Source organism: Sinohyriopsis cumingii, chromosome 15 (assembly GCF_028554795.1).
Source record: "Sinohyriopsis cumingii isolate HCF-2022 chromosome 15, ASM2855479v2, whole genome shotgun sequence".
NCBI classification, from domain to species: domain Eukaryota; kingdom Metazoa; phylum Mollusca; class Bivalvia; order Unionida; family Unionidae; genus Sinohyriopsis; species Sinohyriopsis cumingii.
The window spans coordinates 130,731,558-130,875,736 of NC_142975.1; the positions used below are offsets into that span (position 1 = coordinate 130,731,558).

A 144,179-nucleotide genomic window follows, 5' to 3' on the forward strand; every position below is an offset into this window, starting at 1 on the left:
AGTGCTATCCCTGGATTCTATAGAAGATTGCTTGATCATGATAGGCAAAATTAATATTTAATACAAATAATACTATCATACAGGTTAGAGAATTTTTAATTCATACTCTACAAAGATTCGAAACCAGGTCTGTGGGGAAACAGCGCCATCGCCTTGCCTGCACACACCGGTCCATACTCCATCACAACTAAGCACACATCACCAAAAAATGATGCAAATGAATCTTTGTTATATGCACTCATGCGTAGCAGACACACTCGCATGATGACCTAGTAATTCATTCTCATCTATCTACACAGTCATTCTGGACTCATTTCATAGGAATCCAGAATGACTGTGTAGATAGATGAGAATTAATTAAGAAATATATTTAATTTTAATTTTAAAGCTCAAAAAAGACAGTGAAGGTTATTTGTATATAGAAACTTTTGTTATTTTTTATTAATATTAGTTTTGAGACAAAAATAGTGAAGCATGCAAGCATAATACTAAGACTGGTGTAGAACCAACAACAAATTTGGAACCAAAAATGGCAAAGTCTGGTACATTCAAAAGTTAAGTAAATCATTATTTTCTGTTTTGCTATAACCCTTTTCAATTCCTCTGAAAGTTTTTATAATGAATGTCACAAATACTAGAAGAAAAGTCAGGCAAGAGCCACAATCATTTCGGGATCCCTGGTCACAACAGGATACCTACATGTATGTCTATCAAGTCTAATAGATAAATGGAAAACAAAGTTTAAATGCAAATTAAATCAGTACTGTGAAACTGTGAAGAGAAATGTCAACCTTTCATTATTTAGTTTTGATTACAAATGTTTGCTGGCAAATCTTCAATCTCTGATGGATGATCACAAACAAAATCATAGATGAAAATAAATAGAACAGTCAATCTCAATTAAGTTTAACATTTTATCAGTATAAAAATTACAATGTCATATATAGCTTACTTCAGTAAATGATTTTGTTGAAATCACTAAAAAAAATTAATCATAATTAACAAGTACATAAAAGTAACAGGCATCTCCTTTCTAAATAAATCAGCTTCAAAATTCATGATATGGGAAAATTTTTCATTGCAGATAGAATTCTCATGCCATGAACAAGATGAACAAAGTGGAATACTGAATATGAAAACATTAGCATATACTTTATTGTTATTGTTTTCAAACCTTATCAAGAACTCTACAGCTATCTACCAACTTACACGATTTTGACTTGAACAAAGTTTGCATTAATGCGATTTAATATTACTTTTTATTTAAATTTAATTATTGTTAGTGAAGACTAAAAAAATAATGAAAATTATTTACCTAAAACAAAAGAACTGGGATTCATAAAGGGATAAAACAAATGGTACTAAAGTTAACTGAATTACGTATTTTTCAAAGGAAATAAATGCAGTGAAACCAAAATTTTCGAGTTTCATTATTTCAGGTGAGGTGACCAGTCTTGGGAACACAACTACATGTATCCTGTAAATCTGGGTTAGCTGTATTTACAATTAATAAAAATGAAACACAAGGAGTACACAAAACAAAATAGTAATGACGATGTAATATTTTATTTAGATACTAAGGTGCTAAAACTTAATACAAGTAAGTCCATGTCTGGTGTCATCAAATTAGGGTTGAAGGTTTTGTTAACAAAATTACTGATGCACAAAAACAGACACATTTCTATAGAGAATGGAACAGATATGACTCAACTGTTTCAGGACAATTAACACACAACAATGTACTGCACCACTGGCAAAGTAACATATAAATTTTAGAGTAAGCTTGCTCATCTAAGGCATTAAGATCTACTGGTCATGCCACAGGATCAAATCTAATGTATTTTGCACAACACAATGGAATTTTGTATCTATATTTGATCAGCAGGGCAAGGCCATTTGTATCTAACCCTTCCTTTACCTAATACTTTCAGACAGAAATGCAACGACAATTTTATCATCATCATTGGCATTGTTCAGAACTTGCCCAATACAGTACTTGCCATCATACTCTGCAGCAACCCACTCATCAGCTTCACAATGTACTCTTTCTGTGTGTGTGTCCTGTCAACAGCTTCACATTGTACACCGCAATCTTTGTTTGTGTCCTGTCACCAGCTTCACATTGTACATTGCACTCTTTGCTTGTGTGTGTCATGTCACCAATTTCTAAAATATTCCTAAATATATACTTTATTGCCTCCCCCAGACTTGTCTATTGTCTGTTTCATGGATTTCCCATCTGATTTTTTTACCTGCATGAATTTCTTGTCCTTCACATGCATGGAACTGCACACCAGCAGCAAAATAGGCATGACAGAATAAGAATGATTTACAGATGGCTAAATCCATTTCATTGATTATGAAGAGAATGAAGACATGGAACCTTTCACTGGCTTTAATTTTTCAGATTTATGTACATGCTCAGATTCTGTATACTTAATCACTTCCAATAATGAAGTATTTTATACAAATCTGCCAGCATCCTGGATAATTTGCTCTCCCTATTTATCCCATCATCCACCATGTGTACTGTCATGGTCCAAATGTTATTGTGAATCCCTTTTCTGTGACACGCCTAAAAATATTGTCAATTGGCAGAAACACCAATGTAATTCATGAACTTTTTATACATATACCAGTATCTGTTGTGTTTTCCAACAAGATGTGACTGATACATGAATTTTATGTGTTCTCTACTCAAATTCAGGATATTTTTTATATATATGTACGATACTTAATGCATCATGGATTGTAATACACAAATGTAAATTGTCAATATACAAGTGTTTTTCAGACTAGTTTGTCTTCATTTAATCAAAAGCATATACTTTTGTGCCTGCTTTTATTACTCCCTCCCCCTAACATTATTTTTGTTACATGCATCATTTTCTTCTGCTAACTGACTTGACTGGTTATGACACCGTTCAGTCTATAACACTGTCAGGTTTTATGGACCCAAACCACCATGTTATAGTGGGGTCACAATGTAGTCATACTCTGCTACTTAGCATAACTGGATCAGATTCTCCCTATTATCAAAATGGAGCCGTGGAGTTTGTTCAACACTTTCTTGAACTTGGATCATCAGAGTTATGATGAAGACTTCAGTAAATCAGGTCCAGGCTCTGGTATCGGTGTAAATTGATCTGACAATTTATAAAAATTATTGATGATTTAGTGACACAGATGTAGACTGGTAAATATAGAGGTTGAGATAGGTGGGCAAAATTTGGTCATACAATTTCATTGACTTAACACTGAGTGAATACTCTCAGAGCATATTAAAAAAAGGTCTTTGAAGAACAATTATTAAAGAGCTATAAAAGTTACATTTGGCTCTTAAACCTATCTAAACATAACAAATATGTATAGAAAATGAGATTGGTTTAAATTTATGTTGAACTTAACATACTGCCATGAATTGAAGGTCTTAAACTATATAATAAGAAAGAGCAATAATCAGCAGTAATTGAAAATATAATTTATTTCCCTAAAATACAACATGAAAGAAGTAAAAATAACTTCAAGTATATTAAATAAATTTCTAAAATCCTTAACCTTCTAACAATTCCAATAATTCCAAGCAATCTAAAATTGTTCCAAAGGTATTCCGAATGATGTCTGTATTGTACTGATGCACCAACAATACACAAGAATCACTAAAAGAATCAAAATGTTATAATCCCAAAATGTTTTTAAATGAAATCAAAGCAATTCCAATACAGTAATAAATCCAATGTCCTTGAATGAATGATTGAGCACTGTCATTCCAACAAATTATTAAAATCAAATAAATAAATCATGTACTCAATAACTCTTACAAGACTAATAATACTATTAGGAATAAATGATTCTGTGTAGTAATTTTTTATATACAAAGCCAATATGTAAATGCAATTAGTAGGGTTCTAAATTAAGCATCTGGTTTTTTGAAATGCTCAATCAGTAAACAAGGGTCATGTGGTCTACTCTTGCTAATCAGGAAATAGGTCAATTGCCCTTTTAGGAAACCCATGACCTCCTTTCCAAGATTTCTTGTCCTTGTTGGATCATGTGATAATGATCTGAACTATAGTATATCCTTGAAACTTATTAATGAAATCAACACAAACTATGCACTGTATATGACTCATCTGTAAAGTGCAAACTATGATCATAGGACATTAGGATTAAAAATGTCATTAACAAAATGACCCTTACCAAAAACTGTTATTACGAAAATAATACACTTAATTATTATAGACATACATAATAATATACTATCCTGCTCTAAATTTTACAGGCAGGTCTATTCACATAGAATCATTTAGGTACTGTGTTCTATTTACCATGCAAGTACTGAAATGTGTGATGATGACAAAGTATTAGGAAATTGTAAAGGCAGAACTTTGTCAACACTGGAAGAGAAAGAGTTGGAAATATAGATGAAATATACTTTCCTAAGAAGTGAAAAACTCCAACCTGAAATTGTATATATTCCAAGCAGATTCTGGCTTTTGTGAGGTCTCTTATGAGAGTGTGCTTCTTAGCATAAGCGTAAGTAGTTACTGAGAGGTTCATGGAGCCTTATACCAAGGGGAAATCACTCTGCTCAACCACCACCTAGGTCAGTAGACAACTTTTAGCACCCTTTGGCTAAAAGTAGTACCTGGGAAAGCTGGATTTGTGAGGTAGTAGTAGTTCTTCTAAGGTCTTATGATTGGGCAACTTATTTAAAGAAGAAATAATATTCTGCTCTTCATCAGCGCAACTGAAGTTTTCTCAGGCAAATTATTTTTTTTTTGACATGCCAGATGGGCACCTCATTTTGAATACAGGAGGGGCCCAATCTGAAATTAGAGGGGCCCTGGCAGATTTTATTTAGCACTGATTAAAATCACTAGTAGTTATTGCAGTGGTTATGCTTCTAATGTTTACTTCATTATTTAAAGATTGCTAAATGAAATCCAAGATGTACTGTACAGCTGAATACTTGACAGAGGAGTCTAAGAGTAAATAAGTTGCTAGGAACATGATTATTTTTGTTTTTACCTATGTGACAAGGGTTCCATAAAATAAAGTGTCTCAACAGTGAACGGTTTTACTGTGATGTATATTTCTCTGCATGCAGACAGGCAGAAACTTGGAAAATATCAGGGTTCAAATAATAATAATAATAATAATAATAATAGTATTGTTATTATCATTATTAATAATATTCTTATCACTATTATCCCAAAGTTTCCAGGTGAATACAGTAAATGATGAAGAAAATACAGTGATCCTCATAATAATGAAAGATATGGGGTAAATAAAACTCTATTATAACAAAGCAATCAAGATAATAAAGCATTCACTTTATGCACAAGTGCTTGCTGGGATCCAATATGTGTGTTATCTCAAGGAAGTTACAGTAGTGGGGTTTATTAATTTTAATCCTGCAATTGTTGTAGAAGATGTATGACATTCAAAACTTTGAACACAAAGTTCTGACATTGTTGATAACAATGTCACAAAAGTTTCTGCTTATGTAGGTGTGACAGCCAGTACTTATAAAAAAAACATTACAAGTCCTAACTTACCCATGCATTACTTTGGAATCAGAGTAAGGGAGACAACTTGTAAAGGATGATTATTATATCTGAAAAGAGGCAAACTGATGATACCCAAGATTTCTATATTTATTTAAGAATCATCTTTTATAATTGCGCCTAATGAAATAGGTTGGGAGAAACAACATTCTTTTCACATAAAAAATGTCCATACCATCTATATTGACAATAAATATCTGTATAAAATTTTAGCATTATGCATGCAGTCAAATTAAGATACTGTAGCATTATGTGTGCAATCAGGTTAAGGTACAGTATTGAAAAGACTAGCATTATGTGCGCAGGGAGACTAAAATACAGTATTGATAAAAGGTAAGTGCTATGTGTGCAGTGAGATTAAGGTAATGTAGTGATAAAATTTGAGAATGGAAAAAAAGAAGTCAGTAATGGATGGAAAGGTAGACTGATGGAGGACAGAATGTGGCAAAAATTACAATGGCCCTCTTTTTAACAAAAACACAAAAATTATGAGCTCATAAATGATTTTCTACTAGCAAAAGTAACAGAGTAACAGAAAGAAAATATATGTATGATGCTCATAAACAGGCATAAAAGGATAAATATTTCATGGATAAACCTGAATAATACAATTAAGAAGTAAATTTGCTTTGCTATTAAGTATAGCTAAATTACTATTGATGTATATATTAGTACTACTGACAATGGAATTTCCTCGACAAAATTTGAACATTTGTGAGAATATAAGAAAGCCCAAACAGAAGCATGAGAAAAATAATCATTGACATGACAATAACATAATGACTGATGCTTGTTCCAATGTCCAGCCAGCTGCCATAATCCTGGACTAGAAAGAAGAAATGCTGTAATGAAGAAAAATACATAAAGTAGTGGGTATTACATGACAAAATGGACAGGTAATTTTAGTGGCATTGGCAATATCAGCATCATTTGTATAAATTTAAAAGGTTATAATGTTCTAGCTCAATTTGATCAAACTCTTTGAAGCGTATTTGGAACAAATGTTAAGCATTTCAGTTATGGTAGTCATATTGGGTGAAACATTGTCATTCATTTCTTCAGCTAGACCATTTTAAATGTGAAAATGCATCCTGTACAATTTCATCAAGTGCAGAGATGAATTCAATAAATTTAAATGTTGGACATACAGTTCACAATACTTGCTGGATGGAGCCGTATCATAAATTAAACTTGCATTACAGCCAGAAGTCTGAAGCATATATGCTGTTTTTTTAACATGTGCAAGTAAATGTTTATTTCAATTATTTTTTATGTATTTTTTTTTTACTAAAACAATAACAAATACAGGATGAAAAGTTCTTGTAATTATTTAAAATCTATCTTTACTGTATAAGGAACTTGAGAGAGAAAAATATGTCACAACTGTTTACATGTTTACTCCTCATAAATCAACTAGATTATAAGATGGCATCTATTGACTTTTGCAGATAAAGCTATGTTTATCCTACTTACATTGTTCATTCACCAAACAACTTAAAGTAACACTTAATTTACTTTACACAATATGACATGACCTTAATGTAATCAAATGGGTCAGAAAGAAAGTTTTCATAAAGTATATTAGGACATCGCTTACACTGCTAAATACACATATGGACTGCAGCATAATAACACTTATTCCATAAAATATACATGTAAGAAAATACCAGATACATGGAAGGATTAATTGAAGAAGAAGAAAATGTTACAAAGAGAGGAAATTGACCTGCCAGATATTAGACAAACAGCATTGCAAATGTAGAATAATTGAAAAAATAAAAGATACAGCTATTCTTTCAATAATATAGCAGCAGTAGTTTTGACAGATTAAAACATCTCTGGAATTATTAAAGAAAGCCACCAAATAAGTAATAACAGGCACATTATTGGTTTTTGCAATCAACTTAGTAAAAGGCAGGAATATGTGGTTTTGGCCACTCAGTAACAGGCATGCATGTATGCAGTTTCAGATGAGTAACAGGCAGACAGGTGTGGTTTTTACATTTTGACCACCAAATAACAGGCAGGCATCTGCTTTGGAGAACTAATGAATAACAGGCAGGTACATGGGTTGTTTTGGCCACAAATTTATTTTTGAATGTAAAATGGTTGCTTTTGCCTCTTCTTCAATCTGTAAGTTTATTTCAAATATGAATGAAAGAGTTAATGTCCAGAATAAATTTCTTTTAGTTCTAGTTTAAGAGATGAAAACACTAATCCAACCTTCATACATTTACTCATATGCGCCAAGTTTAGTAAAAAAAATGTGACCATTTTGCTCTCAACTTAGATGACAATTAAATTTACACAAGAAATAAAAAAGGACTTAAAATCTAAAATCTCAAACAGTAAATAGGTATTAATTACTAGTACTTGGCTACAGCTTACTTTTGTTATTAGTAAAGTGGAAACTTGCAACAAAGCTCATATTAATGGAGATATGGTCAAGGATCCCATTAAATAAGTCAAATTTGTTGTATCAATGATAATTATTTCACATAATTTAGTTATTGGATCATGAGTATCGGTATATAGTGATCATGGGTATCAATATATAGTGATATCTCCTTATTTAGTACTCTATTTTTGTGCTTTTATGCACTATCAGGACATAACCTTGTTAGAACATCCCTCAATTCCCCATCAGTATAAGGTTAAATTATTATAAGGCTCCCATTCAAAGCAGTATAAAGAGGTAGCACCCTAGTACTCATCAAACTGAATGTGTTCATCAATTTTCATGACTGCATACATTGATTCTGAGTGATATACCTATGCACACAGTATTAACATTGATTGTAGGGAAGACATTGCTATCTGCAAATGCTTGACTCGAAACATGGGCAAAAAAAACATCACTTTTACAATGAACAAAAGTAATTACCAGAGCCATAATGTCTGACATGATCAGGACTAGGAGAAAGAGTGCCCTTATTGGGACCCGAGTGATCACATGGATGGCACGGAAGGCACACGTCACAAATACAAAAGGAATCACATTCTGAAAAATAAAAATGTTAATATTCATCATTGTTTGATGTCTGATAGAATAGTCATGTTAGTCCAATATGATACTATTAGACAATATGTACGATATCTAGCTATACATTTAAGAGAAGTTAGTAGCTGTGATATTTAACATTTTGTGATATACTACACTGGTACATATTCTGTTAAAAAACTGAACATTTTCTGTGAATGGCACATTATATATCCATCAGATGTTTAATGATCGTCGATGAAGATAGCTAAAATGTTTGTTCAGATACCACAATGGACATTTGCTTTATTCCAATTATAAGACATCCACAAAGTTTGGTCCAGATTTGTGATGCAGAACTAACGTTATTGTGTGGAAACCATTATTCTTTCAGTCACAGTGATCTTAACCTTTCACTTAACAATCCCAAAATCAATGGACTTCTACCTTATCCAAAGTGCAAGGCATCCACAAGATTTGGTCCATGTGTGCACCAAGAGCTAATGTTATTGTGCAGAAACCATTTTTACTCTTTCGATTACTGACCTTGACATTTGATCCCAAAATTAATATGATACTTCCTTACACCCAGTGCAAGTTACACAAACTTTAGTAACCACAGATGATGAATAACTCAAATTGTTGTATGGAAACCATTCTTCTTTTTTCAGTGTTAATGACCATGACCTATGACCTTTTGACCCCAAAATCAATAGGTTTTTTTTAACCTTAAATGCAAGCCAATGAAAATGTTTGGTACCTGTAAATATTATGTTGGAGAACCTGATTTACTGTGCAAAAACCATATTTCTACTGTCAGTCATAGTGACTTTAACCTTTGACCTTTATTGACTCTAAAATTAATAGGGTTCTTCCTTACTCCATGTGCAAGATATCCACACTGTGAATCATGGACATTATTTTGCTGAAATGAAATAAGCTATAGAAAGATTGATGTACAAAAGGATAGACAGGCAAATCTGGTTCAGCAGTTTATGAGAAGTTGTTTAATGGATTATCTATTTTTAGCAATGGTGGCCATATTTGATAGCAGATCTACATTAGGAACTTTGACGCCACTGGCAAGTCATATTATGTTTCTATATTTGCTGGCAGTTCTAAATGTACAGCATTATAACCACTGAATCTGCAAGTAAAAGCAAATCTTAAAATTAACCTCAACAGACCCATCTCGTATGTCTAATGATTTCACTGCCCAGGCCTATATAATGCTCAAAATTTTAATATCAGTATAAAACACTGAAAAACAACCAAAAATTAAATGGAAAACTTTGAAGATTACAGACTATGGGAGACGCTGCACAACATTACACATCCACTAATGCATATGCATATGTACACACGAACGTACAAAATCACATAGTACCATCGTTTATAAAAATGTTAGGATGATAATAAGCATCATCATTATCATCATAAAAACAACAACAAATCAAACTGTAACAAGACAGCAAAGCTTTCCTATATAAAGACTATAAATACTTGTTTTTGCTCTTGCTAATGATGAGCAATAATGACTGATCATTTCATTGGTTAATACAGAATAAGTGATCACTGTCTGGTAATGTTGTATAGCAAACTTACCCCACAAAATGTATGTGCATATCAATTTTCATATCCCGAAAAGACATGCAAATTGAAGACAAATACTGAAATTTGAAAAATTCTATTAGTACATCCCAGTATAAACTGACTTTCATTTTGTAGAAGCTGACTTCAAATTAAAAGATGTATTTAAAAAGAAAACTTAAAACATGCCAAGGAAGCCAGTGTTGATGCCAATGACATCTAAAAAGCAGATTTTAATATACATGTGAGTTCTCAAACACTTTTATGTAGAGAGCTACTAATAAAAACTCACCTTCCACATCATTAAGGCCCCCATGACAAATGGATTAAATACTGTTAAAAAGCAATACACAGAGGCTGGATCAAAGCTGAAAGGAGACAATTATAAGTGAAAATTAAAAATGTTAGTTGGATATTAATTTCTTTATTCAATTAATGTACAAATGCATTTTTTAAACCTTATTCTATCATAACAAACTGGAAATAAAGACCCATTTAAGTTTATTCCCTAGGAAAGATGTTGTGATGCAGATCAGTCACTTGTTAGGACTGACTTTTTGGGGTAAAAATAATTACCAAGAAATCAAGATAAAAGCATTTCTTCCTTCTAGCTGCTCAGTGTTGAAACCATCTCTTCTTCAGCAATATAAAGTTTCAAATTGTCAGATTGACACCACTTTCATTTAGGACTAACTAGTCATCATTAGATGTCTTTGGTGAAAATCCATGTCACCATTTATTCAAGAGCAGTAGTGACAGCAAGATTTTTCAAGACAGCCATCATGGCGGCTATATTTGATAATGACTGGCTACATTTTCATTTAGGAACAACTACACATCATAAAATGTCTTTTAGTAAAACCCCATGCTGATATGATCAACCATTATGAATAAGTACCAATATAAACAAGATTAAAACATCAAATTTACTCTTTTTTTTCATGAAGGTTCAACCAGAACTCATAAGAAGTCTTCTTGTCAAAATCACCATGTCAATATAATTTTTGTACAGGAGAAGTATCAGAAACAATATTTTTAAGACTGCAGTCATACCTTTTTTCATTTAGGATCAAGTAAAAGTTGAAATAACAAAATTTTCAAGCTGTCCACTATGGTGGCCTCATTGGACACTTGAGCAGAACCATTTTTATTTAGGATAATTACACCACAAAATAATTGTGTAATTAAAGTTTATGACTATTTGCCAAGTAGTTTAAGAGAATTTTGATAACAAACTTGTGCTACAAGATGGATGGATGGATGACAGATAACCGATCATCATTTGAAAATAAAAACGATTTGGTCACCTGTTTTCAGCAAAAGCCATTAGATACAAAGAGAACACAAATATCAAACCAGACATATTTAAAAATAATACTATAATAAATATAGTGCAAACTTCAATATATTCATGTACAAGCCACCCAAGGCAAGTAACTAATCTGGCTGTGTAAGGGAGTTGGCTACTTGAGGTAAACAACAATTTATAAATATAATGAAAAACAGGCATGACTGATACCAGACTGGATATGGGTGGTAGAAATTTGAAGTATGTGACTTTATGGGAAGTTCCATTGTAGTTTTTTATAAAAGAGATTTTTATTTGTTTATTTTAAAGAGTGGACTTGTGAAATAAAGATGGCAAAAAAAATTTTGAAATTTTTATGCCATTTTATTCATTATTCTGAATAAAGTTCATATGTGTAATGTATACCTTAAAACAATACTGCATTGTAATCCAAGTTTCCAATTTTGCAAGAAACTGTCCCACAAGTAGTTTTATTGTCTGCTATGCAACATGTCAACTTGCTGCTAGATCAGGATTCTCAAGAAATTCCCTAACATATAGTCTGTTTCTAAATTCTTTAGTAATTTCTTTTTCCCATAAATGAGATGCTGTAAACACATTACATCCTATTCATTGTTGGTTCTCTTCACCATAATGACTTATTTTTTATAAAATGCTGAACATACAAAATTTTTGACATGATCAGATTAGTTTGCTTAATATCTCTTGCTATTTATTAGCACTGTTACGTTGAATTTTGTAAAACCAGCTATAAACCTGACCTAATTACTTGACCGAAATGCTGACAGAAACAGTCTAAAGTAATGTATTTCATTTCCATAGCCCTATTAATAAACATTACATCTTTTCAAAGCTTTGCACAGAAAAGGCAGACATATTGCAAGTCATGAAAACACGGGTGTGGTATCCCATGTGTCCAAAATTAATATTATTTTGAACAGAATATTCTGGTGACGATTGTCTCTTTTCAAATGGTAAGCGATGCAGTACTTTATTTTCATCAATCAATCGAATTTGGTATGCGTTTTGCTTCAGTATTGGTGATGGAAACCTTAGATGCCCGACAGCATTTTAACCTTCATTGAATTTAGTACATCCTTAGAAATCATATAATTTGTTGACATTTAAAATGCAAAACAAATTATCTCAAGTCTTGATTAGGACAATCTATATTTCATGCCAAAGTTTCAGGAATTATAACTTATACTTATGGTACTTCATGTTACTAATACAATTGGGGCCCTGAGTGGCCGAGTGGTCTAAAGCGCTCTCCGTTACGGATCACTGCCATCTCACCTCTTTCTGCATGGGTTCGAGTCTAGGATTCGGCCAATGTGGGAATGTGAGAAAGCTTGCCAGTAGCTTCTCGTGGGTCAGTGGTTCTTTCCGGGGTTTTACCGGGTTCTTTCTCCACCATTAATACTGGCTGCCATGTATAGCCTATCATGTGCTGAAAAATGGCGTTAAACCCTACAACAACAACAACAACTAATACAATTACTGTGACCTTGCAATTGGGTCAAAAATATTCATAAGGCCCTTCTGTGTTCAGTGATTCCTGATTAAAGAATGCTTCATGGCGGCCACACAAATATAAAATCCCATGGTATTAGTGAGTCACATTATAACAAGGTTTGTTATAAGTAAGATTGAATCATTATAGTAAGGTTTGTTTCAAGTAAGGTTGTCATTACGCTGTATAAAAACTACAAAGTATATTTTATTTACCGATGTGAAAAAAATAAAATTTTCACTGGTTCTCACCAGATAAATACAATAGTAGTGTGAAATAATTCAAATATTATCAACAGTATTGATAGGTCTAATTTCATCTAGTTAAAATGGATCTGTGACCATATCCACATTACACAAGGGACCACAGTATACTGAAGGACTTGAACAGAATCAACCACAGAACTTCTAAACATACATACATACTTAAACCTCTATGGCCATGCACTGATCTGGAAGAATTCTATGATTCTGATCAAATCTACTTTACCCTTCATAGCCAAGCATATATGCAAGTAAAACCATGACTGAAAAAAGAAAGAAAGCAATGACGGAAAGTGGAAAAGGTTATTTTGAACTCATGGTACATGAATTGAATATCTCATTGGAGACAAAACAATCTTTACTTGCCTGTTTATGCTAGCAATATTTCCAGTGCCAAAGAAACCAATTAGTATCAAAAATACTTGATAATTGTTAAGGATAGATACATGTAAATATGAAGTCTAAAAGAATAGTTGATACTAAAACTCATTACATGCTAATACCAAGCATTATTATGTACAATAATTCTGTTCCGCAGACTTAACACAATTGAGATAACTGAACAATATTTTCCTGTATATGTTGTCAAGCAGTATACACTGTCAACAGGACCTGCATCATGATATTACACCTGTACATGTTGTTGTTAGGTGGTGTACATTGTTGACAGGACCTGCATCACGATATTATACAGGTTTATGTTGTTGTCAAGTGGTGAATACTGTTGACAGGATTTGATCATGATATTATACAACTGTTTACAGTTACCTAACTTGCCCAATATATTCATGAATGAAATTCTGAATGTAGTTAAATAAAGAATACAAAGGACATACTTCTTTAAACATATGAAACATTTTCTTAATCGTAATTTTCAGAAATCTGTTACACAGATTATTCTGCGAGTATTAAATATATACTTGCTTATGAGTAGACATTTTATCCTGACAATTTTATTCATGACATGTAATGGTCATCTTATAATGATGACATACAAAAGATTTTGTAATTCTAGGGGACTACTGGAAACTCTAGCTTTTTGCAGTATCTACACATATTGTCAATTCAAATATGTTTGCATCTGATGCAGTAAAGATTTTGATTGGATTCGCATTTCTTTTTTGATATGCCAACTCTAATTCCCAAGTTATCTGCCAGTGCACTGGGGCCAATAAGCCCTTGGTTTGTAAAGGAAGCAGTGACTTTGTTTTCAGGAAGTCAATTCTTCTGATCAAGCTCTGAGTTTGATACCTGTTCAGTGCCAAAGAGAGTCCTACAACTGCATGTGACATTAATCCCTTAGCGGCCTCTATGCTTTCCCACGAGACAACTCTTTAAGCAAGTTTGTAGAGAATCATGGATTTTTCCATCGATTATATGATTCAAAGATGGACAATATGCAAATTGTCAATTTATTTGTGACATATTCCACTCAATAATATAATTGTATTTTACACTGGTTTCATCCTTATTTTTCCTATCAATCTATCTATATATCCATCCAGTCTGGCTTGTTTATTTTCACAAAGCACAACTCAGACTGACAAAGTCCAACCCTTCAGACAAATCTGACTTGAAAATAAACCTTGACTTATCAGAGGGTGAAAGAGAAATTAGTGGTGGGTATTGTGGCTCATTATAGCCCTGAAAAGGGGGAAGGTCAACTTATAAGCAAGTGTATACAGTTTCTAATACCTCTAGTGGCCTCATTGTTTTGGTGTACACAAATCACAAGCTGGTCAGTCCGACTCATTAACTTCTCCACAAACAAAAACCTATAAATACCAATAATTCTAACAGAACACCAAGAAAGGCATCATAATGATGCTATGCATACAATCATTATAGGACAGTAGACCATGACCAATCTACCCACCCCCTAAAAAAACAATTTATATTTTTCTGTAGATACAAATTTTCATGGTATTATGATAGATAACATTTCATATAGCACGTAACAGTATGGATTACTAAGGGTATCTTATTATTTCAATGCAAGCATCATTCTGCATTTTATCTTTAAATGAATGGTCTTACTGAATACAAAATCAAGGAAAATTGATACTGTCTATACTCCCTTACGAGTTAAGTCCAACTGTAAACAACACAGACCCTGGTCTAATTTAGCATAATGTATCTGCAAATCAAGATCTATTGTATTAGCTCTCCTGATTAAGCCTAACAAACTATATATAGCCAGTTGATTATTCCTAACAAACTATATATAGCCAGCTGATTATTCCTAACAAACTATATATAGTCAGCTGATTATTCCTAACAAACTACATATAGCCAGCTAATTGTTCCTAACAATCTATATATAGCCAGCTGGTTATTCCTAACAAACTATATATAGCCAGATCTTCTGTCACATTATCTGATGGCATATTTTCTGGGTCTGTGTGTAGTCTGCAGTTGGGAATTTACTTAAAAGCTAGTACATACAGTACCCTAGAAACATTAGTACATTAACAGTATTGTGGAATGGACTTAAACCAAAGATGTAAAAATTCCTCAACTAAAAAAATCCAATCATCCATACAAAAATGTATACTTTCCAATTCCATAACAATGTCATGAAAAAGGTACATGAAGACAAAGGCCTGCAAAATAAAGAACAACATACATTTAAATTTTGATGAAATTGTTGACGACACCCTGTTGGTGCCTCAGAAAATATATTCCTATGTCTAATCATGCAAGGTCAATGAAGATACTATTCACACTTTGGACTTGCAATTCTAGATTACAACTATCCAGCAAAGATTTCTGAAAAATCTATTTTTACTCAAGGATGCTAACAAAGTATACAAACAAAAAAGTATTTTCTGAATATTTGTGAGTTTCAAACAGAATGCCATGCATGAGAAAGTACTCTTTAAAAAGGATATGAAAAAGGAAGCTCTGCGAACATCATCAAACTCCAAGGATCTTCTGGGCTGGCTTATGATGGATGAATGCAGAAGATAAAAGTCTATGGTTTCTAGCTGGAAAAAAAAGGAAAGAATTGTCTGCAATTTCACACCATATTGATAACACCAATTTTTGGCTCAAGTCTTCTTCAAAAGCAACAGAAGGATCCATATAAGTACTTCTCTGTCAATGAATGATGCTGAGAATTTACAAGACTGATGTTTGCAATTAACAGCTAAACTGAACTTTACTTCATGTAAATTTTACAAGTTCTAACATCATGTATCAAGTATTCTCTCTAACCAAGCTGACTGTGACGATAGCCATTATGCTGGAAGGGCATGTTCAATGGAGAAAGCCATCAACACTGCAAACTTGTCCATTAAACATTGCGGATGTCAGTCACAGAAATCAAACTCTGATGAAGTACATTATAAATACAGTACCATCACTGCAGAATTTCAGGCACCACATAACTATGTATCATATGTGTACTGATGCTTTGAATTCATTTATCATCAAGGGTCAAATTTTTATAAATAATTTTTTTTTAAATATGACAAGCTGTATTTTGTTTTAACTTAAATTTATGAAATGGTCATGGAACTAAATTGTTTTTAACAGCAGTCTCATTGTTTGCTAGCCTTTAAATTTGTTGCAGCAACCATGAAATCAACAAAAAAGTATTACCCCATGTAAAACAGTGAATTCATAGTACATTTGTACCTCATGCAAAAATAGTGAATTCAATGTACCCCATGTAAAATTAGTGAATTCACAGTACATGAGTAACTTGTGCAAAAAAGTAATTCACAGAACACAAGTAACCCATGCAAAATAGTGAATTCACAGAACACAAGTAAACCATGCAAAATAGTGAATTCACAGAACACAAGTAACCCATGCAAAAATAGTGAATGCACAGAACACAAGTAACCCATGCAAAAATAGTGAATGCACAGAACACAAGTAACCCATGCAAAATAGTGAATTCAAAGAACACAAGCAACCCATGCACAAATAGTGAATTCAAAGTACACAAGTTAAACATCTGGTTCAAAATGTTTATTCAGCACTAGTCCCTGATCTATGAAGTCAATAAATATAGAATCTATTTTAAAAAATCTTATTCATCCTGAAAGTCTTCACAGTGCTAAGAATAATTAAGATAGACTTGATGCAATATTCTTTTAAGATGAAATTGGACCTAAAAATTGATTCTTCCATTCTCAAATGTGCATAAATAGCAGTACTCAAATTTTTAGTTAACACCTGTAAACAATTTTAATATTTTTGCCCTTGTGATACATTTTGCAGAAAACCATTGGCACAAATTATTAAAATAAGTCTCAATAGGTTTACTGAAAAATGTACAAGCCAGAGCAATAAATTGAAAAATTCTAGACTTTGGTGGTGGCTTCAAACACTAGAGAAACACTGCTATCCCTCAGTGTACATATACATGTACCTACAAGAATGCAAACTTCATTGTATTCTTCATCAAGGCTCAGTCTCCTATCTATCTTATACTGAAATCTAGAGCAAATTTTTGAAAATCAAGAGATATTGCCATTTCAGGTACACATCAGCATTTCTAAGTGATATTATATACACCACTGAAAAGTAGCTACACAGTTTCTGTATGTGTGTGTCACACATTAATTCCAAAATGGAAGAACATGGCAGCTCTATGTAGTAATGGGTAAAAAAGGAATCTGAATGAGGTCAATATTTCTAAGTAAAATATATACTCACATACAAGTTGAGTCCAATGGCAAACTTCACATACACAGATCTACCAAGGCACATTGTGCTGGCAGGTCTGGGTATGTGCAAGTTTTTAGGAGTAATCAGTAGAACAAACAACACAGACCCACACTTACCAGGACATTATTTGATGACAAATCAGAGTCTATGCTGTTTGTAGTTGGACTTGACTTATATGTGAATATACACATTAATGTTAAACAAAATATATGTTACTGCAAGAAACTTCAACAGGGCTGAGCATTTAAACCAGAGTTACATTATTATATGCAATGTGGTTTTAATACTAGATGTAACAAAATAAAAATACATACAGCCTAAATGAACAGAGGTACAGATGCATCCACATTCATAAGTACAAAGGAGTTTTATATGCTTCATTTCTCCTTAAAATTGAAGTACAAATAACGAAATCCTAAGTATGAGCTAATGGCAGCAGCAATCAACATGTACTGACAAGATTTGTGAAGATTTATCTTTTACATATACATTGCATATAGCTTTGCGTTAAATATTTCTTACCTTTTTAGAATCTATATGGCTGAGTGAAGCCTCTAGTTGGATCCATACATACAGGACACCACACAGTGACATCACAAACATAGCCTCATGTGTGATTCATGGTTAAGGTAATTGAATAGATATAGTAAAAATTACATTACATATGACTGAGATAACAGATGGATCGACTTAACTGTTTCAATAAAAATTCTTTATTATAAAATAAAAACAAAATGTTGCTGAATATACAAATTGTGAACTTTATAAAACTGTCAATTAATAATTGGGGTTTCTTTATATTATTATTGTTATTATTACAGCTTATATACAGATAAAGTGAAGAAATAGATACTTCACCATTTCAACTTCCACAGAACTGTGTTCAAAGATTTCATGATAATTTATTGCTCCAGATATGCTTCACAAAATGACCCATCTTGAGCTAAATGCATAGACTTAATTTTAAGGATGAATTACTTTTGACGTTAATTTCTTTAGTAAAAATACTGGAAGAAATTTAATAATATATACTACAAGATTCTGAAACAATCTGCAAATCCATACATGTTAACATATACCTGATTTTACAATTAGATTTTGACATACAACTCTGATTATCTGAGTTTCTTCTATCATGACTGAAGTTTCCTCTTCTACATATTAACTTAACTTCTGTTTATACAAGATGTGCATGCATTAAACATTTTAATATTTTCTATATGGCCCATATTTGAGAGCAAAATGTTTTCAGAAATGGATGACATATTTTTAAGTTGGATTGTCTTCTGAAGTCAGCTTAATTCAAAAAATTTTGGTTACATGAATAAACATAAAGGTTTATAAACCGTGTCCCTTATGAAATGGTGTACTTAATACAGAGGTGCTGGTTAAGTAAAATTTCACTGTATATATATATATTCCACAACTTCAATATATTGCATAGAGGATCATTTAAAATAAGTATTTAAAGCCTTGAAAGGGTATAAGTACAGACCATTTCCAAAAGTCTTTGTTAAGATGTACGATATTGCTTTTTTTTATAAAAGATATTATAACGTTTATGAAGCCATAATTGTCAGAAAACATTATCAATATCATGGATATATGAAACACATATGATTTTATCTTTTGGGAACAAGTCAGTTTATGGTTCAACAACATAAATTTCAATTCATGACTATTAAATTGTACTGATAAAGAAGCATGAATACACATACACATGAAGGAGTAAAATTAAATGAAGAAACTAACCATCAAGCGTAACTGATTAAGATTCATTGCTTGTCTGATGGAGTACTCAATTTGCAGATAAAAGAATCAGAGCTTAATCTCCAAAAATGTACCAGAATGATGAAAGTAAACAAATCCTGATTCCACACTGATATCTATTGTTGTTGATTACAGTCTTTAAAAGGATATGATACACTTAGAAGAATGTAAGTTGACATGAAAGACAACACAATGGACAGCAGCCTACTTGGCATCACAGATGTCACCAGGAGAGGTTCAATGAAGGATAATCCTGTAAAAAATAATTAAAAATTAAAATGTTTGGCAAAAAAAAAGAAAGAAATCCACATTATTTAATTAATTTTAAAGTCAAGTAAATTAGGGAATTAATATGTATTGTGTACAGCACATCAGCACAAAGAAGTTAATTAAAATCATTATCATTTAAGAAAATACATAATAAGAACTGAACATACAATATTCAACATAATAATCACAATGTGTGTCTAGAATTCATTGTCCGTTTAAATTTCATGAGACTTAATCTCAACATAATAAGGATGATATCAACACAATTTCCATCATTTATAAAACACTACAAAAACTAGCTCCCTTTGTTGATCTTGAGCATTCTCTCCATAGATGTGCATTGTCTCTTTCAATATAGTTACACTGGATGAAACATAATTAAGATTTATCTCATGACCGATACTGATTTAACACATTAAGATTATTGGCAGCCATCTGACAGGTCCAGTTGTAATATCCACAAAATATTCAGATTCTAAAAGGTTTTGGCAACTGCAGCTCTCCCATGTGGCAATCCTGGATTTACAAATCTGCTTTATAAGAGAAAGTTTGTGAGTTTTTTCCCCAAACTAGGATTTGTCTTTATTGAGGCATGTGCAAGAATAATTGGGAAGATTTTAAGTTTGATGTTTAATAGTCAATAAATATATCACAGTCCATGAAGTTTATTATGATAGAAGACTTTACATTTTGTTCCCTCTTTGTTTTTAACTGTCTTCCAAAAGAAACATTTAAATATACATATATACATACACACATATATATGTCAATTCAACTTTAATTTAAAACCTGCATCCATATATCCATCATGTCTTTGTTATTTATCATTTTCATGGGCATGAAATTCTACCCATCCTCATATCTTTATTTATTATCAATTTCATGTTCAAGGTAAACAACCCATACTTTTTTAATTATAATTACAAGAGTATACATATTTGACATCTTTCTTGCAAGTTGTGCCATCATATCTCTGAAATGGTGATAAAAAGTAACAGATCTTTATTGTTAAATGATGTGCACTATATGAATAAATTTAAAATGTGGGCACTCTGTGAATTCTCTGTTGGACTTATTTAACATTCTTGATAAAATGTTTACAGTCAATTTTTGCAATGTTGAAAAAAGTGCATTTCCGTTACACTATTTAAAAAAATGGTCAAACAAATGGTTGTACTCTATAAATTTCCATAAGGCTAACTTTTTGGCATTTCTGACTGAAACACAACATTTTTGAAACTATAAATACATGGGTTTTTCCCTACTACTGTATAAAAGAACTTGGTCCTAATTATTATGTTCCTTCTGGTATATAATTCCTGCAGTAAGTGGTTCAAGCAGATAACAGGAATAACTCTAGCATCATGTATGCATGCATGCATGAACATTCAAAAGAACTTAATGGATAAATAGAAAAAGCAATAATACCCTATCCTGCCATACTCATCCAAAACTTCATACATGTACCAGGCAGTATATTTCCAATATTTTCGCATTTGTAATACCCTATCCTGCCACACATAACCCCACTGTCTTATCATTGGGGTAAAAATTAAAAACTATGGAGGTACTGTATTTTATGTATCTTTTTATAGAAGAAAAAATAATGATTCATTTCAGAACCACATTAACATACGCAGGTAAATAACTAAAAAAACGACTTTCTAAAACCTGAAATTTTCCATAAGTTGCATTTGGCCTGAATATCTTTCACAACATTCCATTTAGCCACAAACATGTGATTAAATTTTTAAAACTCTTTTGTTATGGAAAATGAAAACATGCTGTTAATATCATTAAATTTATAAGATTACTGATGAATTTCCATACACTCCTTTCTGATGGAAACTAATAAAATACCAATACTTTGAAAAAATACCAGAAAAAATACCACAGTAAACCAGTAACACTGTGCACCTCTAATATGTACACATGCATGAAATAAGAACAAGTGCAGCAGGTGTAAACTGAAATTCCAAAAACTGTAAAATAACTTACGCAATACCACTTTTTACCTGTGACGAATTATCAGCTATATACCTAAAATGATCCAGCTCAGCACCTGGTTTATCCATGGAAGACCTTGCTTGTTAAATATACTCAGGGATGTTGCTTTCACTACAATAATTGTGATACCAATTTGGATAATCTATTAAACAGAAAAATATGAAAATGGACACATTAATAAGTATATTCTCAGTTATGATGGAGAATAAAAATTCACTTTAAATTTATTTTTGATTTTACAAATCTTTAAAGAAACTATAAAGTTATGTCTAATCATTTTATTTTATAAATTATTATCCCTTCTCACATGGATTGTAACATGAAACTCTGCACTAAAATGATTCTGATGTTAAGTGATGTGATGACTTTAAAATTAGAAAAAAGAAGTCTGTACAAATATCTTAAAATAAGAAATCAGGAATCAGGAATTTGTGAAAAAAATAAATCTGTTCTCTTGGTAATCAATAAAATTAACTCACCTGCACTGAAGTACATGAGAGCTCAGAGCACTGGCATAGTGTGATTTGACATGGCTCATGTAAATAGCATTGGAAACATGAAGCTTTTACTGAAAATCAGTCACATTCATGCTTATTATTGTCACAAATCATTTACAATAATCAGAACAGACTGATTGAAATAAGTTATTTCAAATGAAATATGATAATATTTTACCTGAAAAATAAGAATCATTAGAGTTTTCCTGTTGATCTGTGAATAACGATATGATCTGAAAAATACAATGAAATGGTCTGAAAAATACAAGGCAGCAAATATATATATAAATCAATTAAGTTTTTTCATAAGGATAACATATATTTACCAGTCAAATCCAACACAATACAGACATATAGTTTACAAATTTTGGCTCAGATTTTTATTTTCTTCCTTATTCCACTCTTCTTTTTAAGATTTCTGATCTCTGAAACATTTAAATAATTCATGTTTTCTCAAAGCATTTGTGTTACACATTTGTTTTATTTTTAAAAGTTATTTTCTCATCTTGCCAAACACTTGAATGGCTTGAAACATTGGGAAACTGTAACCTATTTCTAAAGACAAATTTTGTTGTGATTTAGGATGGGTGCTGACAATAAGATTTTTCAGGATGTTTACCATTGCAATCAAACAACATTCCAGATTAATACAATTTTAATAAATAGCCAGTGTCATGGGGAGCAAGATATGTTACATTTTTTTAAATCATGCTTACAAAATACCTAGAGGAAGAGTAGCAACAAAATGTTAAAGACTGCCACCACAGCTGATGTTGCAAAAAGTACAATAAGACTTCGCCAGTATGTTAATTTGAAGACAAATATGTGATTGGGAGTATGCCTGTATGTTAATTTGCAGACAAATACGTGATTGGGAGTATGCCAATATGTTAATTTGCAGACAAATATGTGATTGGGAGTATGCCAGTATGTTAATTTGCAGACAAATATGTGATTGGGAGTATGCCAGTATGTTAATTTGCAGACAAATATGTTACTGGGAGAGAATTCAGTTTACTTTATAACCTGATTTAGTTTTGTTTGATCATTATTTCAGTTTAAAACAAGCACATAAAATTCATGACAATTGATGGTGCTGAATAATAGTGAATTCAAATTGCCATACCTTTAGAGCAAATACATCTAATAATATCAGAGAGTTAGTATGCAGCTAATTTGAATACTGTATACAATCGCTTATATGTAGAGTCCAACTGCAAAATGCATAGACCAAGATCTACTATTGCAAAATCTGCCGGCAGAGACTCAACAGTTAAATATAAACAGATTCAAATTTACAAGTCTGGTCCTTCTTACACAGAGATAAACAAGCTATACAAAGAGGTATACATTTTTCAATTTATCATAATTCAGCTAGTTTTGATAATGGTATGGATATATATTCAAGTAATTGGTGTGACACCGCTCTGGTGGCCTAGTGGTTAGAGCATCCACCTCAGATGCTGGAGGTCACGGGTTCAAACCCTGGCCCAGCCATACCAAAGACTTATTTAAAAAATGGTAATAGCAGCTGCCTTGCAAGGCACTCAGCATTAAGAGGGTAGTGTTAGGACTGGTTGGCCTGGTGTCAGGATAATGTGACTGGGCAGGAGATCATGCTACATGTCTGTGTCATGATGCCCCAGTGCCAGACATCACTATAAACTGTCATAATACAGACATTGTAGTGATACGACTGAAAAATTGTTTAAGCTATGAAAAAAATCTAAATCACACACACACACACAATTGGTGTGACATTATAAAATGTTAGTATATTCTTCTGACAAGATCAGCTGGTGTACCTGTTGTGTAAGAAACAAAATACAACACTCTCTCATTGTAAAGTCCTTCATTATAACACAGTTCCTTTTAAAAGGTGAGTATGTTGATGGATCCCATTTCATAAATTGTCAGTAAAATATATTAAATACACCAATACAGGTAAACCACCAATTTTCTAGCACCCATGGTTCCAAAGCCTTGCCGGATTAACAGTTTTGCAAGACCAACCGAGGTCATGCATTGCCAATATAATGCAGTTTCATCTGCATTATACACCTGCTCAGGACTGAGGTGATCATCAACTACAAGCTCCTGAAATTTGTCCACATACCTGGCAGCACCTCCGTGGTCTGCAGACCGTTCTCCACACACTTTATGCGTGGAAATTCCATGACGCTTATTGAACCTTTGAAGCCATCCTTCACTCTAGTCACACTCATGTTCTAATTTAAGTTCTTTATGAAACAACTGAGCCTGATCCATTACCATCCTGCCCTACAAGTCCATTCAGTCACTCCGACGTTGTAGAAACCATTCCATCATCAATTGGTATTGTTCGGTACTCTTAACATCTTTCATAGTTTTTCTAACGTTAATTCGCTTCTTGGAATCACTTTCTGAATAGAATTTCAATATTTTGTCCCTCTGCTTCTTTATATCGTAAACAGTTGATAAACCAATACCATATGTGTCACACAGCTTTCACACAGAAACACCAAGGTCCAGATTTTTCAACAGTTCTACTTTATCTTGTAACGCTGTTGACTGGTGTTTATGCTTGACACCACCACTGACACTTACATCTTTCTTAGAAGCCATAGCTAGGGTTAAATGTAAGTAAAATAAGCTAAGAATTGCACAAAATACAAGTATCACCACCAACAATTGCAGTGTAAACAATCCAAGTGAGTGCACGCCCAGTTAACTAATTTGGCGGTGTCATGAATTTCAAGTGCCTCTCGTAATTTTGTCAGGATTAAAAGAGGTGCCAGACCATCCGGTGGTTTACCTGTATGATATAAGGTGAAACAATCTAAGGTTCTCATACACAATGTTATGATGTAATGTAAGGTAACAATATATATATAATGAGTCCCAGCCATTTTTTGTGCGTGCTCGACGTGGGACGCAGGGGTAGATTAATCACTGATTCTTACAGTATTGTATGAGTATCAGTGGTCCCTATGAAACATAACATACATTCTTGCAGTATAGTATATTTATCAGTGGTCCCTATGAAACATGACATGCATTCTTACAGTACTGTATGAGTATCAGTGGTCCCTATGAAACATGACATGCATTCTTACAGTATTGTTGTGTCTGGTTTTTAATTTGAGTGGAATTATTTATTCAAATCATTATTCACTGGAATTACAAAGTGCTTAATAATATTCTTAGACAAAAACATTAATTTGGATTTATTAATAATTCAGGCAAGGACATTTTGTATTATATTACTGTGATACATCAAAAGACTGTTAACACATCAACACATTCCAGGTCAATGGCATACGGCACATTTGAGATTAGAGGCACATTAACATATTCAATATTGCAATTTATTTGGAATACCACTGGAAATCATTTGAGCTCCACATTTGGACTTGTGATAGAACCTTTGACTATTTGGGATTTAATTCACAATATTGTAAGTCATTTTTAAATTTTCACTTTGTAAATTAGGGAAATAAATTATTTGTTGAATTTTACAAAACTTGTTGGCTTTTGCTCTTTTCTGTCACTTAATATTATAAAACCATAGCATCATAACACTACATCATTTCAACTTTTTATAACTTTGACATTTTCTGTCAAATTTTCATGAAACTGTTTAAACTTACAAAGTTTTCAAAACAAAAAATTCTGGTATTAAAAGAATGGATATGCATATAAGCAGGCAGACTATTCTATGTATTTTCTGAGGCATCGATAGTAATGGGGTATCAGTCTTTTGGGTCAATAGTAATGGGGTATCAGTCTTTTGGGTCAATAGGAATGGGGTATCAGTCTTTTGGGTCAATAGTAATGGGGTACCAGTCTGAAGGGTCAATAGTAATGGGGTATCAGTTTGAGGGGTCAATATTAATGGGGTACCAGTCTGAGGGGTCAACAGTAATGGGGTATCAGTCTGAAGGGTCAACAGTAATGGGGCACCCAGTCTTTTGGGTCAATAGTAATGGGGTACCAGTCTTTAGGGTCAATAGTAATGGGGTATCAGTTTGAGGGGTCAATAGTGATGGGGTACCTGTCTGAGGGGTCATCTGTAATGGGATAACATTTTCATTTAGAACACAAAATTTTTTTATGCATGTGAGTGGAAAATTCCACAACAATCCTTCCTGTAATTTTGAAGGAGAAGCAATACAAATTCTAAGTGCTAACTTACAACTAGATTCACCGCAAAATGTAGTACATGTACTCCATTGTAACACAAAAGCTACTGATCCAAAATTGAAGGAGTGTAGTAGAGAGTTTATTAAAAGCTGATGATAAACATTACCTACCTTGAGACATAGATGAGGGATGCAACAATCAGTATTACACCACAAAGGACTCTGAAAGAAAAATTGCAGGAAGTATCATGTATTTCATCATTAATCATAATAAAATGTTTTATTATCTTGTTTGAAAACCATGCAATAAATTCAAAACAGGAAGAACTAATTATAAGATGTTTAAATAATTTTGCTTCATTCAATGAAACACATATATCTGTACCTGGTTCAATAGTTGGAAGTTTTATGACAAGAGAAGTTGATGCTTTCGAGTTTAATGTAATTTCTCAGCACAAGATAGGTTACAAATGGCAGCCAGTATAATTGGTGGAGGGAAAACTGAGAAAACCGCTGATCCATGAGAAGCTACTCGCAGCTTTCTCAACCATGGTGAGTATTTGCTTATTTATAATGGAAACCTAAATATAAACAGGCCAGACTGCCATCAAATACTATATGTACTCACATAAAAGTTCAATCTGACTGCAACTAGTAGAGACCCAGACATGTTGCTGCATATTTTGGTAGTGTGATGGGGCATCTGTGTTCCAGGAACACATTTCTGGTTCTATTTAATGTGTGTGTGTGTGTGTAGGTGTGTATGTACATGTGTGTGCATGTGTGTGTGTGATGACAATATGAATGCTAAGTCTACCAACTTGTATTATTTGGAAGTGTCTCAAATTAAGAAATGAAAACTGGTATTTAACTTTTTATATGAATCTAAATTTCCACTCATTTTCTACAGGCTTTATTACTAGATAATTTATTTTAAATATTAATATTTCACTGATGTGGGTTAAGCACACTGACCAAACACTCACATCTGGGTTCAAAAGTGCCTCCCCCACAACTATCTATTAGGTTGGCAGGTATGATACTTGCTCATACTTTTATCAAGACATCATGTTATGACAGTTATGTACTTGTCCATGCTAATCATGACACATGTTATAACAGTTATATACTTGCTCATGTTTTTATCGTGACATGTCGTGTCATAACAGGTTTGTACTTGCTCTACAGAAGATCTTCAAGCATAAAATAAAATAGGAGATTTCACATACGATATGACAAGGACAAAGAGACCCAATTAAGCTTCAGGATTTTGCCAAAGATAATTTAGATTAACTGTAGGAGCTTGGGAAAGGTACCAAGGGAGTTATTTCAGTAGATGTGGGTCAATACATGTAAAATGAAGTTTCAGCTGGAATGTGGAATATGATTTCACACATATTCTCATAAAAACAAGAACAGAATGACTTGTTTCAGGTCTGAAGAAGCTCCAATCAAATCCTGATAAAATTTGAAAATGGGCATAAATGAGTGATCAAACAGAAAAACTGAAAAAATGGTGTATAACCATACAGTATTAAACATGTCAGATTCTAAAATCATAGATAAAAGTTATGCAATGATGGGGCTTCCAAGAAATACTTTCTTTCACATAAAAAATCCATTTTATGTAACAAACCGATTTAGTACACACATACCAAATTAAAGAAAATCCAACTGCACAGTGGTGAAAATTAGGTCAGTCTCATAGCAACAGAAAGTTTTGAATTCGGAAATAAAGTAAAATAAGATCAGAATATGAAACAAAATGGGTTTTTTTTTACAAGTCACTTGATTGATTTCAACAGATGGTATGTATTGGGCATAATAGGAAAATGTCAATATTAAATGGACTTTGATTCACATCCCTTGGATCTCATATGGAAAGGGAAATAATTACATATTTTTAAAAAGCCCACAACATCTACTACTATATGAACCTAGAGACAAACTTATGGTCAACAAAATACTGAAAGGGAGGTAAACAAAAACTATGACCAAAGTAGAATGACCCCATGTAGGGAATTTAGTAGCACAGGCAGGGTCATTTCCAGATCAACAAGCACTTACCTGCATCTAACACTTCAAGCAACAGAAACAGATCACCCCAACCCCTAAGCTGCAGAATTTTTTAAGAAGTCTCAAATGTAATCAAGGGAGCAGTTCTAAATCCAAATTTGAGAAATCTCTGTACGAAGGAGATGGTCTTAATACAAGGCACTGTCTGACTCCCTTTCAGATGCAGCCTTGGAGTATGCAATTAAGTCCAAACTGAGATATCCAGTGAAAACTTTAAAAAAAAACAGTTGCATCAGCATTTCAATATTAGAGATGCCCCAATTGTAGCTGAATTCAACATCCAACAGTTTGCATCTTCTCAATTCTAAGGTGTTAGTGCAGTAAAGATGCATGCAAATTAGCAATGAATCAGACCCAAAACAATTCAGCAAGCGTGCAAATAGACAAAGAGTATTGTTGGAGAAACCTATTTATGGCTCAAAGGTTGTTTTTAAAAGACTGACATCATGCAGTGGAAGAAGTTCATAATAGCCCCAAAGAGGAATTTAGAAAAACTATTGAGACACTTCCAATACAAGACCATCTAATTGATGCAAAGGATACTGCAACCTAATAGCATGGTGCTGATCTATTCTCCCCATGTTGTTTTAATTAATTTAATCAGTACCCTGAGTCTGGGAGCCCAATTAAGAATTGACTCTCTGAATAAGGGAAGTTTTTCTATCCATGATTATTAACCTCGCTGAAGAAATAAATGGCCCCTTTGTGATCAATTTCCTCCACTCAGAAACACTGGAAACTTTGTGATCAATCACCTCCATCGAGAAACATTAGCCCCTTTGTGATGAAACACCTCTATTGAGAAATACTGACCCCTTTGTGATAAATCACCTCTTTTGAGAAAGACTGGTCTCCGTGTGACCAATAACTTCCACTGAGAAAAAACTGGCTTCCTTATTATCAATCACCCGCACTAAAAAAAATTGGCCTTCCTGTGATCAATCACTTCCAGTTAGAAAAAGTGACCTTCCTGTGATCAATCACTTTGAGTTAGAAAAATTGGCCCCCTTATGATCAATAACCTCCATTACAAATATTTCCTTTAGGAACCAAAACATCAAGAGGCTTCTGATACCCTCAACAACCATGCAGTCTCTGCTCTGATGCCAGCACATCCATCAACTGATGGCCTATTGGATGTGGAAACAGATGAATATGGGAACCAGACTAGTGCAGAATTATCACAGGTTCAGAAAGTAATGTGTTGCAGATCTAGGGTAATCAGCAAAACAACATAGACCAAGATCTGCCAGTACATTATGCAACAGCAAATCAGAGTCTCTGGTTTTTGCAGTTCAACATGACTTATATGTGAGTATATACGATACCCAATATATTAATGGGTCTCTCTACCCCTTGCTTGGCAGTCTTGTATTCCAAAACAGTAATGCATGATACTACATTAATAACACACCAAAGAAACTCACTTCAGTGACATTTTACTGTGATTTAAAACAGTTGAAATTGGGACTATTTTAATTATAATTCTACCGTCATATTAATGAAGCAATTAGACTTGGTCAGCAAGTTCTCCAACTTGGGTAGAGTTCTTCCTGTACAGAAAAGCACAGTTACCAAAATGTGTGATAGAGAGAGCCAGACAAACTGAGACAAACATTAAGAAAAATACAAGAAAATTACTATGGAGGCTGGACAGCAAATTGGAGGGGTAGTTCTAGAGCTACCTGCATCCAAACACCCTTAATCTTGCCTCCAAAGAGTAATGGCAACCCAAATGGTGCTGTCTACAATATCAGGGCACGATGCCATTTGAGCAATATGGAATGTAGACATGTGTCAAATCATACTAAGTCCAGATTATCAAAGAAAGCCAATGGTGCAGTCTACAATGTCAGGGCATGCTGCCATTTGATCAATATGGAATGCAGACATGTGTCATATCATATTAAGTCCAGATTACCAAAGACAGGCAATGGTGCTGTCTACAATGTCTGGGCATGATGCCATTTGATCAATATGGAATGTAGACATGTTTCAAATCATACTAAGTCCAGATTAACAAAGAAAGCCAATGGTGCAGTCTACAATGTCAGGGCATGATGCCATTTCATCAATATGGAATGTAGACAAGTGTCAAATCATTTTAAGTCAAGATCAGAAAGGCAGGCAATGGTATTGTCTACAATGTCAGGGCATGATGCCATTTCATCAATATGGAATGCAGACATGTGTCACATCATGTTAAGTCCTGATTACCAAAGACAGTCAATGGTGATGTCTACAATGTCAGTGCATCATGCCATTTCATCAATATGGAATGTATTCATGTGTCAAATCATTTTAAGTCAAGATCAGAAAGGCAGGCAATGGTGTTGTCTACAATGTCAGGGCATGATGTCATTTGATCAAATGAATATGGAATGTAGACAAGTGTCAAATCATACTAAGTCCAGATTACCAAAGATAGTCAATACATTCACCATGGAATAAGCTGTTCTGTTATAGATCTTGCAATTTTGGTCATCAATCCCCAGGCATGCTTGCTCCCAGATTTTGGTGAGCTATTGCTAACAATACCAAGTCTGACATCAATGATGAGGCTACAATACCAAGTATTCTAAGCCTTTCTTCAATTTCTATGACTTAATAAACAGTCAACATGATGCAGGTCAGTTGCATAAGAATAGATGATAACAAGCATTCAGACATTTTCCACATATTGCAACCAAAGAATACTTCTGTTAAAAAGGGCATTCAGGAACTAAAAGTATAATCTCAGATAGAAAGAATAAACAAATCAATAAACAATCAACATAATTAAGTAAAGTGGATGTTGGTACTGATGAAAGTCTGTAGCCTACAGGTGTATGAACGGATGGATTCTAATCTTCAAATTATGTTCACGTTTTTTAAATTATTCCAACCCAGGCTTGCTTCTGTTAAATAGGGCATTTAGTGTATCAAGATACTGATAAAAACATGGAATGACAGAAAGGTCTAAAAGCAAACTGAAATGAGAGAAGAAGAAAAAAACAGCCCATTTCATTGAATTGAAACTGCTACTCAAGTATGAATATTTCATTAATAAGAGGTGAAAATTTAATCCAATAAAACAAAAGAGATTGATTTAAATCAATTAGTTAAATAAAAATCTATTATTAGAGACAGTCTTTAATAGATGGAGAACAAACTTATGAGTGAGCTTTCGCAACTGAAATAATCTCATTATCAAACAACTATACTGTAAATTGGGGCACCAAGTGGATGTTCGGTCTAAAGTGCTCAGTTTTACCAATTGCTGAATTCTCATCTCTGTCTGCTTGAGTATGAGTCTCAGGCTCAGCCAATGTGGGTATGTGAGAAAGATTGCCAGTAACTTCTTTTGGGTCAGTGGTTCTTACTGGGCATTTCCTGGTGTCTTCCACCACTAGTTATACTGGCTGCTTGTGATGAAAAATGGCATTAAACCCACAACTACGGCAATACTGTAAACCCGATTACTACAGAATGTGCATGAGTGTGGTTGTATGGTGGTCAATTCGATTTTCACACATGAACGAAATCAAATGAGCCACATTAAATATCACAGAATTGCTTCAAGGGAATTAAACATTACATTCAATACATACTCACATACAGAAAATTCTTTTCTCTCAACATGATTAAGAGGTCAAGGGTTCAACTCCCACCATGTGTGCATGTATAGTGCTGTCGTGTCCTTGAACAAGGCATGTTGGATTACTTGCTATAGCTTTTGTGTCTAGCTATGATCAGGATTTCATACTGCAATGAACCCTTATTTCGGTGTGTAAAATTAATGTTGTTGTACACTGGCAACCTTGATTAGCTCTTGCCGTATGATAATAAGGTAGGCTTAGGGTGATTTAACCTAATATTTATCTATCTGATAAGTATAGATCCTGATATGATACTTACACAATATTATAATTGGTTTCTCGGCCTACTACTGGTAAAAGTGGAAAGATGGCAAGTCCTAATGTAAATCCAAGCCACACGATAAATAATCCCTGAAAGGACACACATTTAATATTTCAGTATACTGGTAAAAGTGGAAAAATAGGAAGTCATAAACTACATCCAAACCACACCATAAATATTTCCTAAAAAGACATATTTAAAATGTCAATTTTACTGGTAAAAGTGGAATAATGGCAAGTCAGAAAATAAATCCAAACCACACCATAAATAATTCCTGAAAAGATACACATTTAAGATTTCAGTATACAGTAAAACTCACATGAATTCAAACATTTTAATCACAAGAAAAGCTTTTAAAGAAAAAGAACCATACTTTTCTGCATTAAAAGTGATTATTTTCCAAAACCATAATTTGTACAAATTCAAACATTTCTCCATTTGTTCCAACACAGTTACTCAAGATTTGTAATTTTCCATTGACTATCTGCTGCTATATCATAAAGACAACTAATATAATTCCATAGACTGTAATGCTGACTTTTTGCCAAATTACTTTTGCAGTAAGTTCAGCACATCTTATGAATGAGCTATTGAAAAAGAAACTTTAAAAATGATTTCAATTATATGCTGCATGTATTGCCTCTTTTACAAAAATTCCTTTGAACATGCCTGCCATAAATATTCATCCCAGTAGTACACATTCTGTAGTACACCCTCTCCTCGACAACTTGCATACAACAGGCATTAAAAACACAGACCAAATTAGAAGCGAGGGTATGCCATTGGGGAGGGGGGCAGCAATGCTATTTAATGGCTGAATAATCATTTTTATAATCACAATGAAAATATTTGTCAATAAGAAGTTTTTTCTAATGAAATTGTCTGCTTTTCAGCATAAATTACATTTTATTTTCAAGATAATCTTTGAAAGATCATAAAAAATATAACTCCAAGATGTGCCTTGTTGTGTACCTGAAAAATATCACTGCTTTTTGAACAATAAAACAAGATACCTTTTGCTAAAAATGTAGACATCTGCATCATGAAAAAAATGCCAACATTGAAACTCAATTGTTTAAAATTGCTTTATCAGTGAAATACTGATGCTGTGAATTCATTGCAAGTAACATTGAAACTCAATTGTTTAAAATTGCTTTATCAGTGAAATACTGATGCTGTGAATTCATTGCAAGTAACACTGAAACTCAATTGTTTAAAATTGCTTTATCAGTGAAATACTGATGCTGTGAATTCATTGCAAGTAACACTGAAACTCAATTGTTTAAAATTGCTTTATCAGTGAAATACTGATGCTGTGAATTCACTGCAAGTAACAGTGAAACTCAGTTGTTTAAAATTGCTTTATCAGTGAAATACTGATGCTGTGAATTCATTGCAAGTAACAGTGAAACTCAATTGTTTAAAATTGCTTTATCAGTGAAATACTGATGCTGTGAATTCATTGCAAGTAACAGTGAAACTCAATTGTTTAAAATTGCTTTATCAGTGAAATACTGATGCTGTGAAATCGTTGCAAGTAACAGTGAAACTCAATTGTTTAAAATTGCTTTATCAGTGAAATACTGATGCTGTGAATTCATTGCAAGTAACAGTGAAACTCAATTGTTTAAAATTGCTTTATCAGTGAAATACTGATGCTGTGAATTCATTGCAAGTAACAGTGAAACTCAATTGTTTAAAATTGCTTTATCAGTGAAATACTGATGCTGTGAATTCACTGCAAGTAACAGTGAAACTCAATTGTTTAAAATTGCTTTATCAGTGAAATACTGATGCTGTGAATTCACTGCAAGTAACAGTGAAACTCATGCTCATACCTGAGCAAATCATTGAGTGCAAATTCAGGAATTTTAAGTTCACTACAAAAACTTGGGAACTCACCTCTCCATGATAAACTATCTATCAATCAAAATTTTTATTTTACCATATACTCCTTTTGCTTGGTTACTTTGCTGTCTTTGATCACATTTGTAAATAAATTGGACAATTCAAGATAGTTTAACTGTAACTTATACAATAATATTTTTTGAGAGGTCAATTGAAATGAGTTGACCTGAAACATGACCATGACTGCCAGCTCTTGCGCAGATAGATTTGCAGCCAATTAATTGTTTTTTTACATTCCATTTCCAATATTTGATTTGATACAAAAGATATCATTAATGTGATAATACAATGCAGGTCTGCCATTAATTGAGAGTCATGATGCAACAAAATGTCTGCATATCAGAGATTCAAACACAGTCAGCAGTTACATATGTTGTCAAAGAAACACGTGGAAGTAGCTATGATGGTAGACTGCCTTATTCACATTTTGAATTGAAAAGGGCATATCACATTTATGATGATTACACTGAAACCAAATTAAAATATACCGCTAAAACTCAAATTTCATTTCACAAAACTGATTTTATTGCTATTTATTTCTTAAAGTGTTGCCACTGGTTGTTGTTGTTGTTGTTGTAGGGTTTAACGCCATTTTTCAGCACACGATAGGCTATACATGGCGGCCAGTATTGATGGTGGAGGAAGAACCCAAGAAATCCACGGAAAGAACCACCGACCCTCGAGAAGCTACTGGCAAGCTTTCTCACATACCCACATTGGCCGAATCTGAGACTCGAACCTACGCAGACAGAGGTGAGATGGCAGTGATCCGTAACGGAAAGCGCTTTAGACCACTCGGCCACTCGGGGCCCCGTTGCCACTGGTAGGCATTAGTGACATTTTTACTTATCAAAAGCTTATAAAAGATCATTATTTACAGTGCAGTGAGTTTCTTTGGTAAAGAAAATGTAACAAAATATAGAACTTCTTATTATAGGCTGAAAATTTCATAATGTTGACTCAAATTTCCAGACAGTAACTACCATTTTTTATGATAAAATGAGCAATATATCAGGGTGTTGTTACCAATTTTTAGTTTCTTCATGCTCAACAAATAGAGGTCAATTCCTTTGGCATTTTCAAGGGGAAAAATGGGATCCACACTTGTCTCCATGTTACCCAGAAGCCAGTTATCATGAAAGTGATATACCTGTTCAAAGACAGTGATAAAAAATAATTTTTTCAGTAAATTATGTTTCACTGAGGGCAATAACTCTGCCCATTACCTCCCCTTGCAACTGCCAGGTGTCTCTAGTTTTAGCTGAGCAACATACTAAGAGGATGCTAGCATGGTGGGGTGGTTGAGAGATTTTGAGTAATGTGATTGGGCCTGATGCTATCTCTCAACTTGAAGTAATTCGTTGAATTTTTCTTCTCCAATTCACATGACGACAGCAATCATATCTCCCACCACAAGAGATATTCAAATAGGCACATGATGTCCAATAAACGTAATTGTGTAATTTCCAGCTCTTATTCTTCTGTGTTGATTATTAACACTTTTTAAGAGGCTTATTTTCCCTTTAGTCTTCAACATGCATTGCTCGCTGGACACAATTTTTAAAAAATTCTATAATCAACAGTTTGATATGTAGATGCTTTGCACAAAAAATATGTGCAATTAAAAGCATCTGAGGTACTGCTGTAAAGTTAGTCTGGTTCCCTGACTAATTCCACTAATTCTAATATGAAACCTGATCCAAATCAAACACTGATGAAAAATTATCTGGATTTTTTGGCAACAATCATTTTTCTGTAATTTTTGCTTTTATTCCATAAGTCTGCATTTTAAGGGTCATTTTCGTAAGACTTGTGGCAAAATCGTTAAAACTGTAAGGGTTGGTAGGTCTGGATTCCACCTTGATGCCAGAAAACTGATCATCCGACACACCCAAATGGCACAGATGTGAGTATCGACCGATTAATGGAGAGAACTTTCTGTGTGAAGGACTTCACCTTTACTGGATAGAGTGTCTGCCAAGACATTGAATCTGATTTGAACATTGACATAGAGATTGTCGCACCAACAAAGAAACTGCCAAATTCAGAACACACTAAAATCCATCCACTTTGAAAATGTGACTTGCTCTCCTTTGTCAATAACCACTTTGTGATGCTTTATTACTGTTTGTGTTGCATCATTACTGTCTATAATGTTTTATTTATGTCTGTGCTTCATCATCAGGTCGAAAGCCACTAATTATTTTATGAGCTATGCAATCAGCCTAGAGGTGCTGGTATATTAAATACCATTTTTTAAAGACTGAATGTGACTGAATGGCTTAAAATGATTTTCTGAAAACAATTAATGTAATGTTTCAGAAGATATTTGCATGTAGGTCAATTAAGTAAATCTAGGCTTGAATTTAAAACCTATTTTAATTTCTCCTTAAATAACATTCCCCAATCACATTACGTGAGGATTATTAGCCTGCTACTTTGTGAATCCAGTGCTACTGAAAAACAAAATCATCTGTTCATTTCTCTCTCATATAGACAAAGGGCAATAACTCTTGTCCTTTTGAGAAAACAGTCCAGCCAACTAGTTCGCTGCTTGCAATACTGACTCATTGTGGACTATCCTGCATGCCCCCCACCCCAAGTTTTGGCAGTCCAGTGTGAAAGCCATTGTCCCAGTATGGCCTCTGGGCCTCTAAGTCCATATGCATGGGTTTGTACCAGATCTGTTTGATCCAACTCATTATACCACCACACCATTACCGGCTGTCAAGCCAAACCAGCAAAGGGACCTTTTCGTTAAAACAGTCCAGTCAACTAGGATTTATGGGGATCTTAGTGACAGATTTGTCCATCTTGCCAGGCTGTCGGCAACATACCCTTACCATGCTGGAGATTTCAGTGAGAAATATGTCCAGCCAGCCAGGCCTCTGGAGTAGCTGATACTGTTGATAGCAGTACATCTTTTATACCATCAGCAACCAGACCAACCATATACTAGGTAAACCAACTGGCAGTTCTGGCAATGCCTGACTTTCAAATACTGCTTATCAATGTTTGTATTTCTGAACAAAACAAAAATTGTGGGCACTTGAATTGTGAACTGTGGATAGAAGCCCCATTATTTCCATAGAATGATTATTGTTTTCTCAGTCTTTTAATTTATGGTTTACATTAAATATGTGGTGTGTCACCATCATGAAATCCATTAAAAGTAGTTTCCTCCACTAGTGAAATTATAGGAAAATAATTATTAAGATAAATAATTTTACAATGGTTGTGATCAAACTGTTTTAATGTGTTATATTTTATTAAATAACATCTGTACAAGACATTTTATATATATTTACCCACTGCATGCCCTTTCTTTTCAAGCTAACAGGCCAGAGACCAAGACAAATTAGTCCAAATGAAAGCAGCTCTCTGTGAAAGAATCCAAGTACCTAAAACAATTTTTAAAAAAACAAAATGAATAATAAAATCACATGTTAAAGGCAGCTAACCATTTGAAACTCAAAAGCAAATTGTCAAACATAACAAATATATTTTATACCAAAATGAAAATCTAATCCAGAAGAGGGGAAAATAAAAGTTACTGTCATCAACATCATTTTTTTTTAAAGTGAGTATATTTTTATTTTTGACAAATGTAAATACTGAGAAAAAAAATCAAATACTTACAAATCCTTTTGTCAAGGCACGTAGAAACTATAACCAAATTAGGTATGGCCTATTGATATTCTTCTAAGCTGCTCTCTAAAGACCATATTTACTTTTTTTTTAAAAGAAGTTAACGAAGTGAGAAATAATCCAGTCTGAGAGACATTTCCCTTACAAGATATCTTTATTATAATTTCTTATTAGTACAATTCTAAAAGATGATTTAAGGCAAGACTAAGATGTTTACCAGAATTTCCAGTCCTACAAAGCTGAGAGTCAACGTAATAACTGAGGTACTGTCTGCTGATTGAATAAATCTATATGCTGCAGCTATCAAAACTTCAGATCTGAAAATAAAATTCTACAAATACATCATCTATACAAATAGGGACAAAATCTCTTACATAAAATACAGTACACAGTGTTAAATGGTACATCAACACATTATCATCTATTCAACAGGGACAAAATCTCTTACATGAAATACAGTACATAGTGTTGAATGGTACACCAGCACATCATCATCTATACAACAGGGACAAAATCTCTTACATAAAATACAGTACATAGTGTTGAATGGTACATCAACACATTATCATCTATTCAACAGGGACAAAATCTCTTACATAAAATACAGTACATAGTGTTGAATGGTACACCAGCACATCATCATCTATACAACAGGGACAAAATCTCTTACATGAAATACAGTACATAGTGTTGAATAACTGCCATACAGTGCCAATCAAAAGTAAGGCTCACAAATGTAAAAATGATGAACACCACAAAATAGCCTAGAAAGATAAGCCCTTCCAAAATATATACAAACATGAAGTAGTATAAAATGATTAATGGTAAACATGTAATCATTCTGTAAAATACCAATCAAATAATACATAAACTAAATATAAAATTTTAAAAAAACAGGATCAGAATCTATTATAAAAACTAGATTCTCTGAAAGTTCACAAAGAACAATTCTGTCTCACTAGGTCGAAGTTGATATACTCATAAAGAATGGGTTCCACTGTCAGTGGACACTGACAGGGTATGAACATGAAATAAAGATAAGATGATCAAAAGCAAAAATCCATTATTACAGAAATCAACTTAATCTATTCCACTTCACATACATTAATATGCGAGTGTCACAGATATGTAGAAATTTTACAGCTGATTGGTATTTAAAGGCACATCAGAACATTAGAGACTATTACTGCTATGGCAATAGGAGTAGAGTGCTTTGTTCAGGGACATACATGAGAAGCCAGCATGGGGTGGTCTGGACAAGATTTAAACAATGAACCCACTTAATGCGAGTCCAACAACCAACCAATGATCCACTGTAACACCCATTTAGGAGAAAAATATTTGGAATGGACAGTCATCACACAGCAATATTACATGCAACAAAGGGAAGAGGAGTTTTAATAGATAACCAGAGAATGTTACGACTGGTAACTGCCTTGCATTGACAGAGCTGATAAAACAAATGTAAGCAGCAGACTTATTGTTCCAGAATACAACAAAATTCCAGCTTTTCTTGATGTAATGCAACATAGTGACAAAATATGTAATTATCATTTTATTTACTTCAACTTCAAAATCAAGATTATTACATAATGATGGAGTCCAAATTAACAATGGTATATTGAAGACTTTACTGTCACATACTCGGATGTTCTATTAATCCAACTGTGTATATTATTTGGAGTTTTGTTTAGTTAAAACATTTATTTTACTTACTTGACAACATTGTAAAATAATGCTGTATTACCAATACATTTGAATGTTCAAATCCTTTTTGTTTCTGAATCATGTACTTATCTATATAAATCTCAATTACCTCTGGGCAGTGGTGTAATAACACTGGCATTCATTTGGAGATGGGGGAATAAAACAAGCAGTTAATTAATAAACTGCATATGAAAGAGTAGAGGAATTAAAAGTTCTCCTTAAAACACCTCTTTGCTATTGAAAAATACATTTCTGCTAAATTCAAAAGTCCTGGTGGCAAAAGATGTTTGTGGAAAAAGAAAAGTAGGTTACAGATGGTACAATGTATATAAAAATGTAAAACTTCAAAATAACACTTAATAATTTATCTGCAAAATAAAGAGCACTACATACCTTGAAGCTACAGCAGCCCATAGTGCTACAGGCACAAGACAATACAGGTAGTTTGTCCAAGGAAGTGACTGGACTGAAATACACAATATAAAACATAAGCTGGGAATTAATAATCTCTCAAAAAAGGGAAAATCTACAAACAGAGGACTTATTAAGAGTTGTGCATCAATACATCAAAAAAACTCATTTTTTAAAAAAATATTCCTGAAGGAGAGTGAGTAAAATTTTAGTGATACCAAAATTGGATATCCTCTATAGATTGAGAAAACGTGTGTATAAAATGGTATATAAAAATCATGCTGTCTTGAGCATGGTTTGTTTCTGATTTTCTTCAAGTGTGAAATATTGTTAATAACTACATGAAAACTCCTGGTCTCATACTAAAATCTAATTCACCAAGAAGATAGGAGGAAAGAACATACTGAATCTCTATAACACAGAAAAATACTAAATTGTGTGAACTTCCTACTTATACGCACATTAAGAAACAAAGCAATCAAAAGCAATGTCTTGCATCAGCAAAAGTCAAGTATAAGAAACACAACACCTCTTCTTGTGCTTAATTATTTAGTGCGCAGAATGCACTAAGACAACTCTTATGAACTTCCAATTTGTATGATTTGACTCCGTTAATTTAGAAATTATCTGCCCCTAAAATTACAAATAATTTTCACGATTAGTGTCAGACTCAACTCAAAATTCTGATGCCTGATTGGCTACCATTGTATCACTGACCAACATCAGGACTTTGAGTCAAGTATCAGTTACAGTATGGTTATGATGTGTAATTTTGAATCTTGATTCCGTTTGCAGTGTAGGTTCCTTAAAGGCATCATTCCCATTTGGTTTACAACACAGTAGTTTAATTTCCTACAACTATGACCGCTCCAGTGGCCTAGTGGTTATAGTGTCCACCTTGGATGTGGGAGGTCATGGGTTCGATCCCCTGCTGAGTCATACCGAGACTTACAAAAATGGTACTAAGAGAAGCCTCACTTGGCGCTCAGCATTAAGAGGTTAGTGTTAGGGCTGGTCAGCCTGGTGTCAGGATAATGTGACTGGGTGGGACATCATGCTACAGTGCTAGGCATCACTATAAACTGACACACTGCAGACATCGTAGCGATATGACTGAAATTTTTTTAAAGCTACATTAAAAATCCAAATTACACACACACACTCATATGACTATGTGGTTAACTTAAAATATTACTAAATTGAAGTTTGACTTCATATGGCTAAGAGGTTAAACGCATAAACACTATTAACGCTCTTTCTGGCCCAAGTATTCACAAATTTTCAAAAATGTTGTTAATCAGACAATAACATGGCAAAACAATGTATCAACATTTGAAAAAGTTAAAATTGCTATTCATTTTTTTAAGTTATTTGAAATGACATGATAGGTACATGATACTGATGTCCCATTTGGCTATAAAATAGCCATTTTTTGTGCTAAAAAGGTGCTATTTTAAAAAGTCATGGTGATCCACATGCAGCAATCAAATTCATATTTCTACAGAATATAAACGTATGCATGAATAACCTATTACCAGAATATCATTTTGGTTCTTGCATGTGGACCATACGAAAAATGATAAGATTTAAGTGTCAGCATTTATCTTGATGATAATCAAGTATTAACTACCTCTCAAGTTGTGCTTTTGCTACGGTGAACATATAAAATAACTTTGATATATAACAAAATGACTATATGTCCACTATACCATGTATTCATATGGTAGAGTGCAACACTAAAATAAACATTTATATTCGTTTGTATGTTTGTCAAAGCACCCAAATTTCACCATATTAATGCATCTTCAAATGACCACAAATTATCAGTGCAATTTAAAACATGTTTTGTTTCTTAACAGAAGACACATTTTAAAAACCATCTAAAACGTATCTAAATTTCTAACATATTTCCATTTGTGTTCCTACGTAAAGATGAAACAAAGACAAACCATGTTTTTAGCTCATCCCTTATGTCCCTGCTCATTTGGGCCATACAAAGTATCACAAAATGCCTTTTTCTCTAAGCTATATTTTTTTTAAATAACTGCTATTCAAATGTTGCCAGTGGGTTGTAAAAAATTTTCTTTCTTTTCTTGGATATTGTTTTTGGACATGCTGAATGAATATTGAACTGATGTTAAATTAATTATAAAAGAGGTGCATAATGAAGTCAATGCACAGCAACAATAATAAAAAATAGGATACGGTATTATAATAATAATGGGGTCTACAAGACAATGGAATGATAATAAACATAATAATAATACAGTGCATCTTTCCCATCTATGAATTACTTCAGTACACAATACTCTGCTGAAGACCATAGATTTCAGTCTCCAGCTGACGATTAAATGGAAAGAAAATGAATGCAGTAGTTATCAGTACTCACCCATGGATGAAATTTAGAATTTTTTTAATTACCTTGGCAAATATTTTAAAAACAATGCCTTCCCTGGGTACCATGTATGTTTAAATAGAACAACCCTCATTGAATAAAAAGATATACTGCTGAGTTATGAATGTACTCTACTTGTAGTGCAAAGACATGAGGAAAAAAATGTAATAAAGAGGACACAACTTTTAGGACAATATTGACCTTACCCAAAAGATCTCCGCATGACAATAAACTTGCTATATATATATATATATATATATATATATATATATATATATATATATATATAATAATTTGCCTGTTATGATTTATGTTTTTAAGGTATCAAAGTGATTTAGAAGTAATGTATATGGCTGCCTTCTGCAAATCACTAAAATGTTAAGTCTGCAGTTTCAGTCTCCATGGAAGCAACAAAATGTCACTTTAGATTTGTATGTATACAGTACGATTTCTTTATTTTTTCTTCAGTGGATTAAGATTATTCCTTTTGCACTTTTTCTTTCTTCCTTTCTATCTCTGTTTCTTGTATCACATATCCAAAGATTTTAATTATCCTAAAAATAACACTGAGAGCAATTTGTTGATAAGTACTGCCATTTCAAATGGTTGCTTATATTTGTCATATTATCAACTTTGTTTTCAAAGAGGAAGTATTTTTTATCAGATTGTATTTGACCTTTTAAAGCGCAGACCTAGTTCTTGCAAATGTCACAACAAGCAAAGAGCGATGATGAAACCCGTCTCCTTAATTCTCTGCAGCATTTTCGCTCATTAGTTAATTAACTCTTTTATAACTTCTCTTCCTACAATCTGAACTAAAACATTTTGCTTTATAATTTTCTGCCCTTTCTAATCTCGATAATTTATAAGCATGTGCAAATATGCTACCCACCATACATACACAAATATGCTACCCACCATACATACCCAAACATGCTACCCACCATACATACAAATATGCTACCCACCATACATACCCAAATATGCTACCCACCATAATACCCAAATATTCTACCCACCATACATATCCAAATATACTACCCACCATACACACCCAAATATGCTGCCCACCATATATACCCAAATATGCTACCCACCATACATACACAAATATGCTACCCACCATACATACACAAATATGCTACCCACCATACATACACAAATATGCTACCACCATACATACACAAATACACTACCCACCATACATATCCAAATATGCTACCCACCATACATACACAAATATACTACCCACCATACATACCCAAATATGCTACCCACCATACATACACAAGTATGCTACCCACCATACATACATAATTATGCTACTCACTATACATACCCAAATATGCTACCCACCATACATACCCAAATATGCTACCTACCATATATACAGATATTTTGTGCTGAACAATGTTTTGAAAAATGACTATAGGGCCTAAGAATTCAATCTGAAACATGTATGTTGAAATTTGCTATATCCATGTTAATGCTGACATTATGTTATTGTTCCTCTTCCATATCCCCTCTACACACTTGGAGTTTAATATACACTGAGGTGGAATAAATCACACATATTTACAGATACAAAACTGAAGGAAAAGACAAGCTGGAACATTTTTGTATTGAACAGAAATGTTATACAAGCCATTTGACATAAAAATGCATGCTATAATACAGAAAAGTAAAAAGTTTAAAATACATACCAAATAACAGAATTATAATAACTGCTCCAAGTGACGTGAATATTAGACTGATCCATTTCTGACTTTTCCAAAATGGCTGACCTAACTTATCAACCCTGACCTTTGGCCTATAAATCCCTGAATGCTCCTCTAGAAGCAAGCTCAAGATATATGCTGTCCATCCTAAAAATCCAAGAGTTATGCTTACACTACAAATAAAAAAACATTACTTTAACAAGGTAAAGACATATGCAATGAAAGAATTAATGATTTTTAACAAATATATTTAACCATGAGGGATAATTACTTTTTTAACCATTTGCACTGACATGATAAACCAATTACTAGCTGTATTCCATTCATGTTGCACACTCCTCTGCAAGGACTTATGAAAAATGTTTTTTGAAAATAAGAAATTCAGATTCCCCTCCACCATTTCCTTCTTCTCCCAAACATGTATTGGCCTGACTTTGAGAGCAGCATCAACAAAAAAAGATGGCACAATGCCAAAGGCTTTATTAATCAGACTGGTTCAATATTAAACCTACTTTTTTATGTTTAGATAAAATACTGAAATGAAAGGTTGATGGATGTAGTTGTCACAGAATTAGGCAAAGAAATAACTTGGTTTTGCCTTAGAACTATTCGACTATTTCTCGTTGTACATACGTACAACATTATTTAGGGTGAATACGTGTTTTTCCAGGTAAGCGACTGTACTAACATGTACCTTGCCAGAGATAACATGTGATGAAGTTGTTGTTGTTGTTTTGGGGCTTAACGCCATTTGTCAGCACACGATAGGCTATACATGGCGGCCAGTATTAATGGTGGAGGAAGAACCCGGGAAAACCCCGGAAAGAACCACCGACCCACGAGAAGCTACTGGCAAGCTTTCTCACATACCCACATTGGCTGAATCCTAGACTCGAACCGCCGCAGACAGAGGTGAGATGGCAGTGATCCGTAACGGAGAGCGCTTTAGACCACTCGGCCACTCGGGGCCCCATGTGATGAAGTAACATTACTAACATGATATGCAAGGGTATTCTACCCTGACTTTTGCTCACTCTCCTATGGATTTAAGATCAATTTCTAAAACTGACACTGGTCATTTTGGATCACGTCAAGGAGTGTACACTCTCCATTGTTCTCCAGCCATAGGGGTAAGTGTTAAATTTACATTTTCATTTCATATGCGAAGCTTATTCGGTTTGTAATGTCTTATTGCGTAATAATGCATTTATTACAACGCAGATTTGAACTTTGAATTACAAGTCACTATTAGAGGTTAAAGTATTATCATATATCTAGCGATTACACAGAAACTATTATTATGACCAATTTGGTTTTATTGTAGCTGATTGTGACTGTCGCTGTGATTGTGTCTGTCGCTGTGAAGTGTGATTGTCAATGTGACTGTGAATATGACTAGAGGTGTCTGAAGCTGTCTATAGTTATTTAGAGCTGTCTGGAGTTTCCAGAGTATTTAAGGCTGCATGCTGTCGATACATATGTATGTATGTACGTATGTCTGTGCCATGGAAGTAGACGCAGCAGATTATAAAGGGTGCTGTATGCTGTCTGTACGTGTGTATACGTATGACTGTACATGTGGTGGATCCATAAAGGGTCCGAGCGGCCGATAAGAGTGTGGGACAACCCAAGGAATCGTGTGACTGTACAAGGGGTCTAGAAGCATACGTTTGGATCAATTGTTGTTCCATTGCATTTTTATATTCATAAGATTATTTTGAATCTTAGTTGTGTTCATAAGATTATTTTGAATCTTAGTTGTGTTCCTAAGATTATTTTGAATCTTAGTTGTGTTCCTAAGATTATTTTGAATCTTAGTTGTGTTCATAAGATTATTCTGAATCTTAGTTGTGTTCATAAGATTATTTTGAATCTTAGTTGTGTTCATAGATTATTTTGAATCTTAATAGAGTTCATATTCGAGATTATGTGAATCTCTCTTATAGTGTGAAATACTGTTTGAAGCGTATCTGCAGTCCATGAGGTTTCTTGGATCTGTACTTCAAATTGATTTAATATTTTGGTTTATTTTCGATGTGTGAATGTTGTGTAGAGTGATTTGAGTAAATCGTATGTTGAGAGCGTGAGAGAATCATTGTATTTTTACATCATATATTTTTCCTTATTAATTCATTCATAAATTTCCATCTTTCTCACATTGTGTTTGTCTTATTCATTTAGTCCAAAAACCCACTCGGTTTCTATACTGCGACAGTAGTGCAATCCCCATACTTCTGCACAATGGTTTGAAATTTAAACTCACAGGAAGATTTTATTGAAACAAATGAACATATTTACAAACTTGTGCAAAAAATATTGCTGATATTTGTAAACAAGGGCATGGTCTTCATGATGACTTCACAAGATACCAATATGTCACCATGCTTATAAAGGTGAAATGAAAATGTGCTCCGATCCTAAGATACCTATATGTCAACATGCTTATACAGGTTAAATGAAAATTAGCTCCACTCCAAAGATACCCATGTGTCACCATGCTTATACAGGTTAAATTAAAATGAGTTCCGCTCCTAAGATACCTATGTCACCATGCTTATACAGGTTAAATGAAAATAGCTCCACTCCTAACATACCGCTGTGTCACCATGCTTATACAGGTGAAATGAAAATGAGTTCCACTCCTAAGATACCTATGTGTCACCATGCTTATACAGGTGAAATGAAAATGAGCTCCACTCCTAAGATACCTATGTGTCACCATGCTTATACAGGTTAAATGAAAATGAGTTCCACTCCTAAGAAACCTATGTGTCACCATGCTTATACAGGTTAAATGAAAATAGCTCCACTCCTAACATACCACTGTGTCACCATGCTTATACAGGTGAAATGAAAATGAGTTCCACTCCTAAGATACCTATGTGTCACCATGCTTATACAGGTGAAATGAAAATGAGCTCCACTCCTAAGATACCTATGTGTCACCATGCTTATACAGGTTAAATGAAAATGAGTTCCACTCCTAAGATATCTATGTGTCACTATGCTTACACAGGTTAAATGAAAATGAGTTCCACTCCTAAGATACCTATGTGTCACCATGATTATACAGAATAAATGACAATGAGTTCAATTCCTAAGATACCTATGTGTCACTATGCTTATACAGGTTAAATGAAAATGAGTTCCACTCCTAAAATACCAATGTGTCACCATGCTTATACAGGTGAAATGAAAATGAGCTCCACTTCTAAGATACATATGTGTCACCATGCTTATACAGGTTAAATGAAAATGAGCTCCACTCCTAAGATATCTATGTGTCACCATGCTTATACAGGTTAAATGAAAATGAACTCCACTCCTAAGATACCTATGTGTCACCACGCTTATACAGGTTAAATGAAAATGAGTTCCACTCCTAAGATACCAATGTGTCACCATGCTTATACAGGTTATATGAAAATGAGCTCCACTCCTAAGATATCTATGTGTCACCATGCTTATCCAGGTTAAATGAAAATGGGTTCCATTCCTAAGAGACCTATGTGTCACCATGCTTATACAGGTTAAATGAAAATGAGCTCCACTCCTAAGATACCTATGTGTCACCATGCTTATACAGGTGAAATGAAAATTAGCTCCACTCCTAATATAAAACATTGCTTAATCTACATCTATTTCAAATTTTATGCCAAACATTTGCATGCTTTCAGAAGCATTTTCTGAAGAATGTTTTTAAAGATTTTTTACAAAGAATTTTGTGTTCTTATTAAATGAATATGAAGATAAATCTTGTACATGCATTAAAATACAGATGAATTACATAATGTAATAAAATATCAGAATGCATAATAAACTTGCCCAAGAAAAAATCTGTCATAGGTCTGGAAGTAATTTAAGCCTCTCAGAGCCTTCTCTATCAGTTCATGACACTGCAAAATCTGAAATGCATGGAAACCTAACTTTTACAATATCTTTTAAAATCAACAGTCAGAAACCTACAATGAATAAAAAAGCACTATTGATCTCAAACATACACACACACAGAAATAACAATGAATAAAATACAACTGGATTCCAATTGGTTATGTTTGAAATATATTACTTAAAATGAAAATGAGAACTATGAATTTATTGATTTTTACAAGACTAGACAAGATCATAGGGCATGTGCAAATCATGAAAGCAAATATTGTATCTATGCAATCAAAGTAACTGGACACCTGATGGGGACTGTAATTTGTTGCAAAGTGAAGGCCTCTACCATCTGTTTCAAGCTAAAACTAACTGTAACTGATTAGGTTTCTTTAACAAAACAGAACCAAATTTCTGTTTCTAATATTGGTAAAAAATGTAGACACTAAGAATTTATTAGTATGACCTTTAATTCCATTCCCCTTACCTACATCTTAAATAATCAGAGCTGTACAGATCTGAATAACATCACAACTAACCATTTGATAACGACTGCAGCAATAAAATGCCTTGTGAATGAATATCAACTGCCAGCAATAAAATGCCATGTGAATGAATATCGACTGCCAGCAATAAAATGCCTTGTGAATGAATATCAACTGCCAGCAATAAAATGCCTTGTGAATGAATATCAACTGCAGCAATAAAATGCCATGTAAATGAATATCAACTGCCAGCAATAAAATGCCTTGTGACTGAATATCAACTGCTAGCTTTAAAATGCCTTGAGAATGAATATCAACTGCCAGGAATAAAATGCCTTGTGAATGATTATCAACTGCCAGCAATAAAATGCCTTGTGAATGAATATCAACTGCTAGCTTTAAAATGCCTTGAGAATGAATATCAACTGCCAGGAATAAAATGCCTTGTGAATGATTATCAACTGCCAGCAATAAAATGCCTTGTGAATGATTATCAACTGACAGCAATAACATCTTTTTGGATGAATATCAACTGCCAGCTGGTGAATCATTACTATTAGTGTCAGGCATTTTGTTGTCCACACCCTTTCATTGATCTTTACCATTTTATCAATTCTATATCAAATGGGAGTTTCAATACGTACAAAACTGTGCATTAATTGATATAACAGAGGATGTTTAAAAAGACATTATTATGTACCAGTGACTGAAATTTAAGATTTAATACTGTTTTGCTAATCTTGAGATGTGTAATAACTGATCTGATTAGTATTTAATGAGTTTCATGCTTTTGTGGTATAGGAAAATTTTGGTGGTATATTATGATGAAACAGAATAAAAAATCCTTGCTAAAAGACACTGCAGGAAGCAATGACCAACCACTATTGATCTAATGTACATAATGCCTGTTCATACTAACCACTATGAACCTAACATACATACCTCCTTTCATACTGACAGCTATAGATCAAATGTACACACCACACATACACCATCTTTTCATACTGACCACTATGGATCTAATGTACATACCACCTTTTCATAATGACTACTGTGGATCTAATGTACATACTGCCTTGTCATACTGACCACTATCAATGTAATATACATACTGCCTTGTCATACTGACCACTGTCAATGTAAAAGACATACCACCTTGTCATGCTGACCACTATCAACGTAATATACATACCACCTTGTCATAATGACCACTATCAACATAATATACATCCCACCTTGTCATAATGACCACTATCAATGTAATATACATACCGCCTTGTCATCCTGACCACTATCAACGTAATATACATACTGCCATGTCATGCTGACCACTATCAATGTAATATATATACCACCTTGTCATGCTGACCACTATCAATGTAATATACATACCGCCTTGTCATCCTGACCATTATCAACATAATATACATACCACCTGGTCATACAGACCACTATCAATGTAACATATATAATGCCTTGTCAAAATAACCACTATCAATGTAACATACATACTGCCATGTCATAACAACCACTATCAATGTAATATACATACCGCCTTGTCATACTGACCATTATCAATGTAATATACATACCGCCTTGTCATAATGACCACTATCAATGTAATATACATACCGCCTTGTCATACTGACCATTATCAATGTAATACACATACCGCCTTGTCATAATGACCACTATCAACATAATATACATACCACCTGGTCATACAGACCACTATCAATGTAACATATATAATGCCTTGTCAAAATAACCACTATCAATGTAACATACATACTGCCATGTCATAACAACCACTATCAATGTAATATACATACCGCCTTGTCATACTGACCATTATCAATGTAATATACATACCGCCTTGTCATACTGACCATTATCAATGTAATATACATACCGCCTTGTCATACTGACCATTATCAATGTAATATACATACCACCTTGTCATAATGACCACTATCAATGTAATATACAAACTGCCTTTTCATAATGACCACTATCAATGTAACATACATACCACCTTGTCATAATGACCACTGTCAATGTAATATACATACTGCCTTGTCACACTAACCACTATCAATGTAATATACATATTGCCTTGTCATACTGACCACTATCAATGTAATATACATACCGCCTTGTCATAATGACCACTATGGATCAAATTCTGAATGTGACGAGTATCATCCACCTTCAAGATCAGACAACAAAAACTAGATATTAAATATATGCTATTATTAAAGACATAAAAAGAAAAGATGATACATAAGTATATTTATCCATATTTTTTATTATATACTCACCATGAGGATTTTTTATTATTTACTCACCATGAGGATTTTTTAAAATTTACTCACCATGGGAATTTAAACAATATTAGATTGATAATGTAATTCACTTCTAAGAAATAATTAACTCATTGTTTATTTTAAACAATTTTATTTATTGTGTTATCATTATCTGTAAATAATTCTTTCTCAGTGTCATTCCTTTTACTTTCTGGCTGAAATTGTAATGTAAATATATGCAATGTGAACATCTTGGGATTATTAAGTGGTAATTTAACCATTTAAATAATGCTGGTGAATATTTAAGTTAATTTTGTGAAATTCTATTTATATAAAGCATTTAAAACATCATATATAGGATTAATAATAAGACACAAGTAATCCAGATGCTGATTCTACTACAATGTATGTAAAAGCCATATGGAAATGAAATGTATCATCAAATTATACATGTTGAGTATGTATATTTACATGGCATGTAGAAAAATATTTAATTACAATTTGCGATTGCACCATACAATATAAACTACAGAAATATTATCTATTATATTTATATATTATATATATTTTAAAAAATATTCCACCTAAGCACCTACACTATATAAGTACTATTATATATATGTGATATAAAGTATCCACTATCTTTTAACTGAATTTTTCAGCTTTCAGAGGTAATTATGTCCCACCCACCTCCTCCGAGGAAGGAAGAGACATTGCATATTGGTTTTTTATTGTACTTCCATCAGTCTATCCATCACAACTTCTTGTAAGATTGCTCAAAAGAGTGTTCAAAACATAGCAAGCCAAACCAGACCAAACGACGTGGATCCCACAACCTGATTACATTATGCTATGACTTTATTTTTAAATCTTTTTACATATTTTAAATTCTATTGTTCAAAATCTTTTCTAATAAATCCTTGTATGCACAATTAATAAAAAATTTACATGTTGTACACATTAAATTTGGTACGAATATTTGAACTCATAAGTAGATAACTGGATTAGAATTTCTAAGCATTTTGCATCTTTTTAATTTTTTTTTAAACATTTAACTTTTTTGACTGACAAAAATCCTTGTAAATGTGACTGATTAAACATCACTTGTCTTAGACATTCAGGTTGAGTTTGGAAGGCACATTTTGTATTTTTATGTAGATGAAGTAATTAGATTTTCTGGACAGTATAGCGCCTTCTTCGAAATTTCACTGATTTTGAACTTTGGCTTATTTTGACAACTATTTGTAAGCATGATGAATCAAAATCACTTGAGGCAGACAAGTGAAATTTGGCAGTCATATTAACGTGGCTGACATTACTGGATTTTCAAGCCATTATAATTCTTCTCTTATTGTGCAAATTTGTTAACCTTCTGGATCCTGACTATTGTTTACAAAGCCCTAATGAGCATGATCAAGCAAACAGCACTAGGGGCAGACAAATGAGATTTACTAAGCTATTCTCTACCCATATGAATACAAAAAATGATCAGGTTATCAGGCCATTATAACAATGTTTCAACTTTTTAAAACAAATTTTGAACTCTATGGGCTTTGACTGCAGGCAAATTAAAGTTGGCATGCATATTTTGTCACACATGTAGATGACTTGAGTAGACTTCCATGCTATTCTTCCAATTTTTCAAGAAATATGAACATTTTTTAAACAAAATTAACTTATTCTTTGTTTCTTTTTACTTTTTGGTCCAAAATTTCAACCTCCTGACCACCTATTATGGACAAATGTCAAACTTACACAAAACTTGAAAAGCTCAATGTTTTATATTTGTTGCATGTACTTAAAAATGACTGAATCTTAAATATGTAATACTAAGGGACATTATTTAAAAACATCTACAACAAAACCTGATTTGATTCTCCTTCATGGATCTTTTCTTACATTCTGTCAAGTACTAATGTCATTGAATGATATTACCTGTTATGGAGGTGGAGAGAAGGTTATGGGAGACACATTTTTTTCAAGAAGAACTTATCCTTTTGATTTTAGAAACAAATCACTTTTAGTTTGTGAAAGAAACATTATGTGCTTTTTCATATGAAAATAAGAAGCTGTGACAATGGTGCTTATAAAGATCACAGCAAATGTAAGCGGAGAGAAAATGAAAGTCACCCTTTACATACCATCATGGAAGGTGTCAACTCTCTGAAATAGAGTTTTTCTTAAAAGTTCAGCTTCATAGAAACTTACATGAGTCTAAATATAAACCATGCAGACAAATGGTAAATAAGTATACAGAAAAAGGACACTATACATGTTTTTATCAACAATACAACAGAACAGTTTTGTCCGAAAGAAACTCGAATCCTTTCTACCCATGTAAATGACCTACACAACTACTCATATGACCATAAACTTTGATACTGTAACCATCCTTGCTGGTCAACCCAACTGGGACCCCTCCCCCTATTCCTTATCTCTAGGATAGAAGCAACAGCAGAGCAAGTTGATTTTATGTTGATTGGATAACTAGATAATGTCAAATTGGATGAGACAACTTGTGAAAACTCATCCAACTAACAACCCAAAAATGTTGATAATAAACTGATTTCATAAAATAAATTGTTTTTCCCAAATATGACAAAGAAATACAAATAGTAGCTTGCAAATAAAGTATATAACCAGTTTTTCAAAAAAGTGGCCTCATAAGACAGGTGGTCTTTCATTTTAGGTGAATTCTCTATATGACATATTAGTTTGTGCATGGGTCGTAGCAATGCTTTACCTTACTGTTTAACAACAATGTATGTATGTATGTATGTATGTATGTATGTATGTATGTTTGTCTGTCTGTCTGTCTGTGTGTGTGTGTATGTATGTATGTATGTATTATGTATGTATGTATTAGCAATTAACAGCATGTCTACACGATAATAGCCAAATGGTGCCAATTATAAAGTTTTCACTAGGTAACTATAAAGACCTGCATTAAAACTTGAGGAAGATAAACCATTCTAAATAACTGCAAACATGAAAAACTTTAAGATAAAAGATAAAAAGGTAAAGATGTAAAATGTATATAAAAGATAAATTTAAAGTAATCATTAAAAAATATAAAATCTGTAAAATAATTTAATAGAAGAATTGGCATTTGGTGGTTCATCAACCAGACATATAAAACTCTTGATTCCCAGTTTACAGTAAGTTAAAGCAGAATTAGGAGTTTCTAATGTACAGTCAAAATGGCAGATTATGTGAAGATTTAAAAATGTTTTTCAAAATATACAGACTGGTGCAGAAGATATTTCTAGGGAAACATGCAAAATTTTACACAGAGGGTGTACAGGAAGTGATGTCATCAAAGCACATCCCATGCTCTGCTTTATTACCTAAAGTACAAATTACACTTTTTAGTTTCATTTTTGATTGTCAACTGGATAGTTTATTTTGTGCATATATGACTCTACCTGCATGCGTGAAAAAAAACCCATTAAGATACTGATTATGAATAACAAAAATGCTGTATTTATCTATTAACAAATCTACACTTCACATTTTGTAATTAATCTGGTATGTATAAATAATTTTTAAAGTCAAGAAAAAGTGATAAAAACTGTGTTTTTGATAATAGGGAGAAATTGAAATGCACACCTGAATGGTCTGAATACAGCTGACAATGTTGTTGACTTTTTCTGTTCCATCTTCACCTGACAATAGAGGAATATATATATATATATATATATATATATATATATATATATATATATATATATATATATATATATATATGTGTGTGTGTGTATATATATATATATATATATATATATATATACTAGGCCTCACTAATCTCGATTAAAATATCAAAACTTGAATGAAAACCCTAATATGAAAACTGGCAACACAAGATGGAAAAAGATGGAAAAATAATATGGTAAGAGCTGATGCTGGATGAGCAGATTGTTGGATGGACAGATAGCATATGTCTCATCTTGCTTCTATCCAGGTATTAGCATGCCAAAACCAATTAGGTCTTCATAAAACTGGGTCATTACAAATCAAAGAAACATTCAGGTAAACATAAAAGCATGCCATTCCATTAAGCATGAACAAAAAGGCAGGATACATCTTCTGTTAGCTTGTGTTGCTTTATTGATCCTGCCTAAATTTTACCGACCATGCTAAAATCAAACAATCCAGTTCAGTTTCAAATTTATTAACATCAACTCAAAACAATAACAACTGTATTTCACCAACAAGACTCATGAATAAAGTACAATGTAAACTTTCATATTTCTCCAAAATACTCAGTGATGAGAGTACACAACAACACATCCTATTCTGGGTCATATTTTATCCTCTTATGTTCCTTTTCTCTGCATTTCTGGTACTTTTTCATCTCTTCTCCTGATCATATCTGCAACAGTGCTTTCTCTTGTCATCAACTAATTGTTGTTTTGCTGGCAGCTTCACGCATGTTTACAATTGTCACTGCACAATGCACTGAATGCTTATCAACAATGAAATCAATATTAAAATACACTGTTCAAAATAAATTTCTGATTGGTCAATGTCAGCCTGAGGAACTACACATCTGTTATCATCAGTAATGAAATCAGTGCATGAGGCAGAACACATGACATATTTCATGTGCGTGAAGATTTATTTGACCATAATCACACTAATTTACTTGATGTGTGGTTTAACACCTGTCCATTTGCACCAAAAGCACTTAGAGTATGCCTTGTCATGAGCAGGTTGTTAGTATGCACTTGATTAACACAATCAACGGATCAATTAGCCATTAAAGGGGATGATGACTCACAACCACTTTTTAATTGTTATGATAGTGGCTCTCAGTAATTTTCACAGCTTGATCAGATTCATCATGGCTGGGTTTCAGTGACCCTTTGGCAAAATCACTAACCGTCGGTTAGCATATTAGGATTAATCTGAAGGACTGGTACTTGCAACTGATTCTTATCACATATTTGCAATTAAAGCACAAATAACTTAAAAGATATGATACTGGTACTATATGTGGTATAACACGTTTATCACATCATGCAATCAGGTTCAATAACTTTAATGATTATGTTACTATATGTGGGAATACCACATTTATCACATCATGCAATCAAGTTCAATAACTTCAATGATTATGTTACTATATCTGGTAATACCACCTTTATCACATCATGCAATCAATAAAATGGTTCCTCAGTAGGTTTCATACTTTTATTTTACATAAAAATACATTTCATATCACATAATATTACAAATGAGGAAGGCATTATTCCAGAGTTTTTAATATTAAAGAAAACTGCAGCAAGAGTGCAAAATCATTTTATATACTACATGTTTAAATGAAAAAGAACGAAAAACAATTTCTTAGCAAACCATGTTAAAAGTTCAGCTGAAGGTGTGCTTCTAAAATCCTAGTGAATTTAACACACTTTTTGATTGGTCAAAGAGCAACATATAAAGTGATTCTAACACTAATGAACATAATACACTTTTCTGACTGGTCAATTATCACCATTCTAACCTAGTGAATAAAACACACTTTTAGATTTGTCAAACACCAAAATCTACAGATACAGTTAAAGGTACAATAAACAGTAGAAAATATTTAAGCCATAGCTTTCTGTAACTTAATACAATCATAAGAAGAACAGCAATTTAGGCTATGTTGAACAAAAAGTTCTCAAAATGTCTTGAAATGGGAAAAATAGCCGAGTGTTTGATGATGTGGAGAATTTCTTGGCAGTTTTCCTCTCTCAAATACCTGTTTTATTGCCTGAACTGATGTGTAGCAACAGTAAAATCACCTTTATCATCATAAAAATGCTCAAATGCAAAATAGTTATCCCTTAGTTCCTTTTATGTAACTATAATGTTAATGGTCAGTACACACTTGGTATTGCTGTAGAATCTGTCTTGTGTTGGCAAATAAGGTCTCGGCCTTTTCTCCAAGAGATACATTGAGATAGTCTATTGGCAGTACACCCTGAAAATTTAAACAATCAATAATCAGATATAAAATAAAGACTAAAAAAAATAAAATGATATAGTGAACATTTATGAGGAAATTTTAATTAATCTCCATCACACACCGTTCATGAAAAATTTCTACACAATTTAATTGTCACCACTTTCACAATCTAGTCATACCGTGAAAATTTATCCTCTTAAAAGAGAAAAATAATATGAAAACTACACGACTGAAATTCATAAAATGTAAATATTTCAAAATGTGAAAATTTATAAATTTAAAAGCTTTGAAAATTCATTGTATGACAAGGTATTACCCTTCTCAGATTCACTGATATTTATAACTGCTATCATCCTACACAGCAGTCAGAACTAAGTTCCATTATTATAACTGAAACAGTTGGTCTACAGAGCTGCTTCGTGCACATACAGCTGCACTGGTGTGCCATGTGGGCAAAAAAAGTTCTGTGCTAAAAGAGTATAAACTTACTGAATACTCAGTGAACTGTCTTTTGGTTCCTTTAAATGAAACAAATATTAATTAAAATAAAGTGGGTCAAATGGACTGGAAAAATGCAATAACTGGTCAGATTGAGCAGGTGGTCACTATGTGCTGACAAGCAATATAGGAGATTTTGTAGAGTTCAAGGGGACTGAATAATGGTGGTCACCTGGGTAATGTAAGTGCAATACGCAATTAGTCAATAGACCCAGTTCATCTGTATATTGCCAATACATTTTGCAAGAACTGTATACATGTCTATGTATTCAAAAAAACTTACCACTGAGTTGAGGGGGAATGGAACACCTATAAGGGAGGCCATCAGTGGTGCTATAGCTGCCTAAAATAAAAGTTTTGTAATATAAATATTTAAACATCAAATGTCAACATATGAAAATATACTAAAAGTTGTTCTTCATCCTGGTAATATGAACCGTTTTAAAACCAATATTTCATTATGTAATGTCAGATCTGTATCTATACAGTTGGCAATTGGATCTGAGTTAGGAGTATCCTACAAAATATAATCCTCACAATGTTTATCATTTATTTATCAACTCTGTTATTAATTTATATATTTAAGACCTTTATATTTTAATGAAACATACAAGCATTGCTGCATCATTAGTCAAAGCTACAGCAATATAATTCAACACAAGCTTTAATATTCTGCAGAACCATTTTCAAAATTTGGATACAATCAACTTATAACAAGATGCTTGAGACATTTATATCTCGTTATTGATAATGTCAAGATGAACAAATTTAGAAGAGAAAGGTCCATCTGTATTAATCACTAGACACAGGGATTGCTTAATATATCAAAATAAAGTACATGGGAAAAATAATATATTGATTGATCTTCAAGCAATAAAAGATGGAGTGAATTTGTTTACTGTGTTTGTTTGCAACAGTAACAATATTCAATTTCTTTAGCAAGATTCTTACTCACAAACACAAATCCCTTCACCAAAAGGAGCTCATCTGTAGCCATGGACAATTGGTACTGAGGATTGGGAGTTAATATGATCATTCAAACTGGTTCAGAGGTTGGACTGGACAGGAATTGAACCTGTTACCAACTGGTTGTGAAATGAAGCTAACAACTATGCCACCACGTGAAGGTAATATTACCATCCTAATCTATTCATTATGATGCATCAACAAGCAAATTTTCATCATGATAGTGTTATGATAAAGTCAAATTAGATGTAACAGTGTTAAAAATACACAGGCTGTAAGAAATAAATGGATGCAAAGAGGCTCTGTGGTTAAGGAGCTGGGTTCATGACCACAAGAATGTGGGTTGTATTCCCAATATAAGATTTGCTAGGAGCTTTACTTTACCCACTTCTATACATTGTAACCTTAGAAGTGTTGCTGTGCTATCAAACACCAGACTGCACCAAACCATATCCACACAAAAATGTTCATGAGTGGAGGTGAAATTGGGTCCAAGATATTGAGGATGTAACAAACAGTTGAAGATGCAAACAAATGAATGACTAAAAAGCAAACTTTAAAGTAAATGATATATTTCTGAGAATAGTTATCCAATCACAATAAGTTAGAAATATTAGCCTGCTACCTCGTGAGTCCAACACTATTAAAAGACAAAAATACTATCTCAATAGACAAAGGGCAATAACTTTTGCCCATTACCTCCCCATGCCACCGCCAGGTGCACTAGTCTTTAGCTGAGTGATATACTAACAAGGATGCTCACATTGTGGGGAGGTGGGGGTAAGTAATGTGATTGGGTAAGTATTCTCTGAGAAATGTAATTTACTTGATAATTTGCTTTCTCCTTCAAATACGTTTCCCAATCAAATTATGTTAGGAAAATTGGTGTGTGTGTGATTTGGATCTTTAACATAGCTTTAACAATTTTTCAGCCATAATGCTAAGATGTCTGCATTGTGGCAGTTTATAGTGATGTCTAGCACTGGGGCATTATGCCACAGACATGTAGCATCATGTCCTACCCAGTCACATTATCCTGACACCAGGCCAACCAGTCCTAACACTAATCTCCTAATGCTGAGCGCCTGGCGAGGCAGCTATTAGTACCATTTTTATAAATCTTTGGTATGACTCGGCTGTGGTTCGAACCTGCAACCTACTGCATCCGAAGTGCATGCTCTAACCACTAGGCGACCAGAGCGGTCATAGAGAAATTGGTAATAGGACGAGGGAATGCTAAGCATCCAACCTCTACCTCAGGTATCCTTCTTGGGAATGATGGTTGGCTTCCCTATGTGAATGATAGCCCGTTCTCCTAATTACATAAGCAACACAGCCTAGGGTCACTTGACCTGTGACCCTTACATACAGTTAAGAAGAGGAATATTTAAATCTTCTTATCTACAAAACATTACTGGTGAATCCACTGAAGCTAACAGGCTGTGTTAATTGATTTAGTTGGGTCTGGCAAATCCATTGAAGCTAACAGGCTGTGTAAATTGATTCAGTTGGGTCTGGTGACCATCTATGCTGCCACCATTAGACCTACCAGATTCAAGGTGTGCCTCTGCGATGCTAAATCTCTGAGATAAAACCCAAGAAAGTTCACTCTTCATGCCAGCCATCAGCTTCTCTGATAGAAATGTTACGTTCAAACATGAGGCTCGCAAAGATAGCTCTCATGAGCAGTAGCCTTCATGAGGCAACTCTGATCTTTTGAGATGTCACTGAGTGTATAACCCACTTCAACCACAAAACAAAAGCTTGAGGGGTGATATCCTGTTTCCCAGCTTTCACTAGAAAGCAGTGTTTGTGTGCCACAACGTGTCTCTGTTCCCTTCAAGTAGTGCTTGAGAGTGTGAACAAGATTCTCTCCACAATCGAAGGCTTAAATTATTTGTCTCGCCAGGCCATCTAGACAAGAACCAAACATGAAAAAGATGGTCTGGGCAGGGATGGGCCACCCATGACTGTGGTTGCTTGAGAAGATTCAGGTGGGCTGGATAATTCCAGGGAAGATATATCACCATATCGAGTACATCAGTAACCCAGGACTTGTCCCATCTGAGAGGGGCTATCAGAATCATCTTGCATTTCTGACCCCTGGAACCTCTAGATTATTTTTGGTACCAAGACAGTGGGGGTGTAAGCAAATGTCCAAATCCTCCCAACTGATTGACAGAGTGTCCATTGTCCAAGCTTCTGGATCTGGAACTGGAGACACAAAGGTGGACAGCTTGTGATTCCACCTTATCACAGAAAGATCAATCACTGGACACCCCCAAAATGCACAGATCTGAGCAAAGACCATTCTGTGTGAAGGACTTGACCATTCATGGATAGAGTGTTGGCCATGGTATTTAGCCGACCAGGATTATGTTCCATTTGTACATTGATATGGAGATGTAGAAACTGCCCAATTAGGACACAGATGACACAGAGGTTGGGTGATTTGGTGCCCCCACCCTGTTTGAGGAGGAAGTCACCACCATAAAGTTGTCTAACATAAGAAGACTTATTTTGTCTGAGATGTGAAGGGCACTGATGACAACCTTTATTTCTAAAAATGGTTGATGTATAGAGGCTTCGTCCCTGGCTCTCACAGTCCAGCATCAGTTGGGCACCCCAACTGTATGTACTGGTGTCAGTACCTACCATTATTTCCACTTGGGGCTTCTTCAGTGGGATCCCCATGGTCAGCCATCCTGGGCTGCACCACTGATGCAGGAACGATCATATCTTGGACGTGATCAGGACTGTTTGATCAAGGGGACTTAGAAAGGGGTGCCATTGTGCTAGCAATGTCATTTGCAAGGGGCACGTATAAAGATGGCCAAGCGGGATCAAGTCCGCTGCCGCAATGAATAATCCATGAAGATAAAAGAACTTTCTCACTGTCATCATTGTAGATGAAGTCAATCAGAACAATATGATGATCCAATCAGTAACTTTTGTACAGCTGATGTGAAAACCAAAGGGTAGGACTTTTAACTGATAAACCTTGTCACGGTAAATAAAACAGAGAAATTCCTGTGATGTGGGTTGGATAGGGACAGGACAATATGTGTTGGTCAGATCAAGACTAATGGCATAGTCATCCTGATGGACGGAGAGACAGATTGAACTCACCGTCTCCATCCTGAATATCGGTGGCCAAATGTATTGGCTGAAGCAACTCAGGTTCATGATTGGCCTCAACTTGCCATCTGAATAAGAAACAGCCTTGAATAAAACCTTGGTGATTGTAGTGGTCTTGGCACAATCTCCACAACATGTGACCATATCTCCTGCTATAGAAAGGCATCCTTCTCCTGATCCAACAGTATGTCCGTGAAAAGAGCAGGAGGAATGGGGAGGGTGTTGACCTTTAATGACTCAAGCAATCCTGGCCATAGCTCCCAAGCGTGGTTATTACTGGATTTATCCGCAAGTTGGAAAATTGCCAATGAGGCCAAATCTACATTGACGATGCAGCGATGACATTCTGGACTAGCTTTGACGTGGCATGGAACACATTTTTGTTCACTTTATAAAACAACTGAACACACATATGAATCTTTGCTAACTTTTTGTGAAGTGCCAGGATATCTGGGTATGTTTTGCACCAGTGAAATGAAAACGTTGATGGAACTTAGCTTTCTGAAAAGAAAGCCCCAGAATTCCCTGGGTTACCAATTCTACCTGAAATCAAATTGATCTCCTTAATTTTAGCTGATTAGAGAAGGAGCCAAAAGGATGGCATCTCTTCCTCCATGATGAAATCTACTGATAGTCGTGAGAATAGTCTTGAGGTGGAGGTCATTCTGAAGATGCCAATAAATTTCCTTGACTGTGGCCTTGAAGCTAAATTCAGTCTATTCCATGGTCAGATCTGAGTATGGCTGACTTGAAGAAGCTTCATCACAGTCACAGTGTGTAGAGTCCCAATCTGGGTCTACCTGCAGTTCAGGATAAGTCATACCAGGTGGCATCAATTACTCTCATGTGGATAAGTTGTGAACATATGGAAGTTTGGCACTGTCAGAATAGCTGGCTGGTTTGCATGGTGTATGGTTGGGTATAGAAGATGGTCCAGCTATCATCGGTACTGGCTGTTCTAAAGGAATGGATGGATTGACAGATTTCTCACTGAAAACTCTGTCACAGTAAGGGTATACTGCTAGCAGTACAGCTAAACAGACAGATCTGTCACTATGATCCCTTAAAATCCTAATTGGCTAGATTGTTTTATCAGAGGTCACCATGCTGGGATGGCTGGACCAGTGTTGACAGCAAGACGGCTGGTGATGGATGGATTGCCGTTGACACTGCTACTGTATTGTGAATTGGATCCAATAGATCTGGTACAGACACTACCCATCTGGACTCACAGGCTCAATGGCCATGCTCAGACATAAGGGGAGACCTGTGCCCACTGGGCAGCCTAAAAATAGGAGGACATTCCCCAAATGAGTCAGAAAACGGTGCAGAAGCATGGATTTAGTTGACATTGCCACTGAAATGACACAAGAAGAGAAAAGCAAAGCATTTAATTAGTAATTCAGCAAGTTACTAATTTGCTAATATCACCCCATTATTAACAGGGTAAGTGAAAATAGTGCTGCATTTCATAAGTTTTATAAACTATGCTTTGAACTTATGCAATTTATGCATTTAGCTGAACATTTCTACTGAAATAACACAAGAAAAGAAAAACAAAGCATAAATTAGTTATTCAGCATGTTACTATCTCGCTAGTACCATCTCTGGTACCAATATAGTAAGTGAATATAGTCAGTGTCATGCTAACTCGTAAATGACAATATGAGGTCAATTATAGTGTGTTGTAACGTGGTCTTAAATAGATGAAGTCCATAAAAGTGACAAAGTCATTCAAATTTGACAGAAATTGCAAAAATAATGCATAAAAGCTGTAGAAGAATGATTGTCAAACACAATAAATCCAAATTTAAAGTTGTAAGTCCAATTTTAATACTAAGATGGCTTGGACTGTCAGAGGTAAAATGTTTGATGTTATCAGTACAGCAGCAAAGCTAATAAAACTAGCAAAACCTAGAGGTGACAAGGAGAGGTAATGGGCAAGAGTTATTGCCCTTCATCTATATGAGACAAGCAGAAAAAGAAAATGTTTGTCTATTAGTAGTGCTAGATTCACAAGGTAGCATCCTAATATCCTAACATTAATGTGATCGGGGAATCTATTTAAAGAAGAAACATGATAGTCTATCAATCAAACTTCACACCTGTTTAATATTCACATCATCTTAGGAAACTACTATTATTCTGTTGAAATGTACAGAGGCTTTGTGTATGGTTTTAAGAATGATGAGTTCAGTAGATTTCCTTCTGATTAACACTGTTACTTAATTACAATCCTGTTTTCACTGCACTATAGATATCCTACATGTGGATATCTTTTTGCCACTCAGATGTACATGAAAGACCACACTGGTGACTGCATTATATCACAGTAAAATAACAATACCAGCAGCATCAAAAACCGTATACTGTAGTATCTAATAATATCAGATCTTGAATATGCAGAAAGGGAAAAAAAGAAAAAGAAGAAAATTTGATACATATTGTACTTAGTCTAATATTAATCTGGACATCACAATATCCATCTCACAATAAGTGAAGTCAACTGAAAAATACCAATTATGTTAAACTAATTTATGCAAAAGTTTGTTGTGTTGGTATTTCACAGTTCAGATGCTGTGTGGAATTCTCATATCCATTAAAATAAAAACAGTCTCTGACTTTAAAACCAATATACATGAATCAGACAAGAATGGTAACCTTGTCTACAATCTTATATACTCTTAAATATTTCAAACTTTACCAATAAAGTTAAACCTACCTGTTCAACATCAAATCTTTGTATATTTTCCAATTTCCAATCTGAAACACATAAAAACAGAAACTGAGAAAATCATGTTAACTTGGACTGCCCCATGCAAAAGAAGTATTATTTGGGTATGTTAGATAATTAAATAACTCAATAGAAAACAAATTCAATTCAAGTGCACTGATTATTCCAACAGCCTTTTTTTTATCCAATCCTGTTTTTAATTAAGTTTAATTGAAGAAACTCAAATGAAATTTTATTGATACAGCTGACAATATCAACACAAACAAGACAGACATCAAAATACTTTGAGAAATAACATGCTTACCTTTAGAAAATGTATCCATTGCTTGATCATTATGGATTGGACCTCTGACCCCTGCTCCCCAGGCAACAAGTGGAGTCAAGGTCTCTGAAGCATGGCCTGCACCATGTGACCCTTTTATGACAAAAATAAAGCTATTAGCCATGGGTGTATTGCACAGGGCCCCCACTCACTACAATTTGCTGGGCAGGGTCTTGAACTAAAGAACTTGTGTTGTTAAATAAAAGTTAGGAGATTGGGAAAACTTGGGACATAACTCCTCTAAACGATGATGTTGAATGCTGGAGATACAAATCATTAAAGGCCTCATCAATATAAATGTGCAAAATTAATTTAACGGAAATCCAACATTTCTTAGTAAAGTTATTATGTGGAAGTCAAAGCTGGTAAAGCAATCAGGAATCATGATTTTCCAATAGTAGAAGTCATACACGTCATGTTGATGTTCAAAACCGATTATTTCAGAAATTGGGTGTCACTTGTTAGACTGTCATTTTACATACCTTTAAATGTCAACTATTCACTTTATTTTGATCCTCATACATCCATATTCCTTCCATTTTTGGACAAGAAAAACCTAAAGGTGTGATCCAGTACAATCTGGATTGAATGTCATGTGCTGTGATGTCACAATGAAAACTAAGCATACTGAAGAAAAAAAAGTGTGTACTACCTTACTTTGTGAGAATTAGACTCGATGTGCTGTTTTCTTGATCCAGTTTAGCACCTGGCCACCATTGTAAACGTCCACAGCAATTGATAACTTTCATCTAGAAGTTTCTTGGTGAAAGTTTACATGCAGAGCATTCAATAAATAAACTTTGGTTAAACAAAATAAGCATTAAATTTTATAACAGCAAGTTATATTTAATTTAAGTAAATGAACATAGATGACCTGTATGACTTTTACTATAAATGATAACAGCATGTGAATGGGGGGAGGGCAAATAATTCCTGTAAATAATGTCATGGAATGGTCTGGGAACTGAACTAATTCAAGGCCTCATTGATATAAAACCCCATACTAGTTTTGGTTGAAGACAAACAAACCTTGGTAAACTTAGGCTGCAGGAACCACAGTGACAGAAAAAGGAAAACTGAGTGCATAACTCCTGTAAATGTACCATTATGCTGAAAATGCAATTCTTTTACGGTCTCATCATTACAAATTTTCATACCAAATTAGGTCAAAATCCAAAATACTCTGGTACAGTTCTACTGCAAAAACCAAAGTTAGGAGGGTGGACAATCAGAAGCCAATAATGCATGCAAATGATGTTGTAGAGCACTGAAAATCAAAATTGTTCTAGAACTTATAGCTGTATACCAAATCTGGATGAAATCCAGCAAGCTTTGGTAAAATTTTGCTGCAAAAATTAAAAGTCAAATGAACAAACAATCAGGGAACATAACTCCTGCAAGGGATGTCACACAGCTGGAAAACTCTGAGATCTGAGCAATACAAAGTTGCATACCAAACTGGTTAAAGTCCAATAATTCATAGGACAATTATTTTGTGGAAACCAAATTGTTGATGAATAAACGTGCATGATTAGCACAGCCCTAATTCGAGAAAAGGTTCTAGATATTTCATATGGAAATGTGACCAATAAAGTATTGACAAAAATACCCTATTCTGCTAATTGTTAGTTTTTAAGCAATGATGTGGACATAAACAAGCCATTCCCAAAAATTCATGATTAAAATAAATATAAACAAGGTTCTAAAGGAGTTAACTTTTCATTTTACACTTTGCAAGAAAGGAGGTCGACTAATGCATTATAACTAAATGAGTTTTCATTTACACTTTCATAAATGTTTTCCCTCTGTACTGAATTTTGTTCCTTATGAACTTCACTTTGGACTTACCAACTATAAATTTCAAAATCTGTTCCATATCTCCTTGTAAACATATATAGAAATATTCTTTACCATCTAACAAGGCTAAATTTAGCCACAAAAGAACAATAAATGACCATATACAGATACATACCAAAAAAACAAACAACAGTGATTCCAACATACAGCCTTCTCCACTATTCTTTGGACATAATAGAAACTTTAATAAAGTAAAGCCATAATTATCTGAACCCACTTTACCCAGTTGATTGAACATCATAACCATGTCTTAAAACAATGTTATTTTGTAAGCTTCCTCACTAATATTCAATAATCCCAATTATCTTCACTATTCAAGACCAATTTCTTGTTTCCTACTGAGTTCACATATGTATACCTTACCCCAGTTTGTCATGCCATGGTCAGCAGACATAATGTAAGCTGTCTGCCTGTCTGGGTAAAATTCTTCAAACAGATTGTACATCTTCCTAATACCTACATCCACCAGTTGTATATTTTTCAGGTATTCTCTAAAAACAAAAATTTTTCTTCTATACAACAGTTGTATATTTTTCAGGTATTCTCTAGAAACAAAAAAGTCAACATGTTTAAAACTGATCCAACAACATATGTGGATGAGTATCACACACTAGTCCACATGTAAATTATATAATTATACATCATACAGAATGCATTCAAATTTAGTTTTTGGTGTTTATTCATCAGTGCACTTTCCATATTAATCCAGCAAAGAACAAGAAATACTAATTTTATATTTCATGTTCAGCTGTATGTATATGTAAACACACACACACATGAGCACATCAATACATACATACATACATCAATACATACATACATACTTGCTGTTATGTATATTCAATTTAATTGTTTGTTTGTTAGGGTTTTTTTCCTTAATTTAATTATATTACATGCTATTGTAATATAACATTGTATGCTGGACTTGACCTTGTCCAAAACTGAGTTAATTTCTGCTTGATCTGACTGAATTTTTTTATTGTTTCATTTTATGTAAACAACTAATACATAGCTAAACTATTCTCTCTGTATATGGGCTTAATATCATGATCTTTTTTAATAGAAGAAGTAAATATGTTTATTTGGGTCAGGTTTTGGACTTTCCTAAGTGAATTTTACAGGTTATGGTTTTGATTTTGTAAACATCAGGATCATTCTAGGTTATTTTCCATTAGGTAATGGTTTTTTTTAGAGATCAAGTAGAGAACTATATAAAGTTGTTATTGTGAGACTTGGTCATTCATGCTTTAACATCTAGCACTTTCAAGTTGTATATTATATGTTCTGACCAGCAGTTTTGGGTTAGAATCATTTTTGTTCAAATTATTGAATTCATGTGATTATTTTTTCTGGAAATACAAAAGTGCTCTGACAAAATTCTTGGATAGAGACATTCACTGGAATTTATAGTATATTCAAACCTGGAATTATATTTTTGTGATTCAACAAAAGACTGTTATCACCACTTCATTAGCTACCACAGACACATCATCAACTTTAGTTTGGGTATTTTTTTCTGGACTTTTACTGAATTTCATTCAGGACTGTAAATTACTAGGATTTGTGTCTGTAATTCTTTGATTATTTTAGGATTTAATTTTCTGTAAGTTGTTTTTTCTCATTTTCACTTTGTATTCTAGGGAAATAAATATATTTGTTAAGTTTTACAAAGCTTGTTGTCTTTCACTCTTTTCTGTTACTTATTTTAAAAGCATAGACTCATAACTATACACATACACACACATATGGGGCCCTGAGTGGCCGTGTTGTCTAAAGCGTTCTCCATTACGGATCACTGCCATTTCACCTCTGTCTGCGTGGGTTCGAGTCTCGGATTCGGCCAATGTGGGTATGTGAGAAAGCTTGCCAGTAGCTTCTCAAGGGTCAGTGGTTCTTTCCGGGGATTTCCCAGGTTCTTCCTCCACCATTAATACTGGCCACCATGTATAGCGTATCAAGTGCTGAAAAATGGTGTTAAACCCTACAACAACAACAACAACATACATACACACACACACATACGTACATACATAAGTACATGCATACATTTATACACACCATGCCAAGTTAAGCAAAATAAATAACTTTCAGTCAAATACAATTACATTCATATATCACTGATATTTCTTTTCTGTAATGTTTGGAAACTTCTATGCAATTTAATAATGTATGATGTTTGAACAACTTTTAGATTGGTCTACACACTGAATTGGTTTTAGAAATTAAATCCCAATAGCTAAAATATCAATAGGGATATCAACATCTTTCTAAAGCCAGTTGCTGATGAAATGTGCTGTACATTCTGAATTTTAACAAACTGGGGGGGTAAGCAAATTCCTCTGATTTGTATCTGAAAATGTACCTTTTCTTTTACTGCCTATTCCAAATATCAACACAAGTGTTCTGTAAAGCCTGGTGTAAACCAGTTCTGTATCCAGCAAATAATGTTCCACTTTATCTGAGGAGCAAACTTTAACACATAATTTTAGTACAATATTAATGCAAAGTTTAAAAACAGTTTTAGCAGTGACAGTGCCCTGCTACAATATACCTGTTTGACAAAAACACCATGTAATGTAACTAAATTTATATATGTCAGGTCTTTACTAAAATATCCAGTGGTACATATGATCACCCACTGATAATATCACAGCATGTTGAATCTGTTTTAATATTTGATTCAAAGATTTTATAATCCTGTCTAGAACCTAATTAAATCAGTGAGAGACCATGTTTTACAAACCCTAAAAAAGATGACTTACTGTGAATATGGCTTGTGGGAGTGTCCATTTGTATCTATTCCAAGAAGATGGAGAAAGAAAACAACCTTGTCCTGGTTCAATTTCTTCTTCAGTGAGTCATCACTATGAGAACTTTCCATAAAGGCCTGTTAAAGTAAAGTGATAAATAAGTTGGAAGACCCTATCTAAGACATTTAACAGCCGAGCCTGTTAAAATGGTCACGTCTGAAAATATTTATTCAAATGATTCAAGGCATAATATTGACAATTTGCTTAAAATGGTATGGTCTGATACATTTCGAAATCAGATACAAACCAAGAGGGATACCAGGAAATAAAACTGGTAGGCCAGTCTAAATTACAGAACCTTAAGCCAATTTAATATGATGGCTTTACTATTTATTTGCTTAAGTCAGTAATATTTATGCTCCTTTATTTTCTGAATGACTTCATAGTCATGCTTAAAAAAATTAATAAGACATGATCTCCTGTAAAAGCCTACTGATCAACACAAAATGTTGTTGGAGTTGTTGTTATTGTTGTTGTGGTGGACTTAATGCCATTATGCAATAGTAGATCTCGGTTCAGGTAGTTTGCAGTTTGACTCAGTTGTAAGTGAGCACATAAAGTAATACATGAAAATGGTTACTGGAGTGTATGCTTACACCTTTTAACTGCTTCAGTCAACATTGTGCAGCTATGTCTAACTTACATTATGTTGTTGTTGATCATGCTGTGTATTAAACCTTTTTTCAGCACATGATAGGCTACACAAGCTGGCCAGTATATATGGTACAGGAAGAACCCAGGGAAAACCCCAAGAGGATGTACCAACCCACGATAAGCTACCGGCCAGCCTTCTCACACACCCATATTGTCCAAGCCTGAGATTCAAACTCACGTGGACAGAGATGATATGTCAGTGATCTGTAACAGACCTGGAAAGCAATTACCTGAACATGGTCAAAAACCCAGGTGTCCAGTTTACTGGAGTCAGATCCAGCAAAATCTTCATGCATTGCAGTGTAACACTTTGTATACACATGATCCCTACTTGCACCTGAAATTCACAGACATATGTCAAATTAATGAGTATCACAAAGTTAATTATATTTACATATTTAATGTATAATTTAATAATATTTTGCTCATTTTGACTAAATTTATCATATTAACAGTACCAAATCTGACAAAGTAATTATTCACTACATCTACACTTACCTGCAATACAAATTATGCATTTTCTGTTTAATAACCTCCAATATTAATTTTAATGGCAAAAAAACTATGGCATTTTCAAGATTTAATATGCAAACCCTTTTATGCTCAATAACACTGATTTACCGAATAGTGACAATTTCCAGAAGATCACGGCAAATTCTGAATAATAAAGGTATATAATGAATCTGTTAGCATCTGAATTTATGGCTAGTTGATACACTTTAAATTCATTCATTTTATGGGTAAAAAGTTTTATTTGTCAAAACATCTGCCAAAACTTGTACACTGGACAAGGTGTCCTATTGTTTCTAATCAAGGATCATCATTTGTTGTGGTATATTTCTATAATTGTGGTTTGTAGCAACCATGAAATTAACAAAACTTGGTACTCCAGAAAAACAGTGAATTCCAACAAAACTTGGTACTCCATAAAAGAGTATATAAATATCATAAATGTACAAATACAACTGCTAAATTATATAATTATACTCTTGTGTAATACATGATTACAGCTAACATGCAAAACTGTATTAATTTCAATTTCAATTTCTCAAAACCTAAAAGGTACATTGCATGTTGTTGAATTATGAAATTCCTGAATTAAAAAGATCAAAGGTCTAACTTATTTACTGCATATAGTTCAAAACTGCATTTCAAGGCATTACACACAAAAAGAGATTTCTAATTACCTGGCCTATATATGAGCAATCAGAAATGTTCAATAGGTGAGAATTATAACTGGATCTATATTAAGCATGAGATTTCCCTTAGGTGAGTTTCTTTTGTAATTACAATAAGATACTTTAAGCTGATAAAATATTTATATAGAAGAAAAACTAAAACAGCCTTATTTCTGTGGTTAAGATATTTCTACTCAAAATCATAAATATACTGCAAAGCACTGACCTTTGGCAAACATAGGCAATATGTCTGGACTTCCCCATGACCAGGTAAATCTGCTTTCATTAAACACAGAATCAAACTCTACAGGATTTTCTTTCCAACCTTCAAGATAAAAAAAGAAAAATATGCAAGCAATGTACACACACAAACACACACACATTCACATGCATGTGACTAAACTTAAATGTTTGGATGGACCCATTGTATTTCAGAATTAAAGAATCATTTAACATACCTGTATTGTGAATTCACTATTTATTGTAGGGTACCTATTTCTGTGGACTTCATTGCCATTACAAATGACCCAAAAAAGGCTCTATGAACATTAATGCTTCATGGGAACAACAGATCCCCTTCCCTAATCCAGGATTTTAAGTATTGATGAAATGGCAAAACCATGGAATTTAATACCCATGAAAATAAATGAATTCCACATTACTAGAATCATTCAAATGATAACAGAGCATGCAGGTTTAATGCTGAAATGAATATGGTACCTGATTTTACCAGCATGAAGCCCCATCTCTTATTTGGTAAATAGCATGCATGTCCCATCTCTTGTATCACAAAAACCATACACTCACCCTCTCTAACATGGCAAACAACAGACATTACCATCTTTTAAACACTTTGGAGCATTATGAAAGTTCATAATATTTCCTGCATATCTGTTAATGTCAAACAGTATCACAGAATAAAGTTGCATCAATACTAACCAAACAAACTGAATTCTCAAAATTTCCTCTTTTTGACAATTTTTTAGAAATTTTATAAAATGGGTCTTAGAAAACAATGATAAACTTTACTGAACATTTACACTATAACCATATACCTCACCAATAAAATTCAATAAAATTCTATTTTTTGTGGAAGATGCCATAGCAAGCTGAATTCTCAAAATACACCCTTTCACATGAACAAGCAACTTCCCCAAAATAAATCAGAGGGAAAAAGGAAAACCTTTTTCTCACAGCCAAATATCTAGCTACAATGTTTCACTAAAACACTCTCAAGCATTCTGCAGAAAAATAATGACAAACCCTCAAAAAGAATTAGTGATGAGAAACTGAATTCCCACAATATTCATTTGTTATGACAATTTGTAAGCAATGTCCCCATAAATAGACCAGTGCAAAAAGTACAACCTTCGTCCACATCTACACCATCCACATATCTAGCCTGGTAGCCTGGGTTGTTTTCTCAGAAAAGCATCACATTCATAATCCAACAATCAGGATTCAATACTAACCAGACCAAATAACTTATGTCCTTGTCATTTCACATAGTTCTGTTAAAATAGATAGGCTACAAAGATCTATATTTTCAAAATACCCCCCCCCCTTCGCCATTTCAAATTTTCTTCAAAATATGCAACCAAACAAGTGCTAGAGAAAAAGAAGTAAAACCTTACTGCACATCAGCACCAACCACAAATCTATCCAACACAGCTTCAACTAAATCTTAAAAAGCAGTGTAGAAGGAATAATGATGATGAATTCAACTTCAAAAATACCCCTTTTCTGACAATTTAAAGCTAGACCCCAAAATTTTTAGAGAGTGAGATCCAAGAAATTCTATTTCATATTGGCAGTCTGGATAAAATACATAAAATAGTAGCTACATGTGAGGAATTTTATCATGTCAAGTTCAGTTTGTAATGCTTTATGTTTTGCAAAACAAAATTGATATGTAAGTTTGGAAATAAAAGGCAATAATGATTAACCAACAGGAAGATTTTGTTCAAAGCATGACTAATGTTACGAAAATGCAGCACACACAAGTGGTATTTATGATATATTGTCAACAGTCAGCTTGTCAAATGTTTTGATGGATGGATGTCACGGATTAAAAGAGAAATCTAGATGCTAACTGTTAAATTAAATGTGGAAACAAAAGCAGACATGAGTGGACAAAACACAATGCTGAAGAAAAGAAAGCAGAGTTTGAAATCATTGATATTAATGGAATGCTTAGGTGAGGGACTAATTTTTATCATATTTTATTTTCTGGATGGATACTTAAATCCACATGATCATTTGAACTTAACAGGAAAATTAGAAAAGAAAAACGCTATGAAGTAGACCATGATTAACATGAGATTAACACAGTCCTGCTATTGGTTGTTAAATTTTTCAGTTTAAGGTCTTCTTTCTCACTTTTCTCTCTCCTACTAAAAAATCTAGATCTTTTCAAAGCCTTTGTCTACTATTTATCTGTCTACATACACGTATGTGTGTATTTTTGCATTTCTAACAATGTCTACCTTCTAACTCTTTTTCATCTACATATATTTTTCAACATGATTATTTACATCTATACCATTTAAACATTAATTAATGGATTATAGTCATAAGGAACAAAGAAAAAGAGAAAACAGAAGTTAAAATAAATATAACACGATTTTCTTAAAATATCCATCATATTATTTTACCTTGTCTTACTTTCACTAATGTTGGGATATTATGTTTGGAGTGAGCTAGTATTTCCCAAGGGCAAGATCAAGCTGACTTTTATAAAAAAATTAAATTCCAGTACATATATAAATGCACAGACACACACAAACACATACATAAAAAAGGGTTTTGAGACGTTTGATGATTTTTAATTTTACAAGTCATATATATGTGAAATACACATGTACAGTGTAATCTGTAATAGATGTGAGCATTATCGGCTGAAATTGTATTACAATAAAAATTATCGCAATCTATATCAATATGTATAACAACCAAGCTGATCATTTTGAAAATACACTTGATACAATTTTAAGTCTGATTAGCTGAGCTTCTAAGTTTCTTTTATAACAAATAACATGTTCTACCAGCTACTTTTGTCCTTATTTGGGAGAATGATGGGAGGGATTATGTTTATGGCTGGGTAAGAGACAAGAGTCTGCAGATAAAACTTTACAAGATACGTAATGACCACATTACAAAGATGAATGTTGTCAATGCATGTGTATTGAGACAACTAGTAGGCCTTAGAGAATCGTTCATGCGATCAAACTATCTATGATATACTGTTTGTCAAGTTTGCTCAGCCCCAGTTCATAAGTCGTGTATAAACGAAGGTATTATTACAAGCCAGGTTTGATGTCTAAGCACTGCCACAGGCTAGAGTTAATCTCTTATGCAAGGTTATGGTGAATTGGCACAGGCACTGGACCGCGCGACTTCCCACCTATGTGTTAGTCCTATGGTCAGAGGAACCCTGAGGGACCGGGACATGTTCTAAATCTGTCCCTACGTGGACAGACAGCGAGAAGGACATTATCCACTAAGTTTGATTGGATCAGGTCAAAGTGACACCCAATCGGAATTGAGATAGAGGGTGTGATAACAATTTCAGTCTGAATTATAACTTCTAACTAGCAAGTGAAAATTTAGTCTCACCTAGAAGATTGCTGAGCAATATAAGGTTATTCTGAGGAAGCCACTCATAATTTGGTGGTAAAACTTAGGAGATTCTAAGGAAAGACAAAGCTTTTTGGGGAACAGAACTTCCGTTTCAGTTAAGTCCCGAGTCTCTAAGAGGGGAGAAGGAAGGGAGACTAGCAGAGCAGTCAGAGTTGACAAGTCTAGTCAGTGGAGAGAGTTGAGGAGGAGGAGGTAAAGGAGTCGAGGAGGAGAAAGTGGAAAAGGAAGAGGAGTATAGAGAAGTCGAGGAGGAGAAGGAATTTGGAGAAAGTCAGGAAGAAGAGGAGAAGGACTTTAAGGAATAGGAAAGAAGAATACACAGATGAGTAGAATAAAAGGACAGGTGGAAAGCTATCTCACACTACTACTCAAATGATGCAATAGGCTATCACAGGGTCGAGTGGAAGGAGAGTACATGGTAAATTTGAAGCACTTGACTATTGAATTATTATTAAATTGTTATTCGTTGAATTTTACTTTTGTGTATATTCAATCATTTAACCGTCGGCATTTCTGACTGGGGGTTCAGAGCTTTACATCTATCTTTCACTAATTTAACTTCCAACCAAAATCAAGCCTGGGTGGGACTTCTATAATAATTTAAATTAAATATTGGGAGCACCCAACCCCAACCATGACACACCTAACACAGTGGTGGCCTAACAACTCGTCACGCCATAATGTTAATGGTTTATTCATTTCATGGTCAAAATATTTTCCCACTGAAAAACATTTTGCAATTTGAGAATCCTAATTCATATTTGCGTTTGTCCAGGGTGCAGGGAAACGATTTGTCCAACACTGTAAGGCTTTTTGATTCATCACCCGCTGGCAACATAATGCTTGCAAATCATGATGCAGATGACATTAAAATACAGACTATCAAGGGCAGTTACTCTTTTAGGGTTATACAGCCCATTTAAGCCATGTTTCAGTCCATTTGAATATAAAAAAAACTAATGCTGCAGCAGATATAGTTTCCAATGCCATCTGAAAATAGCAATAATGTTTACCTTTTGCCACTGCACTGACATCCTCATAGAAACCTGCAATGAGAGCAACATGTCCAGGTCGAGATTCTGTCGGAACTCTAGTGTGAGAAATTCCCCAGGCTCCTTGCTCTTCAATAATGAATCTGAAATACATGTAAATTAATTTTTAAAAATCAATAATCACACCGCACTTGTCAATTTTTTTTTCTTCTTCTCCCACTTTATGATCATGGCCAGCTCAAATCAGCTTAGAAAAATTCTGAATCGACACACAAACCAATACCCTCTAAATTCTCTGATAAATATTAAGTGTCTATTATAAAATGTTGCAGACATTGTGCATTAATAACAATGTAAATTTTTATAATCAGTTCAATATACACACAAAGACAGATGGACAGTGGCAATTAGTCCAAAATATTCTTTTTTATATCAACAGTTATTCATTATCCCATCTTATTTTGCTTATTATTTATAATTACTTATTATTTATTATTATTTATTTATAGGCATGCTAATTAAACCATAGGTGATTTTTCTCTTTACTATTACCATACTACAGATTTCAATATGCAAAGTGACTTAACAGATTTAGTTCTCAAATACACTAACCATGGTCGTAAGTTGGAAAAGAAAGTCAACACAAGGAAATATGAAGAAAAAAAAACATCTTCCAACGAAGCATTATCATCCGCAGGCTTTTATTAAATTATCCATTCTTTTCTGGGTCTAGGATCACCAGACCAAACTTCTAAAATCCTTTAGAAAATTAAACAATACAGTCACATCCTATTCCAATAAAATCTATATCTTTAAAAGTTCAGATGCACAAATATTTTTAAAACAAATGGCTCACAAAAGGATAGGACTACATAATCATTGCCTCTCCTTCAACAAGAATTGCACAAAATGCGACCTCTTGTCAGGGGCCCTGAGTGGTAGAGTGGTCTAAGGCACTTGCCTTTACAGATAAATGACATTTTACCTCTGTCCATGGGGATTTGAGTCTCAGGCTGGGCCAACGTGGGTTTCTTCCTTTACCAAATATACTGGTTGCCATGTACAGCCAATCATGTGCTGAAAAATGGCATTAAACCCATAACAACAACCTCCTGTCCGTCCAAATCAGCAAACAAAAAGATCTTCAGGATGGTCAACAAGGCAACCATTTTGGAGGATAGATCAGACTCATGTTACTACAAAAAGAACTACATTGCAATAAAAAGGTGTTCTTTTTAAAATTGGTATGGACATCCACTTATGGGAGAAGTAGCTATAACTAGATTCTTTACAATTTTTCAGGTTACATTGGCATCATTTTCATTTCCACCAACTATATACAGTGAGAAGTGTTTTAAGGAAAACTCCAAGTTGATATGACCAACACTTTAAAAGTAATGATAACAGGAGTTTCCACCATGGATTGGAATCCTTTTTATTAATGGGAATAGTGATAACAAGATTTTCACCACCTTTGATCAGCACCATATTTATTTAAAACCAATCTGACATCAAGCACAGTTGTGTGTGACTAACTGATGGTGCACGAAACAAAAGAAATATAAAGGACCCCTCTTTCTGTATTAGACGTTAATCCAAACTTTTATTTCTTCTTGTTCAAGACAATAACCACATGTTTGCTTATGGAGGGGCCAGCTTGGTTTAGTTTTTGCTGCTTTCTATTTACTGATGACCTTAAGTCATGTGAGCTATAAGCCATGCTGAAGTTGAAGACTTTCACTCAAACCAATAAAACTAAACATTTGATGTAGTGCATGTAAACTCCTTTACTATTTACTTTATAACTGAACTCTGAAAGTTTTTAACTATGTGTGATTTGGTTGGTGACTGACAATAATGGTGTGGAATGGGAATACTCTACTTTTGTGGTGTCGACACAGCTCTAGTAAAGGTCAAAAACTCATTCATTTTCTTTCTATAATGTATTGTTTACAACCTAATGTTCAATACTTTATACAAATGATAACATATGAACTGTAAAACTCATCCTTGTACCTAACTTTTCCGATCCTTGCCTGTATGAGGTACTGTTAGTTGTGCAACCCTAGCAAAATCTCTGAATAGTGATAACAATATTTTCAAGCTGGATATCATGGTGGCCATACTGGATGTATCAGAATCACTAGTTCCATTTAAGATCAACTGAAACTTTCAAATCTTTCAGTGAAAACCCCATTGCAGTAAGACTATCCCTTCAGGAAGAGTAACAATAATAAGATTTAAAGATGGCTGACATGGTGGCCATCTTGGATGTCAGATCCAACTAGATATCATAAGAAATATTTTGGTGTAAATCCCATTTTGTTATGGCCATCCATTCAGAAGGAGCTGTTGCAATAAAATTAAAGATGGTCACCATTGTGGCCTAATGGATGTCAGATCAGTACCATTATATTTAAGACCACCTGAGGACATCAAAAATCATTCAGTGTGTGTGTGTGTGTGATTTGGATTTTTAACATAGTTCTAAAAACATTTCAGTCATATCGTTATGATGTATGCAGTGTGACAATTTATAGTAATGTCTAGCGCTAAGGCATCATGCCGCAGACATGTAGCATGATGTCCCACCGAGTCCCATTATCCTGACACCAGGCCAACCAGTCCTAACACTAACCTCATAATGCTGAGTGCCTAGAGAGGTAACTGCTCGCACCAATTTTAAAGTCTTTGGTATGACTCGACTGGAGTACAAAACCGCTATCTCCCACATGAGGTGGATGCTCTAACAATAAGCCACCAGAGTGGTCCAGTCATTCAGCAAAAACACTGTCAATATGACCACTGCAAATATCAAACATATGACCTTCTGTTCGGGAGGAGTACTGCTAACAAGATTTTCAAGACTGGATGCCAGATTGTCACCACTTTCATTTATGATCAACTATTTATCATAAAAAAATATTTAAGTGAAAACCCCATATCAGTATGAGCCTGAATATGATCTCTCATGATCAGCTTCTTGGTGTATTTGTAGATAACAATCTAACTTGGTCTATTCACATTAAATATATTTGTAAAAAGGTTAATTCTAATCTTTGGCTACATAGAAAAATCTGAACATTCATTACTTTTCAGTATAGGGTGATCTATAAAAGTTATATTCAGCCATATTTGAACTAATGTAATGCTTTTGGGGGGTAACATCTCTAATTCAAACAAAAAATTTTCAGACTAAATGAAGCCATTCCATTTAATTCTAAATCAGTGTATAGACAATTCTCAAGACGCACTGAATTATATACACATTTCAACAATACAAGAAGAAGATATCCTTATACATAAAGGTTCTAGAAAAGCCATTCCTGCCTAACTAAGCAATGTCTTTCCCCAAAGAGATGTTGATAGTAATCCACCTGTAAGGTCTGTCAGAAGTAAAAATTACATTATACCAGAATCAAATAAGGAATTGTTTAAAAAGAGCTTTTAGCATACTGGTCCACTGGTATGGAACAATATTTCCAATAACATAAGGCAAGCTCCTAGCATTCTTTCATATCAATGTCTAAAATGGATGAAATCTTAAGATAGTTGAACAATTCTGATAATATAAATACCTGCTGCTTTTCTCTGATTATAAATGTTTTACACAGATAAATTCAACATGGTATGACATTTTATATATGTTGATATGTTCACTGATGACTGTGCATATGTTCTGGACTAGAGATTTTAATTAACTTATTTGTTTTTTAGTGTCGGGCCAAATTTATCACATTGTGTTCCATATACTGTATACAACAGAAGGCCTCAAGGTAATTAGTTCCTGTAACTAACTGAGTTACCTTCTCTGTATAGTTATTATTGTTATTATTATTAGTAGTAGTAGTACTAGTAGTATTATATAACCATCTATTAAGGAAAAGTAAGAACAACATGATTTTCAAGACTGCCACTATAGTGGCCATACCGGATACCAGATCAGCACCATTTCCAATTAATATTGACTAGACCTCATAAGAATTAGTATTAACTAGACCTCATAAGAATTAGTATTATCTAGACCTCATAAGAATTAGTATTAACTAGACCTCATAAGAATTAGTATTAACTAGACCTCATAAGAATTAGTATTAACTAGACCTCATAAGAATTAGTATTAACTAGACCTCATAAGAATTAGTATTAACTAGACCTCTTAAGAATTAGTATTAACTAGACCTCATAAGAAGTCGTTTGGTGAAAACCCCTTGTTGAGATGACCATCCATTCAGGAGGAACAACAGTAAGATTTTCAAGATTGCCTAAACAGCAGCCATTCTGTAGGCACTTGTGTGTGTGTGTGATTTGGATTTTTAACGTAGCTTTAAAAATATTTCAGTCTTATCGCTATGATGTCTGCAGTGTGGCTGATTATAGTGATGTCTAGCACAGAGGCATCATGCTGCAGACATGTAGCATGATGTCCCACCCAGTCACATTATCCTGACACCAGGCTGACCAGTCCTAACACTAACCTCTTAATGCTGAACGCCAAGCAAAGCAGCTGTTAATACCATTTTTTGTAAGTCTTTGGTATGACTTGGCCAGGGATTGAACCCTTGGCCTTCTGCATCTGATGCAGATGCTCTAACCACTAGGCCACCAGAGCAGTGAAAGTGAAAGCGGTGAAAAGTACTTGTGAATCTGGCTCGAAGTGCGATGACAACCTATAGATACAATGATATAGGTTTTTACCACACACACACACACCTGTGTATATATATAACTTCAGACGAGATCCCTGATTCAGGGACATTCAACTGCTATGACAAGCACTACCTGATGTACAAACATATGCCTGAAACTAAATCATTCCGAAGTTAAGCAACTGGTGTTAGCTTTACTATCATTCAGAAGTTAAGACATGAAGTTAAAATGCAATCTACTGTAGCTCCTGATATGGAAAGTCTGTGCCATTCAAAATGTTGGCAAAACTGCAGAAAATGAACAACCTACCACAAACAACTTTTGACACAAAATCAATGTTAATCTTGATACCCAATATAACACAACTGGATATTTAGCAGCGACCCTGAGATGCTACTAATCAAGTCTAACCAAGGGTGTACCAATGCTGAATGCACGATGGATACTGCCACTGAGAACTCCTGGAGAACTTAGCTAAAATGCAAACAAATTCTAATCTTCATATGCAATCTTATCAAAATTTCAGTCATGTGTCATTTTATCAGCTGTATGCACAAAAATTTCACCAAATAAGCATTTTATAGTAGTATTAGTAGTAGTATTGTTGTCTTCTGAGCTTCCCACTACAACAGGCTAATGACACATTTCATTACTACCTCCTCAATGCATAACTTTAGTGGGATTTAAAATCGTTATATATCTTTAGTACCTATTGTAGTTACTGTATTTTTATCCTTTGTCCTTAGCCTGCAATTAAGTCAAAATAATTTGGTTCCCCATATCATAAACATAATTAACTACATCTAAACAGATCACTCCAGCTGTGATTATTCTTAAAAAATGTTGCTATTCTGACACCAACACAAAATGAAAACGTGTACTAATTTTAAGACTATTTTTTTTAATTTACTATGTTATTTCACTATTTAACTACTCTGTAGATTCAACCATCTTCTAGACATAAAAAGTCAGGTTTTTTCATGTGTCTAGTGTTTGTCTTTGATGTATTTATTTGTTTCTTTCAAAGATCTAGATTAGCCTGAAAGATTGCTGAAATTTGTTGTAACTGTGCCATTACCAACTACCAATCAGTGTGTGACCTTGACCTTTGACCTTCACATAGTTAACAATATTTATAGCTATAATAAGCATATTTATTCTGTCTTATGCCAATTCATCCAAGACAATAAAATTGTGTTCCCAGATATAATAATGTCTAATGATCACTCACCTAAAAGTTAAACTATTGCTAAGGTCACCATGACACTCAAGTCTATGGCCATCAATCTCTAAGAATATTCCTTCCCCTTACGAGGGCAGAACCTGACGATGATTCCCTGATGAAATTATGATATTGCCTTTTAAAAACAAATAAAAAGTTGATGACAGATGGGAAATAGATGGATAAACATTATAATCACAATCATGTTTCATCTTTTATCTGACATGTCACAGACAAGACAAAACTAAAGTGCATACTATTTAAAGACTGTACAGAAACTAACGAAATGCCTTTGAATTCGGTTACACAACATTTAGAGGAATCATGCATGTGTGTGTGTGTGTGTGTGTGTGTGTGTGTGTGTGTGTGTGTAATTTTGATTTTTAAAGCAGCTTTAATACTTTTTCAGTCATATTGCTACAGTGCCTGCAGTGTGGCAGTTGATAGTGATGTCTAGCATTGGGGCATCATGCCGCATCATCCTGACACCAGGCCAACCAGTCCTAACACTAACTTCTTAATGCTGAGCACCAAGCAGGGCTGGTGTTAGCACCATTTCTGTAAGTCTTTGGCATATCTGTCAACTTTACTGGCAGGAGAAAAAACTCCCAACAATTTTGGGAATTGTTCCATGCCTACCTCTTAATTTTATATTATCTCCCAATTTTTTCAGAGAACTCCTGATTATTACATTTTACTTTAGTAAATAGAAGATTAAGTATAAACATTATTCAAGTCAATTTATGAATATTTCTAACCTTACAACAATACTAAAATCAGAAAATAAACCACAACAAACAATAAACCACAATAAAATTGTCAGCAGTTGGTTTCAATCCCAAGAATGATCACTGTGATACTGTAACATCTCCATTCCTACCAAAGAAACTTACACGAGTGAACACCTTCCATAACTGTACCATATATACAAACATTAATTACCCTTGTTAAATTAAAAGATGGAATGGAGAAACATACCATGCAGTAATATAAAATGTGAAAAAATAAGTTGCCATATGTACGGTGTATGCAGTTTGAGACTGTATTTTGGTACCTCTACTTACAACAAAATAACATTGTTTATTTGCCAATCAATTGCTGGTGCTTACATATCACGCATTGTAGAACATGGTTTCTTCAAATTACGTTGAAAGACCAGTCCTTTTCACAAGATAATTGCAATGATAAGAATTAACTGTTCATTAGTCACACTGGCTTTCTTGCTTGTTTACTGTGGACTAACCTTTAGCTACTGTGCAGTTTGGCCACAGATGACCAGAATATGAAAGAGGGCACGTCCGAGGAGAAAATAAGGAGTGTCACAGGGAGAAACAGCGTGTCCTTTGAGAATTTCACGTGTATTGGACCCAGAAGAACGGTCAATATTTAGTGAAAATGAGGCTTAAAAAATCCTGCAAAAAACCTGCAGATGCTCTAACCACTTAGACTACCAAAGCGGCGCCCTGAATATTGAATGAGAACTGCTAAAGAAACTAAATGTAAGGTGAAATACCAAAATTATAACACTGATGGGTCCTTTAGTAAATACTCTAGCTTCTGGCCCTCAGATTAATGCAATTTTGCACCCTGTAAAATGCTACTTATTTCAAGACTATGCTTCAATAAGCGAATCATCACAAAATGAAACAAAATTTGAACCTGAGAAATGGTGTCCTCGGTCTTCCCTCTGGATCAAGCTCAAAACACTTATCAGCTCTTAGTCCATCAGCAACAAATAAAACAAGTCGCTTTGCCGGTGGTTTCAAGGGGGACAACTGTGGTGTCATTCCATGTACAATTGGGGAAGAGAAGTATATGTCAAAGATGGAATAGAAAAATATAACATGGACAATGATTCCCACTGACAATAGCTTCCAGGTTTCCATTTCTTCATACTGAAACAAAACAGAATATTTTGACTTTAAAAATCATTTTGTAAATTTATGCTATATCAGCTCTCTCTCAGCTGCATTTTTAATAGTGAAATTTCAAAAAGCATAGTTCTTTGACAACGTAAATTTTTTATTTGTCTGATACTATCTTTAAAAGGTCTTTTTCTTCTGATAGGGTGGCAAAATGATACGAGTCCACTCAAAGCCAAGTCTCACAAATAACTGATATGCTAACAGTACACAACATATTGGCCTCAATGGACTCTCACAACACAAAGCCTTGTTAAATGCATTCTGTTTTACAAAATAGGTATAATCATAAACTTTATGAAATCAATGAATTTGTATTCAGATTTTCACTTAATTCTTGACTGGCTGTAACCCATGATATGTAAGTTCACATAAAGCATATCCAATTATAATAATTATAATGCTGCTTAGAATAATCATACATCATCTTGCTTATTATATATATATATATATATATATATATATATATATATATATATATATATATATATATATATATATATATATATATATATATATGTGTGTGTATATATATATATTAATATATGTATATGTACCCTAATATACAACTATCTCACTTCTTGCTTGACTCCATAAAAAACAACAGGTGTTCTGAAAAAGTATTGCTTTTACCATGGCAACATTTATAGTCAATCTGAGCAGAGCCATTTCTCTAAGTTATTGAAGCTAATTTCTGCAAGGTTATGGGTATGACTGGTATTAGATCTCTTCCTTGCATACATTATCAATGCTAAAGGAGGTGACTTGTACAAGTATAACATTATACCAGTTCTAGCCACAATTCCTTGCAAAAAGGCTGATTTGCACCTAAATTTATATTAATTTTTTAATTGAAACTGGCATTCTCATATATAAACTAACTTGTGCATTGTCAAGGTCTGTAGTTATTTTTAATTTGGTGAAAGAATTATCAGGAAAGTAAGTTGGCCTTATAGACCATGTTGAAATGGACTTTAGTTCATCTATTTCAAAACTTTCCTAACTTCAGTTATGTAATACAATTGAAGTTTTCTATCTGGAAGTAGTCACTTATCAACTCTGTTATGTTACACCTTTCAATGCATGTATGTTAACTACATTGGTACAAATAACTAATTCATTCCCATAAACCGTAATTTTAATGTGCAGACAGAATCATAATACTTTCATGTTAAAAATGGACATGTTTATTATATATGAACTGTGTATAAAAGATTCTTTTTCTTCAAATGATGAAAGTAATATGCTGCATTGATCAATTTAAGAAAATTGTAATCATCAGCACTCACTATAACATCAGGCCTTGTGAGATCTCCATGTCTGGATCAAGTAGTACCTGTGCAGCAACTGAGGCTGCGATGTTTACCAAAATTTCTAAACGTGTACACATTTACAAATACATACCCATTTATAAAAAATTATAATAAACTATACCCTTCCACTATCTATCCATTAAGCTTACTGAATAGATGACAACTATTACGATGTACATACCTTCGTTAAATTTATATAAAAATTTCAGTATAACATCCTTAGGATCACTATGACTTTGTTTTCTACAGCTATTGATAATGCAAATACACGTATAATGCTTTTTTGTGGCATACAAAGACAATGAAACTACTGTATGTGGTGGTTTACAAGCCTAAAACCGCATTTCTTTCAAATAAACTTTTACCAATCAAAGGTTGTTAACAAATAAGTTGTTTAAATGTAAATAATTACTGAAAATTGTGTTTTCTTGAAACATGACCGTGCCAGGTGGTTTGGGAGTACAAAATCCTATTTTTTTAGGAGGATGCACCATGCTTCAATTTGATTAAAATCAGATCACAATTTAGATTGCGCCAAATTATGGCAGGTATGTCAACATCTTGAAAATACATTTACACATTTCATGAGCGTGAAAAGTTTCCTCAGCCAATAAAAAAATATTTCGGGTGTCAGGTTATCAGATTTTTTGTGCACTGGGCAGAGTATGTGTGTTTTTACATGGGGAACCACTCTGATGTAAATCTGTGTGTGTGCAAATATCGTAACAACTTTACAGCTGCAAATCAGACTGTGTAAAATTAAGTCTCATTTCAAAATGTATTCACGTATTATATTATAAGTTCACATTTTATTCATGTAAAACATATTGTCTCAGATAAATTAGCATTATAATGCACTTTTAAAATGGTTTGTAGTATTTACATTAGACCCTCGAAAACAGATTATACTCATGCCGGTTCCGAAAAATTGAACTTGTAATTTATTGCATTCACAGTGCTTTTAGACAGTCTCTGTTATTATTTCTTATATATATGTCTCTGTATGTAACAAATAAATAAAATTTATATTAAAAAAAAAAACAGAACATTACTGATATGCTTTGCTAACAATTTCAATAAGCATCCATCACTCATTCTTGGGATATTTACATGGTACTATCCAACTAGAAAGCAACGACTTCGTTGGTCTATCTCTGAAACTATTAAGGGGGCGCTCACCAGATAATATCTACTTTTGAGAGAGTCACGTATGTAAGGTGAAGTAGTTAGCATTTAAAACATGCACAGTGGAGAGAATGTTGGCATACCTCTATGCTACATTAATGTAATGTGGATGATATTTCTTTTGGATATTGTACTTTTGGACATTTTACATGATTTAAGCACACTGCTAACTAAAATGACTGCTCCCTTGTGTTAAAAAATCAGTCTGAATTAGTCTAAAGTACACTATACATAGCAGCTATTAAAATAGTGAAAATGAATTTTGCCAGACTAGACAATACCAGCTTCTGAAAGTGCAATGAATGAATTACCAAATATATAAAATGTAAAACAAGTTATGGGCTCTTTTTTATACAATTTACCTCTGAAGTTCAGGAAGTGAAAATGACCAAGTAGAGCTAGCACATTTTTGAAAGATGCACATTTGAAGTAAGGCCAAGCTGTGTACTCTATAACCCATAGTACACCCACCAATCATACACCAAAATAAAGGGAATTAAAGGTTCTTTGCATTATACCTAAGATATACAAGGTCTTTTTTAAATAGCCAGTATAACTAGTGAGGAAAGCCGGGGAAATTCTTTTTCTTTAAAATCCTAACCTATGCAAATTACGAAACTATAGAGCGCCACCTAACCAATGACAGCAAAGAATCTGCCCCTTGTTATATAAAGGCTTAATTTGTTATTTTTACTCAATGGGAAAGCATCCTTTTGATTCTGAACGATTTGTTGTCGGATTTCCTTCTTAAAGAAATAAAACTTATTTCCGTGTAGGATATATTCTCAAAAAGTTTTCTCAGATTTGTTAAGCTCTTCTAAACGATGAGGAAAAGTTTAACATAATGAGTCAGATTGAATGGGCAATGTGGGCAAATGAGCAAGCTGTAGTTAGTTCTACAAGTATGAGTCTTTGGATTTTCTTTTTTTAAAAGCACCTGAGCTGAGGATAGTGCTACAATGTAAGACGCATCACCCCATATTTTTGTTTGGGTGGTGATGTAACATGTGATACGTCTTACATTGTAGGACTAAACTGAGACCAGTGTTGAACATGAAAATATTTGCTTATTTTTATTAAATCTGTTAAGTCGGCTAGTTCTCGGGTGGAACGAAATGATGTTTAACGTTTCTAATTTGACATAAAGATAATTTATACTATACTATATATAGTATGCGAAACTTTATGCTGCCTTTGAATGATTTTAAATTTGTCCCCACTGCCCTACACAGCTCAGATATATTTGCCATCCATCTGTTGTAAGTGCATAGACTAGTCCTACAATGTAGGACCTTGACCATGCTATTTATGTTTTGTGCGTCAAAAACATAAATATCAGGGTCGAGGTCTTACATTGTAGGACCAGCACATAGACCTACCTTGTTGTTGTTGTTATAGGGTTTAACGCCATTTTTCAGCACAAGATAGGCTATACATGACGGCCAGTATTAATGGTGGAGGAAGAACCCGGGTAAACCCCAGAAAGAACCACCGACCACAAGAAGCTACCGGCAAGCTTTCTCATATATCCACATTGGCTGAGCCCGAGAATCGAACATACACAGACAGAGGTGAGATGGCAGTGATCCGTGACAGAGAGCGCTTTAGACCACTCGGCCACTCGGGTCCCTTAGACCTACCTTGAAAATCCTTTATGATTTAAGAGCTTTATTCACAATTTGGGCCTACAGTTAGGGAACATGAAATGGATGCAGACAAGAAAAGTGTAGAGTAAAATACAATTTAGGAAGATGGTTATCCATAACTGATTGTAATCGTCTGGCTGCTACCAAGTCAAATAATTCAACATGGACATAATAGAATCAATTGAGCAGTTCACTAAATGTAAACAGTGATATCAGTTCATCCTTTAAGTACAGGCCCAATCACCTACCACCCTGGACAGTTTGTATCCCCTACTAATTTTAGAAACAAAATATAATGGATACAAAAAGTGCACAGCAGTCATTTCATTCAATAATTTATATATTCTAACCTGATTATCACCAAGGGGTCCCTAACACTGTCATATTGTTCACATTTCAGACATTCGTTTTCTCTGTGAACAACCAGTCTTCTCACTGTCCAGCTACAGTTCCTGGAAATGTCTATTTCTATTAAACGATGAATGTTCCTAGAAGGTTAAATCTATGTCATCTGTATCCAGCATTTTCATATCTAGTTTTAATATTTGTAAATTGTATTAATAAAACTCGGAACAAAATATAAATGGCAAGCAGTGTAATTTTTAAGCATGTGGGTACAGAGTGATTAACTCCCAACATTATGGAAATTTACTAAATTATTCTGAGCTCATTTTAGAATATAGATTTGAAACACAAACAAAATAACAGTGTTAGAGACCTTCTAGCGACAGTCATGTTAAAATATAAAATTATGATGAAATGACAGTTTTGTGCACTTTTATAATCTCTGATGCTTTTTTGTTTCTAAAATCTGTCAGTGTGGGTACAAACTGCCAAAGGGTAGGGGAGGCAAATGCTATATTAATACTCATTAGATATTCAGTTATTAGTCACATATCCTGTTTTTATATTTTGGGGGAATTGCACATGGATTTAGACGAGTGGTTGTAGTCTGATAAATTAGCTCCCCAAACATGTGTACTAATGCACAATTTGTGGCTCTGATGTAATGTATTAAATAAAATGAACAAATTTAAAAATCAGATGGAAACACCATCCTAAGTTTAGACACTTATTGGTATTTGGCAACAGCCATATGTTATCACAAAATTTCAAGGTTGCCACAGGACATAGAAATGTGTTATTCCCACATGAATTTTGCATAACGTTAAATATTAAACTTTTTCGCAAATGCCCTAAAAGTGATACACATCAAATAAATTAATGTACAGGAACTAGTTGCTTTAGCATACACACATATTTGTCATCTCAGATACTAGAACAATTAAGAAATTGGCATTTTCTTACTTTACAAAGCTAACATGAATTTATTTTTGTTTCTTTTGTTTCAGTTATTGCGCTTGGTGGTATCCTTGGATGTGCAGGGAGGTTCAAATACTGGCAATTTGGAATTTATGCTGTGTATCCTTTCTTTGCCCTTTTTGTAATAATGTAAACTTCCCATTGTGACCACCCCAGAATAGGGACCACTGCCCACTAGCAACCATGTTTGATATGTATCATTATGTAACTTAGCAAATTCATCCTCCAAAATAAGAACACCTCCAAATTAAGGCCCCTTTTCAGCTGTCTGAATATTCATTTTAGTTAGATGGTGTTACTTAGCATATAGTTCATAGCATATTCAGTAAATATTTATACAGAAAATATCAGTGGTAAAAGTTGTAAATTTTGTATTGTAGGGGCTGAAAGTTCATTAAGCCCAAGGACCCTGGGATCCAGTTATTTTTCCAATAAAACATCAGCTGGACTCAGCCATAATTGTGTTATAATAGTTATATTGAACCATGGAAAGGTAAATGAAACAGCAGGATCTTGACATTAAAAAGTGCCAAACACATTGCTTTGAGTGAATGAAGTTAAATAATGGCATACAGATGTCTCCAATCCATACCCAAGTTAAATTTGATTAAAACGGTCTGGGACTCAGTGGTCAAACAAAGTATGTTCTACCCTTGAATTTAATGCAAACAATCAATACAGATACAGAAAATTATGAGTTAAAAGGAGAAAACAAAAGAACAAATCTTCCTCTTCCTTTTCTTTGTTTTAATAAGAAGTAGCCCATTTTGTCAAGTGAAATGAAGGTTTATTTGTTGTACAGAATTTTTGCGAGACATAGGTATCACTTTTCTGATAGCAACAGAGGCAGTAGCATTCTTAAAGAAAGCCAGATATCTTGTATCTGTTCATTGTATTATGTTTGAACTTTGGGAAAATATTAGCAACAGTTAATGACACGAGCTTCTTATTGTAACAAGTTATTCTATGAGTTGTGTCTCAACTGCATTAGGAGAAATCTGTATCCTAATGTTGTTCTGCAGAGCACTAGTTCTGTTTTTTGATGAGATTTTAATCCCATCATGCTTATTGTCCATTTTCTTTTTCCAGATATAGTTCATGCTGATAACAATAACACTTTATTGTCTTATGAATTTAGTAGCAAGGTATACATCATCTGCCTGTTAATATCAGTTTTGAACTTCAAAAGACCAACTAAAATATAGGTACAAGATTAACCCAGATAAAATAAAAGTTGTGAAAATCACAGGTGTAGAATAGGAAACAGATAATAAATACCCACTCCAGGAAACCGCAGGTAAGTTTACACTACTAAATTCTGTTTTTTTATATGTATATCTATTAAACTATATATATCCAAGTTTTGAAAATCACAGGCGTATAAATTGTTACGTGTTTAAGCTCTCATAAGCAGTAACAATAAAACAGTGAAGATAACAAGCTTTGTAAAATTTAAAAGATAATTTATTTCTCATGCTGTTTTTGTCCAGCCAGTATGTACATTGGACTCATATTCAGCATCATTTTGGGCTTGCAATTACTCAGTTGTATTTCCAGTAACATCTTTCCAGTTCCAATAATCTCATCTACTTCAAAACTTTCAGAATAATTGTTCTTGTTCGCGTCTATTTGCCAGATGAAATCATCCAAAGGTGAATCGTTGTGGGAGTTAGCCATTTTGTGTTTAGAGGTACTAGGAAGTTAACTAACCTGTGTAAAACTTATTTGCTCAGTGCATAGTAATCCTATGATAGAATACTTGTTCCATGGCCCAATGTGCAGATCAAATTTAGTGACGATGTGTATCATCATCAGTCCCGTAGTCTGGAAGACCGTTGGGGCACCGCAAAAGACCTAACAACCAGCTTCCTCCATTCCTCTCGATTTTCCGTCTTTCTCAGTGAGTCGCTCAATGTCAAGCCTGTCCACTCTCGAATGTTATCTTCCCACCTCTTTCTTTGCCTGCCTCTGTTTCTTCTTCCTTGTACAGTGCCTTATAGGATTGTTTTGGCAAGCCCTGATGATCGTGAGACATGCCCATACCACTGCAGTTTCCATTTTCACTATGATCAGGAGGTCATTGTGAGGCCCAATGGCTTGTCTTATCCTTTGCTGTATTGTGTTCATTGGTGATATGGTCTTTGTATGTGATGCCGAGGATCTTTCAGAAACATCTCATCTCTGTAGCCTGTATCATTTTCTCCAAGTCCGCTGTTATGGTCCATGATTCGCAGGCATAGAGAAATATGGAGATCACCAGTGAGTACATCAGTCTGACTTGTCTGCTGAGTGCGATGTGCTTGTCCTTCCAGATGGGCTTCAGTTTTTTCAGCGCTGCTGTTTTCTGTGCAATCCTGGAGAGTATTTCAGGCTTTGATCCTTCATCTGTTACAGTTGCCCCCAAATCCTTGAAGCTGTGGACTGTTTCTAGCTTTGTATGTTGGACCCTGATGTCAGTGCTGATGCCCTTGATGTTGTTGGTCATCATATTGGTCTTCTCTGCACTAATTTCCATGCCATAGGCTGAAGAGGTTTTGTCAAGGCTCTCTAAGCTAGCTCATTCTTGCTCATTTCCTGCTAGTCCACCAATGTCATCAGCAAAACGTAAGTTGGTGATTGTTCTGCCTCCATGCTGACTGTCCCGGTATGCTAATCAAGCGCATCTGCCATGATTCTCTCCAGAAAGATGCTGAATAGTGTAGGCAAGAGCAGACAGCCTTGTTTGACTCCGACTTGTTCTGAACTAGTCCCCTGTGCTGCCGTTGAAGTATATTGCACTGGTGGCCTTGTCATAGTGGTGCTTTATTACTGTGATGAGGTTGGCATTGATGTTGTACAGTCTCATGGTCACCCACAAGGCTGCATGCCTTACCCTGTCAAATGCCTTCCTGAAATCCACGAAGACGTGGTACAGATCTTGTTTGTGTTGGAGGTACTTCTCACACAATATCCTAAGGTTGAAGATCTGCTCTGTTGTGCTGTGCCCTGCTCTGAACCCCACCTGCTCCTCAGCATGGATCTTTTCAGCCTGTGGTTTTGGTCTGTTCAGCAGTATCCTTAGCATGACTTTACTTGGATGGCTTAAGACTGATTGTATGGTGGTTTTGACATTGTTGCAAGTTGCCTGTCTTGGGAAGGGTGATGATCAGTGACTGGGTCCATGGCAATGGTCATACTCCTGTTTGCCAGATCTTGTTGCAGATGTTTGTGAGAGCACTAATCATCGCTTCTCCCCCAGCTTGGATTAGTTCTGCTGGGTTGTTGTCCACTCCTGCTGACTCACACTTTTTCAGTGATTTCACTGTGGCTTATACTTCTTCGCGTATGATATGGTGGTTGTCATTGTTACTTGCTGGAGGGAAGTTCAGTACCTCTGGATCTATTGTGGCTCAGTGGTTGTAAAGTTCTGCGCAGTACTCTGTCCATCTTTTCATAATATCTTTTTCTTCTGTGTCGATGTACAGGGGTGTATAAACAGTTGTTTGCCTGAAAAATGGCATGTGTCATAGCAGGTGCTACAGGACCTGCACTGACAGTGCCACTTATGCTATGACAAACATTTTCAGAGCTAATATTACTGAGATATCTAGAAAAACAAATTAAAATAGTATTATATTGATTATTTAAAGCATTATTAGTACAATTAATAATAATAAAAAGGCCCATGAATAGCAGTGGTATAAAGGACCATGAATGGCAATACTAATAGGGGCCATGAATGGCAGTAGTAATAAGGACCATAAATAGCAATACTAATAATAATAATTTCTTTATTTAAAAAAGGAGCTCATTTAGTCAACTGATCAGTCTTCCATGAGGCCTTCTACAATGACATTTGTATATATATATATATATATATATATATATATATATATATATATATATATATAACGCACAATTTTTATAAGCTGAGGTGTCTTTAGACAACACATGCTATTAAAAACTATACAGTAGATCGACTGCTTCAGTAAAATATGCACAAGGCTTCAAGGATTAGTACATACAAAATTCATCCCAATAATAGTAGCAAACGTGTAAAACATTATAGGTGAGTACATGATAACAATTTTATAAAAAGTAGTAGTACTGATTTAAACAAGATCATACAAATGATTGTTTTGGTAGATGTTGACTAATAAGCATTTTTGAAAGCTTGGCATGAGTCAGCTGACTATATATGGTGGTAAGGAATTCCTTAGTTTGGCTCCATAAAAAGCAAAATTTATCTTATAAAATCCTGAATTTGGTTTAGGTAAATATTGCTTGTTGTTTGAGGTGGATCAAAATTCATACCTTCAGTATGTATGTGTGTAACAAATTAAAAGTTACATTTAAGATAATCAGGAGACAAACCATGTAAGGATTGATAGACTAGTAAGCACTTTCGAAAGTGAGTTCTCTGCTGCATTTGAAGCCAGTTTAGGGTGTTAGAAAGATTTGTTGAAAGTGTATCTAAATCAGCATCAAGAATAACTCTAGCTGCTCTTTTTTGACATTTCAGTAATCTTACCAGATTTTCTGTACCACTGTTACTCCAGACAGAACAACAATATTCTAAGTGTGGCATGATATACACAATGTAGAATATTTCTTCTTGGGGAGATAAGATTGTAGTCTGTTCAAGATATAAGGCAGTGTGTTAACTTTTTTAATGCATTTTCAAGCACAAGATATTGTCCATCATGATGCCAAGTAGTTTTTCATTTTCTGACTGTTGTATATCCATTCCTTTTATCATTACTTTGAAATCATTTTTCTCCGCTTTTACTCATGCTCAGCTGCCTATGATCATGGCTTTTGATTTGGCTGCATTTATCTTCATACCATTGTGCTCACACCAGTTATTTATTATTACCATATATTTATTTAATTTAGTGCAAATCTCATGGACTGTTGATCCAGTGTTATATAATGTCATGTCCTCGGCAGATATGTTGGTGGTGGATAGCTCAATGTGATAAAGTAAATCATTAATATAGAGCAGAAAGAGTAATGGTCCAAGAACTAATCCTTTTTGGAACATCTGGCTTTATCAGATTTTATCTGAAAGTTTATTTAAGATAGAAACTTGTTGCTGTCTGTCTTCAAGATAGGTTTGAAACCAAGTTAAGCTTTCATGGTTAACTCAATATATGCTAATCTTTACCAGCAGGATTTTGTGATTTGTGACAAATCTACACCACTTCCAACTACCTTCTCTAAAGTCGACCTTCTGGACATGTTTGCAAATTTCTTCCGTGACAAAGTACAAACCATTACAGATAAGCTTGACACCACAATTTCAATTGACTCGTCGTCACCATACAGTTGGGATACAGAATTTGAGCGGCAACCATTAGCAGCAATTGAACCTATCTTTATGGATTTCGTATGTACAATCGTGATGAAGAGTGCACCAAAGTCATGTGAACTTGATCCAATTCCAACATCACTGCTGCTTGAGAGCTTAGATCCAGTATTGCCTTCACTAACTGATGTTATTAATACGTCTCTCTCATCCGGGGAATTCCCATCATTTTTCAAAACTGCCATTGTAAAGCCTCTGCTGAAGAAACCAACACTAGACCATAATGATTTAAAGAATGACTGCCCAGTTTCTAATCTCCCATTCTTATCAAAAATCTTAGAAAAGGTTGTTCTATCCCAGCTTGTATCTCATCTAAATTCAAACAGTCTTTTTATCAATGTACAATCTGCATATTGCCCTTGCCACAGTACTGAAACTACTCTTCTAAAAGTAGTTAATGACATTCTCTCTGCATTGGATAGCAGAAAGATTACAGTCCTCACCCTCTTTGATTTGTCTGCAGCATTTGACACAGTAGACCATGATATATTACTTCACCATCTCCAGCATGTATTTGGCATTCATGATACAGCCTTACTGTGGTTTAAGTCCTACTTGGTGAACAGGACACAAATTGTATCTGCAAATGGAATACACTCCAGCCCAGTTGATCTATTTTGTGGTGTTCCACAGGGGTCTGTTCTTGGACCTGTTCTCTTCATTCTATACACTCATTCGCTCTCAAGTGTCATAGATCATCATCCAGTGTCTCACCAGTTGTACACTGATGACACCCAGATATACAAATCTAGCCACCCAGCTGAAGTTGATGCTACCATCCAAGGTGTAGAGAGGTGCATTTCTGATGAAATCATGGATGACATGTAACAAGCTGCAGATGAATGATGATAAAACTGAGGCCATTCTGATCACAACACAAAGACTTTCTCATTCACATCCTTTACCTCAAACAATAAATATCAGCAACACCAACAATCAGTACGAAACCTAGGTGTTACTCTGGACAGTCCTCTCACATTGCACCAACATGTCATGAACATATGCAAGGCTGCATATCTTGAGCTGAGATGCATCAGCTCAATTCGCAAATATCTTTCAGCTGATGCCACTAAAACACTTGTGTGTTCATTAGTACTTTCAAGACTGGACTATTGTAACTCAATTCTGTCTGGTTCATATCAAAATCTGCTCCAGAAACTTCAAAACACAGCTGCTTGGATCATACTTAGAGTACCACAATCAGAGCAAACACCCCCACTGCTCTGTACCCTACACTGGCTATCCATTCAATCCAGAATCAAACACAAAATCTGTTCTCTGTGCTACGTTTCACTGTCGGACTCTAGTCCAACACACCTATCCGACCTCACCTATGTGTACACACCAGCAAGATACTTACGCTCCACTTCTGACAATCGTATGCTTATTATTCCCACTATGAAAACAAAGTCATATGGACAGCGTTCTTTTGCATACCAGGGCCCAGCAATGTGGAATGAATTTCCCATTGAACTTAGACACAAAGATACAGTGATCACATTCAAGAGGGCTCTCAAAACTCACTTATTTTGACTGCAAGAACAAACTTAATGTTTCCTACCTTAAATATTCTCATCATGTTTTTTAAAAATGTTTTCTATTTCATGGTGTTTGTTTTTGTAATCATATCTTTATATGTTTTTTATCTTATAGGTGTTGTGAAATGTTGTAAAGCGCTTAGAGCTTCTAAAGATTAGGCGCTATACAAAGTCCTCATTATTATTATTATTATTTACAAGGTCAAAAGCTTTTGTATGGTCAAGAAATATTGTGTCAGCAAGGTTACCTTGATCCATTGCTGTTAACCAGTCATTCACCATTCTAGCTTGTTTAGTCTGGCATAAAGAAGCATGATTGTAACTTTGTGAATGTAGTAAATTAAATGACTCCATGTAATTTCTAAATTCATTGCAAACAAGTCTTTCTAATATATTTGAAAGTGATGATAAAACTGATATTGGTCTATAGTTATTCATATCAGAAAAATCTCCTTTATGTAATGAGTTACTTTTGCCAGTTTTAGCTTGTTTGGAAAAATACCTGTGGAAATACTTAGATTGAATATATACATAAGTGAAGATGCAATCAATTGAATTGAGAGTTTTAAGAATTTTAGAGCTGTAGGTCTTCTGACATAAAGTTGATCTAATTCATTTAAGATGAATTCAAGACTTATTTTAGGTATTCTGAAGCACTCTTCTTTGCTAAGTTTTGAAGAAATCATCACTGGAGAATCTTTATGAGCTGTGAGATGCACAAGCTTTTCATTTTTATTTGTAATTTCAAGAGATTTTTTGCTTAATATCACCATTTGCATCACTAATACATGTAAAAGGCAGTTATTGACAGATTTGCCGCTCAAGCCATTGAAGGTACTATGAATAGCAATAGTAATAAGGACCATGAATAGCAATAGTAATAAGGACCATGAATAACAATACTAATAAGGACCATGAATAGCAATACACTGTAATAAGGATGATAATTAGCAATACTAATAGGGATTATGAATAGCAAGTAATAAGAACCATGTATAGCAATAGTAATAAGGACCATGAATAGCGGTAGTAATAGGGACAATGGATAGCAATAGTAATAAGGATGATGATTAGCTATACTAATAAGAACCATGAATAGTAATACTAATTGGGACCATGCATAGCAAGTAAAAAGAACCATGTATAGCAATAGTGATTTGGATCATGATTAGAAATAGTAATAAGGACCATGAATAGTAAGTAATACTAATAGGGACCATGAATATCATATTATATGAACCATGCATATCAACAGTAATAAGGACCATGATAAGCAATAGTAATAAGGACCCTGAATAGCAATAGTAATAAGGATGACGATTAGCAGCAATAATAAGGACCATGACTAGTAATACTAATAGGGACCATGAATAGCAAGTAATAAAAACCATGTATAGCAATAGTGATTTGGATCATGATTAGAAATAGTATCAAGGACCATGAATAGCAATACAAAATAAGGACCATGAATAGTAAGTAATTCTAATAGGGACCATGAATATCATATTATATGAACCATGCATATCAACAGTAATAAGGACCATGATAAGCAATAGTAATAAGGACAATGAATAGCAATAGTAATAAGGATGACGATTAGCAGCAATAATAAGGACCACAAATAGTAATACTAATAGGGACCATGAATAGCAAGTAATAAGAACCATGTATAGCAAAAGTTACAATGACCTTGAATGGCATTAGTATTAAGGACCATGAATAGCAATAGTAATAATGACCATGAATATCAGTAGTAATAATGACCATGAATATCAATACTAATAAGGACCATGAATTGCATTAGTAATAAGGATGATGATTAGCAGCAGTAAATAAGGACCATGATTAGTAGTAGTAATAAGGACAATGATTAGCAATACTAATAAGGACCCTGAATAGCAGTAATAAATGTGTGTGTGTGTGTGATTTAGATTTTTTACATATCGCTACGATGTCAGCAGTGTGACAGTTTATAGCGATGTCTAGCAATGAGGCATCATGCCACAGACATGTAGCATGATGTTTCACCCAGTCACATTATGCTGACACCAGGCTGACCAGTCCTAACACTAAATCTTAATGCTGAGCACCAAGCAAGGCAGCTGTTAGTACCATTTTTGTAAGTCTTTGGTATGACTCAGCCAGGGTTCGAACCCGTGACCTCCCACATCCAAGGCAGAGGCTTTAACTACTAGGCCAGTAATAAATAATGACCATGATTAGCAATAGTTATAAGGACAGTCATTAGCAATACTAATTAGGACCATGATTAGCAAAAGTAATTAGGATGATAGTTTGCAATTATACTAATAAGGAGCCTGAATAGCAATAGCAATAAGAACCATGAATAGCAATAGTAATAAGGACCATGAATAGCAATAGTACATGTAATGAGGACCATGAATAGCAATACTAATAAGGACTGTGAATAGCCATATTTCTGGAGTTGTTTTTCTATCTGATCTTATGTAAATCATACTTCAGTCCTCCTTTATTAATCAGTACTCTATTTTTATTGAAATTCGTCATATGTATTATTCATGCATTTGTAAATGATTTTGTTTTATCATTATACCTTATATAAAGAAGTAAACGCTAAGAAGGGATAAATACAGATTTCCTAAGTGATAATACTCAGTCAATAAGGCTTCATACAGGATAACGGATTGCTTTACATACATGTATATTGTATTCATGTATTTCATACAGTTGGTATTTGATTTGGTGAAGATACATACATTTATTGTCAGTACTAAACATCTCTGATACTGTAATTAATGAAATTTCATCCTTGGATAAGATATACTGTAAACAATATTTTGATGTAGATTTAATGTCTAATTCTTCATTGTTGCAGAGATAACAACTACTTTAGGACCCGTTCATAGTCATTTTGAGTTTCCAGTCATTTAAAAGTTACATAAATCTGTTGTGCCAAAATGTAACAAATTCTTATCATGCATGATTGTAGATAGGCTGCAATTTGGAAGCAACTTGCAAAATGCTTCCTGTTAACTTAATTTTTTAACCCTATTAAATAAAGGAAACCACTATCTTCTGACAGCTACATGAAATTAATAGTAAAATATATATTGAGAGATCAGGTATACCACACATTTTTATTGATTTTATGGTGCTGTGATTTGTCATGAGAGACTAGCTGTCTTGGAGACCATTACTTTTAGCAGAAGTAGTCTGTCAAGACAGGTTATGCTGTAATCACATGCTGAATAGTTTTGGTTGCCATTGTATCAAATCATTACTTTGCTGTAGCAGATTATTTAAACCAGCTTCATACCAAAACATTTTAAGGAATACTTAACATACTGGCATTAAACATAGTAAATCGAATGGTCCCAATAATACATATAGTAAACAGAATGGTCTCAATAATACATATAGTAAATACAATGATCTCAATAATAAATATACATGTAGTAAAAAGAATGGTCTCAATAAAACATATAGTAAATAGAGCAGTCTTAATAATTTCCTTGACTGGGGACAATCAGTATAGCAAGTGTCCTGATTTTCATTCTTGAGTGGCCCAGAGGAAAGAGGAAGAAAGGTAGAACCATGGAGAGATTGTAAGTGACATCAAGTCATAACATTGAGAAAAAAATAACATATCACAAATTATTTTACTAATCCAATGTGTTCCTGTCCTGAATTGAGATATTCATACACAAAAATCTAAGTTCAGTCATAACTGTATGTGTAATTATGGAAAGTTAGTATGAAATTTGTGGCAAATGAAATTTTTTAACTTTTTCTGGGCTTCACCACATTTGTAAATCTTTTACAATTTTTAAAAAAAATTATTTGTGTAAGACACAATTTCAGCAGTTTAGTTCCTTTAGATTTAATAAGATCTTTAAAATGAAATTAACAGATGTTAAATTATTTTATGTCACAGAAGGAAACAGAGATTACTAGTACAGGTACATAAAAATCTTGTGGTACACAGAATAACATACACTCAACAAATACTGTCATTCTATTATTATGACATGAAAAAGGGTGTGAAATATTACTCAGAGTTACAGAAACCAAACTAGAAACTATAGCACAAATGTGACAAGTTTCAAATGATAGAAGTAAATTATACTTGAGTTAAATGCAGTAAAGAAGGAGTGTTTATTTTAAGGAAGAGATTTTCTGAATTATAGCACTTTGTGAATTAATTTTGGTCTATACATCTGTACATGTGAGAGATCAGGAGAAGTAACAAGAAACACTTACAATTATATTTTAAAGAAATAAAATGAAATAAACAAATGAAGAACTTATCATAATTAGTTTTTATGACTTTTATGAGGAGGCCTACATAGTGTTATCTTGCTTTAGTCAGTGACAAATGAAGGCTTAATATTCTGACAACATTCTCTATAAGTTTTTATGATAAGAATTTGAGTTGTTTTTGTTTTTGTTTACTTAAAATTTAGAATGCTGGCTGCATGCAATGAGCAAACGTTCCATGGGTTTACCAATAGATAGATAATGTGATGTACACATAACTATATAATGTGACTTAACCCGTATCTAAATAATGTGACTTACCTATATCTAGATAATGTGATATACCCATAGCTAGATTATATGACTTACCCATATCTGGATAATGTGACTTAAACATACCTAAATAGTGTGAATATTCCCAGGTGGCCAAGTGGTCTAAGGCATTTGCCTGACATCGACCCTCTGTTGGCATGGGTTTGAGTTTTGGACATGGCCAACATGGGAATGAGTGAAATCTTTCCAGTAATTTCTTTGGGTTTTCCTGGGTTCTAATTGAGTCCAACTGCAAACTGCATGGACCCAGATCAGCCTTCATATAATGCACTAGCAGCTGGGAGTAATCAGTAAACAACATAAATCCTAATCTGCAGGTGCATAATGTGCAGGCAGGTTGGGTTAAATGTTTTTGGCATGTGGACTCAACTTTTAAATGAGTATTACTTTGTTTTTTTCCTCAGAAACTGAAACGATGACAAAATGATGTCCTATGTTTTCATAATATCAGAGTTACAGAGAATACAAAGTACAATGAGTGGAGATTCAATGTCTCAGCCAAAATTAGTGATAAATCAGGCTTATTAAGTTATGAAGTAGATACCAAGCTTCTTAAGTTATGAAGTAGACACTGTACTTATTAAGTTATGAAGTAGAAAATAATGACTAAGTTCAAACTCAAGATGTTCACTTACAAAACACAAAGCTTGCCAGTAGCTTCTCGTAGGTCGGTGGTTCTTGCCAGGGTTTTCCCGTGTTCTTCCGCCACCATTTATACTGGCCACTATGTATAGCCTATGTTGTGCTGAAAATGGTGTTAAACCCTACAACAACAACAACAAAGATTTCTTCAACATTAATCAAATTTGTTAATGTCAAATATAACCAATTAAAGTGAAATATTAGCAATATAAGTAACATTAATGTGAAATATATGCTGTATTAATGTGAAATATTAGCAATATAAGTAATATTAATGTAAAATATATACTGTATTAGTGTGAAATATTAGCAATATAAGTAATATTAATGTAAAATATATACTGTATTAATGTGAAGTAGCAATATAAGTAATATTAATGTAAAATATATGCTGTATTAATGTGAAATATTAGCAATATAAGTAATATTAATGTACAATATATGCTGTATTAATGTGAAATAAACGTAAAGAATGTGCAGTATATAAATATAAGCAACTAGTATGAATTATAATGAACAGTGACCTGAAATATTGTGAAATAATATGAAGTATTAGCAATTAATGTGAAATATTATTAATGAATGTGCAATATAAGCAATTAATACGAAATAGAAACAATTTATATGAACTATAATTAAGATTAACCTGAAATATAAGCAATTATTGTTAACTGTATGCAACTTCTTTGAAATATAGGTGGTTAATATGAAACAAGCCATATTAATGTGAAATATAAGCAGTTCATGTTAACTGTAGACAATTTATGTGAAATATAAGTATTTACTGTGATATATTAGCATTATTAAACTATTTCTGAAAGTTTTGTCATCCTGCCTATTTATTAAGATTCATAAAATCAAAATTTTGGCATGTTTGCATTCAAATTTTGTGCTGTAAATATTGCATAACTGCTAGGCTAAGGCCTGAAAAAAGAGGTCATGGAGGGGGATGCCACATGACCAAGAGCGTTCGTAATGTTCATGTTGATACACAGATTTAAAAAGTCAATTATATCTTTTCAGATTTCAGCGACCCCTCACAATACTGGTTAATCATCTTGGAGTGTTTGGTAGAAACTACTTTATTAGATTTGTTCTTTACCTCATGTAAGTGCATAAATAAATTTTGTGTGCCCCACCATGAGATTGGCAGGGCATATAGTGGTATCCCTGTATGTGTGTCCATCTCTTACACTGTTATTTAGTGTTGATTTATGTCCGTTTTCAGGCACTATTGACTGGGTCCATGTTCTGCAAACATATTATCTAATTTTATTTCAGTTAGCTCCTTTTAGCATTTGTAATAGAATTTAGGCAGCCTACATTTTTGCCATTCATAATAATGCACTCCACATATTAAGATTTGTACAATGTTCATTTTGGTGGCTTGTTCAGAGAACTGTAACATGATTTTAACAGAATTTATACACCCTCATTTCAGCTATTGATAATGATAGTGTGACCCCACTAGAGCACAATGGTTGGGGTCCATAGAACCTGACTGTGTTATGTACCAAACCGTGTTATAGCCGACCAAGTCAGCTAGCTTAAGAAAATGATGCATATACCAAAATATGGCCAGGGGTGGGGAGTGTGTAGTGTAATAACAGCAGGCTAAACAGTATGTGCTTTTGATTAAATGAAGACAAAACTAATCTGAAATACACTTCTATACGACATTAAATGTCTGGCTGCATCAAAGAAATAAGCTGCATAACTTTAAAATGTTTGTCTTGTGTCCGCTAAAATTCAAATCCATCTGGTTTCAGTCGAACAGGTTACATATTAGACAAATTTTTATCGAGATTTCACCCGCCCCCCTTTTTCTGTGTGAAAGTACATTATCAGTAGACACACACCCCCCCATGCAAGCTTATGCATTTGGGTTAACCCCCCTCCATGCGTACGTACTATATGGATGGCCCCTAAATGGCTGGTTTCATTAAATTTTCATTTTGAAACAAGCTGGTCACTTTCAATTGTAATACTGAGATGCTGGCATTCAGTTTGATTTTATATTTTGTTAGAGTGACAAAATATTGACTAGAATTCATACTCGGGTAGAGAAGTATAAATGAAAGTGAAAACCATTCTTGCACTTTGTCCCATTATCCTTCAGATTAAGGGGACAATCAAAATTTATAGGCACAAAGTATCTCTAGTACTTAATGGTAAATAACTTTGTTATTTGCACTGCACTATTATTTTTTTAAACACTTTATACTAATTAACATTATCAAGATCTAAAGTAACCCATACAAATATTTTCAACCTGCAGTGTTTCATTCTGGTTTTTGCCTACATATAACTTTAGTGTTCACTCATAATCTACCAGCATTTGTTATAATAATTGCCTTTTTTATTAAAAATTACTTTACTTTTTAAGCTAATAATGCAATGACTATAGGACAAATTTCCATTATTTTAGTCCCTTTTGTCAATAAAGTCATTGCCGCCATAAGTTCATGTTCAATCTTGAAAATACATTATACTAGCTGTTATCAGAGAATTTGCATTACCGCTGTACAGATTACTACAAACCTTACTTTGTCTTGATTGTCACGTGATTATAATGTATTAAATTTTAGTTTATGCACAACTTGATGATCTTAAATTATTTTACATATTGCCACTTTTGTAATGGGGTTTGTCTGATAATGATCATTATGGGATATATTGGTGGTTTTGTAAGATGACGTAATGTCAAATTATAAGGTTTAGTCAGTGGCCAACACTAGGATAGGGGTGTCGTACATATACCTCGCAATTGAGAGGCAGACAGGAAATTATGCAAGAAACTATGATTAGCCTATGACAGATTGTGTTGCTATTAGCATCTTTGGCAGTAATATCTCCAACAGAGATATATATGAACATGTGGTCAAGATAGACAGTAGACAGAATTGCCATTTTTTCTCCCATGAAATGCATACAGATGGGCACACTGGTGTCAGGGTGCAAAACATGGTTCCTGGTCTTGTAGTGCAAAGATGATTACCTGATCTTGTAGTAAGTTTTGCAACAGCTGATCTGCATCAGAGCTTGTTGTAAATTGATGTACAGTTTACATTGTTGAACAGTATAGTTTGTAACACATGGTAAAGCACAGTGTATTTGGTTGTGAGCAGTACAGTTTGTTGCAATGGTTAAACAGTACATTTAATTTTGTAAAGAACAGTTTATTGCACATGGTTAAACAGTACACTTAGTTTTGTACATTACAGTTTGTAACATACACAGTATATTTGGTTTTGTATAGTACAGTTTGTGACATATAGTTAAACAGTGCATTTAGTTATGTACAGTAAAGTTTGTAATTTAGCCGTGTATTTGGTTTATGCAGTACAGTTTGCAACAAATGTTAATAAAACAATACAGATTACCCCTCATTTATCTTTGGAAAGACAATATTTTCATTGTAGAGTGGAATATTTTCTGAGTTTTGGAAAAGTAAATGTTTTATTTTTTGGCTTGACTTTTACGTAGCTGATTTAGCAGGAAACTTGGGTTTTGGTGATATCATTTTGAACTCCTCCATAAAGTACCTGTTTACTTTGAGTATGTCATAATATGGTTTTATTTCATTTTCTTTCAGACTGTGCGTTCCATGCTGTTTTATTCTTGCTACAGTCATGGGAGGAATTAGTCTGTTTGTTACCAGCATCATATATTTTGTTGTAAGTTATTATGTGGCCTTAAAATACCCCATTCCCATCCAAAGTGAATAAAAAAAACATTTTCATAATGTCTTAAACTTGATGAAATCATAACAGAAGAATCTTCAGTTCTTTAAGTTATTCATGAAACCCTTTGGAATAAAAATCAATGACTGTTCAAAATAGAATTTGTTAAGTTGGATGCAGAATATTGCCTGGTATAATGGTATTAATGTCATTGCTGGCCCCTAAGCAAGCCTAAGCTGCTTGTACAGTTTATACAAAGGCACTGTGAAGAGGTTTGTCCAGTCCTTTTTTATCTTAAAGGTTCAGTAATCCCAGTTATAGGGTAGACAAAATTTGAGGACTTATTATTTTACCATAAAGTAAATTTTCTTCCACATGTCAGATACTGCAGGGACAGATTTAAGAAAATCCTGGATTTGATACTACTCATGGCAAACACTGTTTGGGGACAACAATGAAATGCCATTCTCTGTTATACAGATCTTTTGTAGGATCATAACTTAACTGTGGCTCTGTTGTGTATGGATTGGTATACAAGTCTTAATTGCAGATACTTGATCTGATGTATTTAGGATGTTGACTTTGCCTGAGAGCATTTAGAACTTTTCCATCACAAAGACTTTATATGGAAGTCAGTAAACAATCACTTTATCTCAGATGAATGAAATTTTCTCAGCCGATATTCTAATCCATCAAATCCCGCATACAGTACAATCTTTTAGGCTCAGTTATCTATCTTTGTATATTCAGAAACCAAATTTTATTCCAGATCTTGTCATTTTAATTTGTCTTTTCCTATAAACAGCATTAATCAGTGTTGGAAATACTGCAAAATTCTATCTGCCAAAATCACAGCCTTGGTTACCAAAACCTCCAGAAATTATATTTGATCTTAAAGAATTCTTAAAGACCTATTTTAAAAATCCTCTATTTTCAAAATAATTCATTGAAATCAGACCCCTCAATAATGGTCAGAGATCCCATTGTTTAGATAGTTCAGAAGATGGAGACAGGTTAAATCTGTTTTTGCAATATTCCTCAGTACCAACTTATCCCAATTACTGAATAAAGCCTCCATTTTTCCTGTAGAAATTTACTGTAAAATGTTACCCATATTCAGAATTTAGCTACATTGAACAGCTCAAAAAATACTTCAGTATCTTTTCTAATAATTATTCCACACTAATGCCTTGCAAAGCATGAAAACTGACAAAACATTAAAATCCCAGATTGTAATGAAACCAGATTTGCTCATATAATATGGAAAATGTATTTCATAATGTTGGCCGCATGGCCATATTGGAATTAAGGGTAGTGGAAAGGCAGATAAAGCAGCCAAAGTTCTTTGCAGTCGCCCACTTCTGAATTGATCGTTCTATATACTGAATTCAAATAACATAAATCAGCATGTTCCTTATAATTGGCAAAAGATCTGGAATGAAAACTCCACAAAACATGCCTCATGACATCAAACCCATTATTGGACTGTGGCATCTCTCATATAGAACAAATTCAAATGATGTGGTGACAGCAAAATAGGACACACATACCTGACTCAGCCATACCTCAGGAAGAGTCAGCCATGAGTGTATATCTTGCCAGTGTCCACTATATCATACAAACCCACTGAATCAATAGTTTGAGTGTAAATCATTACCAAGAGTGAACATAGGATATACTCACTGAGCTATACTGACATTACGATTTTAAGGAAAAGCCCGTGTTCCTGCAAGATACCTGTGCTGTATGGAAAGCTAGCTGTTTAACATGCATTGATGTGTTTTGAGAATATAAAGCAAGCAGTCAGAAAGTGAAGTGGAGGGGGCAGGCAAGCAGGAAGGGGTGTGTGATCCCATAACCCTCGCCAACCACTTTGGCTGGTGAAGGGTAAATTGGACGTGTATGAGTGCTTGTCCACTTAAGGGCCTCCTGGCCTGTGGAGGGGAGATTAAAAATACGAGCAGGAGAGCAAAGGTATAGGGATGAATTTAGATGACTTTTTGTGAAGAAAAGAAGAAAGAAAAAAGATATATATATATATATATATATATATATATATATATATATATATATATATATATATATATATATATATATATATATTGGTGACATAAGAATGAAAAACTGTTTATTCATGGAGCCAAACTGTAGAGTGATATTCGGGTTATGACACAATCAGGAAAACTGATTCTGGTGAGTTCTTAATGTAGTGCAGTGATAGAATTGTACAGTTAAACAAGAACTGAATAACAATCTTATTTCATTTAATATTTTATCACAAGAAGTAGTGTTAGTGGGAATGTGAGTGTGCATTATTGGTGTTTTATTTCAAAAACTGTAATATTATTGGGCAATTTTTTTATATTGTCCTCATTCTTTGAGTGCTTATTGCCTGTCCTATATATTTACCTCCCCATCTTAAGTATTTGACTAAGTGTAGGGAGTTCATGGCTTACAATCAGTGGAGTACATTCTTGTCCAGTATATAGACTTCCACCATATTGGACAGAGGTGTTATTTCTAACTCAATTAAACTTTTTTAGCTCAACTAAGGAACTTTTTAATTTGATTAAGAAACTTTATGATGATGTATCATCTAAATATATTATGAATTTTTTAAGGAATTCAGGTCAAATAAAATATTTGACCCGATGTTTTAAGGATTTTATCTCATTTTACTTTTATATTTTATTTTATATAAATTTGACAGAATTAAACATCTTTTTCTTTTATCTTTTATGTTCTAGTACTTTATTTATTTTATTTTTTTGGAAGAGTTTTTCTTTTGAATGCTTTTTTGTGCAGTTCTTTTTTAGTTCATTGTTATAACTTTGCATTTAATTGGCACCATATTCCTAATAAGCTGTGTAATGCTAATACATATATCATTTATGTTTATTTGGAAGGGCTTAATCTACTCAAAGTATTTTATGCAGTTCTTTATATTTTCTTTTTAGAACTTGACATTTAATCATCGCCATGTAACCATTATTGTGCTGATGTGCCATTATGCTCTAAAGCATATCTATATACTTCTACCATAAGCATATTAAATTTTGACTTGGGTACATTTAATCAATGTAAACTATGTATTGGGGGCAAGTTGATAGCATTCAATGCATATTTGAAATGATAGACCTCAGTCAGATTATGTTAGTTATCAACTAGAAACAAATAATCTAGTGCATCCTGAGTTGGTCATGCTCACTAAGATGTTTGATGCATTCTTATAGACATGATAAACATCTTGATGACTAAGGTTTGATATTGTAAGTTGTGTTGTATGGAGTCTAGAAATCATCCTGTTGAAATTTCAAAAGTAATTCCAAGTAGTTCCAATCCATGAACTAAAATACCTTACATTTAAGTTGAATAGAGTTCTGCACAAAGGGAAAGAGAGCAACCAGGTATCAGAATCTTGCAAATCTTTAAAGTTGGTGCTGATCCAGAATAATGTGTGAGATCAGTTACAGGAAGCAGGTAGACATTTTGCTTGAATAATTTAAACTTTTCAAAGAGCCTTTTTGCATGTAGGGCTTTAGATGTATGTAAGTATCAGTCTGACATAAAATATTGTTTCTGTTTAAAACAACCTCTTTGAGAAAATGTTAACAATTCTTCAACAGATTTAGTGGCCATAACTCTGGCATCCCAAACTCAGGTTACCCAGACAGTTACTATTAATGTGGCTTTTATGTCAGCCAGTTACTATGTCATGTGGCTTTTATGTCAGCCAGTTATTAATCTTAGGTGTAATTTGACTTTTGTATCTTGTTGCATCAATTGAAAATGAGGCAGCTTTCTTAACTGTTAATGTCCCCAATGAGAGTTTTGTGCTCATTGAATACTTATACAGATCTTTTGATCAATGCAAGCTTATGAGTTTTGTGATCACTGCATGCTTATTTGAGAGTCTTGTGATCTCTGCAATTTTATGAGAGTCTTGTGTTCACTGCAGGTTTAAAAAAGTCTTGTGATCACTGCAGGTTATTTGAGAGTCTCATCATCACTGCAATCTTATACGAGTCTTGCGATAACTGTAAGTTCATGCGAGTCTTGTGATCAATGAAAGCTTATGGGAACAAAAGCTCAAAATCCTGCCTAATTATTTTGTCTGACTTAAAAAGTTATTTAATTTCCATCCTCAGCATTTAATAATTTTGATTTTGTAATGTTTCGGGACTTATTTTCAAAATAATTAGTCTGTACACAGATCACTAGGCAGTGCAGAGTGTTGGATGCCCATGAGGACATTATAATCTTGGTAAAGTCTCTTTTGAAGGCACTATGTATATTGGTGAGGACATTTTATCCATGTTACTGATGCCTTTAAAATAATAGTTGCATTTCAGGTAAAGAAAATAAAGGTTAATGATGCCAGGTTCAATCCAAGGATTCACAGGTCAGATAGTACCATGTTTTACCCTCTGTAAATAAAGCATACCAGACCACCATGGGAGGAATGTATGCATCGCCCTATTACAACAAGCTTGAGAATAACACAGCTATTTACCCATTAATAACACTCAGTCAAATACTGATAAAGCTCCTTATGATTTTCTGTGTATAGCCAATAGTTGTAAACATATTTACTAATTTTTATGTGGTTTATGATGGATTGGGCTCTGAATTAAATCTTTTATAGGATGATGTTTTTTCAGTTATTTCTTTTTTGCTCTTTTTCACCTAGGGACCAGTTTCCTGCATCATATAGTTTGCGTTCAGGCTTGGCTAATTCCTTTCAGTTCAAGTTTTATATAAAGATTTCTTAGAAAATTTGTCTTAAACTGTTATTCCTACAAACAATCTAACATAGATTTTGTAAACAGCATCAAATGGTACTTTGTCTGTAATTTTGTTACATTTTATGACAAAAACTTAAACAATATTATTTGGCAGTGAGTACTGTCTCTAAAACAATTTGTGTTATTACCTTTTCTTGGCAGCTTTGGTGAGACATAGGAATCAATTTTCTGTTCCAGAGAAGTGTCGTTATTGTTTTTGCTACTGTTCCTGTTGCTCCTATTGACATCACCACTTATTTTTACATTAGCCTCTGTTGCTATGAAAATTTTGTATTTATAGTCCTGAAAGCTTATATGTCTGTTTAAATACATTTGATCTCTAGCAAACATTAGTCACATTAGCAAATTTTCATGCTTCAATGATCATGCCAAGGTTTTGCATTCAGTTCCATTCTTCTGACACTTTTACCTGCTTTTTCATTAAGCTTGGTCACTGAATTTGTTTTGATAATTAATAGATCACATTTAACTACAGTACCATCATTTGCTCTGACATTGTGTTAGTTCTGGTATTGAGCACAGAGAAGCAATTGAGAGTTTCATTAAGTGGATCATTTTTTTATTATTTTAGGCTGCAATGAAGGGTGAGGAATGGTTGGCAGTTGGCCTTGATACAGAAACAGTGGACAAGAAAAGACCACATAGTTTACGCCCACCAAAGAAACCACCTCCCAGAACCCGTGGAAAACATGAGAATCTTGAGGACAGAACTGTAGATATTCATGATGTCACCATACAAGAAGAAATTCATTGAGACAATTTTTTTGCTTTATTCCAGTTTCCTTTTTTTAATGCAATTCGCATCTGTTTTTTTGTTGAGAGGGGGTATATTGGCATATCAAATTCACAGCTTATTTATGACATTAAAATTACCATAACATTTACTCTTATCCTATTTTTGGGTAGATGTACACATCATTGACATGGTATTCAGGGAGGGGCAATATTTTGGAAAAGTAAAATATTTTCAGTCACCTTTGGTCCCATACTCTATGGAACACAGGTTTGTGTTAATTCAGTGTAACTGTTATGTATGTCTATGTGTTTGTGTGTGTGTGTGTGTGTGTGTGTGTGTCTTTACTTTTAGTTTATCTGGCCAAAGGCAATATTTGCTTATGACATTGTATCCTGATGGGGCCAATTTTCAGTGGCCTTGTGTCCTGATGGGGTCATTTTCTAATGGCCTTGTGTCCTGATGGAGCCATTTTCTACTGGCCATGTGTCCTGATGAGACCATTTTATACTGACCATGTGTCCTGATGGGACCATTTTCTACTGGCCTTGTGTCCTGATGGGGCTATTTTATACTGGCCTTGTGTCCTGATGGGGTCATTTTCTAATGGGCTTGTGTCCTGATGGGGATATTTTATACTGGCCTTGTGTCCTGATGGGGTCATTTTATACTGGCCTTGTGTCCTGATGGAACCATTTTCTACTGGCCATGTGTCCTGATGAGACCATTTTATACTGGCCATGTGTCCTGATGGAACCATTTTCTACTGGCCATGTGTCCTCATGGGACCATTTTCTACTGGCCATGTGTCCTGATGGGACCATTTTCTACTGGCCTTTTGTCCTGATGGGGCTATTTTATACTGGCCTTGTGTCCTGATGGGGCCATTTTCTACTGACCTTGTGTACTGATGGGGCCATTTTCTACTGGCCTTGTGTCCTGATGGGGCTATTTTATACTGGCCTTGTGTCCTGATGGGACCATTTATACTGGCAGCTTGGGGGGGGGACATTAAGTTCATCTGAGGTCAGGCAATCTGCCAAGTGAATTGTTACTTTTGTATGTAATTTGTTTGTTGCTTTTTTCTTGTTTGTTAATGATAATACACATTAGTAAATATTTTTATGTCATACTTAGATATTGAACAAATCCTTGGTTTATGCCGACCTGTGTAGTGTAATTCCTTCTGGCCCTGGATCAGTCAGGTAAAAATGAATTTTCAAGCCCTGAAGGTGATATTTTGTTTTGTTCCCCCTTCCCAACTACAGTTGATTTGGGACTGGATCAAGAAATAAATAAGAAGAGGCATTGTTTTTATGTTTGGCTTAATTTTCATTTCTTCTTTTTAAATTTTATAAAACAGTGATTTGACAGGTGATGGTATTTTTGGCCAGGAACATAGAATTCTAAAGTAGCAAACTGAATGATCAGTAGAAAAAATGCATTTGAAACTTGGTAACATTTAAAACTCTGATAAACTGGTGATTTTCCTTTTTGTCCTGACTTTAAGAGTGCAGTACATGTTGACAGGACAGATCGAAGATATAAACAAATTCAAAACAAGATTAACAACAATTGGATACAAAAGTAGTGACTGATAGAAGTAAACAGATTTATTTAACAGCACATCTTTTGAAACACATGTACAACTGATGCAAGACACTTCAAAGATAGTCATTGCGTCTACATCAAAATGGTTTTTGATTTATTGTCTTGCATTTTTTTTTATATGTAGGCTCTCACAGCTCATGCAAATATATTTTAGATTTGCTAATATTGAGTGACCTATCATGTAGCCAAAGTGTACCTGACCTTATTTGGAATTGCCAGGTCAATAAAGCACTTTGGATGAATTTCATCGCTATCCCATATGCTGCATGCAAATATCAGGTTGATTAGACTGTACTAATAACCAAACAGCATATTAGACTGTACTAATACCCAAACAGTATATTAGACTGTTCTAATAACCAAACAGTATATTAGACTGTACTAATAACTAAACAGCATATTAGACTGTACTAATAACCAAACAGCATATTAGACTACTAATAACCAAACAGTATATTAGACTGTACTAATAACCAAACAGTATATTAGACTGTTCTAATAACCAAACAGTATATTAGACTGTACTAATAACTAAACAGCATATTAGACTGTACTAATAACCAAACAGCATATTAGACTGTACTAATAACCAAACAGTATATTAGACTGTTCTAATAACTAAATAGCATATTAGACTGTACTAATAACCAAACAGCATATTAGACTACTAATAACCAAACAGCATATTAGACTGTACTAATAACCAAACAGTATATTAGACTGTACTAATAACCAAACAGTGTATTAGACTGTACTAATAACCAAACAGCATATTTCAGGGTTGTCCAAGTAGCTAGTGGAAGGATTTACCAACACCAGTTTGATTTACCAATTTGAATTACTGGTACAGACACAAATGATGTATACCATCAGACCTGGAAATGTCATATTGTAATGTTTTTCTCCTCTTTTCTTTTAAATTGGAGAGTTCAAACATTGAAGGTAGGCATCAGAGGTGTCACAGATACAGAAAGAATTGTCTTTATGTTCACATTATTGTATGGAATGATAAAAGGTCACTTTATTTTACACCGCTCTTCAAGAAAAGTCGTGATGTCACAGTCAGACCATTTCTGACAGTGTATTGTAAATTGAGTTACAAAAAAATTGACTTCTTTTACAAAATTTACAATGTCTTACATTCACTTGTGTTAGAATAATAGTTGTACAGCTACAAGTGTCCTAATTTAAATATTTGCTGCCCCCCCCACTGGCAAAACCCTATTTATGATGGTAAAATATATAAATAACTTCCATTTCTCCATAAAAATTGCCTTCTCTTCAGTGTTGAATCTATTTCTCATCATTATCAAGGTTCTTTACATTTATAAAAACTAAAAATGATGTTTATCCAAGTAGCTAAATTTGCAGTGACTTTTGACTCCTTTTGCACTTCTGCCAGAGGATGAAGTTCATATTGGTGTCTGTCCATTCTTCTGTCTGTCTGTTACCAGTTTTGTCTCAGCATATTATCTTTAGCTGCTTACCATCTGTAGTTACCAAACTTTGTGGATGTCTTGCACAGGAAGTAAGAAATAACCATATATATTTTAGGCTCAAAGGTCAAGGTCACTTGGGAAGAAAGAAATTAAAATGATTGCTGCACAATGTCTAAGAGTTGTCCAGCATCTACAGTTACCAAACCTTGTGGATGGTTGTACTTGGGGTAATGAATAAGCCATCAATTTTGGGAACAAAACTCCAAGGTTAGGTTCATTGTGACTACAACAAGAAAATGGTTTTCACACAGTAACTCCAGTTTTCTACCAACAAGGTTAGCAAATGTTATAGATAGTTTGCACTTGGGGTAAGGAAGACTTATATAAATATATGGTTCGTGGTACTCTTATTTTACCCTGAGGAATCTTCCTGTTAAAAGTCAGCATGTTAGCAGATCTCATCTTTATAGGAAATCTGAACACAATTTTCTCAACTTTTTATATTCCCCATGAATCAGGTTATTTGTTTCTAAATGTATGTAATGTATATATATGACCAAAAAATATATGTATATATCACTTTTCCATGATGAATGTAAATGTATATATGACCAAAATATATGTGTATATATCACATTTCTTTGATTAGTGTAAATGTATATATTGCCAAAATACTTGTAGGTTACTGCATTTCTATGGGAAAATATGAACAAGTTTTTTCTGAGTAATACTGCATGACCTTTGTGGAGTTAAGTATTACTCTAAAAAAACGTTATTATTTTCCTATATAAATGCAGCAACATTTTTATTATATACTCATTATTATCATTTGTTCATTTTATTCCCTGTTAACTTTGCATTGTCAGAATCTTGCAGTATTTTACGATATTGAACTCGTGCACACAATTCATACTGCACTCATAAAGGAACTACTTTCTATTGTAAACAAACAATGGATACATACGCCAGCACTTTTGATTTGTAAACAAGTCACGTAGTGTCCCGCAGTAGGCCCTTTACCTTTTGTTGATTAAATTTGTTTCTGAATGAACTAAAGCAGATGTTTCATGAACTGCCACATACCAGCTGCTTTTTGCTACATTCCGCGTTAACTTTTTTGATACAATGTTTCAAATTTAGCTGGGCAATAGACACCAGATTTCATAAAATTTCTGGGTTCCTACAAATAACATGCAAGTGACAAGGCATAATCTGTCTTCTTTAGCTGGTAATAAGAATGGCAAAAAGATATACTTACAGTTTTACTTCCTGAATTTCTTCAAAATGTACTTTCTTAGTTCTGCAAATCCAAATTACATGAGCCATGTCATGGGTTCTCAAACTTGATTACACTTTTCAAAATTGTAATGTAATTTTGACTATATTCCAAGTGCAGTTACATCCTCCTTACTGCATTCAAAATGAAATAAACATTATATTCCATAGCGTCTTTTTGATAATTGCAATTCAAAGACTTCATATCTTTCCCACATTATGATTTCAAACATTCAATTACAGAACAGAACCACACTTGCAGATGTCAACACGCTGCTCCACGCTGGAATCCGATGTATTTCCTGTAGAATTGGCACATAAATCCCGTCCATAATCATGAAATTTAGTAGAAGCAACATAAATACCAAAATCTATTCATTTCAGATCAAATGGAAAAGTTTTTGCAAAGCACATTCATTTACAATATGACTCCAAATTTCAATTTTAAGTAGACCAAAACGCCATTTTCTTTCAAAAGATATGTCTACCGCGTTTAAAGTTTATATTTATCAGGGTGGAGTTATGTGTGCATTAATAATGTTGTTGTGGAAAGATGAATCTGAACTTGTGTATTTAATTTGGAATACAGCATACATTCTGTTACTTTGTTGTATGGGGCCCCGAGTGGTCTAAAGCGTTCTCAGTTACTGATCACTGCCATCTCACCTCTGTCTGCGTAGGTTCAAGTCTCGGATTCGGCCAATGTGGGTATGTGAGAAAGCTTGCCAGTAGCTTTTCGAGGGTCGGTGGTTCTTTCCGGGGATTTCCCAGGATCTTCCTCCACCATTAATACTGGCCGCCATGTGTAGGCTATTGTGTGCTGATGAATGGCATTAAACCCTACAACAACAACAAACTTCGTTGCATGTAGCATATTTTTGTTTACATAATTAAGCCTTAGGTAGAATAAGAAAATGAGAATATTATAAAATGGTTACTGCATTTGTATTGGAAAATATGAACTCGTTTTGTCAGATGGATATATTGCACTCCCAAGGTAGTGCAGTATTACAATCAGATAAACTCGTTCATATTTTCCCATACAGATGCAGTAAGCTGTAATTATATACTCACTTTGTTTTCCATCCTAAGTCTTAATAATAAAGGATTACATTACAAGAAATTAAGTAATTGAATTTATGCTGCATTTCAAAATAAATACACAGTCATAGATTCATCAATGCACAGTAACACTATTAATGCTCATAAGCACCACCTAGCGATCTTTGAACTTCATTGTGCTCGACATTAGTTTCAAACAATTCTCATTTTAGTCTCCTTAAACTTGAAAAGTATCGCCATATTTTGAATGAATGTGCATTGAAAAATCTTTTGCAGTTGCTCTGGAATGGATGGATTTTGTTTGTCTGTTGATCTAATTCAATTCTGATTTTTTGCTTATTGATTTGATTTATTGGTTCCATTCAGTGCAGTAAGGAGAATGTGATTTTAGTTGGAAATGTAGTCTAAATTACAGTACAATTTCTAAGTGCATTAGGCTTTCCATGACATGGGTCATGTCATTCAGATTTACAGAACTAATAAAGTAAACATTTTTGAGGAAATTCAGGATGCATAAATGTAAGTATATTTTTTACCATTCTTATTACCTGCTAAAGAAGATGCATGTTTATGCCCCATATCTGCATACTCGCTGTTGGAGGGACCCCAGCTACGACCTTTAATATACAGTCACAGTGTATGTCTTCTATCAGTAGCCTAATATTATATCAAAATATTTAAATGTTCTGTGACAGTCTGTTTAGCAAGCAGAAATAATAATTTGTCGTCATCTTGCCTTATTGGCTCAGATGCTCTTATTTTCCTACCAAAACCTTCAGTTGCATTTTTTTCTTGAATTTAGTGTTTAGGCTGACTAGTAAAATGGTACATATGTGATAGATATGCAATAGCCCTTAGCCTTTCTGTGCTATTTTTATAGACCTTAGAGAGCACTGGTCATTGTCTGAACCATCCTATTTGCAAACAGTTACAAATATTTCTCCTAAATATCTGTTTAATGATCAACATGGTATTTTCAATTACTGCATATCTCATGTTTGTTGTTGACATTGCAAATGTCATGTTCAGTTATTTGCTTGTTTGAAGGTTTCATTTGTGGCTTGGTGAACTTGTCCACATCGTTAACTTTATCATCTCTACTTTCAAATGGAAAAACAGCTTGTTCTTCCACAACAAATCTAATAATCCAGCAGTTGAAGCATGTACTAAATGTGCTTATATTGCTTGTTTACAAAGTAGTTTCAAATGCATTATACTATTTTTAGACATGTGTTATGCAATATGAAAAAATATGGAAAAATACTGAACAATTCTGACAGGTAAATTTAACGGTGAACAAAATGAGTATATGATAACAATTTGTATATCACTTTTCAGCTGTTGTCACCATCAACATTTAAGTCTTTCATTTTAGTTTTGTTTAGGTTCCACAGAATACATTTTTCTGTATGTTATCTGTTACTTTTGGAACTGATGGCTCTTTAATTAGGAAAGTTGTATCTTGTTCATATAACTCATTGGTTACTATTTGCTACCGGGGGCCCCGAGTGGCCGAGTGGTCTAAAGTGCTCACCATTACGGATCACTGCCATCTCACCTCTGTCTGCGTGGGTTCGAGTCCAAGGCTCGGCTAGCGTGGGTACTTGGGAAAGCCTGCCAGTAGCTTCTTGTGGGTCGGTGGTTCTTCCCTAGGTTTTCCAGGGTTCTTCCTCCACCAGTTATACTGGCCGCCATGTATAGCCTATCTTGTGCTGAAAAATGGCGTTAAACCCTAGAACAACAACAACAACAACTGTTTGCTACCTTTATATTTTATACTTAATATGTGCATATACACTTGTTTTAAATGTACATTCCTTACTCTATTTGCATGTTGTTCAAATTGATTATTGCCTGTATGCATATCATATGAACTGGATGAAGGATTAAACAATATTTCTGAAATTATTTTCTTTCTTTCTTTTCATGCTAGTTTTAACTACCTGTTTATTGATCTATCTGTGTTTTTCTGTCAATTTTTCTGTCCAAAATACATCAACTTTAATGTTCAGATGGATACAAGTTTCTTCTTTAAGTATGTTACCCAATCTTAATACCTTAAGAGAACTACTACTCCCTCGCAAATCCAGCCCACCCATATACTACTATTAGCCAAAGGGAGCTAAAGTTGTCAGTAGTTAAGTGGGCCACTTTACCGTCAATGGGAATTAGCATTACAAGATCCCTTGGGCAACTCTAGCGTCAAGGGAAATTTAACATGGAGAAAAATCGTGGGCAACTCTAGGGACAATGGGAATTTAACATAGAGTTTGGGTCTGTCTAGGGACAAGGGAAATTAACATGGGGAATAGAGTTTGGGCTTTTGGGATTTTTTTTTTTTTTTTTTAAAGTTTTTTTAAATTTAAATTTAAATTTAAATTTAAAAAAAGGGGTAGGCAATGGAAAGGCTATCTCTTTTCGAGAAATATGGCTGGCCCTGAAAAGGGCCTTTGGGTTTTCTTCTGCTTCTAGTTTCTTCTTTTTCTCCACCAAGTTCTTATTTTATCTCCAACACTCTTTCTCTTCTTTTCTTTCTTTTTTTTCTCCTGCTCTTCTTTCTTCTTCTCTTCCTCCTCTTCTTTCTTCCTCTTCTCATTTTCTTCTTCTTTTTCAATCTTTTCGTTCCATTTGCTTATTCTTATTCTTTCCTCTTCATCCTCCTTCTCCTCCTTTATCTCTTTCATGACACCACTAATCTTGTCCTTTACCTTTTTTAAGTTATTAATTTTCATCTTTACACGATGGGGACTATAGGAATAATGGTCTTCAACCAGTCTTATCAAAATCTGCTCCATCATTCCTAAGTTGTCTAAAACGTCTTGTAATGTTTGTATTTTGTCCATTTGGTTAGAAGCCATCTTCTTTTTTTATTCTTTGCAGAATGGTTTGAACGACGAATACTGTGGGTTCTTATACTTAAAGTGCGTACGTGAAGGAAAACATCCCCCTAAAACGTAAAATTGATCTTACCTAGATCATGACCAAACAACGCGCGGACGTGAAGGAAAACATCCCCTACTTTTTCATTTCATATAATAAAACCCAAACTATACTCTCCACATACGCTAAGAAACAATAAACAAATCCATAATCTACTATCCACACAATCGTACGTGAGCGGGTACAAACACAAACACACAAACACATACGCTAAGAAACAATAAACAAAATCCATAATCTACTATCCTCACAATCGTACGTGAGCGCTTACAAAACCCAAACTATACTCTTCACATACGCTAAGAAACAATAAACAAATCCATAATCTACTATCCACACAATCGTACGTGAGCGGGTACAAACACAAACACACAAACACAAACACACAAACACATACGCTAAGAAACAATAAACAAATCCATAATCTACTATCCACACAATCGTAAGTGAGCGGTTACAAAACCCAAACTATACTCTCCACATACGCTAAGAAACAATAAACAAAATCCATAATCTACTATCCACACAATCGTACGTGAGCGGGTACAAACACAAACACACAAACACATACGCTAAGAAACAATAAACAAAATCCATAATCTACTATCCTCACAATCGTACGTGAGCGCTTACAAAACCCAAACTATACTCTTCACATACGCTAAGAAACAATAAACAAATCCACAATCTACTATCCACACAATCGTACGTGAGCGGGTACAAACACAAACACACAAACACAAACACACAAACACATACGCTAAGAAACAATAAACAAATCCATAATCTACTATCCACACAATCGTACGTGAGCGGTTACAAAACCCAAACTATACTCTCCACATACGCTAAGAAACAATAAACAAAATCCATAATCTACTATCCACACAATCGTACGTGAGCGGTTACAAAACCCAAACTATACTCTCCACATACGCTAAGAAACAATAAAGAAACCCATAATCTACTATTCACACAAACATACCTTAGCTCTTACAAGCACCAACACACAAACACATACCCTCACACTATCTTAGAAAAGAGTTAGTGTTTATATTCACACTACTCTACCTACACATTGGCAAATTGATGGTTATTTCTTTTCTAGAGTATTGGGTAGCCCTGAAAAGGGCTGTTTTTTTGGAACTTCATGGACACCTGGTTAATGGTGGCACCTTCCAGGCCTGGCGCCACATACACATCTTATCCCCCAGTTACTTTTTACTTTTTTGGGGGAGAGAGCAGAGGCAGGATATGTCGCTTCAGAATCCCAATTTTCGCTCTCTGGGATTCTGAAATTTATTCTTCTTCTCTTCTTTTCCTTCTCCTCCTCCTCCTCTTCTTTGTTTCTTCTCTCCTCCTCTTTGTATCTTCTTTCCTCTTCTTCTTCTTCTTTATATCTTCTCTCCTCCTCTTCTTTTTTTCTTCTTTCCTCCTCCTCTCTTATCCTTCCCTCCTCCACAATGGCTTCCGCGGCCAGTTCATTCAACAGGCGCCTGGCATATTCCAGATGCACATGAAGTTCCAACAGTTTAGACAGTCTCGTGTTCATTTTTGGTGTTGATCAATCAACAAGGGTAGCTAGACTGCCCAGTGAGTTTCAATTTATAGTGAAAGCGCGGACGTGAAGGAAAACATCCCCCTAAAAAAACATAAAATTGATGTTACCTACATCATGACCAAAAACAACAACGCGCGGACCTAAAAGAAACATTCACTCACTTTTTTATGCTACCCATCACTATTTTAAAATTTTTTATAAATCACTTCATTAGACTATCCACATACGCAAAGCAATCCAATCTAACTCCAAATATACACCTCAAACACCAAAAAAAACATGATTTTAATCTACTATTCATACCAACTTACTTAAGCACTTACTAACACACAAACACATACCCTCACATTTTTTAAAAAGAGTTAGTGTTTATTTTCACACTACTCTACCTACACACATTGGCAAATCGATCGTTATTTCTTTTCTAGAGTATTGGGGTAGCCCTGAAAAGGGCTGTTTTTTTTTGTTTGCTATGGCATTCTTTTTTTAGTTTCTAAGAATGCGATGTCCTCTGAGGATAGACTTTCTGGCGATAGGTCTGCTTCTTCGGAAAGAAAAGAAGAACTCTTTGGTGTCGATACGGCAATCGACAAACTGTCAGGTTCAGGTTGCTGCTGCTGCTCTTCTTGTTGTTGTTGCTGCTGTCTCTGAAGTCTGTACTTCTCTGTCCATTCTTCTTTTTCCCTGTTCATTTCTTCTCTGAAGAGCTTTTCTCTCAGGTCTTCAGTGATTTTTAACATTCTCACATTCTCTATTTCTTCTGGCTTCGGTATCAGACTGTGTCTGACCCTATGCAAATTCACGTAGGCTTCGTTGAGTTTAGCTAGTTTGGAGCACATCTTCTTAGGAGGATGAGTCGACAATGGATGGTTAGACTGGAAACAACCCGGTTCTTAAAGTCAAAGCGCGGACGTGAAGGAAAACATCCCCCACACGGTTTTTGAGTCGCAACGTTTAGTGAGTGTCATGAGAGGGATAGTAAGAAATGAAAGAACATCAATCCAACATTCTTATAGCTAAACAAAAGACAAAGGCATTTTTTTCAAAACACAACATTTTTTATTCAAAAATCACTTAACACTAAACAACAACTCTAACATTTTTAACAATAATCCAACAATATAACATCAAACAATTTTTTTCAAAACACAACATTTTTTATTCAAAAATCACTTAACACTAAACAACAAGAACTCTAACATTTTTTAACAATAATCCAACACTAAAAGTTTCTCCACTAGGTAAAGAGGGATAACAGTCTTCCATGGTTTCTAGTAATCTAGGATGACTTCTCTCAAGCTGTCGATTTCTATGGTATTATCGAATTCTGCATACAGGATGACGTTCACCGTTTCATCAGGGTCTCGGTCTTTAAACTGAATTTCCACACGAATCTGGCCGGATTTTGTAGAGTGGAAATGTCCCTCGTCGCTGCCTTGGTCTGGAGTGAAATCGAAAGCCCACAAAGCGTAGCCTCCTGCATAATCCTCGTACGTAATACCGTGACTGGTATTGGTTCCTAACTGTTCGGTGGCTTCGTACAGGGACAAGTACGATCTCAAGTAATTCTTCTTGGTAAAGTCAGGTTCGAAAGGTCGGGTACACAAGGTCTTGCCATCGCGACTGACTTCGATTTTGGACACGCCAAAGTGTTGAAAATAGAAAGGATTTTTTTCGGCAGCTCCGTTGAAGGCTGTATTCTCGACGATACCAACGATCAAACGTTTGGGTAACTGTCCTTGGAACAGATGATCTTCGATCATGGATCGCTGTCCCTTGGGAATGGTGAAGGTTTTCACTTCCACGCGTCGTATGGGATACTTGGCAGTCGTTCTACTCAACGTCTGACTGATGTCGTTTCCCACTTTAGGTAACACTTCCACACGGCGTACGTAGAGTCTGGCTTCTAGGATTTTGGTTTTGTAACCGTCACTATCAGCCATCAAATGGAAAGCGGCACTGCTACGATTCAGTCTCAGGCGGACATCCACCCCGTTCAGCAAATACTTTTCTTGCAACCACATGTCCAAATGCAAACGATCCATCAGTTCTAAACTTGTGTCGGCTCCCGTGATTCTCTTTCTTCGTTCTACAAATCCATCATTGTTGTCTTTCTTTTCATCAGTTTCCAATATTTCAAACTTGGTAGGTTCGTCAGCTTCCCATACCACACAGGCATTGAGATGAGTGTTCTTGGCATCTATTCCGTACGTCAAGAGATTTTCCAGGTAGGTACGATAAGGGTAAGTATCCATGCTGCTACTGACCAGTTTGTTATTCAAGTACAAGTCCACTCCACTGAACAAGGAATGCATGAAATTGTTGACGGGAGCTACTGCTTCATCGTCTATAGCACCTCCAGTCTTATCTAGAATTTTGACTTTCAGGTACAAGTAACTGCTATTCAGATCGATGTAATCTTCGGGCTGTCCTTTGATTTCAAACTCGATGGGAGCGGAATCGGTCAGTGAGGAGACGGGGTGAAATTCCACCCACTGGGATTCTTGCATCGTCATCATCGTGGGGGGGGGGCATGGCAAACAGATCCAGTTCCGTCTTGGAACAAGCGCAAGATTCTCGGTGCATCATTTTTTTGTCTCTTTTTTGTCAATAATCGAAAACGTCTAAGTCTCGAACGGTTCTTCTTTTCTTGGCCTTTCTCGCTTGAAGTCTGGTGAAAGGGTGTTTTCTTCGTCGTCTCTTTCTGCCTTGTCCTTGCTGAATGCCTGACTCGGTAGCGTGCAGGGCATTTATAGGTGTTTTTCGGTGACCCAAAATGTCTTTGCCCGTTTGCAGCAAGACATTTTTGCCTGCCCTCATGAAGGCTTCTTTAGGGTTTTGTTTGTCGATGATGACATTTTGGAGAAATTCTTTGCCTTGCGTCAGTGCCGCATCTTTCAAGGCGTGCAATCCGCGTGTCACCATCGGTTTCAACACTGGGGCCACCGAACGAAAGGCCGATTTTAACATGTCTCCTAAACCGTGTCCTCGCTGTCGAGCAACCCCTCGGTACACTGGATACATGACTTACTTACGAGTCGTGAGAGAACCGTTTTCGAAAATGGAGTTTCACCGTGACTTTTCCTTTGGTGAATGGAATATTTTGTCCCAGATCTCCTTTTATAGCAATGTTGACCGTGTCCAAATACGACTTGCTGACCGGCAAATAGTGAGGATGGACAAATTCGCGGTGGACGTGGTAAGTGTTTCCACTTTCCTCGTCAGCATCTGTGGCAGAATCCACTTTGAAAGGAATGACACGCAGTAACGGTACGGAGGTGTGTCCCACCACGTTGTACTCCACCACATCGGAATACACGAACATCAAATTCAGTCCTTGGTTCAGTTCTACCGGGGCACGAAATAACTTGCTAAAAGACTCGTTGTCGTAAACGATGGGTAATTCGTTTTTCTTGATCATGGTCTTTCTCATGTCCATGTCTCCGCCCAACATGTCATACAATTCAGGACAAAATAAAATGGACAGGATTTTACTCCGTTCAAATTTCATCAAGAAGCGACGAGCTGTTTTGTGGTACTCCATGGTGACATTTTTGTTGACATGCTCCAAAGCTTTCAGAAACACGACATTAAACCTGGAGGTTATGGTGCTGACCAAATGTTGACCACTAAAATAATAGCCTGGGGGAATGAACAAGTGATAGGTGGTGTACTTTTGTGTACGGGTTTTCTTGTCATATTTGACATTGCTATCCATCCACTGTTGCATTTGCTCGTCATGAACTTCCACATCAAAAAAATTTTGATTGGGAAGGACATTGAGGACTTGGGTCGGGTGAATCATTTCTACTAAAGCCACTTCCCAATGGGTTTCGTGATCTAAGGGGATGGCCTGAGGTAATTTGGCCGTGTAACAGCACAACGTGTTCTTGGGAAACACCTCCATGGAACTGTCACTGGGTAAAGTTAAGTAAAATTGGCTTTGGTGACTCATAATTCCAGAGTTCTGTGGCTGTCCGAGGGGTTACTGGACGTCAGAGGCGTGTCTCCGTCTAAAATGGGGTTCTGGTTGTGATTGAAGAGGTGACTGGCACTGGCACTGGACACAAGGTTCCCGGGGTTCCCGTTCGAGGTGAATTTCAGGGAGGGATTAGGAAGCAGGTAACCGATGCAACTGCTCAATAAAATGGTCCACAATTGTTTGTCTCCTTGTTGCAAACTCAAATTGGCGATGGCTGCCCCGATGACACAATACACCACGAAGATTTGGCAGAAAAAGACGATTTGCGTTTTAGGCACACGTTCTCCACACCACACCCACAAGGGTTGTTTTTGTAAATCTTGCACAGAAGAACTAGGGGAAGGAGGAGTGGTCGACGTAGCTGCGTCTGCTGTATGAAAAGGCATGATGGTCACTTCTTTTTATAGTCGATGACTTGCGAAGCGTCGATCCAAGAATCAAAACTGGGCGGATATCCTTTCCAACGTACTTTGACTTCTTTGACACGTCGTTTGCCCACTTTACGGGTTCTGCGTTCGAGAATGCTTTCGATGTCGTACACGTCGTCTTCTTTTTTGGTCACACGTTGTAACTCGGGCAAATAAAACGTTCCTTTGAGCACTTCTCCGTTCATGTCTTCCAATTTATAGACGGCAGGATGACGGCCATGCACTCGTCCAGTGACGCGAAACAATTCGGTCGTCCAGTTAGGTAAGTAACCTTTGTCGAAAGTGCGTTTGGTTTTGCCAATGCGCACCCAATCTCCTACGGCCAACTCTCCACTTTTCTTGGGGACAGCCCTCGTCGGGGACGTACCAAACAGGCGCTCAAAGACCAACACTTCGTTCTCGGGAGTCACGTCTTGCGGTGCACGTCCGATGCTTCGATGGTAAGATTGGTTGTACGCTTGCACCAGGTGCGGTAAGATGTCGATGTACTTCAGAGTGTGGTGATGCGTAAAATATTTCCACATGCGTTCTTTCAAAGTGCGTTGAAAACGTTCCACGATGCTGGCTTTGGTTTCGGGATTCTCGGTGGTAAAAAAATGAATGTCACGTTTCTTTAATTCTTTTTGGAAAGCTTGGTTCAGAAATTCGGTGCCTTTGTCCGTTTGCCATCGAAGAGGGTGACGACCGCTTTGTTTCAACACTCGTTGCAGGGCTCGCACTAACTCGCTGCTGGATTCGGAAGTCAAGGGCACGACCCAGGCAAATTTGGAAAAGACGTCGATGACACAAAACAAATATTTGTAGCCACGATTGTAGCTGGCCAAATGAGAGACATCGGCTAAATCGGCTTGCCATTCATGATCGATGCCTTCCACTCGGGTGCGACTTCTGGCAAACTTGCGTCGAATGGGTTTGTGTAAAGTGTAGGTAGCTTGTTCTTGTAACCATCGTTGCACTTGAGGTAAACGGAGACTTTTCAGTCGCGTTTTGGCAGCACGATACAATTTTTGAACTCCTGCGTAACCTGCAGGATGCGAGGGATCGTAGTAAATGCTGGCTAAGACTTTTTCCATTTTTTTGTGTTGGTTGGTGTGTTAATAAGACACCCACTCTTGGAGGATGCTACTCTTTTTCTCTTGGGGTATTTTCTTGGATTGCAATGCTTTGCGTGTGCGGCCAGCAATAGGCGTCGAAGAGGAGAAGGATGTCTGAGCGGGGGATATCGGTTCTTGTTTCACTTCTGTCTTCACTTCTGTCTTCACTTTCTTTTTCTCTTGTGAGGAAGAAGGGGTGGCCATCATCTTTTTAATCCATCCAATTCTGGAGGTAGGTGGTGTTGTTAACTTGCGTACTTTTTCTGGTGGAGTTTGAAACCCTTCCTCTTCTTCTCCTTTTTCTGTCTTGGTCACGGGTACTGGTGGTACTGGTACTGGTACTGGTGATGGTGCTGGACTTTTCATCAAGGTCTTAAAATCTTTCAGAGTGGGTAGAGCTGTTTCGTCTAAAGCTTTCTGGTGAAAGAGTTGCAGTCGTTGCAAGAGTTGACCGTACTTTTGCGATTTTTCTGTTTCGGACAAATCTTGGCGATCCATCAAGGACTGCAATTCGTGTTGTAACTGGGACATCTCGCTCAAATGGGGATTGGGAGGTAAATGCGGGGTGCGTTGTTCTTGCCACCAATGGTATTCCATCCATCGTTTGTAAGGCACTAAAGCTAGTTTTCGTCCTTCCATGGGGTTGTCAGGGGTCGATTCTGAGATCTTGGGACTTCCGAAGGCCTTTTTATCTTGCTCCCACCAGTCCTCCCAACATGGTTCCCAAGACTCCTTTCAGTATGGGGTCTAACAAGAGAGGTAAAATACCTCCACGTTGCACTAACATCTTCTTTTTTTGACGAATGGGAATTTTCTTTCGAACCATTTGGCGAAGAACGTGACGATGTTTGCTTAAGCATTGTTTCTGGTGTTTGGACAAAGAGATCGTGCCTTTCAAAACGTTCAAACAACATTCGCACACGGCATCGATGACCTCTTTGGAGGCCGTTTGAATGAGTTTTTTTCGTAGGGGTGGAGAAGCTTTGGACAGGACAGATAACATGTCCCCATGTTTGGCTAAACGTGGTGGCAGTCCTTTCCTTTTCTTTCCTTGGGGTTTTCTGGAGGGTGACATCTTTGAGTCTTCAGGAGCACCGAAAAAACACTGATACCCGACTTGGTCACAGGCCTTTTTTATACTGGAACGCGTCGCCACTGATTGTCTTTACGTCGTATCAGTTTGAGGACAGGCATGACACGTCGTGCAAGGGGTACGCAACGGACTAAATCGAGCCAGTTCTTGCTTGGACAAATCCAGTAAACTTTGTAACATGCCCGATCTTTCTTGAACTTTGATTTTGGGAGAAGGTTCTTTGTGAGCAGCAGCCACTGCCACTAAATTGGAAGGTCCTGCCACTGGGGAAGTTCTTTTGGGGGTCATCAACGGAGAAGTTCTTGGTGTGATCAACGTCTCCAAGTACTCTTCAGTTCTGGGTGTCATTAACGGAGAAGTGGACAAACGTGAAGCTGCCGGAGACGCAGTCACCGCCGTGGCAGGTCGTGGTTTGCGAGTGTAAGGTTGCGTCCTGGCCGAAGTGCCTCTCTTGCGACTAGTTTTCAGTGGACTTTTCTTTTTCTGGGGGCTTCTTTTCTTTTTCCGGGGTGGTGTCTGGTCAGAGGAGGGTCCTGCCTCTGGAGAAGTTCTCCTTGGGGACCTGGTCTTTTTCTTCTTGGGGCTTCGTTGGACTTTTGTCTTGGGTATAACTTTGGGGGCATTAGGATCCCATCTTAAGAGTGAGCGAATGATGACCCTTCCTAGAGTACCGCTCCCTCCAGGTTTCAAAATGATTTGTTTTTTGGTTTGAGTGTCGATGCGGGGATCGGCCAGTTGGACCAAAGCGACTTTGTTTCGATCGAAAAAGCGTTTGGTTTGATGAGGAATCTGAATGATTCCTTGGAGTAATTGACGTGCCGTCACCGTGAACCATCGTAAGACTTCTTTGAGACTAGCTTCTAAGACACGAGCTCGTGTTTGTGGATCTTTTTCTCGACTGATGCCATACAAGGCACGAATCAATTTGACGGGAAGATGCGACTGAAGGGACGTCATGTTCGCACTGAGAGTGAGACAGACGAAAAAGGGTCTGAGGTTTTTATAGATTTTTTTATGGGGAGTGAAATGAAGTCGAGGACGGAGACGTGTACAGGACAGGCCCTCCGTCTTGGCACCAGTGGTGAAACAAGTGGGTACGAAATCGCAAATCCTCGGGAGTCGTAGGTTTCAAATCGACGAGTAAATAGGCGTGTGGAGTTTGAGTGGCATCGTCGTACGCCTGAGTCAGCCAAGGCGTTCCTAACTGTTTGGCTAAGACTTGCACTTGCGATTTATCTCGAGGGCTTTTAAACAAGACCACGTAATGCGCATTGAGACTGATGGTGCGATGGGCTTTACTTTGTTGAAACATATTTTGGGTGATGTAAACGACACTGGCATTACGGTGATGCCCTTTGCGCGTGAACCACAGTTTAATTTCTTCTTCGTCTTCTCCTAACATGTCGTCGAAAATGACCAAATGGGTTAGACGGGAGTCAGAGACGATGCCGTCGTCTTCTTTCGGAATGCCTTCCACAAACACGATGGAATAGCCTTGACTTTCTCGCAAGAGGCTGTACGCCGATTGCCACTCTTTGTAACACCACACGATTCGTTGAGGGGGTCGATCGATCAAATGATGTTTATGTTCGATCAAACGTTTGACGAATTCGGTTTTGCCTGAACCGCTAGGTCCAGCAATGAGCATGTTAAAGGGATGGCGAAGATACAAAGCCTCCCAACTGGCACGATCTAAGTGTTCGTCGATGACTTTGACAGTAGAGGAAGAGGGAGCAGAGACAGCAGAGGTAGCCATGGTGTGAGAAATGTCACTTGTGACACGAAAAAACAAACAAGACAAGAGTTTATATACTTTTTCAGAACACGTTTATTGAATGTTTCAAACATGAATACGAAAGACAAAAATGCATAAAAGCCACAGGCTTAAGTACAAGAATAAAAGGCACATGATAACCATGAACGTGGAATAAACACAAGTGTCTGTACAACATGTTTTGGGTAAAGTTCTAACCAGTTCTATAGTAGGGGTAAGGTCACACAAGTGTCCTCCCGAAAGGGTCTTTAAGGCCTGTCCACGACAGTCCTGTCCTGGGTGACGGGTTCTTCTGGCACCGTCACTAACACAGGTTGAAAAGTAACTTTTTTCCTTGAATAACTCTCGTGCATACTGGGCCACCTCTTGTGTCCAAGCCTCAAAACCCTGGTCTCGGTGATGTCCAACATTTGACTCCTAACCAATCTGGTTTCTTCTTCGTCAACGACATGGTAAGTTACTTCAATGAACAATGAACTATCGATCTTGCCTAGGGTTCCTTTTCATATACAGACCAATACCGACGTGACCGTACGGTAAGGTGAAGTGATTGGGAAGTCGCACTCGCTTCTGGTATACAATTTGATAGACTTTTTCCAAGGGTCGACTGACGATGTGGTGAGTGGGTAAACGTACAATATTGTTCGGTTGATAGGTGGTCACTTTAAAGTTTCCATCCTCTCCCGATTGCAAGGCTTCTTTCAATACCCCAAAGTTGACCACTCGACTGGTACGATGATTCAGAGTCAGTCCTTTCACTTTGCACGTCGTGTGCACTTCTTGTTTGTCCCGGTATTCGTAGCCGTAATTTTTGGGACCACCACTGACGAAACTTAGAATCTTGTCGTCGGGATGCTCGTCTGTCCAGGCTCCTAAACGGTCTCCTTCGATGTCAGGGTGCTGTTGACTCGGGTGATGGATGTAAATGCAACTGTCCGTGTCAAAGTACAGGACGCGTTCTTCTAACAGTTCTAAAGCTTCGTACAATTTTAAGCGAGCATGAGCTGTCACGTAAGCCGCAATGATGACATTTCCAAAAGGGTCGTCTTGTACAAAGTCCAGATCTTCTTCGTAATTGACCAAGATCAAATCCTCTCGAACGACGTCCACGTGTTTCATGTATTTGGTTTTGTCGTGAATCATCTGGAAGTAGCGGGAAGGTTCTGTCAAATATTCCGTCTTGGGTAAACACGGTCGTTGTGCCATTTTACCCCACAAGCAATTTAACATCACTTTGGCAAACGATCGCCTGCCTTCGTTTTTTTCGATGTGGTCTAAAGAGATGCCTTCTTGTGCGTAGTATTTCTCTTTGAATTGTATTTGGTCTTCGGGAGTGTGACACCAGGAAGGATAGCCGCTGGCTTCTTGTTTCAGTTTCAAAAAGGCATCCACGTAGTCGGCGAAAATGCCTTTCTGAGTAGGGTCACCCTTGTGGTACTGCTGTGTCTTGGGAAAGTGGCAAATTTCGTACACTTCTAACAGTTGGTATCCCATGTCCAGAGCTTTGAACAATTCCACGCTGACCCAGGTTCCCGTCAAGGCACGTTCTTCCTGGCTGTGATGGCAAGGTTGGTCCTGGTTGCACGTTTCGGCACAAGTACGGCACAAGGGAAACATCAGTTTGCCTTGACAATGGTGAGGTAAGACGGGATGGTATAGGTTCGTGGGAGGCAAAACTTTACACTTGATCAAGCCTTCGTATTGTCGAATGTTTTTCAGGTCGATGTGTTCCGTGAACAATTGCGGGTGCCCTACAGGAAAGCGACAATATTTGCACACGTAGGGATACAGCGAACACACGTCCAAGTATTTGATTTCTTCTCCTTTCTCTTCGTCGGCTTGGTACAGCAAACAGGTGGCATTGGTCCTTCCTCGGTACAAACTATCCCTCGGGTTCAGCGGGTCCATGAACTGGTAACTTTCCACGAGGCGTTTAAACTCGGGATCGGTTTTCAAACGGTGATCGTACTCGTGTTCCCACATTTCAACCACTTGGTATCCTTGCTGTTCTAACTTTAGGCGTCGCTGACAAGTGTCCTGGTACAAGTCTTCCATGGTTCGTTGTAAAAACTGATTTTTAGTGTCACGGTCAGGGTAACAGACGGGACATACGTGAAATAAGCAACCGTTAAACTCGTACACGATCTTGGGGTTTTCTAAGTCCCAGCCATCTACCCAATACGTTCCGATGGTCTTTTCGCCTCCTCCGTTGCGGGCATGCTGAATCCACTTGTCTTCCTTGTCGCACAAGTAATGTAACCAACGTAGGGCTTTGACCGAGTATTGACGCTTGACATAGTGGGTCGTTTGAGGACTGATGACAGCCACGGTGTTTTCAGGCATGAATCGTTGGCGGTACACTAAGGAACACGCTTTGGCAATGGTGCAAGCTTCTTTCAAAGGATCGACCCCTCCGTGTTCCATGAACAGTTCTCGAAATTTTCCACAGCAACGCCGTAAAATGTCCACGTCGGAACGACAATACTTTAACATTTCTTCCTGAAAGTCGAAAGGGTCCGAGGCGTGAGCTTGGTGCCAAGCGTAGAAAGCTTCTCGTTGTTCGGTACGCATGTTGTCGGGGTCGTAATAGTGAGCCTCAGGCAAATGGGGTAGAACAGCATGTTGATTGGCTTCCGTATTGAAAAAGTGTGGAAAGTACCCTTTAGCCATTTCTGTCATTCCAAACATTTTAGACATTCGGCTCAAAGGCATGGCCAAGTAACTCATCGAATCTTTAAACTGTACTTGTCCCACTTGCATGAAAATGATTTTGGCTCCGTTCAAAATCACTTTAGGACGTTCGGTGCCATGTTCCGTATAGTACCTCAAACGAAACTGTCCATCGTATCCGGAGAAATTGTGAGCCATCACCGTGGCATGACGATGACAATCTCCGTAACGTTCGATGTCCTCTTGGCTCCACGTCTTGTCGATGGGGTCTAAGACCCATTGGGCAAAATCGGCTAACGTGTTTGGTCCCCGAAAGATTTTTTCACGTCCTCCAGGAATCTTGCTGCAGTGAGGGCAATGACTGAAGATAGGTTCTTGAATGCACTTCTCGCACGCTCGATGAGCCACGCAGAAATTAGGAATGTGAATGCCAGTCTCTTGCATGCATTCGAAATCGAAAAAGATGAAATTGCCTTTCTTCTTGTGACCGTCCTCTTTCTCTGGTGTGGGTTGGTATTTTTGCACGTAGCATTGGTGTTCCAAGTCCACGATGTGGTGACAAATGTGACATTTTTTCTTTCCTCGACATACGTGTGCCTTGGCATTGTTGGTACGTATGCCTTGTCTACACGTAGGGCACAATCTCAGGAGTTGACAAGCACATTTCTTCTGTGAACCTTGTGTTTTCAAATGTTGTTGGTAACAGATAGGGCTGACAAACGTGCGCAGACAAGTCGAACAAGGCACTGGTTCTTCGCTCAGACAGGGTGGAGAGGCCAAACATCCTGGGCATTTCCATCCACAATGCTTGTGTTGCTCTCGATTATTATAACCATAGTCACATTTCTCACAGTAATATCTGTATCCCAGGAATCCGGTGATACTGGTAATGGTATCGAAATGGTCATCGTGATGATAAAGGTGAATGTATTTTCCGTCCTTAAAGTCTTGGCCTCGAAACAACAGAGACCCGCGCATTTCTTGAGGGTGCACTTTCAAGGTGTAGCGTGGAGCTAGCGCATCTTGCAATTTTTGCATCTCAGGAATGCCACAGGGTGTGTCTTTGGACAGGCCAGCTTGTTGCAACAGGAGTTCTGCTTCATTTCGTTGTTTGGCTCGGTCGGATTGTTGAATAGTGTTCCAGGTTCTTTTCCATTCTACCGTGTCGTTCTTGTTGGCATAGGTTCGTCCCACCACGATGGCCCTGGCTAAACACATCTGGTCTTGAGGGTTGTTAATTCGGACGAGACTTGTTTTGGTGTTGCGAAGGTCGTCCACCAATAACATCTTTTTGCGTCCTGTCCCTTGAGGAGGAGAGACGTGGGCCATTTTCAGTGTGGCTTTACCATCGGTGATGTCAAACTGGTCATTAGATTGTTGTACGTGTTGTATCTTGTCCATGACTTTGGAAGGGGTCAGTTCTGCGGGTCTGCTAAACTCGATCCAAACAGGGGATTTCAAACCGTCGTGATCTATGGATAGTGTCAAGCGATCGTCTTCTTTGGGTTGACATTGTCGCTTGAGTGCGGTGAGCAAAGAATCCCACATCTCGGTGATAAACCCTTCTGCTTTCTCCAAGGGTACGTCGGACTTGAAATCTTTAAACTTCACCGTGTAGGTGTAAGCCGTGGTTCTAAATTTTCTAGAGGAGCGCTTTTCCGTCTCTCGAATGGAATAGTACTTTTCAGGGTTGACTAAGGGTGGTGAACTTGGTTTAGAGGGTTCGGATTCTGGTTCACTCATGTCCTCTTCAAAATCACTGGCATGAATTTGTGCCAAGATTTCAGCCCTGGTACGAGGCGATAGATCACGTTTCTGCCTCTTACTTTCTTCTTCTTCTTTCTTCTCGAATGAATGGGATCGTTTCATCTTGAGTGCAAAACGTCAAATGACTCAAGTTTAAACACCATAGACTAATTTATAGTCTTGGCAAACCAGCGTATATAAAAAGGGTGTGTGTCTTGTCCTTTCACTATTCATTTCACTCTCAAGCTGAGCACAACGATGGAAGAGACTACCCAGATGGAACGTTTCGTCAGAGCTTTGCGAGGGGTCATTAGAAAATTCTCTTCAGACCAGCCGACAGACTACTCTCCTTCCTTTCGAGATAAAAGTCAAGATACTTGCTATATCTGTCAGAAGAAAGGGCATTGGTCTTCAGAGTGTCCAGACCGTCAAAAAAGAACAAAAACAGGGGCTAAAAAAGACAAAAGTCAAGATACCTGTTATTATTGTAAAGAAAAAGGACATTGGTCTCCAGATTGCCCAAAAAAGAAACAAGAGGAGTCAGAAGAAAAGAAGGATTCTTCAAAAGAAGAGAGGGATTCTTCGGAAGAAGAGAGGGATTCTTCAGAGGAAGAAGAGGAAGAAAGAAGACAATTCTATTTAAAAGAGGCAAAGAAACAGGAGAAGAAAAGAAGAAGGGAAGAAAATGAGGAAAAAACGGTGAAGAAATTCAAAAAACAGAGAGACTAAATAATGAAAAAGAAGAAGTGTACGAACTTTTTAAAGTGTTCTGTGGTGAATTGTGAATTGGATTGTAAAAAAATGGATAAAAGAATACATGAATGATATAAGGTAAGTGTCTTTGAGTTTTGATTTTAAAATAAGAAGCTACACTCACGCACTCATACACAGACACGTACTATAAGGGTAAAATGGGTGGGTTTATTTTTGAGTTATTGGCAAATTGAAATTGTATTTCTTTTCGAGAAATATGGCTGGCCCTGAAAAGGGCCTTTTTCTTTATGGTGTAGGAGTGAGTTTAACCAATCAACTTTAACTGCCTTAAGCCTTTGCCACGGCCAAGGCCTACTTCTGATGATTGGGTTGAAATCACTAAGGGTGGTACGACAGGCTTAGTCACAGGGTTGGCGTGTTTAGCTCGGGAAGGTCGTATTCTCTTCGGTCGTGATAAAGAAGTCTGATACATTTGTTTCAGACTTCTTAACTCCGCTAAAATGTCCAACAGTACCGTAGCCGTTTGATTTTCACCCTGTTGTTTCTTTGCTGCTACTTCTTCTTGCTGTTGTTGCTGTTGTTTTTTTCTTACCTCTTCTTGTTGCTGTTGCTGTTGCTGTAGGAGAAAAGCTTGTTCCGCTTCCTTTTGTCGTTGCATAAATTTCTCCAATTCTTCTTTCTGTCTCTGTCTAAAATTCTCCACTTGCGGTAATGAAGAAGGTAACGAAGGTTCCGGAACAAATTCTTGCGAGGTAAGAAAATCCACAAAATCCCAATGTACCTCTTCTGAAAGTAAGTCAGGGTTCCCTTGGGCAGTCTCCCCTGCTGGTGCACCCCAATGGATCGTTTTCTGAGTTTCCGTCATGTTGAATCACTGTCGCATAGATTGACTGCACACAAGCGCTAGCGAATCTATATAGACCAACTGACGTCACAGACTACTCTCTTCCGATTGGATGTGGGCTGACTGAATTTTGTAACGCGTGTTTGGATTGGTGAATGAACTCAATCCGTTTCAATCCTGCCTCTACCTATAAATAAGCGCAGTTCAGTGCATTGATTCACCTGTTCTCGTCGCTTCAAGATGTGGACCGATGTGCAATCTTCTACGCTTGTGTCTTCCATGATGTTCCGGACGGACATACCCATGTATGTCCGATCCAAGTGGGCCGTTGTCCACAGGACAAACACCAGCCTGTGGATACGTAGGATCTACGTAGAAAGACAAGGATGCCTGAAAAGAGTGCTGATTTACGGACCAACAGTGAGACGTAGCCTAAGGACAAGAAGAAGACCAATGCGGTACCATTTATGTTAATGAATACATTAACATAAACCCAAAGGCCCTTTTCAGGGCCAGCCATATTTCTCGAAAAGAGATAGCCTTTCCATTGCCTACCCCTTTTTCTAATTTAAATTTAAATTTAAATTTAAAAAACTTTTTTAAAAAAAAAAAAAGCCCAAAAGCCCAAACTCTATTCCCCATGTTAATTTCCCTTGTCCCTAGACAGACCCAAACTCTATGTTAAATTCCCATTGTCCCTAGAGTTGCCCACGATTTTTCTCCATGTTAAATTTCCCTTGACGCTAGAGTTGCCCAAGGGGTCTTGTAATGCTAATTCCCATTGACGGTAAAGTGGCCCACTTAACTACTGTTGTCTGCCATCCTATGTGTCATTCCAGCAGAGTGATCTGCCCTTATGTATAAGATTTGGTGGCAAAGTCTAAACATACATCAGTTACTACTTCCATTCGTGCCAAGAAGCATGCTCTCGTCGCAACAGACCTCACAATAGCCAGAATCTACTTGGAAGATATACCATGAAAAGTTGGTGGAGTTTTTCACTTCTACAGAAAGTATTCTTCATCTTTATGCAACTTTTTCTCTTCCAATCCTGATAAAGTTCTGCTTTTACATTTTGCTAACACTTCATCATCATCACACATTTAGGTACTTGCATGGGGAGCCTAAGGAACTTCACATTAATTTCAAGCTAGAATTATTTAATATACGTGCAAGACTTGAGTGCTTATGAAAACTCCTAATATATGTGTAATGCCATTATGAATGGGTACATATCGGTGAGTTTCTATTCTAAGGCATTCATATCATACAAGCACCAGCTTCAATGTTGTTACTTGTACAGGTGGTCTGTGGGCTTTTCTCCGACAGGTAATTTCCTCAGTTTAGATATTGCTGTACCTCCTTTGTAAGTACACATATCTATAATGGTGCCTCAGTTCCTTTATGTGAAGGTTTTCTGTATAATATAGACATTTGTGTACAAATTTTGTAATGCTTCCGCTCTGGTCAAATACAAGTAAGATTTATATATATGATTTACTAAGTCATGCTCATGCATGTTTCTATAGGCGACATTTAGGTAAGTCATGCTTATCTGCACAAGTATTCCATCACATTTAATGAGCACATGGTCATTTACACAGGTAGCCTGTGCAACTTCATAAGATAGGTGTATGTGTGCAGGACTGTATGTCCTTAAGAAACTCCTTATATATGTACAATTCCATCATTTCTGGTACATACAGGTGTTTCATTTACCTTCGAATGTCATGCTAAAGTGATTCTACCCATACATGCTGTCCTTGATCTTCCCCACAGGTAGTATTTTAATTGACATCTTCTGCTATCAATTTTTTCTTCAGGTAACCATCATTTGGTATAGCTCTGTGCCCTCACTGTATTGAAAAAACACATGTACAGGCCCACGGGTTTATACTTCTCCTTACAAGTGGTATTGTCATTATATTCTATCTTCATGCTTCATTGTTTTATTAGACTGTTTTCAATTTCTGCTGCCACCTTTTAAGATATAGCACTGCACCTATATTGTGTTCTAAAAGACAATTGTAGAGCTAAAGTTTTATGACGTTTTTGCTCAATTTGCCTTACAGATTGTAACTATGGGCAAAGTGCAAATCACATCTCAGGATAAACACTTACCAATCTGCATGCTGCCCTTTCCTCCGTATCAAAAAATTCTGGTGGACAAGGGAGATAAATTAACTTACTCTCCAGCCATGCTCGGAAACATTTCTGGCGCCCAAGTAACTACCACAGGACTCGGCATTTTTTGGCAACTCCCTCTACCTTGCCCCCTTGAGGTTTGAATTTATTCCAATTACGGAAATCGAGGGACCTATTTCCGTTGCGACCGGCCTATGCAATATACTAGGGATCACGAAGGGTTTCAGTACATTGAACTCGACTTTTACAGATGCAGGGAGCATTTTAACCCTTACACCATCTCGATACACTCATTTGGCAGGATGCCACGAATAGTTTATCACGCCTCAACAAACAGATGTCGCTTCGCAATTTCTCTAAACCCTGCCACTAGAAGAGACTCTTTACTCAGCTCCTGTCTAAAAAGCACGGTTTCTAATTCATGGCATTCTACGAGTTTAGCGAGCGACATACCTCGTCGCTCTTAGCCAGCTAAGTCTCAAACATTACAATGGAACTTAGCCTCACCTCATGCAACTAAGATGATGTTGCTTGTTTTCCAGTTCTGTCATCTACTCGGTCTTCAGAGCTTCCATTGAGGACATTTTCCACCTTCGACCTTTGGAGTTTTGTCCTCCTCCTCCCACTCCATCAACAACCTGGACCAGAGTCCAAGCATCTGTTGATCTTAAGACGGAACGGAAGAGTATGACTTCAGTTACTTCCGCAGTCTGTGAGAGTTACATTCTGACCGCGCCTTCCTCATCAGTTCATCGGCGGTTCTACCTTGGCAACACAACGGTCTTTCATTTGGAAACCCCAACAGTTGACAGTGATATGGCCACTTTGGGGAAGACAAACCCACACTCCATGCGTACGGACACTTTGTTGACACTCTGTAGTTCACACACAATATAGCTGCCGTGGCTGCGATGCTGGACTTTCGTCTATATGGCTATCTTCCAACAGGCTGAACGAAATGTATCTTCCCCCAGTCCAAATACCTCAGGACATGCATGGAAGTCAGTTTCCAGAAAAGTCCGAGTAATGAAAAGAGCCACTCAACACACTTTAGCCGATCCCGTAACCGCAGCTATAATTTATAATTGGCGGAACCTAACTCTACTCTCTGCCAGCACATTCCTGAAAGACCACAATACAACCAAGCTAAGTGCATCGCTTTTATCCCTTAGCCTTCTGTTTAACGTCCAGATTGAAGAAGTCCACAAACAATCCATCAAGGAGACATATTCGCCCATCCCACAGCGTCCATAAAGGGATCGTACGGGGAATAAATAAAAGGACCCAAGGGCCACTCATTGGACACAAACCTCTGAAAACCTTTCCGATCGAAACTCCACCCAGCGAAAGCCAGTTTCCTCATACCAAAGCGGATTTAGCACTGAGAGTTTCCTATCGTTCGTTAAAGACTTGTCTTGGTCCGAAAGGCAAAGGGCACGCATTGTCTGGTCATCACCTAAGCGGCCTCAATCAATTCGTCCATGCCCCTTTTTTCTCAATGGAAATACCACAGCACATTTTGGATGCCATTCATGAGAGAAACTTCGCCATCAGTGTAAACTTAAACGGCGCATACCTTCATATCCCTATTCACAAGGCTTCCGTGACGTTCCTGAGATTCACCTACAGCATCGTATTCAGGGTACTCACACACGGGCTCAACATCAGCCCCTGGGTATTCATTCGTCTGATGAATTGAGTAATGGTGCATGTCCGGACCATTTCTATTTCTATGGCGGCAACATTAAGTTATCTGGACTTCATCATGCAGAAATATCAGTGAGTTAGATCTAATAAGACCAAATAACACTTGTTACCAAGCTGGACTTCTCGTCCACAAGGAAATATCTCACCTAGTACCAACTCAACAATTTGTTCACCTGGGTATGGAGTTCAATACACTGAAAACATATTTCATCTTCCTCGGAATCAGGGATTGAATTCAAAATATGGTAGCAGCTTTACTGTCGAGAAACTCTATCTGCACAGGAATTGCTTCGCCTGCTAGGCAGGCATAGCACCGAAAAGGACCGCATATTCCTAGGTCGCCTTCATATGTGCCCATTGTAAACGATTCGTCTGACTGAGTTGAGGCCTAAAGTGTGTCCACTGTACCATCCTCTCACCATCTGCACACATCTGAGGCACAATCTGCGCAACTGGGACACCCTAACCTGGCTCAAAGTGGGTATACGTCTACCAGTACAACCGCCCGAGATCGCAGTCATTCCGATGCAAGTACGAAAGGCTGGGGAGACCAACTATAACATTCCATTCGGGAAACCAGCGGTGCATGCGCTCCCTAGGAACGACATCTTCATATCAATAAATCCTGGAGATGACATTATGAAAACTTTTCACTGATGGAAGGAACATTTGCATTGGAAGGTAGTTCTCATTCTGTCCGACAACTATGTATTGGTGACTTATCTCAAATAACAAGAAGGAACCAAGTCATACAGTGGTGACTTATCCCAAAACATTTCCATCCTACTGTGGAATTTTCTAAAGTGGTGTTGTCAACGACAAATCAACGTACACATTCGCCATATCCGAGGACGCCTAACATACTATCCGAATCTTTGTTCCGGAACAAACAACTAATGCAGACAGAAAAATGGAATACCAACTCCCAACAATCGTGTTTCCTGTCCCAGACTAAAAAACCTGGCAGTTGACGCTCTATCGACACAATGGAAAAGGCCTGGATGCATATGCCTGACATCCAACACCTCTGATTCCAAAAAAAAATGATACAGAAAGCAAGAGAATCAGAGTATCGCCTTGTCTTCATTGCATCACTTGGATGGGAGAAGTCGTGGATCCATCTCTCAACAGGAATTCCTCGGAAACTTCGGACTTTCTTTCAGCTACTAAAACGTCTTTGACGACAGTTGTTTCATTCCTACTAAGAGATACTGAACCTGCACGTCTGAATCATATGAAACAGGCCCTCAGGAATAAACAATTCTCACAGCCAGTCGTGCAGAGAATCGCTCTAGCAAGAAGGTTCCCCACTCTGAGAGCATACGAAGGCAAATGGCGCGATTTAGCCGAATGGTGCTCAAACGAATACATCATGCTACTCCATGCATCAATACCGAAAATAGCTAACTTCATCTGGCTTTTCATAAAAGAGAAAGTTCGCGCTGAGTACAATAAAAGGTTACCACTTCACGATCGCTTACATCTTTGATCATCACGAAAGAGAGAATATCGGACAAAACAAGGACTTATCTTACCTACTCTCCATCTTTGGGTATACACGGACATAAACGTTAGCCTTATCTGTTTTTGACATTAGCCTTTGGTCCACCAACAACCACTTTGGTAATTTACTCCATTTGTGATTCTGCCATTTTGTTACATAATTAACTTGTATGCTAGGATTCCGTGTGCTCTCAGGCCATGAGATATTGTTGGGTTTAACTCCAGTTTTCAGCACACGATAGGCTATACCTGGCGGCCAGTATTAAGGGTGGATGAAGAACCCGGGAAAATCCCGGAAAGAACCACCGACCCACGAGAAGCTACGGGCAAGCTTTCTCACATACCCACATTGGCTGAATAGTAGACTCGAACCCACGCAGACATAAGTGAGATGGTAGTGATCCGTAACGGAGAGCGCTTTAAACCACTCGACCACTGGATCTTTTTCTTTTTCGGGCTGGTTTGTCCATTTTCTTTTTCGTCTTTGTTTGTATCAGTACTATCTTTAATCTTTTTCCAGGGAAATTATGAGTTGAAAGCCACATATCGATTTAAATGTTAATTACAAATTATTCTAGATTATCGTTCAATTAATTTGTACGTTGGGATACGTTGCTATACTTTGGTCAGGTTCATAAATTCACAGGAACTAGTACATTTAGAGCAGTTAACGTCTCATTGAAAATGAAGTAGTATAATACGAATCGTATGATTCATATTAAGAGACGACACATTTACAAAATGCAAAATCTTATAAATATTAAATAAAGATGATGGTTGTCCATAATCCTCCATGAAGGATAATATGAAATTATTGGAGCGAACAAAGTGAAGACTATTTTAAATCCCGAAGGAAAGATCCCACTACCGAAAACTGTAATCAATGCATGAATGAATGCAATTAAAAGCTACCACAATAACGATTATTTCAAGATAATTCAAAAGACCAGAGCTAGATTCTGAAATGCGTTGAACAGGAACATCAAATAAAATATGATCTTGAAAACTCTTGGAGACCAGTATGCTGACGATTATTGTAGGCGGTTAAATGTGTTATTCCTAGAAAAAACAAGTCCCTCTTAAGTTTACGGCTTGTTACCACTGAGTATATTTGTCAGCCGACAGTTTTTTTCAAGTAATGGACAATATCTACTCTATTATTAGAAGAACGATTTTAATCATTTAGTTCATTGGCAAAACTATGCTTTCCAAAACCCTGATGGACTGTTTTATTTCTTCGATCATTTATTTTTTAATGCAGGAATTCTAATATATTATAGATTATGTTCAGTTGTTTCACGTTCATGCTGTGGCTGGAGAGTTCATTCCCCCGAGTCCTCGGGGAGATATTTGAAATGCAGTTATCAAGCCGATGAGAATGGGTGTGTGCTAATGATTATCTGAAAGTGGGTTGGCGTTAATCTACAATTGATGTATGTGGCTGGCTAGGAATGATAGTATGAGTTTGTAAATTTCCAAAGTCAACGTAGCTGACTGGAAATAAACGTCATTGCCTTTATGTAACAGGACGGTCCGGGTTGGGGTTAGAATGGCCCGACCCTCCCAGTCTGCCAAAAGATTCTCCGAGCCAACGTCACCACCGACACACAAGTTATACGAAGCCTCTCACTGAGCCCTACGACACTGCATCCAAGATATCAGCTCTATATCCAACATCAACTCTAAAGCTGAAGATCGTAAAGTGGACAGCTTCCTGGCAAAGCTTGTGTTGGTATGTGATATTACCGTCTCACTTGATTATATAAGTACCCTGGTTAGGTACAATCCATGGCTAGATAGCGTAAGGTAATCGGTTTTCTCAGCGTAAGCACTTTACTCGTGCAGCTTTGGGTGAACCAAATTCATGGTTTTGAAGTAACCTCAGACGTAAATAAAAACCATTCTTGGGAAACGCTGTATGCGGTAAGGAGAAACGAACATATTTTAGTTACGGTATAATGCATAAATATTAAATACACACAATTCCGATGACACTATACAGCTTCAATAACCAAGTGATTTAATACGTGCAGCTTTAGTTCCGTATTATTATTCCGGAAAGAAATAAATAAACCTGGTTGATGGGACTTCAAATCCAATGTATTACAATTTTTGCATATTTGTAAAAGATTAAATCTCAGAAGTTCAATACCATAATGTCACCTACAAAACAAAGCGAAACTGTTTTTCGCATGAGAAAACTATATTTCAGTGGAGATTGTTCAAAATACGTGTTTGTAAAAGGATGTACAAAATGGATAGAGAACATTAATTCGAGTCAAATGTATTAATAAAAATAAGGAAACGCAACTGCCAGTATTTGAAGGACTACAAAGAATCTTCAAAAGGTACATTATCTCTTGCTAAATATCAGCCGATACTGGTACATGGAAATTAATTTCATGAATAGACAAAGATATCACTTTCAGACTAACAACAAGGATCCATATTGTTCAAACTTAATGACAAAATTCCATCATTTCAGGGGTTTTCTGCGGCTTTTCTTCGTGTTAATTACTAAGATAACCTCTTCGGTGGCCTAAGTGGTTAGAGCGTCCGCCTCAGATGTAGGAGGTAGTGAATTCGATCCCCGGCCGAATCATACTAAAGACATAAAAAAATGGTACTATCAGCTGCCTCGCTTGGTGCTCAGCATTAGGAGGTTAATGTTAGGACTAGTGAGCTTGGTGTCTCCAGATAATGTGGCTGGGTGGGACATGAAGCTACATGTATGCGGCATAATGCCCCAGTGCTTGACATCATTATAAAATGCCACACTGCAGACATCATAGCGATATGACTGAAGTTTTTTTAAAGCTACGTTAACAAACCAAACCAATCACACGCACGCACGCACATACATACATACATACATACATACATACATACATACACACACACTTCATTCATCAAAACATTTGTATTAATGAACGCAAATTCCAATATGAAACCTGAAATAAATTCCACAGGTAAACAAATGAAGAAATATCCCTGCCAAGTATATACAAGATGTTATGCTCACTAATGGAGGTTTTCAAAGAAAAATAAAAGACTTGGAAATAGACACCTGTTTTCTGTTTGCGATAGAGGAATTATATTCAGCATCGCTTGGCAATTAGTTTGCTTCTGTTGTAACCATTTTGCACTAATCCCTAGACCATGTTATACTATCTAGATTGTCATCCTCTTCGGTCACAATGAGATCGGGCAATGCCATCGTCATCTGAGGCTGTTCGTGATCTAGGTCACAGCGATACTCCTTGAAATCAGTCATGCCTTTCAATATGAGGTTCTCTTTTACTTTTCTTTTGTTCAAGTTGATGTGTTGGAATGTTATCAAGCTAGCGATCAATCCACATTGAATACATTTCAATAAAAGCGGGGAATTTAATTCAATTTGTTATCATGTAATCTCACTTTAACAAGGCAAATATTCATTTTGCTGGCAAATGCCTAAAATATATATATTTACCAGGGATGTTACTGCCTCTTTGACTTGATATATCTATCTGCAACACACTGGCCTTATCAAAGTTTATCAGATATAACCTTCACGAGTTTTGTCGCCAAGTGCTATTTGCTGCAATGATTTCGATACCTTCACAGACCAGTCGGGGTCTCTGCCAGTGTGTTCTTTGGAAAGCCGGTTGCCTAACATTTCCACTTAGCTCCAATCTATATATGATATAACCAGCATGGTGCCTAAGTGTAGCTAAAATATCAATCAAACAACGAACTCATTCTTTCTTGAATTCTCCTCTTCCAAACCAACTCGACCGCGGCTCCCGCACATAACCCAAGATATAGGAAGATGTAAATTTGTCATTACATTCCACTAAATCTTATCACGAGAATACGTGGTGTCCCGCTGTGTAAGTGTACATTGATTACAACGCTGGTTATCTATAGATGGATATATTTAAATCGGTATCCAGTCCTTAGCGCGCAGGGCAAAAGCGCGCCGACAAAAGCTCACTCACACAAAAGCGCGAAAGGCCTAAATTATAAAAGTTATTATGTCAAATAAATAAGCAAATATTCGCTATTTAAAATTTAAAAAAATGTTTAATATTATTAATTCGAGTTTCAGTGTATTATTTATATCACTGTTCAAAATGCAACGTTATGTGCATAATCAAGACAAACAAACAAGGTAAACAATTATAAATTTGGTATTTATAGTTTTCTCTGCTTATATTGCGTAAATACTCACCTTGATGTCTGCTCAGTGATAACGGTGATTGAAACCAATATTAAGAGTGTACACAC

The 144,179-nt window shown here is 35.6% G+C and overlaps 2 protein-coding genes across 6 annotated transcripts; one reads left to right on the forward strand and one right to left on the reverse strand.

Moving 5' to 3' along the window:
* Positions 1–1,550: 1,550 nt before the first annotated feature.
* Positions 1,551–101,481, reverse strand: LOC149782781 (GPI ethanolamine phosphate transferase 1-like). Of its 5 annotated transcripts, none has more exons than XM_089934284.1 (30): positions 101,095–101,481; positions 83,273–83,508; positions 75,763–75,884; positions 71,337–71,435; positions 70,163–70,269; positions 69,231–69,355; positions 66,832–66,959; positions 64,594–64,704; positions 64,278–64,318; positions 57,735–57,794; positions 56,876–56,968; positions 54,613–54,668; positions 53,145–53,166; positions 50,850–50,906; positions 48,159–48,238; positions 44,319–44,506; positions 40,203–40,275; positions 38,320–38,419; positions 37,763–37,855; positions 32,544–32,635; positions 26,742–26,792; positions 22,628–22,682; positions 21,986–22,094; positions 19,825–19,928; positions 18,428–18,517; positions 16,117–16,212; positions 13,592–13,647; positions 10,433–10,508; positions 8,455–8,571; positions 1,551–6,412 (listed from the first exon to the last, which is right to left on the reverse strand). In XM_089934284.1, the coding sequence occupies exons 2-30, from the start codon at positions 83,497–83,499 to the stop codon at positions 6,245–6,247; spliced, it is 2,796 nt and encodes a 931-aa protein (XP_089790410.1). In that variant the 5' UTR covers positions 83,500–83,508; positions 101,095–101,481; the 3' UTR covers positions 1,551–6,244. The 5 variants fall into 5 exon arrangements, with proteins under 5 accessions (XP_089790410.1, XP_089790409.1, XP_089790407.1 ...); XM_089934283.1 differs by lacking the exon at positions 101,095–101,481 and adding an exon at positions 85,959–85,998; XM_089934281.1 differs by lacking the exon at positions 101,095–101,481 and adding an exon at positions 85,918–85,991.
* Positions 86,752–117,614, forward strand: LOC149782782 (cytochrome b-245 light chain-like). Its single transcript, XM_089934286.1, has 6 exons — positions 86,752–86,935; positions 89,032–89,101; positions 99,400–99,474; positions 102,125–102,208; positions 104,697–104,778; positions 110,161–117,614. The coding sequence occupies exons 1-6, from the start codon at positions 86,878–86,880 to the stop codon at positions 110,341–110,343; spliced, it is 552 nt and encodes a 183-aa protein (XP_089790412.1). The 5' UTR covers positions 86,752–86,877; the 3' UTR covers positions 110,344–117,614.
* Positions 117,615–144,179: the final 26,565 nt, after the last annotated feature.

Coding starts and splice junctions, on each gene's coding strand:
- LOC149782781 (XM_089934281.1), bottom strand. Junction 53,167..54,612: donor GCTGTATTCAGACCATTCAG/GTGTGCATTTCA, acceptor ACTCTATTTCAG/AGAGTTGACACCTTCCATGA. Junction 22,683..26,741: donor TCCCTCATCTATGTCTCAAG/GTAGGTAATGTT, acceptor TGTATTTTTCAG/ATCATATCGTTATTCACAGA.
- LOC149782782 (XM_089934286.1), top strand. CDS start 86,878: ATGAGTCAGATTGAATGGGCAATGTGGGCAAATGAGCAAGCTGTAGTT. Junction 86,936..89,031: donor AGCTGTAGTTAGTTCTACAA/GTATGAGTCTTT, acceptor CTTTTGTTTCAG/TTATTGCGCTTGGTGGTATC. Junction 102,209..104,696: donor AGATTTGTTCTTTACCTCAT/GTAAGTGCATAA, acceptor ATTTTCTTTCAG/ACTGTGCGTTCCATGCTGTT.